Here is a 119,586-nt window from a genome sequence, read left to right as displayed (position 1 = left end):
ATCCCCCTGACCCCAAACATACCCCCCATATGAGAAAGTTCTAATGCTTTCCTATCTTTAGCAGTCAAGCGACGACACCAATCATCCATGTACCCACAAAAGGTTTTCTTAGCTAGAGACATGATCACTAATTAATTTAATTATTTGATAAGCTGATCAAATTATGCAGTAAACGGACTATTTGGGGGCTATTTATAACTTTTCCTGCATGACAGACTTCCATTTCTTAAGGGAATAGGAAAACATGTCTGTCGCCAGGCGACAAAACTGTCGCGTGGCGACAGAGGCTGTCGCCTGGCGACAGAGTCTGTCGCGTGGCGACAGAGTCTGTCGCGTGGCGACAGAGTCTGTCGCCTGGCGACAGACTGGATGACGCGGCGCCAGTATTTTTCCGTAAACAGCGTCACCTATTGCGCGTAGGAAACTGTGTTTTTACGTATCTGACTTCGACTTTGACTTGACTTACTGTTTTATCCCTTTTTATTTTTATTATTATTACTATTATTATTATTATTATTATTATCCCTTATTACCCTTATTTTTCTTATTATTATTATTGCTATTATTATTATTATTATGACCATCATTATCAATTTTATAATAATAAAGCTTAATTTTTTCAAGCTTGCCCTGATTTTTCCTTTTTTCTTTTGGGGGAGAAAGTCGGTATACCCTCCACTAATATTAAAAATGACGGAAAAATTTCGCGCAAAAATTACACTTTTCCACACACAATGCATACATTATAAAATGACAAACTAAGTAAAATGTTTAATAAATAATAAAATAAATGCATATATACAAGTGTCTAGTACATGAGTCGCATAAATACACCAGACAAAGTCCTACAAAAGTCAAACGTAAAAATAAATACAGGTACAACTATGGTGCCGGAGGTCGCAGATCGCGAGGGATACCAAATGTATCAAAAAATGCCCTACTCCGCGGAGTATGACCATCATCGTCCCCTGGACCACCAGATGACGCAAACTGCAGCTCAAGGCCAGGCCACCTAACCTCACCCTGAAACCCGACAGAAAGAGGCTGAGGCTGCTGCGATGACGAGCCAAACTCGTATGTCCCACCGCCCATCCCACCTCGAACAGTCGGCCCGGTCGGAGCATCCTCCGGCGATGACGCCGAATCCTCTACAGCGGCGGCCTCGGAACGACCACCTCGTCCACTAGAGGTAGTCCGGCGACGCCTCAAGTCGGACCTAGTAGTCTCCCTCCTAGGCTCGGGTCTCGACCGAGTGCGTGGAGAAGGAATAGGCTGCCCCTGCAAAAATAAATTCAAAATTAGCCAATATAACAAAAATAAAACCAAAAACAGTGAAAGTAAAATAATACCTCCTCAACGTCATTGCTACGACAGGTAGCACGGTTCCGCAACCTCACAAGCTGGCTGCGAAAGGCGTCAATGCACCTAGCCATAGCCGTCACCACCTCGCGAGAAAACTATCGAAACAATCAAGTCAGAATAGCAAACATAAAGCCAGTGCAATGATCATATAAAATAGCCTAACTACTTACTCAAGTCTGGTGACGAGGGATAGACCGCTCCACAAACTGCTCCCCCTCTGGAGCAGGCGGAATGAGCTCCTCGATCGGCCCATACGTACCCTGGTAACGTATAGACATCCTCGGAGGAATGAACTCCCTGGGACCAGCCTGCTAAAAACAGAAGGTTAAAAGGATACTTGGGGGCTACCTAAGACAAATAAAACTAAACAAATGAAAACATACCGCTGCCTCCTCTGAAAGGACAGGATCCGGCGCCAGCAACGGTAGCAGATCCTCCTCATAGCTCTGCTCGAGGAGAATGTGGGACCTCCAATGAGTACCTCGCGAAGGACCACCAGCACGATCCCGCTGCAAGGCATCATGGAACATGTGCCTAGGTGGAGGAGCTGGGACCACGAAAGAATCTGAGGAGTGCTGGATGGCTACCCGCTCCCCTAGGTAGACCACCGCATCGTACGTCCCCAGAAAGTAGCGACGCTCAGCTGTGTATTGCGCCGCTAGCGCAGAGATGGGGAAACCAGCCCAAGGTCGATATACCGGGCTAGGCTCCTGAAATACCACTAAGTAAGACACTAATGCTAAAGGTAATGAAGCCAAAAGTAAGAGTTAAGACAAAAACTCACCGTGAGGATCATCTCTCGAAGGCGTAACACCTCTGGCGGACCCCTGCGACCTCCCCAACTAGCAGCAATGGGGAGCACGCGAGGAGAAGGCCTCGCTGGCGCGAGAGAGGGAAAGTACTCGTAGAACCAAATCTATACAAAAGCAAAAAAATTTGGTGAAAACATGTTCCTAAACATCTAAAGCAAAATCTAAGTGATAAAAAAGGAGGCATACCTCTACGACCCTCTAGAAACTGGACAGGGCGACCTCTCCAGATAGGGCCTTGTGGCGACAGGAACGCCGTAAGCCCAATAAGAAATCAGCATAGGCCATGCTGGCCCAATCGTATGTCCCGACCAATCCTAGGTCGCGGACGGCAGGCAGGTAGTACAGTAGTACTCTACTACCTCGATCAGGGGAAAACGTCCCTGATAGCAGAATCAGCACAAAGATGCGCACCCGCTGCTCTCGGGTAGTCGCATCATCCTCAAAAGCTGCAGCCAATGTGCAGCGACGAATACATCGGGAACTCAGCTGTCCCGACTGAACCTCAGCCCGGGCCCGAATAGACAGTAACGCCAGCGTCGAAGGGAAGTGGAGTAGACTGGAACTCTAGCCCCGTGATGAGACTAAAGTCAGCTGGAGTGACTGTCATCTCACCCCAAGGAAAGTGAAAGGTGTTGGTGGTGTCCCAAAAGAACTCCACCAAAGTCCGAACGACGAGGTTGCCCCCATCGTACGAAAACATGGCCCGGGTGGCCTGCAGCAGGGGAGTCAGCCCACATGACACCCAAAGACGTCGAAGTTCCTCGTCACGGCAGATGAAACTGTCGTACAAAGAACCAATGGTAAAGTTACCCGAGCCGTGGCTACGGGTCCTCCCACTCGCTAAACCACGTCGGATCCTCTCCGACAGATGATGAACTGGCGCGTAAAACAGAGTGCGCTCGTCCCAATCAGGCATGACGCCCAACCCAGAAGTAGAAGGCACGTCCTCGCCCTCACTGGTAGGCTCGTCCTCTCGACGCGTGTCCCTCGATCGAGAACTCGAACCACGTCGTCTAGCCATGCTAAAGTTTGTAAAAGTAATTAAACTTAAGTTTCTACAGTATCTAAGTTCGCCTAAGCCGCATGATACTATGTTCAACAAAAAAGAGTACGTAGTACTAAAACAGAGTAAAAATCTCAAACAAGCATGTAATCGTTCTTTGAGCAAATAAACAATTTCTTGCAAACATATAATGAATATTTGCGACAAATTGCACGAGAAAAAGCAGTTAAAATGCCAAAAACGACCCACATTGTTCTTCACGACCTTAAGAGGTCCAACAATGGTGAATCGTTCGTTTCTTCACCAAATTGAGTCAAACAAGTCTCAAAACGCTCCCAAGGTAATATACAAGCATAATTTAACAAATTCGAGGCATAAAATTCGACGAACAAAGCAAATAAAGCAAGATAATTTTCGAATTTTCGAAAAATACGCGAACAAGAACAGACAATTCATCAAAAACCGAGTAGAGTTTGAGCAGAACTTACATAGATCGGGAAAATAGATGAGAAAAGTTTCGATTTGCAACAAGTTTGAGCGAATTCGGTTGAGAAATGAGCAAGAACGAGCAAAATGAAGATTTTGTGATTTTCGTGAAGCAGAGCAGCGAAATGAGAAAGAGGAAGAAGACGGGTTTTAAAATCCCGATTCTGTCGCCAAACGACAGAATTGTCGCGTGGCGACAGAAGCAAATGCTCGCGACAGATGCTTCTGGCCAGCGCTGGTGCGGCGACAGAGGTCTGGGCTCTTCCTTATGGTTTTTTGGGTCCAGTTTAGTGATTTGGGTTCCTTGGTACGCCAGTTAGCCCCTTTGAGTAATTGACATGATTTAATCAGCTTGATCAAATGCACTAAGTGATCGACTTGATGAAAGATCGTCTCACTTTAGCTTAAAGCGCCTAAGTATTGGCTCATAATGAGGCACCAAAATAATGGTTCAACAAATAAAGCACCGAAATAATGGTTCAAGGCACCGAAATATTGGTTCAATAAACGCACCAAAGTAATGGTTTATAAAGGCAAAGCACCGAAGCACTGGCACGGATATAAAAGTGATGGTATATAATGATATTAAGGGTCAATAGGTAAAGTGATTCTTTGGCAATGTCTCAACATAAAGGGAAATTGTTTAGCGGCGAAGTACGGTCGAGACGAGGTAGTGTCACAAATAATGGAGATGGCGAAGTAAGGCCACCTTCGGCAATCCCTCAAGGTAAAGAAGAGATTGTCTATAGCGGCGACATACTGCTGTGGCGACATATGGCCACACCCAGGAAATGACGACATACAGTTATTTTCGATGATGTTCCCGAAATACTGTGGAGGATCAAGAATATTGAAGGCGACGACATATGGTTATCTTCAAGGATGGCGTTCACGAAGCACTGTGGAGGTTATCACAAACAGCAACAGCAAAACGGTTACTCTTAGAGACGTGTGCTCGACGGTGCAAGATACGCGTTTCTTAACTCTTTTATCTGTTTTAACTAATGATTAGTTTGCAGGTATCGGCGTTATTAGAATGATTTGGAATTGCAGAACATTTTGAATCATTCTCCGTCCCTATCGATACTTTGACTCTCGTTTTTCGAAACATAAGTTTCTTCAAACTCAGTCAAAGTGGGGGCTTCTGTAGACACCCATTTGTGTCTCCCCAAAACCAAACCCAGTGACGAATGCCTTGTGCATCGAAACATAATCGAATGAGGTGAAAGTGATTCGAAAGTCAAATGTCGCGGTTTAGTTTTAATTAATTTCTTTTCTCTCTGTTTTTGAAAATGGCTTTATTTATTTGAAAACGTCCATTTCAGTTTATTTTGGTCCATGATTAAGGTCCAATAATAGTGTAGTTGGATGGGGCTTGAAAAGACCTTTCCAACGATATATTATAAGCCCAATTCCGATGAATATTGAGGAAGTTATGGCCAAAATACTAAATTGGGCCCGGAGTTTTTATTTTAATGCGGCCCAATGATCTAGAGGAGGGCCCAATGTTAATTATTATTCCTAAAGCTATTAGGATTAATTATAGTTTTCTAGAAGTTCTAGAAAGTTCTTCTTAGTTCTAATATTGATAGGATTAATAGTTAATTATCTTTAAAGGTTTTTTATTTGGAATAAAATATTATTTTGTTATCCTAAAAACGTATTTCATCTTTTGTACGGATTCCGTAGATCAAGTTGATTAAAGATCGGATTCTGTGTAAAGATAAAAACGCGCTTATATAGGCTATCGCCAGACGACAAGTCTGTCGCCACGCGACAGACTCTGTCGCCAAGCGACAAACCCTGTCGCCTCGCGACAGACATTGTCGCGTCGCGACAGAGTCCAGTCTTGGCGACAGCGTGGAGTTTTATTCCTTATCAAATTCCGTGTTTTTCCGGATTATTTTCATTATAAATAGCGTTCGGATTCCCTGTTTTCAGGATCATCAACAACAATTAATTCTCATTCTCTCTTTTCTCTCTTGAGCACTTTATGCTTTCTTTCTCTCTTTTCTAGTTTTAACAATATTCCGCATTCACAAGATCTTGAATCTCTTAACCAAGTTCGAAGTTGCCTTCGCCCTAGACGTGCAAGGTTGATAATTTCTGAGGGTTTGGTCCAAATCTAGTCTAAACTTTATTTAATTTGATTTCAATTTAATTATTTAATTGTTCTTTATTGATTTTCATTGAAGTTTACTAACTTGTGTATTTTGTTATTAGAAAGAGGTACGAGGCTTCAAAGTAAGTAGATTAGCTTACTCTCTATTTCTCTTTCAATGTAGAAAGCATGCTTATTATTGTTTAATATTCCTAGTATCATGTTAGGATTATCTTATCTTTTCTAATATCATGTTAGTACCATGTTAGGTTTAAAGCTTTGATCTTTATTGTTTAGTGACATGCTAGGAGTTGCTATTAATCTTGTTAGTATCATGCCTAGGATCTTGCTATTATTATCAAGCTTTATTATGCCTTATCATGCTATTGTCATCGTTATTGTTATTTTGTTTATTATTATGTTGCTTGATTTATATTATTGTTATTGCTTGATCACGCCTTTTATGCAGGTTTAAAGGGAATTTGTACTTGAAATCACGCTTAATAAGATAATTATTAATTTGGTTTAGGCTAATGTGATTTTAATTCAAGTGATCACCAATAATAGTCTTATTTGTGCATTAATTTCAACCAACATAGATAAACAGGGTAGGATTAATATAATGTTTGTATGTTATTCGAAAAGCGCGCATGAATACGAGCAGAACAAAGTAGAGGCCTATTTTATAGGGCGGGTCCTTTCTTTTGTAGATTGGATTCGTACCCTCATCCCCGGACCCTGTTTGGTTCAAGACCTTATGGAGTATTTGACGGTCCTTTGGATTGTCTTTTGGGTACAAGTTCCTTAAAACTTGTTGGCGACTCGTTTTAGCTCTTTGTCTTTCCCTTTGGAACGCCACCGTACTTTAGTGTATGATCACAGTGGGGTTCAAGTTTGGGGTTATTATAATGCTTGAAATATTCCCTACAGGTAGTTGTTGACAAAATGACCCATTTAGGGTCTGTTCTCTTCAGATTATTTTCAGTTCAGTTAAGTTCCTAATGTCCTCCGTCCTCTCATAAAAATATTCAGTTCAGTTTGGTTTAGCTCATCTTAGTTTAGTCAATCAGAATAGGGCCTTAGGAGTAGTGCTTGACAATTAATCTTTCTAAAATCATTGCACTAAATCCATTTTTGATAAAACCTCAATAAAATGTATATTTCCTCCGTTTTGTAATAATAGCAACACTTTCTTTTTACATTCGTTTTTATAATACCCCGTAATTGCAACAGTTACTTGGTAAGAACTTGCTCCTTTTTTTTTTTTTTTTTTTTGAAGGGAATAATTAAATATATCATTTCTTCATAAATTTTGTGTAACATCTAATGCTGTGAATGCTACGAAACAGAGAGCATATAATTTTTGCAGTTTTGGATTTGAAATTCAAAGTTTACAATGAAATTTTCTTACTAGCATCAAATTTTTATTTTTCTAAAAAGCCTAGAAGTGTTTGTCAGGTTAGCTCACATAGACATAGGTGTAACGTGTAGCCGTGTAGCCTTTGCTACAAAATTACTCCTAGTGTAATACCCTGTATTTTTAACGTATTTAATATTTTATTTATTTATTTATAAAATATATTTTGGGTCAAACTATTTTAATTATTGGATTATAGATTAATCAAGTATTTAAATTTGGGCCAACAAGTATTTAATCCAAATGTAGCCCATCTTCATTATAAGCCCAATCACCCTATTTTTACTTTTGGGTCACCTATTTCAACATTTAAAGTCCATGATTATATGAAGCCCAAACCTACACTAATTACCCTACACTATATATATCTACTAGATCCCCAAAATTTCCCACACAAAAAAGGTTAGTCTTATTTTCTTCCTTTTTCTCTCCTCTTTTCATTCTAGCTATTTTGATGATTTTATTTATGGATTTTGGTTTTAATTATTCAAAGTATGTTTAATTAGTATCATAATTATGTTTTGATGATTAAAGATTGTAAATTTTAAATAATAAAGTGTTTTATTTTCAGATTTCATAAAATTATAAGTTAGGGTTTTAAAATTATTAAAGACCTGATTTTTAGGGCTTTTATAGTAATGATATTTTGGAAATTTTGGTGATTATAACTACTAATTAGTTTAACTTAATCCTAGATTATTTTGAACACATAATTCGTGTTTTAATTTATTGATTTTCGTTCGTTAATATTTATCCCGTTTTAATCCCGATCAGGTTCTAAACTCATCCGATTTTGACAAAAAAGTAGTGTTTTCCATGTGGAAACAACGTTTTAAGAAAGACTCACTACCATTGGTAGTGAGCACCACCCTCTTGTGGCCAAATTCAGCCTCTAACTATGATTTTCGAGCAGTTTTTGATTTTTAACGAAGTTTTTTTTAAATTTTATCCTTGAGTTTAAAGGGTAAGATATAATTTAATTTTTCTATGGATAATTTAAGTATGAAAATATATTTTGATGAAGTTTTAAAGGGGTTTTAGATTAGTTTAAAATGCTGGACTTTTATTTAAAGTAGTATGATTGTGATTTTAATAAAAAGGTGTGATAACATATTAAAAAGGAGTTTAATTAGGGGTTTTTAAATAATTTTCAGATTATTCTAAATAGTTTAAAGTGAGTTTAAGTTGCTGGAAATTGTGTATACAAGAGTAATTAATTTAGTATTATTGTCCCTTATTGTAGGAGACTTGATTCGGGAATTGTTGTAGTATTTTCGGCCACTTTATGGGCTTAATTGAGGTACGTTCGCGTACTTAGCATATTTGATGATGTAGAATCATGCTAGGCTGAATTTCAATCAATTACAAGTAGTTTCATGCTAAGGTTCATGTATTGAATTGTGAATTATTGGTGTTGGTGGTTGAATTGAGAAGCATGAATTATTTGTGATGATCTATGGATTGGAAAACTATATTTTGGCATGATCATATGGACTACATATTTATTTATGGCATGATAGATAGCATGTTTAGTCAAACTAATTGTTTGATTATGTTTGGATTATTAAAAAGGAATTTTATTATGGTTCATATAATTTTTATTGATGCTTTAAGCATGAAGAAGGAGCTATATATGTGTCTATGTACACAAGGAATAAATTGTATGTTGGTGCCTTTGTGCACTTAAGGTGTTTTTAACACCGAGGAATAGGATTGTTGGCGCTTTATGCGTTTACAGTGTCTATGACACTGAGGTAGAATTAAAAAGGATTCAACATTAAATATTATGTGGTCACTAAATATTCAAGAATTAAGTTGGTATGTTGAATGGTTGTATTATTATTGATGATTGAATTGTTATGCTTTGAGAGTCATCACCAAGTCTAATAATATGTAAACAACGTAAAGTGAAAGAGATTACGCACCAAAACTCTTGGAACGTATATACCTTGAGTATGAACATATGGGGGGGAGTTATGTGACTTTATATTTGATCATAACTTCTAATGGAGTACAGGACGCTGTACATTCCTTTTATTATCATTATTATTATTATGCGCTGGAATTCCGCCACCAAAGGATGTGGCATAGGTGATGCTGGCACGGTTAGCTCCCGTGTCAGTGGTCCTCAATTTATTGAGGAAGGTTTAGTTGGAAACCCGTTCGATGCGTAATCAACGCTAAATAAATTATTTAGTGTCCAGTTAAAGAGTCTTGTTGTTTGTTGTGTGTGCTTGTAAACAGGTGCAATGAGGTAAGTATGTGTGATGATAGGAGAATGCATGTTAGTGTGTTTAATTACGCTTATGTACTCAGCTTTGCTGATTGTGTGTTTTGTTTGTGTCTGGCTACGTCTTTATCTTGGCCCTACGATGATCCATTTTAATGGAGAGTAGTGGGGGCAAGTGGAGATAATCTTTTCAGGTGTTGAAACATATTCATGACGGGGCATGAGTGAAGAGCGAATCATGCTAGTTTCTATTAGTTGAGATGTGGTTTATTGCATTCAAATATTATATTATATTATGCTATGCTTATGAGACTAACGCAAAGGTTTTCGTAATTTAATTGGTTTTGATAAGGGCCTTCAATGGTTCCAAGTTGTAGGTTGATTTTATTTGACTTCGTTTGACTTTGGTTTTAATTTTTACTTTCGTTTGGTTGACTTTTAAGTTGACTCGTTTTTGAATGGTTTTGAGTTGAGTCTTCCGCTGTGTGTCTTTGATAATTGCCTTAGCCGTTTTCACGGTGGCGGTAATGTCTTAGATATTCCTAAATCGTATTTTAAAAAAAAAAGAGTAAAGTGTATTTTAAAGGAAAGGAATTTCTAGGGTGTTACACCTAGCTACCTCCATTTATTTACCAGTTTACCACTGCTGTATAACTTATGCCATGGTTAATTTCAAACTTCAACTTACTGTTTTTTTATTTTGAAACTACAAACTTCAACTTACTCTGAAACCATAACATCTTCAAAATGAGCAACTCCTCCAACATAATCAGTAAAACATGGGATGATCTCCCAAACGAAATCCTCGAAATCATTGCAAAACACCTTCAATCTCCCATTGACGTCTTCCGATTTCGAGCCGTCTCCACCTCATGGCGCTCCGCCGTTTCTCTATCCAACCGAAGTTCTCTTACAGCTCTTTGGCAGCCACGTTCGGCCGCCTTCAACACCACACCGGTGGCGCCGCCGTCTTGGTAAAAGTCGTTGAGCATTTTCACGGCACATTAAAGCTCGTCAGTCCACTCGTTGATCCAAAACAATTTCAGGGTAGCTACTTTTATTCTCGCAACACGATTAGCTTACTGGATTTTCGGTTGATTGAAATTGATAGAGGTTATCAATTAGAAGAACCCAATTTGGTCTTAAAAAAGAAAAAACTCAAGAAAGTACTCTTGTTTTATGATTTAGGATTATTGGCATTGTTTCCGGAGCCGGGGGTTAATGATCGCCGTCGTATCGTGGATATGAAGGTGTATAAGCTGGATGAAGACTGGGGTACTTGGGTCGCTGTGAAATCGTTAGAAGATCGAGCTTTTGTGCTAGGAAAAGAGGTTTGTGTTTCTGTTAGTGTTAAGGATTTCCCGGGTTGTCAAGGTAATTGCATATACTTTATTGATACTTCGGATCCTAAGCCAGAATCTCACAATCTAGGAGAGGCGATCAAACGATTTTTTGGTCGTGTATTTCGGTTTGACAATGGGAGTATTCAGGTAGTTGAGTGTTTCCCTGCCTATAAGAGGTTGTTCTCTCCGGATATGAATTGGCCCTTTGCTATTTCATCTTGACATCTTCCCCGTGATAATTATATGTTCACAACAAGATACGGTCAGTTTAGCTGGATAAAGTTACGGGTTCTGAAATTCTAACCACTTTAGTACCACGTTATTCAAGTGTGCATCGTGTATTCGTGTGGTGAATTTTGATGTCATGTATCTTGTAATGTTGTGTAATTTAGAATGCAATTAGGTGATCAAGTTTTTGAACTAGAAAAAGAGGGTTGTTTTCTGTTAGCTTTAGAATTTTTGGGATCACCAAGATGATTGCATATAGCTTGTATTCTTGTCAATCCTAAGCTTTGAAGTCTAATATGAAGTATGTATTTAAGTAGGAGGTGTTACTTTGTCAAAAAAAAAAAAAAAGTAGGAGGTGTTAAATTTTAACGTTGGTTGTGTCACTTGTGTGTTCTAGTTCGACAATGGGAGTATGAAATGTTTAAGGCCTACATTATCCATGATTTTATCATCCTAAAAAAAAAAACTGATTTAATAATCTAAAAATAAAACAATACGGAGTAATGATCTTTAGAACACCCATAACACAAATATACTCATTATTCAATATAAGTTCTGCTGTTGTGCATTGTATTGAAGTAAAATAAGGGTCAAGAACTCAACATTATAATGTGAAGTGCTTCATTAGTTGGTCATTACAGTACATGTATGTCGATTTTATCCCATTTCCAATTTAAATTTCAATGCAAAAAATATATCACCAAGTACTCGTAGTCTATCTACTCTCCCCTTGTATTTTTAAAGTATTACACTTATGAAATATGACCGTTTTTTTAATACTCTATATTATATTTCTCTCTTCATATGGAGTCATGACCTCTTACTCAAAACTTTTTTTTCACAAAAGTTTTAAAAAAGCGGATTTACAATAATTTAATGAATGGCGGTATTCACCCCTTGAGAAAATTTTACGGAGTACTACAGTTTCTATTTTTCTCTCTCCTCATGGGTTTCTATTTGATCTTTTTTTTTTCTGCTCTCTTCTCTCTCCTCTGCACTTCTTCTTCTCTCTTTCTCTCTCCTTTGTTCTTCAATTTCCTTCTTTTTTTCGATTTTATCTTGATTTTGTAACATAATTTTCATGTTTTGATAAATGATTCATCTTCTACAGCCAGTTTTGAGGTATGTATGTTCATCTAATTTTTCACCCACTACGAAAGCCACCGCCGCCGCCACCACTACCGTGAGCTTGAGCCTCGTTAACAGAAAAATTGTATATAAATTGATAGTTCATCTTTCACAACATATCAAGCGAGTAACAATAGTAGCAATAATAATAGATCAAAGTAGTAGAAATTTTAAATCAAAGTAACAGAATATGGGTTACTTATGAAAAAAACAAAAAAAAAACTAGTGACATTTTGATACTCTGTTTTGCAATTTGCATATGTAACTTAATTACTTTTGTGATAAAAAGGGTCACTTTTGTGAAGAAAAAAAATTCACTTTTGTGAGAAAAAAGAGTCACTTTCAAGGTCACGTTTGTGAAAAAAAGGGTCACTTTTATGAAAAAAAAAAGGGTCACTTTTGTAAGAAAAATGGTCAATTTTCGATGTACAATAAAATTATTGTAAACCGGGGGCATGTAAAAGGTTTTGGTTTTTTTTTTTTTTTTCCTTTTCACATTCATTTGTTTTAGGGAAATGATACATATATCCCTTAGCGCTATGTATAAACATTAAATAAACTTTCTAAAATTAAGTTGGGAATTCATGATAAAATTACGTGTAGATCGGTATAATTAAATTTAATTTATGAATTTATCCTCAATATATCCTTTTTAAGGGCTATGTTTATCATTTTCTTTCTTTTTAATACTTGTAAAATACTAACTCCATTATCTTATTATACGAGTACAATTTTTTTTATAACCAACTACCCCACTTTTCTCTTGCTCTTTTCATTTTTATTATACAGTATGTCTGTATGTGTTATATTAGCACTTCTTGCACTATTCACTTGACTTATTTGACTAATGTTTGTGATTTACAATATTCCGCTTTTTTTTTTTGTTGTTGACGTGTATTCCTTTTTGGGAAGTTTTTTACGTGACCCCACTACAAACTTGATTAAATAAATTAAGCACATGTCTACCTACTTGCTTTAACATTCTCTCTCCTAACCTTAAAGTATCTTCTTAAATTGAACGTGTCATCTAAAAAGAAGCGGAATAGGTACATAATAAAATATACAGGCTTGTGACTTGTGAGTACTTGTCAATAAATAGATAATTAATTTTCAATTGTTAATCTTATTATTGGTCAAAGTATTACATCAGCATAAATGCCAAAGATAAATTGAATACTTACAAGTTTAAAATTTTGACAAAAGATTTTCATTAAATTAGGGTTTTTTTTTAATTTTTTTTTTTTGTGCCTTTTAAGTTTTAACAAAATCATCAGGTACATTTATTGTTCTTTTCTTTCAAAAAAAAAAAAAAAATACATTTATTGTGAAGTTATTCTAAATTGATTGTTTCGGATGAGCTTCGATAAGGGCGATAACCCATATTCAGGATTCGCAAAAAATCCTATCGCCCAGTCAAATACCTTCACAATTAATGTACGACGTTAGCTAATCCCGAGGTTTATCCGGAGATAACCACTCCAATGATAAAGTCAGTGATGAGTTCAAGGAGAAGATAGGAGAAAAGAAGAGAAGAAAAATGATTTTGAGAGAAGAGATCTAGAGAGTTTAAGATGTACAGATCACCTTGTAAATGAGCAAATTGATGAGTATTTAAAGGAAGATTATCTTGGTCACGTGGCTGAATTTCATGCAAGTGGCAGGTGTCCACGTGTTGGAAGCAACCGGCCACGTGGATGATCCCGAGTGTGTACAATATGAGCCAATTTGGTCACGTTGCCGCTATGTTAATTAGTGTCGAGTATTGATCGAATATGAGTCCAATATTTGTTCTATCAGCACCAATAGCATCCTATACATTGATCACAATTTATTCTAAAATGATACTCCGTAAAAGTTCCCAATACTAGAGAAGTTTTGGGGGAAGTAGTAATGGAGGAATGTAATATATTTGTAAATACTCATCATAATGATTAAAATATTCTAAAAACACATGGTAGAGAGAGAAAAGAGGAGATAATAGGAAGAGAAAGGTCTGTAGGTGGATCCCACATATTATTTTGTCAGATTGTTTCACGTGATGGGGACCACATGCTCATTGTTCCACTGAAAGTGTATTTAGTACTGTTTAGGGTAATTTTACCCCGCCACGTGGTCCAACCAGAGGATGACACGTGTCAGCCCTAGGATGACCCAAAGTGGACCAATCCTTGCTTGACACGTGGCACTCCAGATACATAGGAGAAAAGGCGGCCTTCATGGCCCAAATCCCGAGAAAGCCGCAATGCGGCGCAGCCCACCAATGATTAGGGCTCGATGACCTAATCGATGACCTAATCAGGGGCACAAATCCCGAGAACCCTATAAATAGGGAGATTCCCCTATTTGGGGAGCACATTTTACCATTTATTACACATTGACTCTTTGATATAGACATCTGAGCTTGGAATCCGAGCAGATACCCACCTAAATTTCGCACCTTTTTCTCTCCCTTCAAGTTACTAACTTGATCGTTGGAGGCGGAGCTCCTACCACCCGGAGTCTCCGTTTGTTTTGCAGGTACAGCTCGCGTAGGACCAATCTTTGTGCTGTAACTCTCCCGATAGACAAAAACACCCAAAACAAGTACCATTATATCTTTGGTGTTTATGCATAAATTTAGTACAAACTGAATGCATATATAATACCACTATAAGCATAGATAATATCATTCTTTTAAAAAAAAGCATACATAATATCACTGTATGTTCAGTGGTATTATTTTATCATCCAATGATACTAAAATATATATTCGTTTTTACATATGTGTAATTACATGAATACCGCTTATTATTAATTTCTACATACATAACATTCCTCCTTTTAAAATTTATTGAAGTTTCGATGATAGTGGAAAATAAAATTGTTGTTTCATGTGACTTCAAAGATGACCAAAGCCAATCCACACATTTTCAAGCATGCACAAAGTACAATCAAATACATTTCCATATTTAAATGCTACAAAAAGTTGTAAAGTTATTGAAATATCACACTCCCTTATTTGATTCTATCCCTATTACATTGCTCAGCTCAATCCTCAATCTTATCCTATGTAATGAAATAATCGTGATTATAATTAAACACCATTTATAAGCCTAAGTCTAAAAAATTAATCTGTCATTAATTCTTCATCATCATCACATTATTATAACGTTAACCCAGGTAACACGAAAAACACACTGAACATTTCAACAAATTCAACCATTCAACCCCATTCTTTAATTCATTGAAACAGAAAAAACGTAAGCATTCTTGGGATTTGATTCAACAGAAAAAGGAAGAAAACCCAGTTAATCTGGAATTCTCACATTATTTTTCACCCCAGATTCCCCAAATCTCACATTTCCTAATCAATTTCCCTTTTTCTTCCTAAAATTTAATAATTTTTCCTTCACTTTGCACCGTCTAAACCCCGCCAAATGCCTCTTTCTCTCTCCTCTTTTTCAAGTATTCTTTGATTCTTGCAATATAAATACTACGTAATACTTTTTTCCAATACCCATTTCATTTTTTTTTGTTAAATTTGTTTAATTTGGGTGTTTGATATGACTGGCGGTGGACCGTCGTCGGAGAATGGTGGTGGCAGCAAGAACATTTTTTGTGACGCCGCCGCTGGTGCCGCAGCAGGTTCTTTGATTTAATTCTTCATTTCTTAATTTTACAATTTTTTTTGCATGTTAATTGAATTGATTAATTAGGTTTTTGGTGTTAAATTTATGATTTTTAATGAAATTTTGATGGTGTAAAGGTTGATATAAGTAGTTGTGAAAGTGTAGGTGGAATTGCTGCAACATTTGTGTGTCCATTGGATGTAATTAAGACAAGATTGCAAGTTCATGGCCGTCCTGTCACTTCTTCTACTTCTGCTTACAAAGGTAGCTGAATTTACTTGTTTGATTCTTTTTATGATTTATTTTATTTTTTTTTGTTTTTGATAAATGTGGTTTATGTAATTGCTGGTTGTCCAAAAAAAAAAAAAATGCTAAAAATTGAGCAAGGGAATTGTTGTTATGATTTTGTTGTATGAGAAATTGATTGAAAGAAGGATAAAATGGATGAGTTTGAATCTTCTTTTTTTGGGACTTGCTTAATCGATGATATATATTCATTTCAAATTGGCTGTTCCAAGCATGATAGGGATGGAGGTTTGAATGTTTAAATTCGTGAGACCTTGTTTTATAAAAGCTTGTTGTTTGAGAAATTGATTTGGAAGAAGGATGTCATGTATCAAACATGTTTCTAGAAATTGTATATTGTTGGCACTTTAACAAGATTTATTGGGCTGAAGTCATTTTGAACTTCTTATCAGCATGGCTGCATGGGCTTCATTTAGTAAATGTAAATTTCTGGTACGAGTTTTAGGGTCAAATCTCTCAAATGATTCCTACTTCTGACTATGATTATTCGGGCGTCTAAGGCCGTAGATAAAATATCTGTGAACTTGAACCAGACCACAGCTGTGAAAGATCAAATCTTGTTCATTTTTATTTGTTTTTGTATTTAGTATGCTGCTGGTTTATTACTGTTTTCCTTCACTTTTGGTACTTTTATTTTTATTTTTATCTAATAAAGTTATATTATATGTGAAGCAGGTAGCATTATCATTACAAGCCTTCAAGACATTGTTAAAAAGGAAGGGTTTCGTGGCTTGTATCGTGGGCTTTCTCCAACAATTTTTGCTTTACTTCCAAATTGGGCGGTATGCTTAAGCTTAGTTGACTTAGGATTTTTAAATGAAACAATTATAATTATCTGTATTCTTCTTGTTCACTTCCCACTCTAGACAATGTTCCTGAGGTTCCAGTGAAGGGAGTGTGTTTTTCCCTTTATTGAAGCTGATTAAATTTTAATTACTTTATTGCTTGGTCACTTGATTCAGTGATATGATTTAACATGTTGATTAGCTAAGTTCTCTCCATCTTTTAATATTCTGGCATCTTATTATTTGTTGTGCGTTGTTAATCCATAGTAATCATTTCTTTCCTTTCTCGTGAATTTTTTTACATGGGCACTCTGAACATTTAAGTGAGTTTTTGGTTGCATTTGTAGTGAGATGTGGTTGTGATTACTTACCAGAGTCTTAGCAGTTTACAAATCGAAGCTGCATGGAGGTTGGCATCCTTAGTTGGTAACTCAGGAGTCGTTGGGCCGAACATGTAATCATGGAATATCTAACTTGCAATAGTTTTTGGTTTGTCTATCTTTGACACCTAGGCACCCCCTTTCCTAGTTTCATAGATTGCTTGGAAGGCTAGTGTTCCTCTTAATATGCACCTTGTTGTTTGATAAAATCAACACTAATGATATGATCTAATGCCTTTTGAGAAGACAAGGAATGGTTATTTCACAGGATGTTTGCATTTTGTGTCATGGTAATAGTGAGTCCTGCTCTCATCTGTCTTCAATGTGAAAGGGCAAAGTTGGAGGAGCCTATTGGCTGTATATGCTGCAAATTCGCTTTGTGATTTAAACAGAAGGCACTGCTTCAACTAGTGCTTTGTTGTAGGATAGCATAATCTATTTTCCTTCTTTGTGGGCTAAGGCAGGGGAGGACTTTGAAGTTGGTGGGGGAAATTCAGTGGGATTGTGCTAATATGTAATTTGTTCTTTGCTGTTTTGAGGGTAATTTGTCTTCTGTTCTAATTATTATTAAAAGAAAATATGCGTTTAGTATACTTAACTTTATCAAGCAAATCAAACGTTGTGGTAATTCATTTGCAACATAGAAAATAATATCATGAATTATTTGTTGTGGACCGGGTTTGATTCTCTGTATCTTTTCCCTGTCAGAGGATTTTAATATTAGATGTCTCAATACCCCCCTTTTGCACCAGAAGGTTTATAATTTACCAATATTTGCTAATGGCTTGCTGCGTCATCTGATCTCTTTTTACCTCAAGGCTTTTTTCACTTCTTAAATAATACATTGATGCACTTGAGTTTGACACTCGTATTAAGGAGGTATGATAAAAAGAAGGAAAAAGACAATAATACATTAATACTCCTACCCTCTCAAAATTGGATGCGGGTAATGTGGGATAATTAGGGTAAAGTAGGAAATACATAAGAAAACCTTACCATATAAAAAACATTTCAACTAAGGACTTGTTCTGATTTACTAAACTGAACTAATTGGAGCTGAGCTGAAATGAATTGTTTATGAGAGAAAGAAATTAGGAACTGAACTGAACTGAACTGATTGGAGCTGAACTAAACTGAAATAAAGTGAAGAGAACAGTACCTAAAAAGAATTTTCCCAGATTGGGATACAGTCAACTAAAAGAATGGAGGAAGTATATATATAATTAGTGAAAATATAGTAAACACCAATTTTGATCAGTTTTAATCAATAACTTTTTATAGAAAAGTATACTAGTAATCAGTAAAAAATATTTTCAGTTCGTAAAAATAAGTTGGGATCAGTAACAGTCTGTTACAATCTATCAAAATTAATTCCAGTCTAGTAAACTCAGGTGGAGAACAGGGCATTTTTTTAGTGGGGGAATAGGGCTTTATCGCTTTATGTACACATATTTATATATGTGTAAAGAAATTTGCATGTGTAGCTTGGTTCTTTCATTCTATGATTCTCTTATAATTGATCATAAGAACATATAGCAGTGATAAAGTCCTGCTTGTTTCTGGAAGGTGGGACTACTCTTTAGATTCTCTTAAACTGATGTCAGTAAGCATTATAAGATAAAATAAAGTGAATATATGTTGAAATTTTTATCTTTGTCTTCTTGTAGATATGGGACCAATATAATTTCCGTATGACTACCTTTATTCCGGTTGTTAGCTATTTATTACCCAAAATTTAACGATTTTTACGCACCATCTCCACTTGCATTGTTAAATATCTTAGAAATACCAAGACTTGTTGGAAAGGGGATTAACAAAGAATGGAGACAAATTTGTTTGGGTGCTGTTGAATAGGTGGTTTTATTAGAATTTGAAATTGAATTTGTAGCCTATTGAAATGGCAAACAGAACTATGTGAATGGAATATATCACAAGGCTCCAAACTTACCTTTAATCTATGACTTATCAAAAATTTAAAATAAATTCTAAGCAGACTGTCATTTACATCACTTTTCATGACGAGAAGCACTAATTCACAAGATATAAGTTTTTTAAAAAATAAAATAAAAATTCTAACCTCTTTTCAATAGGGGAAATTCAGCTGATCTAGGCTAAAATGTTATTGACTCACAAGGTTTTAAAGGTGATTAACTTTCATCAAAGGAAAGTTGGATCAAATCCTTTATTGTTTTAAACAGAAGAAAAAGAATGAATTCCATAAGTATTTTATGGAGTTGATTTGCCCTAGCTTCATTGAATGATATGGATTTATAATTCAAAATTTCCGAATAAGGTTTATATTGGTTATCTAGTGTTAAAACAACAAACCCATAGCCTTATTTCCTAAGAGATAGGTCGGATGCATGAGTCAAGAGCCCATATAGATCATCCCTCATTTGCTTCTATCTAGTGCTACATCATCCCTTCCACCCAAGTCATCTTTGGTCTTGCTTGACCACGCTTGCAATCTCCATTACCTTAACCCTTCACTTTCCTTATTGGTGCATCTTCCAATCGATGTCATGAGTCAAGAGCCCATATAGATCGTCCCCCATTTGCTTCTATCTAGTGCTACGTCATCCTTTCCATCCAAGTCATCTTTGGTCTTGCTCGACTACGCTTGCGATCTCCATTACCTTAACCCTTCACTTTCCTTATTGGTGCATCTTCCAATCGATGTCTAACATGCCAAATCATCATCATCAATTTTCCTATATCTTATCCTCAATATGTATAACTCCAATTATTCTCCCGAGTTATGTTACTCGGACTTGGGTAACCATGTCCGACACGGGTGTGTGTCCAAGTGTCATACCCATGTCTGAGTGTCGAGGGTCCGACACTGGTGCTTAAGGTGAAATGAAGAGTCCGAGTAACATAGCTCTATACTAAGGCGTAGGGCCTTAGGGGTCATGCACTTTTTGTTGTCATGAAGTCTAGCTGATGCATGGGGCTACTACATCTTTTTCACAAGATTTTTTTTATTGTTTTTTATATGCACCTTACTTAAATGAGGTACACTAAAGTGCACTAAGGCGTTCCTAGGAAACTCTGAAATGCCTTTGTGCTCTTTGAGCCTATTTATTACATTGCCTCCAAATTCACGTAGGTTTTTCTATCCATTTTCTAGAAGAATTCTTTGGATGAAAAATTAAATATATGAGCGAGTTGTATTTAATTGTAATTGTAGATTATTGGTTGCGAAAACCTCATATCCCATATCAACTGATGTGGAAATGGCTTAATGATAGATGCTCCTTCCATATGTCTTAAATATTTTATAGTCAAAAAAACATATGAAACGTTTATTATTTTTATATTATTTAATTTGAAAAACTAGTTATATAATGAGTAAAATTAACAATCAAAGTGCATAGTGCATTAGTACCATTTACCAAATTGGTTAGTTATTAGCTTAATTTATTTTGGGGTTGGGTGGATTAGCGAGTTAGGTAACATGGGGTCAAACTGTCAAAGTTGATTCCTAAACAACCATGGGTGCTCCTATTCATGTACTCAAGGAGATATATGCATAATGGTTGTCCCTTTTTTGCATTTACAGAAATAGTTTGGTATATTTTTGGAAGTTATTATCATATTTTGAAGGTCATTCTTGATGTGTGTATGTGTTTTAGGCTTTAGGTGTATATTGCGCACTCACGTGCCTATCCCTTCTAGGTATGGCTGTAAGTGAGTGATAAGTGCATTAAAAATACCACTCTAGCTCACCGTAAATTTTGGAGAAAAGGACAAAATGAGTGCTTTTATTTTTTGTAGCTTAATTAAATGACTTCACATATTACAATCTAGACATTAATGGCACCTTTGTGATTTCCATTATCTATTCTTTTTCATCTATTTCTTCAATTTTTTTTTTTTTGAAAATTATTATATAAAGTGAGAGGGAGACGGTGGCCGTTCTATACTCTGTCCATTTTCCTATGTTCTGCTCACTTTCTTTTCACATCTGTATTTAAAGCTCTAATCACCTCTGCTATATTCCTTATCTGACCTCCAATCAACATTGGGCTGGGATTACCTATTTCTTCTTAAAACTGCTATATTTCCTTGGTTATCAGTTCATATTAGAACTCAAGGAAACGGAGAAAAAATTTGATACTCCTTCATGCCATTTTTGACGGCTCCAACTCTTTTAATAATCCACAATCCTATATCTTAAGTTACCTTTGGTAAATTAGAAGATTGGCATGGAATAGAGTATGGATGTCACTTGTGGATTTCAAAGACGGTCTTTTGGGAAAATTCTTATTGCATTAACTTTATTTTTTGATTTTCTGAACTCAATTTCCACCCCGTTTGCACCTGTGGTACTTCATCAGGTCATCGATGGAACTACAATCAATTAATAGGAGTTGAAATTTGTTTGAAGGAATGTTAAGAGCTATGGTGTTCTCTGGGATGATAAAACACATGCACATTGTCATAGCATACTACTCTGAGTTTCCAAATATAATCAGGGTTATGACTATTCTAAATGGATGCTACATTCTAAAACCTGTTGAAATTGGCTCATTGACATTAATTTAGTAGGCCTAACTTTAGTTTTTTTTTTTTTAGTTCAATTACATGTTACAACTAACAATGTTTCTTACTTTATTTTGATTATTATTTTATTTTATTTTGTTTATTTGAATCTCAAGGCTCTTTTTTCTTATATATGAGATCAGTATCGTCGTACATTAAATTGGTTTTTATTTTGCTCTTTCCTTAGCAACAGTTATCTATACGATAGGTAATGAATCAGATTTTCTGCTAGATTAGTTAAAGTTTCTATCTAATATCAAAAGAATAGGTTTATTGCATCCAAATTTTCTATATTCTGGCATATATCTGCACTCCCCATGTTAGGCTCTGTAGAAATACGTGCTCCATATACTACCTCAAAATTTTTTGAATGACATACTTGTTCTATGTTCATTTCATATGTAGGTATACTTTGCTGTTTATGAACAACTTAAAGGTTTACTTCAAACAGATGGTCGGTTTATTTGACACTTCTTATGATTTTAATTAAAAGTATTTGTTACTCACTTTATATTGTTTATGGTTTCTTACGACTGAAATTGCTTCCTTTATCTAGAGCATGGTAATGGTCAGCTTACAATTGGTAGAAATATGATTGCTGCTGCTGGTGCTGGAGCTGCTACAGCTGTCACAGCTAATCCCCTCTGGGTAGTGAAGACCAGACTTCAAGTAAGTAAGATGTTTGGTCTTATTGAGTGCTATGTGTTCTGAACTTGGTCTGTACACTAAGCACATGGTTGCCCCCATTAACTTTTTGACTCTGTATGGAAATTTTGTTGCTTGGCTTTTGACCTATGATCGTATTAGGTGAAAGCTGAAACTTGATGATTCCTTACAATGTTGATATTGTTTGGCAATCCAAAAATGCTGATATTGATTGGATGTATGGGCTGAAAGTCCTAACAAACCTGTCTTTTGGGACAACAAGTTTTTTTTTCAAAAAATAAATTCGTCAACGTAGAAGATCATTTAAGCATGCTTTTAAAATTTGAGATGAAAGTATTCTCACATAAGTAAATTATTCTTCCTCGATATCAAATTTGATTGCATAAGTTTGGAAATTACGGAGTAATAAAAACAAGATACCATCAAACTTTCATTAATTATATATTTACTTGTGGACAATTAATAAATGTGGATATTAGCCTTTTTAAACCATCCAAATGGAAACACCACTACGGTGTGGAAGGAGTAGAAATTTCAAAATATTAAGTGCCTAAGTTAGTTTGATGTCAGCGTAAAGGTTGCAAAGAGGAGCAATTATTGCATATTTTAGGACAATATTTTAAGAGAGTTACATTATTTTGGGAATATGAGGGAGGGGAATCACATATTCCCAAAATTATGTTAAGTATGTTTTGGATAGTGGCATATGCTTTTAGATGAAAAGTAACTATAACCTATTTAAAATATACTCCCTCAATCCCACTTTAGTTGGCCATATTTGGTTAGAGATCATTCTTAAGGTATTCACTCAAAATACCCTAACCATCCTTGATAATTTGTACAAATGTTGATAACACATCTTATCATGATTCTACTTATTAAATCGAAAAAAGAAAGTTGTACGGGATATTCCATACTTTTTTACTTTACTAGACATATAAAGTGACCTTTTATTTAGGGACATTCCAAAATAGAAATTATCAATGTAGGATGGAGGGAGTACTATGTATTCAACAAATAGCTTCTTAATATTAATGTTATGTTAGATTGAAAATAGTTGTGTGGGAAGAATTATTGTACTTGCTGTGCTCTAGACCAGTGCTGGGTGTGATTGATGCTGGGTGTGATTGATGCTGGGTGAAAATCTATCTTGTAAAAGTAGGTATTTATTTGATCTTGAGATCACATTAAGAAGTGTTGTGACTCCATACACCTATTATGGGATATGATTATGTGCCAAGTCAGCATTTGCTGTATGAAAGACCTGTGTTAATGGTTTTATGAATAATTTTCTCTTTCTTATCAAGTACAATCATTTCAGCGCTTAGATTACCATTGAAATCATTTCTTGGAATTGACAGACTCCATTAAATGGCAAATTGGGGGATGGAAAGTTTATATCAACTTATGACAGGAGATCAATAAATCAGTGTTATTCGTTGGGATTTTATACAAACTTGTCACCTTAAAGATTAGCACCTAATACCCATACTTATTTTGCTCAAGGCTCGCAATGCCAGTCATGCAGGAGATCTCTTGAACTGTCACATGTTTTATATATTTTTCAGCTCTTCCTTACTACCTTGTTTAATTCACCTCATTTCCACTTATTTCAGGAAAAATTAGTTCAGACTTCAGACAAAGGGTAATAAGTTCAAATAAGGGCTATCCAAATTCAGTATACAACTAAATAAGTTAAAATAAGTTTAGATAGGTTCAACTTAATTTATTCAAGTTCAGATAAGTTGAAATAAGCTTAGTTAAAATAAGTTCAAATATCAGGTGAATATAATGCATAGAAATTGTTCAGTAGTTGAGAAGCCTAGGGAAAAATATATAATTACTGGGTAATTACTCATTCTGTATATTCAGTCTTGAGATTTGTATCATGTGAGTAAACATTCATGCTTCATCTATATAACATTTATAACTTATAGCTTCTATATAATTTTTAACACTGTGTAAGAAGATGTGATTCAGATTATGTGAATGTAATGAACATAGACTTCAGTATGATTATGTGAATGTCTCCCAACTATGTCTGTTTGATTTTATTTATTTATTTATTGAATTATTGTTCGAAAGATTGTTGTTTTTCTTGATGATGGCATTTCTGTAACAATTTTGGTTGGGTGGTCAGAAAAAGCTTTTTTAAAGTAGAATTTGTTAAATTTACGTGTGAATGAGCAAATCATTAGTAATCAAGTTTGGGTTTTTATTTATTTTATTTTCTTACTCTCATTGATGATTAAAAATTGAAACTGGTTTCTTTTATATAGGGTAAATACTAATTTATACGTTTATTGAGTTCAATGGGAGTTAGGAAGGATATGAAGCATGTGGATTTGCATGAGAATGAGGCATTTGATCATAGGAGATGGAGGAGGAAGATTTTTGTGGATGACTACATGGAATAATCACTTTTGGCATGTAGCCGACCTCACTTATGGGATTAAGTCTTTGATTGATTGATTGAGTTCAGTGGTTAATTGTTTGACACTTGTTTTAAAGCTTGCAATCTACATGTGATCGAGTATAGATACATTTATTGTTTCAGTCTTTCACAAAACTCTGCTTGATATATTCATTTTGATGGGACCTATTATGATTGACCATTAAGCTTCGTGAATTTCAGACGCAGGGAATGAGGAAAGATGTAATTCCATATAAAAGCATACTTTCTGCCTTATCAAGAATTACACGTGAAGAAGGAATTCGAGGGTTGTACAGGTAAAATACACTGAATAATTGAAGCAATATTCTACGTAGTTTCTTATGTCTCATCTCAAAATAATTGTGATGTTCCATCTTCCTTGTCTCAAAACAGTCCTCAGTTTTATGCGGAGAGTGATTATCATGATTTAGCTTTTTTCTTTTTATGCATATATACTTCTTTTCACAACAAATTCTTTTACCTTTTTACTACTTCCTACCCACAAATCTTATTTTCCACATGCTGGCTTCACTAAAAATTGCAAAATAAATTTATTACTCAAATTTGAATCACATAACCAGTAGAATTCATAGGCATAAAGCTTTCATGATAATTATGTGGTGTGTGGTTGGAGCAAAACTCCCAGACCTTTTCTTTACTTTCTTTGTCCTCTGACTTGTAGTGGACAAAATCACTTCTTTAGTGTCACTTTGGGCTAAGGCGTTTGGTGCTTTTAAGAGATCCTCAGTTGAAGAGTTTCAAAGAGATTGTGTTAATCTGTAGCCCTAGATTTTTCTGTTTGAAGGACAGCTTGTCCTCATTTAGCTGTTAACACAATCCATACATATTAGGAGTTTCAAAGAGATGGTGTTATCTGTAGCTCTAGATTTTTCTGTTTGAAGGACAGCTTGTCCTCATGTAGCTGTTAACACAATCCATACATATTTTTTTTCATTATAAAGAATAAATATTCTATTGGCCTTGTATTGGTTTTTTGTCCATTTGCAAAACAGTTGAAAATTCAGTGCTCTTTGGTTCTAGATTACACTAGCATGTGCCCGTACTAATGCTACATTGGACAGAATCAACATGACTGATTGCTTTACTCTTATTTATCTGGAGTAAACGGTTGTTTCATTTTGGGTCATAAAGTTACTTTATTTATTGTAGTAACGGTTATTGCATTTTGGGTCATAAAGTTATTATAGACATCTTTGTTATTGCAGAGATTAGGTTCAGCCATCTGGCCGTCCCAGCCTAAATAGGATATTATTTAAAGCTTTGAATATTGTTGTTGTGTAAACTTATGAAATGGGATCATTATGTATGGATGGAGGGTAGGTAAGTATAAGCATTGTTATTTCCGTTCATATGTTGCCATGTTGGGGGTATTAATGCCTTCTTTACAGTTATCTTTGTCTGGTTAGGATAGCCTATGTATGTCTGATTAATTAATTTAGTTCGATTTGTTCTATGAGCTTTGTTTAATCAGCTAATAATGTTCATTCTTTTTTTTTCTTGGTAGAACTGAAATGTTCATTGATGTATCAATTGAAGCTGGTGAAGTGTGAACTTTGTTTTCGGAAGTTGGTTAATTTGGTGGATTGTAGAAATGGGTTTTTATTGTGTAAAATATTCTTTATTGACACTGAAATATATGGAAATTTTGTTGTTTTACCTCTTGATTCTGATGAGTAATTGGTTTGAACAGTGGGCTTTTGCCTTCATTAGCAGGGATAAGTCATGTCGCCATCCAGTTTCCTGCATATGAAAGAATCAAGTTCTATTTGGCGAGCAGGGGTATTACAAAAACTTCTTCTCCTTACCATATTCGTTTTATTGGAATTGTTTGCTGTACTGCTGAACTTGAATTGGCACTGTTTGGTTTGCAGAAAACACTACTGTTGACAAGCTAAGTACAGGAAATGTTGCAATAGCTTCTTCATCTTCAAAGATAGTAGCTTCGATGTTGACTTATCCCCATGAGGTTTGCTTCTGATTGCAGTCCTTATAGTTTTCGGTACTTAAGCAAATTACCTTTTGGCTTTTGCCTTACTTTTTTTAGCTTTATCAGGTTGTCCGTTCCAGGCTTCAGGAGCAAGGGCAAGTTCGTAATCGTGAAGTTCATTACTCTGGGGTTGTTGATTGTGTCCGTAAGGTTTTCCATGCTGAAGGTCTAGCTGGATTTTATCGTGGATGTGCAACTAACCTAATGAGAACAGTCCCAAATGCTGTCATTACATTTACAAGTTTTGAGATTATTCATAGGTTTCTGATGCAGGCAGTAACTCCTGCAACAGAGACATCATTAAGCCAATCTAATATTGATGATCATAGCAAGCCTCAATGTAGTGTGAAGGGTGAAGAAGAGAGTGACTCTGGTTCTGAGCACACACAGGACCAATCTAATAGTAGAGCACCGTCAATCCCTGTGAGTAAGGACCGGTTGACGGCAAGATAGTGATAGATTTGATAGTTTCAACTCTGTAATGCAGGAAAAAACAGTTTCCATTAATTGAAAACTTTAGTGCGTACAGAAAGTAAAACAGTTAATAGTGAAGTTCAGGAACAATGAAAGCCATAAATTTCCAATTTGGTGATGAGAATATTATCTTGGGTGACTTCTGTTATTCTGCTGACAGGGAGACCCTGATTGAGTTTATTCTTGTACTTGGTTCTGACTGACATATAGGTCGCTGAATCCCGACAAGTGCCCTGAGACCTGAGTATATGATGATGACGAAATCATAGTGTAAGAGATACTAGGAACATCGATTACCCTAATATCTCTAACATAGAGAACCATTGTAGCATATTGCTCGGCTTTTAAACTTTAAGTGCTCGCGTGCCATTGGCGCTGTTTCTTCTACTCTCTGTTACTTGTTTCCTTTCTCCTTGGTCCTTTTTCAGGATTCATGTATATCTTTTTATTGGGATTGTACAGTTGTGCATTTGCGGCTAATTGCATAAAAATGTTTTATGCAATATTTATAATTGTACATGTACTGTTTACATTCTTGCTTTGTTGTGAATGCTGGAAAATTTTATTATGTGTTTTGAATGTTAGAAATTTTTAATTTTCATTCCTACTTTGTTCAAATGTTATGCTGGACATTGCAAATTAGCTGATTTTTCTTGGGTGTTCGCATATAAGGCTTGTTCACATTTACTGAACTGAGTTGAACTGAACTAAACTGAATAAAGCTGGAATGAATATTTTATGAGAGAAGGAAATTGGGAGTTGAACTAAACTGAACTGATTGGAGCTAAAGTGAACTGAAATTAAGTAAATGTGAATTGACCCTTACTGAACTGATTGAAGTTAAACTGAATTGAAATTAAGTTGAAGTGAACAGGCCATTCTTCGGTGACCTATGATTCTTAAAACAATTTTGTGAAGCTACATTTTTTTTTTATTTGTTTACTTATTTATTTATTTATTTATTTTTTTGGTGGAGCAACATTTTTTGATTAGGTTTTTTTTTTTTTTTTTTTAAACCAAAAGTTTATGAAATACTCAAATGAAATGTTTCTAATAACAGGAAGCTTACTTTTTGTTTCACAATTATCTACTTTATACGAAGTATCTTTGTTTACTTTTTAAGCATTCTAACTTTCACTTGTGCAAAAGACAAATGAGACTATTATGGGGAATGGTACTTATATTTTCAGTCACACATGAGATTTTTTCATTATTTTTTATTTTTGAAAAAAAATCACTTTAATTATTTCGACTTTTGATTATTGTCTAATAATCTGACTTTCAATATGTGTTTCTTCAAGTAGGCCAACGGGTCAATGACCTGTTATAACACATCGTGTTAACACGTGATTGGTCTAAAGTTAAAAAACCTTAATTCTAACTTATTTGATATACATTGGAATATTTGAACAAAGTTGATTGCAAATCCCTAATTCTAACTTATTAATTGGATTTAGTGCAAGGGTAAAATAAACAAAATTGCAAAGATAGGATTAACAAGATTGGATCTTCGATGCATGTAGTTAAAGCATTGAGGCAAGCCTAGCTCATGCGAAACTTGCAGGCTACTATTTCTAATACTTATTATCAATTTAACATTATTATTTAATTATAAAAAATTAAATCTAATTGCAAAATAAGATGAAAATTACAAAAAAAAATTTAAAAATTTATCACACTAAAGAAAATGGAGAGAATAATATATGCACGACTAATAAAAATAACTATGAATTACATTACAAAGTTATAGATTGAAAAGTATTATTGCTTAATCAAAAACCACCTTTTATAAGCAATTTTTTTTTTTTTTTTTGCAGAAACCACCTTAATATCAATCAATAATCAATAACTATATACTAAAAGACACACCAGCAATGACACGTGTCATATCCTGGTGTGTCCTTAATAATTTTTTTTTTGCTGAATAAAATGTTATTATTAAGGAAACAAATCTTATACAAAAATACTTTCGTAATCTTATACAATATAATTACTTAAACATATTTTGACATATCTTCAATACAAATATTTATAGCTAAAAAAAAAAAGTACATTCCACAACAAGAATATATCATATTTATTGTTTTTTTCTAAAAATGGTTTATATAGTTATTTATTAGAATTCATAATTCTACTACAAGGTATACATATAAAATCGATATTTATAGAAAATTAACAACGTATATTTTATTATCCGTCCCTTCCATAACTAATTGTCATAATAATAATAATAATAATAATAATAATAATAATAATAATAATGTTTTCTGTCAATAATCTACTGTACATATACTAAAATTGAGGAACCTTAACTAAAATATTACACACGTCACTATTCATCACAAATCTCCTACAACCAATAAAATTTATTTCTCATACATTTCAATCTTTATATATTATTTCATATTTTTACAACACATTTTTCTATATATAATACATATTTTCGTCTTGATCAAAATTTGTAAACTATATTTTCAGATATTATTTGGTTTATAAATAACCTAATTAGAATGATACGAAGTATTACAATTATAAGTTAATAATGGTTACTGAAAATTATCGTGCATGGCACGGGAACTAACCTAGTATATATATGTGTGTGTGTGTGTGTGTGTCTGCGCGCGCAAAAAAAAATTTCCATTTTTACGGTGTGTCATTACAAAAAGAATTCGATTAAGGTGTGTCATTGCAAAAAAAAAAAAAAAAAATTATAAGGTGGTTTTGTGCAAAAAATTGCTTATAAAATAAATGTGGTTTTTTTTTTTTGCATAATTTTCATTTTTGTTTGAATGTGTATAAATGGAATATACTTATAAAATTGGAAGTGAAAATTTTATTGTATAGTTTGTATTAAAAACTTCTCTAAGAAGTTTGGCCAAAAAAATAAAAATAAAAAAACTTTGGGAAAATTTTTAACCAAGAGATGACATGTGCCTGATTTCGTTTTTAATATAAAGTTATAAATTAACATATGAATATCATTACAAAGTATTTGTCATAAAAAAGTTGTAGAACAAATGTCGTCTTATCTCCATTTAGGCCCTGTTTGATTCACCTTAATTTTGTTGAACTGAAATTATTTTTACTGAACTGAACTTATTTTTACTGAACTGAACTTAATTTTACTGAATTGAAATTATTTTTACTAAAATTAAATTATTTTTACTGAACTGAAATTATTTTTACTGATTTTCTATTATAATTCTTCTTTAAGAAAACTGAATTTTACTAAACTGAACTTATTTTTACTGAACTGAAATTAATTTTACTGAACTGAACTGAATTTTTTTTTACTTAATATTATTTTTTTAAGGTGAAAAGAATAGGGTCTTACTAATTAAATATTTGTAATTGCATATAAATGCAAAAAAAAAAAAATGTATATTAAACTTTCTTCACCTATATGGCTGTATTTATTTTCAACACTTTGTTTGTATTTTTTTAATTTTTATCATTATCCACATGATTTTGATTATCTTTAGTGATTATGTTCTACCTTTGTACCATAATAATCTTCATGTTTTCGTTTTTGCAGGATAATCTTGAAACTATTAAAAGACTTAAAATTAGGCCTCGTTCACTTTACCTTATTTTTACTGAATTGAATTTTTACTAAACTGAAATTGTTTTTGTTGAACTAAAATTATTTTTATTGATCTGAAATTAAATTTACCAGAACAAAAATTAATGTTACTGAACTGAAATTATTTTTGCTAAACTAAATTTTTTTTTTTATAGTGATTCTCTATTATATTTCTTCTTAACCATTACTGATTTTTACTAAACTAGAATTATTTTTACTGAATATTATTTTTTTAAGGTGAAGTGAACATGGCCTTACACTCTCTTCCCTCCTATCGATGGACACAGAGTATTTATTAACTTTTTTATTTTTTTTATTTTTATTAATTTTAGTTTAAACTTTATGCTATCTCTCATCTCCCATCTTTCATTAAATGAGTATTTTTTTTTTGTTAATTAAAGTTTCAATAATTGAGATTGTTATTTTTTTTGTCATAAAAAATATGTCAGTATCAATAATTGCAATATATCACTCAGTTTATGTAAAATGGACCTTTCTAATAAGTATAAAGTATAAACTAAGGATTTGTTCACATTTACTGAACTGAACTGATTGGAGCTGAACTGAACTGATTAGAGCTGAACTGAACTGAATTGAACTGAATTGAGCTGAAATAAATATTTTAAGAGAGAGAGAAATTAAGAGCTGAACTGAACTGAATTAATTGGAGCAGAACTGAACTGATTGGAGCTGAAATTAAGTAAATGTGAACAAGCCCTAAGATTATTTAATAATTGAAACATCTAAGAGATTTTTTAACAAAAAATATGAAAAATATAATCACGTGAAATCTAATTATACATCCTCGAAAAGTTGGACAACTAACCAGCTATTCTATCATCCTCTCATGAGTCTCATCTCATCCAAAATCTTGACCATGGTTTCATTACAAAAGGATACAACTTTACTTAATTACAGCAAATGAGTCCAAAAGAGTGTCTAAATTCCAGTCTCCTAAAAAATATCTGACTCTCTCATCCCTCCAATTTCACCATCCTCCTTTTACCTGCAAAAAACACCCAAAAAAGTCGCACCTTTTTATCCTCCTAAAATAATCCCCCATTTCTCAACAAAGTCTTCCCCTTTTACTTGAATTATTTTAATCAAAACCCATTACACTTTCTTAGCTATTTCACTTCAATCAATTCTTAATTATTGCAATTGGGTTTTATTTAATTTTAATTTTGGTGGCCTTATTTTACAGTTCATAATTTGGGTGTTGATATTTGGTATAAGATAATCAATTCCGCGTATCCTTGCCGTGTCGATTTTCTCCCCCTTTTCTCTTCTTCATCACTTGCACTTTGTCTTTTTTGTCGACTTCAGTCATTTTCAGATCTAATTTCTGACTCCTGTCTTCCTCATTTTGTTGGCGGGTAATTTTATTACTCCCCCAATTTATATTATCCTCTTATTTTCTGCATTTTCTGGATTTTTTAAAATATTCTGAATCATATAATACACTTTCTGAGATTTTTGGTTCTGAATTATATTGTAATTTCTGGGTTTTTGATTCTGAATCATATTGTAATTTCTGGGTTTTGATTCATATGATATTATTTCTGGGTTTTTGATTCTGAATCATATGGTATAATTTCTGGGTTTTTGATTCTGAATCATTTGGTATAATTTCTGGGTCTTTTCAGATCTCCAGAAATTTCAATTTGGTAGGTACAACCCAAAATTTGAAATCCAGCATATGATTGGGAGAAGAAAGAAGAAAAATTGGTGATTTTTTTTTTTTAGAGGAAATTGAAGGGGTTGTTTGGCTGAAAATGGCGACAAGAGAAGATTCGAGAAGACCGAATAATCAACATCATGAACTTATACCACTAGCTGCATTAATTAGTAGAGAATTGAAGAGTGAGAAGATGGAAAAACCATCTGTTAGCTATGGTTATGCTGAGAAAGCTAAGAAAGGGGAGGATTTTTACTTGGTTAAAACTGATTGTCAGAGAGTTCCTGGCAATTCCGCTTCAACATTTTCAGTTTTTGCTGTATGTGATCTACCTTTATTTTGATTTACATTTTTGTTTTGGATTTGAGTATAATTGTATAAACAGTTTTTTGTAGCAATTGGGTATTTTATTTTATTTTATTTTATTTTTTTTTGCTGTTTTTGAGTTTTTGTTGATATACAAATACAATTGTAATTTATTTGTTGTTTGTGCTTCATTATAAATTTTCAATTTTCATGTATTGTTATTATTTTTAATTTTATTGTTTTGATTCTTTTTGTTTATGGTTATATAATTCTCCGAATTATAATTGCTAATAATAGAGTGGTGTAAACAATAATAATAATAATAATAATAATAATAATAATAATAATAATAATAATAATAATAAAACAAAAATAAATAGAATGATTCTGGACGGGCCTTTTTAGATAGATGCTATAATTTGTTGGGGATTTTGATGTGTGTTGATCTAGTCTCAAGATTTAATGTAATAGGGATTTGTAATAATCTGACTGAAACCAGATCTATATGCTTACTAGTTCCATTCTGTATTTGACTACTAGGGAATAATTTTTCAATTTTAGCTGCATATATAATAATCACACAATCTGAATTTTAGCTGGGTTAGAGCATGTTCAGTAATTTCTTAAGAATTGTCAAATTTTAATCTCTTTTTGCTCTTGGCTGATATACAGATTTTTGATGGGCATCATGGAAATGCTGCTGCCATATACGCTAGGGATAACTTACTGAATCATGTGTTAGCTGCGATGCCTCGAGAGCTTGGTCGTGATGAATGGCTTCATGCCTTACCTAGAGCACTAGTTGCTGGATTTGTCAAAACTGACAAGGAATTCCAGCTTAAAGGTAGTTAAGCCTCCTTTCATTTTGTAACTTTAGGTGCACCAATGATTGGTGGATGAATGGATGTTTCATTCCGGGTGTCTTAACTCTTAAGTGATTTCATCTTCACTTTGTTATCAGGGAAAACTTCAGGAACCACAGCCACTTTTGTAATTGTAGACAGATGGACAGTTACTGTTGCATGTGTTGGTGATTCCCGCTGTGTATTAGATATACAGGGAGGTGCAGTTTCAGATTTATCTGTTGACCATAGGCTGGAAGACAATGAGGAAGAGTATGTTTCTATCCTTTAAATCTATCTTATTTGCAACTATTATTTCTCTTTTTTTCATTATATAATTGTAAATTTATTCTCTTTTGTTTTTTGAAACAATTTTTTTTACTACGTAAATAATATTGCTTAGCTGCATACAAAATATAATCGTAAATTTAACTGCAGGAGGCAGCGTGTAATAGCTAGTGGTGGTGAAGTTGGGAGGCTAAGCATTGTTGGAGGTGTAGAGGTGAGATGTCAGCCTTGTGCAGTCTACTGAGCTCTCTTTTGTGCTTCTGTCGATACTTACGCTGAACTTTTTTTCAAATCAAGTATGTTTCCTTGACAAATATACTTACTTTGTACAGATTGGGCCTCTCCGTTGCTGGCCAGGGGGTTTGTGCCTTTCTAGGTCAATTGGAGATGTGGATGTGGGAGAATTCATAGTTCCAATTCCACATGTCAAACAAGTTAAGGTATCTTCATCACCTTTTTTCTTTTTTTTTTTTTTTTTTTTTTTTTTTTTTTTTTTTTTTGTTGTTGTTGAAAAATAGTTTTTGTTTGACGGCCTAGTAAATTTGTATCTTATTTAATAATTATTGTATGTGTTGTTGCTTTTTAATGTTTATTTGTTATGAATTAAAGCTATCACATGTTGGTGGGAGGCTCATAATTGCATCAGATGGCGTTTGGGATGCTTTATCATCAGAGATGGCTGCAAAATCATGTCGTGGTTTGCCAGCTGATCTTGCTGCCAGGCAAGTTGTCAAGGTAATGCTAATTCTTATACATGCTTCATTTTCTCAGTTTGCTTGAGAAGCATGCATATGTGTTAGAATCCACCTTCAAGCTCGGACCTTCAATATGCATGATCATAATTTATCTCCTTGAGGATTGTGTATCTACACAAGAATAAAAGATGGCAATCTTCCAGATTACTTGATAACCTAAGATGTTGATATTACTGTCATTTATGTGCTTTTTTTCTCATGATTGGTGAGTAGGAAACCCTAAGGACAAAGGGACTCAAGGATGACACAACGTGCGTAGTTGTTGACATAATCCCACCTGAAAATGCTGTACCACTATTGCCACCTCCTAAAAAGCAGAACAAACTTAAAGCTTTATATTTCTGGAAGAAGCTTCTTAACTATACAAACAAATCATCGAAGAAGTTATCACCTTTAATTATCGTGGAAGAGCTATTTGAAGAAGGATCAGCTATGCTTGCAGAAAGGTCAGTATCATTTTTTATGTCCTGGAGTTATATTTTTTGTCTTTCTAGTTAGGTAAGCTTGTTTAAACTTTGGTGGTTCAAGTTTAACAAGGTAAATGAGAAGCAGTGTGTTCAATTATTGATCTACTAGTTCTCGAGTAAGGTTAGATAATAATTAGCATCCTAAGATATAGTTCATGTAAATTGATTGGCTACATTTTTTTTACCCTGTATCTGCTATACCATGAATTTGTGATGCACCACTGGGAATTCAAGTTTAAAAAGTGTGCATTTATACAGGAGTTATCCTTTATACTACATTTTACAATTGGATTCCCTACGTTCTGTTTTTTTACCTCTTCAATAGTCTCTTAACAGCTTGATTGCAAACTTTTCAATGATATGATTTTTTGGATGGAATTTGACTTGGTGCCTCCAGTATGCAGAAAAAGCGATCACTGATACTTCTCATTCCACTGAACTTGAATTGCTGTCATGCTATGTTTAAATGTGTAATGTTGTTATGCCAATTAGATTTGTTGGTGGAGAACTAGGTGAAAGTGCGCCTGTTGGACTAAAGCTCTATAGATCCTCTTCAACGTGATTAGATTGCTATTTAGTAATTTAAAATAAACTTTTAAACATTTAGACAGGTTAGTTCAAATCAAGGTGAATATGGAATTATCTGAGAGTTGATAGCTTATCGGGATAAAAGAGATGGCAGATATTCCTTAAATTGTTTTTCTTTGTCTTATTAAGGATTTAATCTTTTGTTAAGTCCTCAGTGGCTTCACAGAAGAATTTACTTTCAATTTTGATGTTAAGACAAATAAGTTATCTCTAGTGGTGACTTATTATTTTTTTTTAATTTTTTTTTTCTAAAATTATGCACCTTTAAAGTAAATTCAGGAAATATAAGGTTATCAATAATTGCCATTAACCCTTGTCAATAGTTTTTAACGAACATAATTAATACTCTCTCTACCCCATATTAAAGTCTCATTTAACCCAAAAACATTGCCCTAAAGTAAAGTCCCTATTCACCTTTAATTATTTCTTTATTCATTTTTAATAAAGCAAACCATTACCTTATCAAATAAACAAACTCCACTATCTTGTTTTTTATATTCACCTTTAATCAACCGAATGCTAGTATCTTACTTTTTCTTTTACCATTCTAGAAACGTGTGCACACGGCAAATAAGATATTAACGATACGAGCAATGCTAATTGCTAGCTACTTATTAATGTATCCTTAATTTTATATCATTTATCTTACGAAATAATTAAATATAGATTAGTAAAAGGGCCAATAACCCCAGTAAGTTTAGATTAGGGAAAATCAAGTGAACGTAATGAATTCTTAGTGATATTTGTCATTGGGGATTTATTGTTAATGCCCTTGAATTATTGTTGCATTTTTTCTGGGAATTAAGCATCATGGATTGTTTTAGGGATGATTGTTAACTTGTTAAGTATTAATATTAGTTGGTGGGTGGTGAAGGTAGAATTTCTTATTAATTAAATGCTATATAGAATGAAGATGGTTGAAATGTATTAATACCTTTTGTTCTTTCTGCTAATTAGGCTTACTTTATAATTTAAATTGGTAGCCTCTTATTCTTTTGGCATCCAAGAAGAAAATTATCATTGCATGGCCTATTAGGCAAGTTGTGCCTTCCTGTAGTCATTTAATGGTGCAATAGGTGCTCTGTGTAGGATCAGTTCTTGCTCTGCTGTATTTGCCATTCCTTAACTGACTCTTCACTGGCTCTTTTGTCTCTTTGCCCTGGGGAAGGAGGGGAGTTGGTCTGGTGGTTGGGCTTTAGGCATTTACAAGTTTGGATTCAAGCTTGATTTATATGGCTTGAACAATGCTTCAAATCATGGCATTTGGTGCTACCATGATATAACTGGGAGCATAATAATTAAGAAAGATGGATCATCTACTTTTCCCATGGATTTATCCAACCTGATGTACTAGGTATTCTTTGGCCGTGATTGATTTTCCTTTCAGTGGTTTCGCATTCCTACCTTTCTGCTTCAGGAAAACGTTCTTTCCAAATGTCAGCTTAAAGCAATCCAATTTTCTTGCTCTAGTGCTCTCATACTACAACAAACGTCTTTCTTTCCTTTTATCCTAGCTGCACTATCTTCATGCTTTTTTTGGTTGCGATCTTCTAGTGACTTTTAATTTGCAGATTGACAACTGCAGATAAACTTAAAGATTACAACAATTCTCTCTCTGTGATTTACCCTTTAAAGTGATTTGTGTCGATTGAGTGAATGTACATTGGCAGAGCAGATAATGTGTTGACAATTTTCTCTCTGTCTGGACTAGAGTGTGAAACCAAAATTGATGTATATGCTGAAATTGAGGATAATTTAGAGGATGTGCTTTCAGAGAAGGTGGGAGGCACTTTTCATTCTGTTAGCACATGACAAGTTTACTACCAACATAATCAGTCTGATGTACCTAACTCTTTTAGGTACTTGAATATTCCTGTTGTTTATGGCCCCTTAACAGCTATTATTTTGGCCTTTTGGGGAACATAGCAGCTAAATCATCCTGTGTATTAAATTAGGCTGATATTGTTTTACAAATTATTTTTCCCACTTCTTGTTCATAGTCCATAAGATGTTCACTAATTCACTGTCTAAGGTAACAATGATGGAAGAGCACCATGCATGGTTGGTTGGGAAAGGCTAAGTTGATTAGTATGAGGTCTATTCTTGTAGCTGGTAGTCCTAGTGTTTTTCTGTATCATTCTTTGACGAATTTATGGACAATTAATAATTTTCGTTCTAATATTAAATTATTTCAGTTGAGGTGGCTAGTTGGATAGTCCATGGCTGGTTCTAGTCGTGGTTGGTGTTATGGCAGTGACTGTGTATGGTGAGACTGCAAAGAGGGCAGGGATAGGGTCTTTTTAATGGGATATTATGTCATTCAGGGGTCTGCATATTTTTATTTTTTATTTTTATTTCATACCCATTTAGTAATCGTGTTTTGATCTCACTTTTTCTTGTTTTTTTTGTACTGTGGTATTGAATGTATGTAATTCTGCATGATAAAATCCAATGTATCATCAACTTTATGAATTTACTACCCCAACTATTATTGTATACATTATCATTGACGATGACATGAGACATTCCATGCTTTCCCAAACTCGTGACCACTAACTACACATAACCTTGTGCCAAACTGGCTATTTGCGTAAAATTAAAAATAGTCAAGAATACTCTTTTGGTACTCTGTCAAGTATACTCATTATGCTTCTCTTCACAGTCACATGTGCCACCTGTTTTTGCTTAAATCTTGTTAATGGTTCTTAATGTATTTCCTGCTTTTTTGGCTTTTAGATTAGGAAATGATGATTCCTCTGCTCAATCAGCCTCTGGTTTTAATTGTGCTATATGCCAAGTAGACCTTGCTGCAAATGAAGGCATCTCTGTCCATGCCGGTTCCATTTTCTCCACCTGCAGCAAGCCTTGGCAGGGTCCTTTCCTCTGCAGTGATTGCCGAGACAAGAAAGATGCCATGGAAGGAAAACGCCCTAGCGGTCTCAAAATTATGTAATCCATATTGTCTCCAACGTTATTAGTTGTTATACCTACCATCCAATTCTTTTAATTCTTAATTCATTTGGTAGGCGATTCTTTTAGGTAGTAGTTAGCTTTAACTAGTACACCTAGTATATATGTAATCTTTAGAAATAATTGATTATTTAATTTAGTGTTCATTGGATGTAGTTATGGTTGTAGAATCAATCTAGATGAGATTTGAGGTTGAACTTTTGTGTTCAGCTGTGCTTAAAGCCTAAAGGCTTAATATTCTTCATGTACATAGATTCTATGATAGAAGTGCTAATCTGCATTATTATCATTTAAATCAATATTTCATTTGTAATTTTGTATTTCAGGCGTTGTTGATCCTTGGGAGGATTAATCTTTCTAACAATGAAGTTGATATCAATTATATTATCTGAACTTACTTTGCTTTCTTGTTATTTCAATTATTTCCTGATATTTTTTAAAATTCATTTATTCAGATTCTCTTTACAGGATGATTTGGAACCTTATATGGAGGTCCATGGTTCATCTGAGATTGACATCTAAATACATGGAAACTTAATTTTAAACCCTCCATTAACCCATTTTAAATGATTTAAGTTATCTTAGAAACCTGAAACCCCTTCGGGGATTGCAGCAAGGTGCTAGTGATTGTTTGTGTTGGGTATGCTGCTGTTGATGGAGCGACAGAGGTAAGGTGAGAGGTGCATTAATAGGGAATGATATGGGTGGGAGCTGCTATTGTTGATTGGTTGTGGTGGGAGGAGTGCGTGAGAAAAGGAGATATGGTTGTGCTTGATATGCTTGGAGGGTGTGGTGTGGTGTGGTGTGGTGTAGTTAAAGTAGTAGATGGGGTGTAGGATAAGGTGAGCCCCATTAACAGATTGACTGACTGTTATGCGGTTGTGAACCAAATTTTTTATTTTTCTCTGGTTCAGTAATATACATAGGATTTTTATACTGTAAAAAATCAGATTGGATCTTATATTCTTATTTGTGGTGTAAAAAGTAAAAAAAAAATCCTGAATATTAATGTGAAATTTAATGATATTGTATTAATTTCTACTACTAATTTTTTAAATGTGCAATTAGATATAAAAATGTTGGAACCATGCCTAATTTTGGTTGTGCCAATTACTATAGGAATAAGATAGTACTCCCTCTGTTTTTATTATTATTTTTATTTGCATCACTTGTGTTTGTGTGGAGTTTTAGGAGAATGAATTTGATGTAATATAATAATGTAAGTCGATAAATAATTTATTATGGTAAAAATAATGTAGGGACCATAAAAGTGAAGTGAAAGTACGTGAGAGGGAGTAGTGGGGACCATGAGAGAGAAATGATAAATTATTTGAGTGGGGTTTAAAGTAAGAGATATGTATTCCCTCGTTCTTAAATACTTGCTCCACTTTTCTTTTCCAACCGTTTTTAAATACTTGATTCATTTCTTTATTTGGAAAGCTTTTACAATATTTAACAATTTCTCTCACCAAGTATAAGTGTATAACGAACAATATTAATTCCGTTTTTTTCTCCTTCAATTCTCTCCACTGCTTTTGATTTTTTACAATTTTTTATTCTTCCACCAACCCCACTACCTCCATATTTTATTACTTTCTCCTAAAACTCCGTGCATAGAGAAATGGAGCAAATATTTAAAAACGGAGGGAGTATATAGAAGTGATGCAAATAAAATAAAAGCATCCAGCAAAATGATACAAATAAAAAATTGCATGTCATATTTATACAGGGGACTAGGGGAGTCTAAAAAAATCATTCAGATAAGGGACTAATATAGTATCAAAATTTTCTACTAATACATGATTAATAAAATTGCATGTCAAATATATACAGGATTGCAGTGAATATTAACATGCTACGTAGTTGAGTTTTCAATGATCCAAAATATATCAATTGTGCAATTTAATTAGTCAAGCATGTTGAATAACTGTCGGAAGAATTTTATTCAAAAGCTTATATCACATCCTGCTAACATACACAAGTAACAATTATCACTGTATAATTAATCGAGGCCCTTGCAATAGACCTGGCATTTGCCCAGACCCGAATGACCCGAAATCGACCCGAAACCAGTGACCCGAAATTGATCCAAAACCCGAAGCAACCCGACCCGACCCATACCCGACCCGAAGTGGAATTGACCCGGCCTTGACCCGAAACCCAAAACGACCCGACTCGAGATGACCCGACCTGAAGTTGACCCGAGACCCGAAATGACCCAACTCGAAGTTGACCCAGACCTGAAGTTGACCCGACCTTTAAATTGAATTAATTGACCCAAATAGCCTCGAAACCCAAAGTGACCCGTACCAAAATTATCTTATACTTGAAATGACTAGAATCTATTTAAGCTAAAGACTTGACCTTAGCAAATAGAAATAGAAAAAAACCGCAATCAAATTGACTTAATTTTTTTTATTAATCTGTAATGTGTAACCCAATGCATCACCCGAAATTGACCCGACGACTCTAAAATTGACCCAACCCGAACTGACCCGACCCAAACTTGACGTGACCCGAACCCAAACCGAAGTGTTGACCCGATACCCGACCCGATTATCAGTCGACCCGAAATCAACCCGAAACCCGAAATGACCCGACCCGAACTTGACCCGACCCATACCCGACCCGAATGACCCATTTGCCAGGTCTACCTTGCAATTATAGACTCCCCTAACCATTGAATTTTCTTCATTCGCTCTATTATCAATTTATCATCACACAAAATCCTCTGTATTTTGATATCATGATAAGGGTCTTCGATCAGATGTCATCGACTTCTGGTATCCTCTTTTTCCTTGTTTCTCACCTTATACTACTCTCATGCTCAGCTGCTGAACAAATGGGGCATTCGTGCCCAACTACCTTTCAGTGTGGAGCACTTGGTACCCTCGGTTACCCCTTCACGACCGCCTTCAAACCAGACTGTGGGATTTGTGTGATCAACTGTACTGATATTACTCCGACGATTGGTTTATCACACACAGGACCTTGGTATGCAATTATGAATACCTTTTCAAATCAGAGGAGTTTCTTTGTCAGTGATGAGAATTTAGATTACATTGCGAGCTCTGACGCATGTGATTTGTTTGAAGGCAACAGCATTAGCCTTCCAAAATCTACTACTGTCAGGTTCACAACCTTGCAGAATGAAACGTTTTGGAAGTGTGATAGGAACTCAAATATCAGTGGCTATGACTTTGGCAATTTACGTCGTATTCTTGGCTGTAAAAATTTCAGTATTTATGATACTAATAGTAACTTTGACATACTTACCAGCTGTAAGCCCTTTTGGTATCCCCAAAAGTTGGTTGTAGAATTGTCTGATGAATGTTCACAGTGTATTACTGAAGGAGGCTACTGTCAGGAACCCAAGATTGACAAATTCCAGTGCATCAATAAGCAAAAAGGTAACATAAGGATATCATCATGTAGCCTGTATTATTTATTTATTTATTTTTATAATTAGTTAATAACCTAATTTTTATTGTTGGTTTTCTATTTATTTTTTTTTTCAAAAAAAAAAAAAAATTATATCTTGCAAACGCTAACCATTCTATGTTTTCTTGCAGCAAAGAAGTCATTTATTCTGGGATCAGGTAATTGAATATTCTCAGATTTAAAAGTAGTTTGTATATATTTGAACTTAGACAAAGGTTGTAGAATTCTAGTTTTACGCATGTGAATTGTCCTACATTAGATAAGATTACAGAAAACTCTTTTGGTATGTATTGAATTCGGGTTTATAAATGGTTCATACGTTCCTCCTCTATTAAGGGTATCCAATCCCATTTTATTTTTCTTGTCATGACTCATGAGAGTGATTAGAAATATGTATATTTCAATATTTCATGCTGCATCCTTACATTACTCTATAATTGACTTATTATAAAATTGTTATACGTGGGAAGTTGCATGAGTTGCTTACTGAAATTTTCAATTCTCTGTTCAACAGTTGCAACTGCCTTATCATTGGGGGTTGTTGTTTTGATTGTTTGTATCATTAAATGTGCGAAAAGAAGGCGAACATCAAAAGGATTCATGATTTTGTGGAATAAAAGAACAAGGAACCGAAATGTGGAAGCCTTTCTGAAAAGCTATGGATCTCTTGCTCCAAACAGATATACATACTCAGAGATTAAAAAAATGACCAATAACTTTGAAGTAAAACTTGGGGAAGGAGGCTACGGTGCTGTTTTCAAAGGAAGACTACATGATGGCCGCTTTGTGGCTGTAAAAAACTTGAAGAGGTTGAGAGGTGATGGGGAAGAATTCATCAATGAGGTTGTAAGCATTGGTAGAACTAATCATGTTAATATTGTCACCCTCTTAGGCTTCTGTTTCGAAGAAGATAATCATGCTCTTGTGTACGAGTATTTGCCAAATGGGTCTCTCGAAAAGTTCATATATGATGCAGCTAGTTGCCAGTCTATGCCATCAAGAACTTTGTATAGAATTTTAGTTGGCATTGCTAAGGGGCTTGACTACTTGCATCGAGGTTGCAATGCACGTATTTTACACTTTGATATCAAACCTCATAATATTCTTCTTGATGAAGAATTCTGTCCTAAGATTTCAGACTTTGGCTTGGCTAGAATGTGTCCTGCAAAGGATAGTTTGGTGTCCATGTCGGAAGCAAGAGGGACAATTGGTTACATTGCTCCAGAAGTGTTCTGTAGAAATAATTTTGGTGGCGTTTCTAATAAATCAGACGTTTATAGTTATGGAATGATGATCCTAGACTTGGTTTGTGGACGAAGGAATGGAGTTGATGAAACTCAACAGGGCAGTGAAATGTATTTTCCTGAATGGATATACCGTCAATTGGACCTTGAGGTACATGGGATCATGAATGGGGAAGAGAAAGAGTTACAAAGAAAGATGATTTTGGTGGGATTATGGTGCATACAATCATATCCCTCAAATCGACCACCTATGGACAAAGTTATAGAAATGCTGGAAGGTTCGCTTGAATCAATACAAGTTCCTCCTATGCCACACCTATCTTCAATTCCAAATTCCGTGATCAATTCTACTTTCAGCACTGCATATTAGATTCCTTATGCATAGTAAAATTTCATTATTTGTATACTTTCGATTTTACAAGCTTGTTGGTGTTAATACTGGCCACCAATTTTTGCACAAATCCATTTAAGTCGTATTGAAATAAATCAAAATGCTGAAACCATTATGTGTTGCAATCTTGCAATGAACAGAACAATTATTGCTTCATGTTTTCACTACCTATATTTGTTGTTGCAGCTTAAGGCTAATGGTGTTAGGGTCAATTATGGGCACATTAAACTTGCAGGCAACTGCATACGCGAGGCTGAGTGCTTAAAACACTTTAGACCTGTTTCTGACACCAAATGCATCCTATTCTGTTTTGCTGCTATACGACTCAGTAGTTGGCTTGTGGTTTCAAATATCCTCAAATGGTGCTAGGATATGCATCACATATCTAGTAAGGTTCTCATCATCACTTTGCTTCATGTATGTAGTTCTACTCAGTAGTTAATTGCTTTGCAAAATTGTAACCTACAGTAGGTAGGCAGCTTATACTTGAACATAATATGGAGTATGCATTAGATCAAGGACAAAAAGGCTTCATATATTCCTGGAAGATTAATGTCACATATATAATTCCAAGAGTACTATGATTTAATGTATTTGAAATTTACACCAAACTTCCTACGTTTTTACTTGTGTCCAAATTAAAGAAAGGGTCCCTATGTCAAGAAATGTCAGCTTTGACCTTTTCCACTTCAATAATGTTGCTACTACTCTATGGCTCGTGTTGTTACACGAAATACATTTACAATGAAAATTGATACTAATAGCTTTGCGCACTATAACTGGCCACCAACATGCCTTGGATACTTTGTAATCAAACAATTTTTTTCTACAACATGCCGTCTTCCACTTGACTAAATACGAAGTACTCCCTCCGTTCCACAATGATGTTCCTGTTTGGAAACTTTGACTTTTTTAAGAAAGAGAGAATCTTCTAAATTTCTCTTAATCTATAAGAATAAATATAGTCATGTGGGATTTAGTTTGATTCGTCTTGATGAGTAGATTATTAATATCTAACTTTTATAATTTTTGCTATTGTGAGATTAAAGATATTTGCGGTCAAAGTTGGGTAAAAAATTACATCGATTTACGAAACAGGAACATCATTATGAAACGGAGGGAGTACTATATATCCAGCTATGCTAAGTTGTATCTTTTGTCAGATGCAATAGACTGGCATAACTTAACATGAGTTTATGGCTAATAAATATGACGATCGTTGAGCCACCTATATGTCGTTGTGTGCCATGTTTTTCAAGTAGAGTGAGTATTTAGGGTGATATCATTGAACCCACTGATTTTTAATTTTTTTTGGGAAAAAAAAAAAAAAGTTAAAGTTTTTTTTAAGAAAAAATCCGGGAAAAAAAGGCTATATATAATTTTGTCTGCATGACTAACAAAGGGAAAGTAGCGTGGCCTAGTGGTGTCTAATGTATGTCTGCATTTGTGCGCCTCTTTAGGCCCTCTAGTTGGGATTCTATGATAGAAGTGCTAATCTTTAGTATTATCATTATTCACAATTCCTTCTATATCTCACTTTGAGGAGAATAAACTGTAAAACAAAGTCATACACGCAAGCTGAGGATACCCCAATTTCTCATGGTGGGAAACAAATTTTGTTTCTGTAAATAAACCAACAACTTTATTCAACTTTGTTCAACTGTGGAGCCCACAATAATGAAAAAGTTGTTGATTAATTCACAAAAATGTCCCCATAAAAAACAAATATCGTTTATCAGAATCAGGGAATTTCCCTATCTTTAGTCAACCAGTTTACTTTATGCCCATGAAATGACTGAGTCCAACTCTTATAATCAACTAATCAAGTCTACCAGTATTATTAATGACTTCATATATTGGTGTTGTGTTGAATTCAAGATATAACAGAACGAAGAAAATATTCAATCTTACCCTATCAATCTTTCTCCAGTTTCATCTCTCATTAACAGACCATCATTTTGGTGATTGCGTGCCAAAAAAATGTGGGAATCAAACTATACAATATCCATTTCATATTTTCATATACAAAATGATCAAAAACCATATTGTGGGTATCCTGGTTTTGGGGTATCTTGCAATTCTGACAGTTTTCCTGTGTTTAATATATCAGGAGACGCTTATATTATTAAAAATACTAGGTTGAAACCCGTGCGATGCACGGTTTATATAAAGCTTATTTTTAATTTTGTACATTTTAAAAATAAATCGTTATTATACATGAATATAAATAAGAATTACGTATATTTTTGTAAGTTTAAATTTTTTTATTTTACTAGGGGATCCTACGCGCGCGATGCGCGCGGTATAGGTAGTGTTTCAAGTTGAGTTATTGCAGTTAGTCTTAATACCTTATGCATGTTTGCAAATATATTTTATTATAACTATTTGTACATATGCGATTAATATGTTGAATGTCATGTATCTTAGCAATGCTCAAAACTTTAGCAAATTACTCTAGAATTAGTGAAGGAGTTGTATAAAGTATTGAGTTCTAGACATGGAAATGTATTGAAATGGTTCAATTAGCAGGACATCACTTGTCTATATTTTTCTTGTATTCATATAAGATACCAATACACCTCACTTTAAGTTTTAATCAGTTAAAGTTATGATCGTAATAATTACAGTAAATGTCATTTAACAATGATTGCCTTGTAAATAATTTATTTTACGAAGTAAAATTAATATTATAAGTCATTAATTTATTTTGTTAAAGTTACAAAAATAATGAAGTTATTTTCTTGAATCGGTAAAAAAATGGAGTGGACAAAATGGACCAAGTAACCTCAAAAACTAAGGGTTTGTTCTCATACGATTATTTTCAGTACAATACAGTTAAGCTCTAATAAGTTCAGTTCAATTCAATTCAGCTCCTAATTTCCTTCTCTCATAAAATATTCATTTCAGTTCAGCTCTAATAAGTTTAGTTCAGTTCACATATCTTAATGCTTTCGGAATCAACGAACATAGTGTGTCCTAAGTCGGTAGCAAGATTAGAAGGCTCCAAGATCCCCGGATAAAGATTGAAATCTTGAACTAATCAAAACTCTCGTTCAATTCAGTTCAGCTCAGTTCAGTCAATGAGAGTAGACCCTAAGTTGAGTGGAGAAATAAGGTCCAAGGATTAATAACAGTAGATGTTGAGTGATTGACTGTGTGAAATTGTCAATCAAGTTCATTCCCAATTCAAATTTCTACCAAGCTAGTCTTCAGTTCAAATGAGTAAAAAATTGGGCAATTATTGCTTGGACCTTAAGAGTCACCAAACTAACTAAACTATCTTAATGGCATTAATACCGCAATCTCTTGAATGACTTTCTGGTTATTGTATTTGACCAACCTTTGTCTTAGCTTCTAGTTTTTTTTAGAACTACTCATATGATCTTTTGGATTTCACTTTCATGAACTTTTTTAAATGAACCAATACCCTTGTAAACTTATATCAAAATCATGGACATCGGTTTTCTCTTACTGTCCGAAATATAACCGATTCACCAACCCACAATTGAGCCTAATTAATTTCTTATATATCAATTTCAGTTTCAACACAGTTGCTTTTGCACTATATTGGACAAATGCTTGCTTCCATAGTTCCTTGTGCTTCATATAGGAAAGAATGTAAAATCAAAACCTCTCATAATCATACTTATGAAGGCTAGGTTTAAAAAAAAAAAAAAAAAAAAAAAAAAAAAAAAAAAAAAAAAAAAAAACTTATGAAGGTTAGAATAATTAAAGCAATCCTAAATTGATTATACTGACAAGTGAGCAATTAAATTAATGATAAAACACCCTTTCAAAAAAAAAAAAAAAAAAAAAAATAATGATAAAACCCATGTTGAGAAATTGATCAATAATAACAAATTAGCAATAAAATAAATACATTGATTATTCATAAACTACTCATACAACATTAATGGGGGTATAAAGGTAATTAAACATTTTCAGGGTTAAAAATGTCCTAACACTATTCATAAGAGTATTTTCCCACTTTTTATAAGGTAGGGAATCAAAATTATGATATAGTATCTGTTCAACGTTGTCTAATTTATAGTTCACTGTAGGAGGCCATTTGTTAATGTGCTATTTAAAACTGTTTCAATTTCCTATGATAAATATGATAGCTATACAAAAAAAAAAAAAATGACATCATCATTGCATTTAGGTGGGAAATTTTTTATTGAGAAAGCGACACGTGGGCAATGGTGACGTCAGCAACTTCTATTTTAGTAATAGTTAATAGATTTCTTATGAAACTCAAGATGTTTCAAGTCATAAACTTAGCTCTTGTTGCTGGTGTTCCTAGTATACAGGGTTGTTTCCATTTGCTTCATAACCTGTCCATACAAAACGATTTGATCAAATTCTCGACGAGTCATGATTATATGTGTTTCCTGATTGTTCAGGGAAGGTTTTGAAAGAATACAGAGATAAAAGAGAGGGTGGATGATTGATGGTGGTGACTGGTGAGGGTGGTTTTTGTTTTTTGTTTTTTTTTTTTTTAATTTTATAAATTAACTTAATTATTAAATGGTTAATGAGATTTATGAGTAATTAGAAAAATTAAGGGGAAATTAGTAATTAATTGAGTGATTAGAGATCTCAAGTTGTCTTCAACAAAAATATTTTACAATTTGGTTTCTTCTCGCCAAAAAAATTTTATAAGGTTTTTTCCGACAAAATAGTTGTTATAAATGGTTTTTTGTAACAAATTTTCCTTCAACGGTCCAAGATATGGTGCTCATCCTTAACATCCCCATCTAGACAAATTCAACTACTACTTCACAATCACAATACAATGTTAATAACAATGGAGTCAAATACCCCTTTCAAGTCAAACTCAAAGAGTCTCCTCAAACTATACATTTCTTGGTACCTACTAAATAATACACACTTTCTCTTACCCCCAATTCATAAAACTGCTTCTTCTTCTCCATCATATAATTAATGCTGCTGAATTCATAGATTTTTATTTATTTTATTCAATCATAAAAAAAAAAAAAAAAAAATGAAGAAAAAAAGCTGCTGTTTCTGTAAGTCAAACTTATTCAATCTAACTCTGTTACTTCAGTTTCATCTTATGCTCTCATCAAATCCATTATCAGAAAATCATTATGGTGATTGTGAGCCCAGAAAATGTGGGAATCAAATGATACAATATCCTTTTCATATACAAAATGATCAAAAACCATATTGTGGGTATCCTGGTTTTGGGGTATCTTGCAGTAATGGTAGCTTTCCTATATTCAATCTATCCAAGGATGCTTATATTATAAAGAATATTTCTTATGAAACTCAGAGGTTTCGAGTCGTGAACTCTGCTATTGTTGATGGTGTTGCTGGCAGAAGGGATTGTTTCCAGTCGCTTCATAACCTGTCTAAGCCCCCGAACGATTTGATCAAAATTTCAACGAATCTCGATTATATATATGTGTTTCCAAATTGCTCAGAGAAGGTTATAACAGAATATGGGGATAAAAGAGTGGAATGTGGAAGTCTGGCAGTGTATAGGAATGATACAAAATTGAAGGACTTGGAGGAAATGTGTAAAGGTAAAGCTATTGCAGTGCCTTATTACGATGAGGGTCAGACTAAAGGCAAAGTTATGGATATGCTTCAAAGGGGAGTGTGGTTGGACTGGAAAGCTTATAATTGCAGTGTTTGTTTAGAATCTGGGGGGCAGTGCGGGTTTGATGAGCCTAATAATCAGTTCAATTGTTTCTGTCCTGATAGAGCTCATGCTCTTCATTGTCCTTTGCCGCCTCCGTCTCAGCTTATTTACAGTAAGTCTATCTGTTACTGTTCTCGTCTCTGTGTGTATGTGTGTGTGCAATATATAGATTCCGGAGCAATGAAGTTAGGCTTTTGTATCAATTGTGGTGGTTAGAAGAGAATTTAAGGGGGTAATGATGGCCGTGAGTCTTCCTTGAATTTAAGTTTCTACTTTCTAGGGTATATATATGTGGTGGTTATGCTATTTTTGATGATTTGTCTGTGGTCATTGTTTTTGGTGTTTATATATCTTAGAAAGGTTACAAACTTACAACCAAAATTAATTGTACAGTCAAATGTGAGTTCCATCTTCCATCAAATATGCCTAAAACCAATCTTGTAACTCTTATTGAATGGATTTCCTGAGCATTTTTTAATGAGTTTGGAGCGAAGAGCAAAGACAGGAAAAAGAAAAAGTCAAAAAAAAAAAAAAAGATGAGCCTAATAATCACTCTACTATTATGAAGCATTGCATGTATGCTTAGTATTTTTTTTTTTTTTTTTTTTGACGAGACATGTATGCTTAGTAATTTCTGAGATCTAAGCATCAATATTTACTCTAAGTCTTTATATCACCTGATTTTCAATTCACAGAAACTGAAATAACCATACAACCCTCGTAGTTTCAAGTCACAAACTTCTGCTGGGCAAACAGATTGTTCCCACTTGCTTAGTTATCATTAAATCATGATACTGTATTAGTGTTTCCAGATTGCTCAGACTACTCTGCTCTTGTCATTCGAATTGCATGTTGTAGTCGCAGAAAATGTTGTAGTAAGTCTGTTTATTTGGAGCCCTTATTACTCTCCTCATATGTCATGTGAACTGCACGTGGTCGCAGGCTGAGCATTCAGCAACCATTTTTTTTTTTTTTTTTTTTTTTTTTTTTTTTTTTTGGTGCAAACACAAATTACTGACCATATGGTCTTTTTCTTGCAGAAAAGAGGCTGGCTACACCGGTTGGACTCATAGGTAACTTAATTTCCCATTTGCATCTATTGTTTACATACCTTTACAAAGCCGGCTTTCTATACTCTGCAAATTATATAATACAGCAACTTATACAAAGAAAATGCTCTGTTTTATCCTAAGGTTTTAGATCTTAAATTATTGCTTACACGGTATAAAACTTTTTTTTTTTTCCTTTTTTTCTCTACAGTTATATTTTTTGGTTCGTCATTTGGGGCTGTGGTTTTGATCGCTTTAATTGTCATTATTTGTGCAAAACGAAGGAAGAGAACAAAAAAATTTACAGCTCTGTGGAGAAAAGGGACTGCAATGAACCAAAATGTGGAAGCTTTTCTAAAAAGCTATGGATCTTTAGCCCCAAAAAGATACACCTATGGAGAGATAAGGAAAATGACCAGTAATTTCAAAGATAAACTCGGTGAAGGAGGCTACGGTGCTGTTTACAAAGGAAGACAACATGACAGCCGTTTGGTGGCCGTGAAGAAGTTAAAGAGGTTGAAAGGTGATGGAGATGATTTTATCAACGAGGTTGTAAGCATGGGTAGAACTAATCATGTCAACATTGTGACCCTCTTAGGCTTTTGTTTTGAAGGAAACAAACGAGCTCTTGTTTTCGAGTTTTTGCCCAATGGATCTCTTGAAAAGTTTATATATAGTTCAGCTAGCAGTCAGTCATTGCCATCAGATACATTATTCAGCATTGCAGTTGGAATTGCCAAGGGACTTGACTACTTGCATAGAGGCTGCAATACTCGAATTTTACACTTTGACATTAAGCCTCATAATATTCTTCTTGATGAAGAGCTCCGTCCAAAGATTTCAGACTTTGGTTTGGCTAGACTGTGTCCTCCAAAGGAAAGTTTGATATCAATGTCAGAAGCAAGAGGGACAATCGGTTACATTGCACCAGAAGTTTTCTGCAGAAATTTTGGTGGTGTTTCTCATAAATCAGATGTTTATAGCTATGGAATGATGCTCCTAGACATGGTATGTGGTCGGAACAATGTGGTTGCTGAAGCACAGCGTACCAGTGATATGTATTTTCCTGATTGGATATACCGTCGATTGGAGCTCAGAGATGAAATTGAGAATGATGGGATAATAGATGATGATCAATCAAAACAGTTACAAAGGAAAATGATTTTGGTTGGCTTATGGTGTATACAATCATATCCTTCAAATAGACCACCTATGAACAGAGTTTTAGAAATGCTAGAAGGTCAGGTTGAGTCACTACAAGTGCCACCAAAGCCACATCTATCATCTCCTCCGAATCCAGAATTCGATTCTTCAGAAAATTCTATTCTAAGCATGGGAAACTAGATTCTTCAAGGCTAGCTACCGTAATGTAAACTTAGTTTCACCAGCTGGCCTGGGTGGTGTTGCTGAACTAGATGCCATATTAGCATGAACGCAATTTAAATTATGCTATATATCCTTGATGCTTAAATTTGAACATTCTATAGAAAAGAGGTATGCTAGACTCAGAAGAAAGCCATTAAGAAAGCATTCGATAATTGGCCACTTATTCACATATGAAGTACAATACAAGCTCATTTACTTCCCTGGGAACTTCTTCTAACCTCACCCTCTCCTTTCATGTTTCTTCGTTTCTTTGTGTTTTTTGCATTTAGCCAAAAACGAATCTCAAAGCGAGGGAAACATAGCACACTAAAAAAATTACAAAATCCAAATCTAATTCCCACACTTCAAACTAGAGGGACTAGACAAGAGTAACAATAAAAGTTAGGAAGTATAAAACAATACTACAGAGTGTTAAACCACTCCCTCTTTTGAAGTGATATAAAGCTCAACATAACCATGTTTCCATCTCTCTTGAATTACCAATTGAGTTGAGAGAACCATAACTATTATTGACAAATAGAAAACAATTGTACCAAAAACGAATTCTCTTTCAAATTATGAATTATAAAACTGTCTAGTTATGAAATCTGAAACTACAAGATAGCAGAAAAAATGCCACACAAAATCCAATTATTAAGAGCTTATGAACATATTCCATATCTGAGAATAGAACATTAGCATTATTTTAGTGAGACTATGAAAATTTCAGTAATTGTATCTACATTCTATACGTCTAATGGAAATCATCTTTATCTTGCAAAGTAGAGTACCTTTCATAAACCATCTTTATCTTAAACCGAAACAAGGCTGCCAATTAATAATCCTGTTCCCCTTCTATTGCCTCCCTTTGGCAGATCATGTGCCGCGAATCTTGTAACATCTTTCATCTTTGGACTTCAAATCATACCAACAATAATCCCCTTCACATACCTTTAACAAAATTCTTCTATCATCTTTCATGTAAATAAAAGGCTTATTAATCAAAGTATAATAATTACGTCTCCCAATAATCTCCAAAAGGCAAATACTTAACAACTTAACCCAACACTCTTTGTTTCCGTACTCCTTCATTACCCACAAATCAACCTTTCCAATGACCAAACCATCACCAAAATAAAAAAAGTGACTCAACGCATATAAACCTAAACACCCACGTAACTCTGTCAATGTAAGGGCTTGTTCTCGTTGAGTGAACTCAGCTGAACTGAACTGAACTGAACTCAGCTGAACTGAACTGCAATGAATATTTTATAAGAGAAGGAAATTAAGAGCTGAACTGAACTAATTTCAACGTAAGAGAACAGGCCCTAATAGACATAATAACAGTAAGAAACTTGTAAGCATAATTCGGGTAATCGATATGATGCGAGAAGTTCTCAGTTTGAAGATCAAAGCTAACAATGAACTCCTTAACCTGATAATGCAAAGCACCATTAACAACAACACCATGGTAACTACCACGATACGAATGGTATGGAATACCTTCAATACATCTCCATGAATTATCCTTCAAACTATACACTTGAGCTTTAGTGTTAATATTAATCTTTCCAAACCTTAGAACAATCCTCAAAACCTTAGCTTGTAATCATCATTCTTGCTGTCAAACCCAAACCCGGATACACCGACTGGGATACAGCAATATTACGTACTGGGATTGAAGGAAGCTTACGGTGTGAATTTGTGAGAGGATTGTATAAGAAGACATCGTTGTTTGAGAAGTCGGAGATGCAAACGACGCCGTTGCAGGAACCAATGATATCGAGTTGTTTATGGGGTTTGAGAGGGTGGTTGAGCTTCGAGAAAGAGAGGGAGTTATGGTCGATTTTGAGCTCAGAAGAGCAACAAAGAGATTAGGAATAGATTGAAATAAGGAGATGACGATCAGAGTCGGAGGTTAGGTTTGATTGAGGTGAATTTTGATGAATTTGGGGTCTTTGATTATGGAATTCCAGAATTTGCAGACGGATTTACAGCGAAGAAGCGTTTTGACAGGAAGTTGAGAGAGTATGTCGGTAATTATCTCTGTTGGTAGCGCCTCCATTGCTGCTTGTGCTCAAGCTTCAGGGTTTATCAAGCTGAAAATCCCTCTTTTGAGATCAAATTCATACCTTTTTGTTGGGCCCAAGTCATGCAACTTATTGGGCCACACGCACTTCACATTCATATGATATTGTCCACATTAAACATATCCAGAAAAATTTGTCAATTGCAGCCGTTTAAAATTATATTTTACAAATCTAATATTTCTTCGTGTTTAATAAGTGTTACAGGTTGACTTTTTTCACTATTTACATAATAGTTTTGACTGGATTAATTTACTTATATATATATATAAAAAAAAGTTATTGTGTATTACATTGTTGGATTCGTTATAATGTTATTGTATACTTTCGTTATATCAATTTTTCTATAATTTTATTAACGTATAATTAGATAAATTAATGGTCAAAGTTGTGTCTCGGGATGCATAATTGGTCAAACTGTAACACTTATTTTAACACGGAGGGTGTATTTAATATCATATCATATCACTAATATATAAAGTCGGCCCCGCAGTCAGGCCACGAGACAACGACACTTGACATTTCAGTTTTTCATCAAGTGTCGAGCCACGTAAGCTACAAATAGATTTAATTGTGACACATATGATGCTAAATAAGCGAATTTTTTTGGATAGATTTTTTTAGATTAAGGGCCTGTTCACTTCAACTTAATTTGAGTTCAATTCAGTTTAGTTTCTAATTTCCTTCTCTCATAAAATATTCATTTCAGCTCTATTCAGTTCATTTCAGCTTCAATCAGTTTAATTCTAATCTGTTTAGCTCAGTTCAGTAAATGTGAACAGACCCTACAATGTTGTATAGAGTTTTATTATCGCTATATTTCTATTTATTATCACTATACTTCTAATAATATTTCATAGATACAAAAGTAATCATAACTTTTAATAAATATCTTATAACTCAGTTTTATTTCCATCATAAAATTCATTTTAAAAATTCTTTAAAATAAGATCCATTTATAATATATTAATTTAGTTACCAATAGAGAATCAGTAAAAATATTTTTGGTTTGGATAAAATATTTTCAATTTCGTAAAAAAATTTTTGATTCCTCACTAGAGATGTTGATGCTTTGCATTGAAATGGGAATAGATTTTCGAAAACATTGAAACTTCTCATCTATTTCTCAAAATTATCATGTTCATCTCATGGTTCAATTCTTTTTGGTAAAATTTTTATCCATGATAAAAGGGCAATCCACGCAAATACGCGTTTATATATTACGATGACGCGTGCCTGCCGGGAGATAGTGTGACTCAAGTTCCTACCCCTAATGTAGAGAGTACTGCTGATTTGTGCGTGGCAGAGTTAATTTATAGTGTGAATGGGTGCTGGGATATTGAGGCGCTGCACCTTAAGCATTTATCTGATGTTGATGATGCTCGATTTCAGGAACTTCCTTTGAGTATTCGGCATACTAAAGATACTAGATTTTGGGGAGCTACGGAGGATGGGATTTACACTACAAAAATCGGGGTATCTTTTGGGAAGGCTTAAACATGTGCGTGGGTGGGAGTCCTTGTTTGGTGGCGATAATGCAGTGGCTTGGAAAACAATTTCGAGGATTGATGGGCCTCTAAAGCTACGAAATTTTCTTTGGAGAGCTTGTACTGGGTCCCTCGCATCTTTTGGAAGACTGCAACAACAACACATTCGTGAGGATGGGGACTATAAAGTGTGCAGGGGGGAGGTGGAAAGTATTATGCATGATATCTTCCTCTGCACTAATGTTCAAGGCATATGGGTTATGTCCCCATTTGTTAATTTGCTGGTGGATGCTCATTGCACTTCTTTTATGGAGAGACTGCTTTGGGATCACACAAAGGTAACTAAAGATGAATATTTGTTGTTCACTTCATTGACTTGGGCTGCATGGTCCTATAAAAACTCTGTCATTTTTTATGAGCCGTGACAGAACAGAGAAATTGGTGTTATGGGGTTTGTGAAACTCGTGGGAGACTATAAGGAGTACACGAAAGCGGTCTCAGGTGGGGTTAGAAATGCTGCTGCTGTGGGGCGTGGCTCTTGGAAGTGCCCTGCTGCTGGCACTGTGCGCATCAATACTAATGTTGCGGTGTTGGAGGGGTGGGGAGTGAGTTTGGGGGATGTGATTAGGGACTCTGATGGCAGAATTATGGCTGTGATGGTTCGTCGCGTGGGTGCTCGGGTTCGAGTGGCTGTTGCGGAGGCGTTGGCAGCGAGAATGGGGGTGGTTTTGGCTACTGATTTAGGATGTCAGAGGGTGGATTTAGAGTGTGATGCTTCCTTGGTAGTGAAGGCTATCAACAGCAGTAAGAGAGGACTCTCTCTAACTGATCTTATTTATGATGATATTATTACCTCTTTGAGTGGGAGTTTCTTGTCTTTCTCTTGTAATCATATTAAGAGAGGGGAAAATTGTGTAGCTCATTCGGCTGCTAGGATTAGTCCAGCTAATAATGTTGAACAATTATTTGTATCTTTGTTTTTGCAAGGCTTATTAGCCTTGGCGGAACTTGATATCGTGAATTAATACTAATCCTGCTCCTTGAGCACTTTTTAAAAGAAATTGGGATGACAAGGTTTGTTTGGATCTCAAGCAAGACAAGAGTTTGTTTTCCATTTGATATTTGGATGGTATGCAAAGATCAAATCGAGCTAATTAAGCTTAGTAAGTAATATAGTTTATAAAATGAAGAATTCAAGGCTGACTGCAAGACCCACTTTATATATTAGTGATATGATATACTACCTCCGTCCCCTTTTGATAGTCCCTTATGGGCATATTTCACGGGAATTAATAAACATAAATAAGAATACTAAAACTACATTGAAAAAGTAAATTGACATTGGGTATGTAAAAAAGTAGAGAGAGAAAATAATAAAAGTATATGGGAAAACAAAATTTACATGGAAAATTTAATTTGCACAAGTATTGTTGTAAATTGGAGGAAATTTTGGTAAAAAATTAATATTAATGGTTGTTGGAAAAAGCAAATGGGGTGAATATTTTGGGACTAAAATTTGTCCATAAGGGACTATCAAAAGGGGACGGAGGGAGTAATATGTTGAAGACTTGCAGGGTGTTTCGAATAATGATTATTTACAAAATTTCCTCCGTTTTTTTTATAGTAGCAAAACTTCACTAAAATGGAAATGCCATAATAGTTGTATCACACCATGAAAGAAAGGTTTTTATGGTGAAACTTGTACTATTACATTTAATTACATCATATGACCCACTTGATTAAACTCTTAACAACCTTTTAACCCCATTTTATGTGTATTATAACATGTGAGGTCCACTTTTCTTAAATATTGTGATAAAGTTTGTGTTGTGACTATAAAGAAACGGAGAAAGTATACATTTTAAGGTTAGGGCCTGTTCTGATTGACTGAACTGAACTAAATATTTTATGAGAGGAGGATATTAGAAACTGAGGGCCTGTTCACATTTACTGAAGTGAGCTGAGTTGAACTGAACTGATTGGAGCTGAATTGATTTGAACTGAACTAAACTGAGCTGAAATGAATATTTTATGAGAGAGGGAAATCAGGAGCTGAACTGAACTGAAATTAAGTAAATATGAACAGACCTTGAATCGAACTGAAAATAATCTGAAGAGAACATACTCTTAGGGTCTGTTCTCTTACGGTTAAATTCAATTCAGTTCAGTTCAAAGGGTCTGTTCTCTTACGTTGAAATTCAGTTCAGTCAATGAAAACAGACCCTTAATGTATTTACGTAGTAATTGTATCTATTTTTCAGGCACCAAGAAAGTACAAATAATCTTAAATTTCTTTTACCGTACTCCACAACAGTTAATATTTTTTTTTACCGTTGCACAACATTTTTGTCATTTACTCCACACCCTCATTCTCCAACCGTTTCTCTTCACTCCACCTCAACAACCCTCACTACACACAGCTAGTCAGCTACACTCACTCCTTATTCTCACTCTCTTACACTCCCACACTTCTTCACTTCTTTCTCACTTTCTCACCACCATTAATGGCAAACAACCCTCCCTTCCCCCACCACCTCTTCCACTCCACCCTTCTCCTCCTCCTCTTCACCACCCTCCCCCTTCACACCACCGCCACCACCCACCCCGACACACACCCCTTACTCTCCTTCAAATCCTCCGCCGACGTCTCCAACTCCCTCCCATGGAACACCACATCCACCCCATGCTCATGGCACGGCGTCTCCTGCCTTCAAAACCGCGTCTCTAAGCTCGTCCTCGAAGACCTCAACCTCAACGGCACCTTCCCAACCTCCTTACTCTCACTCTCCCATCTTCGTGTCCTTTCCCTTAAGCACAACCACTTCTCCGGCGAACTCCCACCGGATTTCTCCCCTCTCTCCAACCTCAAACTCCTGTTTCTGTCCTACAACAACTTTTCCGGCGACTTCCCTGTTTCCGTCACCTCCATCTTCCGCCTCTACCGCCTTGATCTTTCCCATAATACCCTCTCCGGTGTAATCCCGCAAAATGTCAATCGTTTGACTCATCTGCTGACCCTTCGGCTGGAAGAGAATGCGTTTTCCGGCGGAATTATCGGGTTGAATCTTCCCCACATTCAGGATTTCAACGTTTCTGGAAACAAATTAGGTGGCGAAATACCCAAATCTCTCTCTACTTTCCCAGATTCCGCGTTTTCCGGGAACAAAGCTCTTTGTGGACTGCCATTGTTGAGCTGCAAGGAGGTTTCTAACGACCCGGCAAAACCCGGAAACGACGCCGTTCCGCCACCAGTAGGACCCACCACCGCCGTCGTATCATCTTCCCCGGTGTCTACCGTGCCGGCGAGAGATTACGTGAAGAAACCGGGTCATAACCACGGGAGATTGAGTTTATGGGCTATTATTGCAATAATTGTGGGAGATATTTTGGTATTAGCAGCAATTAGTTTACTCCTGTACTGTTACTTCTGGAGGAGTAATAAGAGCAAGAATTCAGGGGTAGTTTCGGGAGGAGAGAAAATTGTGTACTCGGCGAGTCCATACCCGAGTGGGCTTACCGGGTTGGACAGGCCGGGTCGGATGGTGTTCTTTGAAGGAGGAAAGAGTTTTGAGTTGGAGGACTTGTTACGAGCATCCGCGGAGATGCTGGGAAAAGGGGTGTTTGGGACGGCGTATAAGGCTGTTTTGGATGATGGAATTGTGGTGGCGGTTAAGAGGTTGAAAGAGGTTCAGGTTGGTGGGAAGAAAGAGTTTGAGCAACAAATGGAGGTTTTAGGGAGGTTGAGGCATCCTAATTTGGTTAGTTTGAAGGCTTATTATTTTGCTAGGGATGAGAAATTGTTGGTGTTTGATTACTTGCCTAATGGCAGCTTATTCTGGCTTCTTCATGGTAATTAATTTCTATCTTTTCTTCTTATTTTGATTATTTTTTGTTTTAGTTAACTGCATTTTAGTTGTTTGAAGTAATTCTTGTTGATTTGTGTCACATATTCAGCATTACATATATTAGATACTTTACTTTTATGTTTAGGAATTGACTCGAATGACTTGTCCTAGAACCAAGTTGCACCCGAAATTAGATGACTTGATTTTGATCCGACTTTTGTATGTAGTCTTAGACGATTATTGAACAAATGATCAATTGGTTTCCTTGCTTGAAACTAAGTTGTATTCGAAATTAGATGACTTGATTTTGACCCGACTTTCATAGGTATCCGATTGTTAAGACTTAAGACACGGGGTTAACAAAAGTCGATCAATTGGTTACTTTGCCCCCATTTTTTTGTTTGCTTGTTTTAAGTGAATTTTAGTTAGTTGAATCATTAAATGTAGTAGCAATAGGTTATAACGTATACTTCACTAGTGAGATAAATGATAAGCTGGAGAATAACATAAATAATGAGGTAGTACATAAAATATGGAATGTACAATGTATGTTCTGTACTAATCAGGCAAATCTAGAAATTAATTTTGGCAATATTAGAAGATGAAGGTATTAAGGAATTAGCTGGAAGAGTGTAAGATGAAATATTGCACCCTTAAATGGAAGCAAGTAGGTGGTAATTGTACAAGATAATTAATTAGCATAACCGCTAATAATTAATATTGAGTTAATTAAGAGATTATGAAGGGCCATTTATTGGCCAGCTTGGAAGTAGCGTCATGGCAGAATATGCATGTGATGTGTGTTAATGTTCAACTTTATTCTAAAATTCTATACCAAGTTAAGGTCTTGTTTTTTTGGTTTAAAGTATGAATGTGTGATATACTTTTTGTAATTTAGCTAATATAAGATGTTCAGCAGGGTCAAGTTTATAGTACTCTGTAGGAGAAAAAACAAAACAATATGGAGGTCAATTCCATTGGTGTGTATGTATAATTTTATTGGATTCCTAGACACAAAAGGTCCAAATTGACACATGTATGTTTTATTGTTTATACTGATATTGAATTCCTTCTACATTTTTTAATACCATTATCTTAGTAATTAATCCTAAACATGATACAGGGGTAGTTTGGTCTAATTTTTGTGCCACGGAGTACTAATTTTGATCATTTTTTTAATATCATTAAAAAAAAAACAGTTATAATTATGTGAAATGCTGTTGAAATAGCCTAGATGTATTTTTTTTTTAAAAAAGAATCAAATCCTTGCAAGTTTTACTTGTCATTAATTAATTGTCAAAGTTATGTGTTAGACACATGTGGAGTCAAACTATTGTAAGTAAAAAAAACTTGTAGTTCAATCTATGTTACTCAAACTCTTTATTTCACCTCACGTACCCGTGTCGGATCTTTAACACTTGGACATGGGCATGACACTCGACACTTCACTTTTAGTTCAAAATCATAGATTATTTAGCTCGGATCACATAGGCAATAACTCCGGTTTGTCATATTATTCCGGTCAGTCATATTACTCATATAGTTTGACTTTGATTTGCTTCGGGTTTATTAAAGTCAATTCATACGGGTGACTAAGTATTATACATTCATATGAATCGGTTTTGCCAAGTCTACATAGCTAACAAAATAATCACTATGATACCTTATTTAAATTTGGGGAGATGGGGATTAAAGAAAGGAGTGTATGTGGGCCAAGAAAGAAAAACAATTCTGTTATTGTACTGTAGTAGTAGTTCTCCTTTTAACGTGAGAAACTGTTTTTTTGTACAAAGTGAAAATGAATTCTACCCCTCACATAAACATCATTGCTCCATTTTGGGGAAAGGGGAAGATACTAAGATAATGATGTGGGAGCGTTTATGTGATACTCACACGACCGTGTTTACATCAAAACCTTTTAAACCCTCAAAATCAGAATTATAGGAGAGTGTTTATCTTCATTTCTTTATAAAGTGCCTAATAATTTTGCCTTTTTGTTCTTTTCATGGCTTAATTCTATGTTATATTACACTCAAAAGAACCCCACCCCAGAAAATCTGCTTATATCTCTAAAACTAATTATGTGCTCCACTTACAACTCACAAGCTCACAGTTCAAGCACACCCAATAACTCTACCAAATTCTTATTGTGGGCCCCCCTATATGGTGGTCTACTGGTCTTCACAGTTCAAGGTTGCTTCACCTTTTGTTTTCTTACATTCTTCATAATACTTGGGGGAGAATTAGACTAATGATATGTTACTCGGATTTGGATACCGACGTCAAATACGGTTACTTGTCTAACTGTCCAACTCGATTATTTTGGGATAATATTTCATGATTTTGGTCTAAATAAATTGTCCAAGTATTCTACTTATGTTTTATATCAAGGATTTGACATGGGTAATTGAAAGAAAATCTTCTTTTTAATAAAAAGAAAAAAAAAATCTCGTTTTTAATATAGGAATATATAATATCATTGACCACATGCAACAGTAGGATAATAAGGCAACATAATATTTGCTAGCAAAAAGGTGGCAATTTTCACTATTACCCTTACTTTATCTACTTTGTTTTGAAAAAGTAAAGGGTAGTCAGTGTAATTTCGCCCCCTTTTTGCTAGCAAAAATTTGCTGTTTAGAGTCTACACTATTTTATATTTCGTGGTAAGATCGGAGCAAAATATTCTTAAACTATTCACAAATAATTAAACAGGCACTCAAATTTGATTTTAGTGTTTGTTGTTGTTCCCATTCCACAATTTGATGTCTTTTCCAGCTCGAGGCATATGATCTTGATCTGCTAAACTGTTTGTCTTTGTATCATGTGACCATCTACATATATGCTTGTGAAATTTTGATCTATAAAATGACTAGTTTCTACTATTTATTGGATTTGATAGTCTTGAAGTTTGGGGATATGGAAATTTGAATCACTTGTTTAATGATTAAACTAAACATATGATTACTCTCAATAACGTGCATTTGTGAAGTAAAAGTTCTTGATCGAGTAGTTATATATAAAATACTTGTTACTATTACTGTTAGATTTTCTCAGGAGTAAAAACCACATTTTTTTTATGTGGCAGGAAACAGAGGACCTGGTCGAACCCCATTAGACTGGACAACGAGATTAAAGATAGCTGCAGGAGCTGCGAGAGGAGTTGCATTCATCCATAACTCATGCAAAACCCTCAAGCTGATCCATGGTGATATCAAATCGACAAATATCCTCATTGATAAAACTGGCGATGCTTGTGTGTCTGACTTTGGTCTCTCAAGTTTTGCCCCTAATTCAACCACTAATGCAAGATCAAATGGGTACTGTGCTCCTGAAACACTTGATGGTCGTAGGCTCAACCAAAAGGCTGACGTCTACTCTTTTGGAGTTTTGCTGCTTGAGCTTCTAACAGGTATATCAATATACTAGTAGTTTATGAAGCTAGGGATTATTTCTGCTTGCCATAAAAAATGACAAATATGACGTATAAATTACATAAACATATCCTGAAAGAAAGTAAAATGCTCATGATCTGAAGTCATGATCCGTATGCAAAAATCCCTGATACATATGTAGGCTGCAATCATGTACTTATTGCTGCACTCTTCTAAAATGCTGTTACTCTGACTGTTTGATCGGCCTTTCTACACCCATGTTAGGCATGTCTCATACAGGTTGCTACATGTCAATTAGATGAGCCAAGTACCAAAAAGTAGCTCTTGAGATATAGTGTTGATAAACTTAGACAACATTATGTTACACTAATCAAATTTTGTGTTTTCGGCTTACAGGGAAGTATCCATCAATAGTAGAGGGAAGTGGACCTTATGGCACAGTAGGAGTTGGTGGGGTGGTGGATCTTCCGAGATGGGTGCAATCAGTTGTAAGGGAAGAATGGACTGCCGAGGTTTTTGATCTGGAGTTGATGAGGTATAAGGACATTGAGGAGGAAATGGTGGGCTTGTTGCAGATTGCCATGGCCTGTACAACCGCATCTCCTGACCAGCGGCCTAGAATGGGGCAAGTAGTCAAAATGATCGAGGAGATACGTGGTGTTGAAGTATCACCATCACATGATAACTTTGACTCTGACTCACCTTCTATCTCTGAGGATACAGGGGGTGTTAGCCAGTGATGATACGAAGGAGGAAGTTGCACGTTGTGAATCTATGAAGCCACTATATAACTCTTTCTTGAGTGATGTAAATTAGGTTTAACCAGTTAAAATGCCTGTTTCACTTCCATTTGATTCTAGGCTTTCTAGCTTATTATAGAGGTAATATTATTGATATTGTAGATGTTTTGCTTGAAACAAAAAAGTGGACATTTGCTCCTAAAATCTAGTATTAACATATTGTCACCCGCATCTACATCAATGTACAAAAATCAAATGAGACAAACATAAAAATATGGACGTAGTATCTATTTACTTAAATAAAAAAAAAAAAAATAAAACACATTTCTGAAATGGATATAAATAACAAATTGTCAACTAGTAAGATTATTTTTGTCTAAAAGCCCATAATTTTGGGTGCCAACTTTAGTAGCCTATTTAACGTTTTAGGCAAGAATTTTCTTGCGAACAAGTAGCAAATATTGGTTTTCTTCCCATTATATTGACAAGTCTTCCAATTCCTTAACTTCTTCAAAAATTCGGCTGTAATATGCATTCTGTCATACTTAGCAGGGTGACATCCACCCTTGGACCAATTAACCCAAGTTATGCTTCGATTCGAGTTTCTTTGTCTAGCATTCATGTTCATCCAAGTAGGCAAGTAATGCTCGTCAGCATAGCATGCAGACTTAAGGCATGCTCCCTTGAATGACAAGAAGTAACGTTGATCGGACATGACCTTGATGGCTAACTCGCGGTCCATCTCAAACCACTGAGACCCTTTTCGCCAGTCTTGGAGTGTGATGTTTGGACCAAGACGGTGCTTGTACCGGCCTCTTGCTGCTGGACCACTCTTGTCATAGGCTTCGACGTAGCTTTGTGTGGAATTAATAAGGTAAGAATAGATAGTTGAAAAGTTGAAGAGAGGGATGCAAGTTTCTGAGAGAAGAACAAATCTTTGGTTTGAAACATCTTGTAGAGCATTTGCTAGTAAGCGTAATTCTGCCTCAATCATGTTGAATCTTCCCCATTCCACTTTCTGCTTAAAATGTAGTTGAGTTTAGGACAATTCATAATATAATACGAGTAACATAAAATATCAAGTTAATAGGACCTTTTTTTTTTTTTTTTTATTATTATTATTAAACCTATCATTTCCCATTATAACTTCGGGATGTTCTAATTTACTAAACTGAACTAAACTGCATTGAACTGAATATTTTATGAGAGGAGAAAATTATGAGCTTAAACTGAAGAGAATAGACCCTTCCTTTTCAAAGAGTGGATCCTCTATAACTTCCACTAAACAAATTTAATAACTTTCATAAACATATTTGCAAAAATAAACTAATAATACCGTGATAATTAAAAAAAAAAATTGTTTAATTTTATACCACCGTATATTCCATGCTTTTTTTTCACGGTAAGATAAGTGGGTTGGTGGGGGGGGGGGGGGTTGCCCCTCCTATTACTGGAGTGGACGAGAGGTGGGGTGATGACCGAACCCTAGTCACTCCTTGGGGAGATGGAGGGACAAATCGTCCCTCAACTCCATGGACCTCTTGTATATTATATTCCATACTTCAGCACGAATACGCTATAGTAATATAAAATAACTAGTTAATATAGTAGAATTTATTAATATAGTTATATAGAGATAACAATTAGGGGTTTAGAACAAGCCCTTATTTATCTCAACTCCTTGATAAATAGAAAATAGAAACCAAGTGGTAAATTTGTAATTAAATAAGGAAATGTTGTCAAAAAGCACCCACTTAAAACACATTTTTGGGAAAAACCACCCATAATAAAAAAATGTTGTAAAAAACCACCCGAACTAAAAAAATTGTTGCAAAAGCCACCCACTGCCAAAAATAGGTTGTTGACCATATTTGCCGGCGTTGACCGCGCCCTCCCTTAACGTTGACCACCCGCCTCGTCCCCTTTAAAACCACTAGAATTCACCAGAAAACGTCCGGCCGCTAAAATCGAGGTGGAGGGGGAGTATTTTACTTGAAAACAATGAAAAACTCCAGACCACCACCGGAAAGTATGGTCGGAGTGATTATCGAGGTGGAGGGGAAGTGAATATTAGGGGTTTCGAGGGGGAGTGAATGTTAGGGGTTTTCGAGGGGGAGGGGCGGCTAGACTTTTTCGGTGAATTTTAGAGGTTTTCTTGGGGTGAGGAGTGTGGTCAACGCTGGGGGAGGATGGTTAACGACCTGTTTTCAACAGTGGGTGACTTTTTACAACATTTTTTATATAGTTTGGGTGGTGTTTTACGATATTTTTTTTTATTGTGGGTGGTTTTTCACAAAAAAGTGTTTTTAGTGGTGGTTTTTGACAAAATTTCCTAAAAATAACCATTTTTAGTCGGCATGATAATCACGTAATGTCAAATTGTAAAGTACATTGAGGCATACTTTTTTTTGACAATACATTGAGGCATACTATTTAGGTTTGCTTACATTATAGAAAATTCTCCTTTTTTTTTAATTTTTTTTTTTATTTTTTTTTATTAAGCTTTATATCAATATTTGTCACCAAATTAGAAAATTAAAATATATAATCAATGCATGAATGAAGCCATGCAGGGTAGAATTTTGTGGTCAATAAAAAACAAAGGGTAGAATATTCTTCAAATCTTGACTCGACACATACACCCGTTTTCCCATTTACGTGACCAATACGGATAAAATTCTTACAAGACGTTATTATTGCTGATGTTACTTAAATATTGTTATACCCCCACATTTAAAGCTTTAATTAGTGTGTGATTGTTCTTGTCAAATTTTAATCATGAAATTGGGAGTGGACTTTACAAATAGATTATATCTTTTTTTAGTTTTGCTTAGCTATGTTTATCTATATAGTCTATTATCCTATTATAGTCTAATTAGTCTGATTAGTGTAAAATAAGTAACCAATCAAAATGGTGTAGAGTGTTTATTTAGCCATTTAGGGGATTCTTTCCACCATAGGGTCTGCTCTGATTTACTGAACCGAATTGATTGAAGTTGAACTGAACTGCACTGAACTGGACTGAATAGAGTTGAACTGAACTGAATAAAGCTGTAACGAATATTTTATGAGAGAAGGAAATTAGGAGCTGAACTGAACTGAACTGAACTGATTGGAGCTGAACTGAACTGCACTGAATTGAACTAATTGGAGCTGAATTGAACTGAAATTAAGCTGAAGAGAATAGGCCCTTAGAGGTTAGGAAAAAAATTCCTACATACGTTAATTTTGATTCTTATATGTGATCATGAAAATAAATAAGCATTATTTATTAAATGTGATAAAAATTGACATAACATGCCTCGAAAAAACTGAACTATTGTCAAAGAATTTTTATCTAATTATTTAAATAAGTGAACACGAAATGAAACACTTAAAAAGTAGGTCAATGTCAAAGGTTTATTTCAATATGTTTGATTAAACAGGTCAATATGACACAATACATTTAATTAAACTTATGACGTTAGTATTGAGTTTTCTTAACTCGCTTATCGGATCTTTGAACACAAACACAAGTATGACACGATACATATGCCAGCTCTAGATTATGGAGCAATTGAAGTGAGTAAATAATTTTACATAAGAGGAAAGGAACTCAAAACACGTTTTAAAGTTACTAAAAATTCAGTTTAATTTTGGTTATAAGAATCATAACATAATTAAATTAAGCTAATTGAGGAATGCTAATTACTCCATGAAAAGAGATGGAAAAAGTCATAGAGTATTGACGATTTGACGATGAGTGCCGAACTGCCAATTGCCAAATATATTTGGTCAATTTTCAACGCATTCATTGGAATGCATCTTCATTTTATTACACATTTACACTATAGGTTTAACTTGTCACTTGTGTATTGCGTGGTACATTAATAACTATCCTTTATAGGCTCTATTAATCTTATTATTGACAATTTACGTGGTTAATACAGCCCGTTTACGAGTAATTAACAAAATAACAAAGACCAAATTTAAGGGAAAAGAGAAACAACAATTAACTAAACTTGGATGTAATTTACATATATACCCCTTGATAAACATGAAATCAAGGTTATAAACTTGTATTTTTGTCTTTTGTTTTCACGCTTTTCGCCTATATTAACTAGCATGAAGTTACTACTAGTAAGTTGTGCTAGGCAAAATGAAATAAGTTAGTACAAAGAACATTTCAAAAAGGACCTATTATAAAAGTGTAAATAACACGTAGAAACAAGGTAATAACTAATAATACTTCGTGGTAACTTAAATCAATTGAAAATTTGTTAAATTTAAATTCAAAATCTAAAAAAAAACACAGAATGATATCAAACAAACTCTTATCATCTAATCAATCAACCCAATAAGAATAAAGAAAAAAAAAAATAAACGAACCAAAACATTATCAGCACATTAAAAAAAAAAGGACAACAAATGGAACAAACGTACCTTACTAGGAATCATGCGGCCACGAAACACCCCAGAATTCAATTCAGCTGAAGATTTGTAAGAAGAATCAGAATGAACATAAATTGTGTATGATCCTTCATGTCCTTTAAACAATTTTTCCCAAAGAGGTGCCAAAGGAATTGACCCTTTAATCAAAAACATAAAAGCAATCTTAGGCACCCCATAATTTTTCATTCTTGTAACCTTTGATGCTCTCCTCATCAACTCCTCATCGCTCGAAGACTCGTGTATAGGGTACGATTCGATTGTGTGGTTGTACTCGTACGAGTAATTTTTTGATAAAGGGGTGTTAAGAGCATGGAGTTTTTGTGGTGTTTGTATAGTAATGATGTTTATGTTATGGAGGGAGAATCTATTTGAGTAGTATGCTAGGGTGAGTATAAAAGTTATGGTAAAAGCGAGTAATACGATCGAAAAACAACATAATTTGAGGTGATTTAGATGAGCATAAATGGGTTTTACTAGTATGAATGATCTAGTGTTCTGTTTTTGATCATTCATGATTATATGAATGAAACAGAGAAAATAGTTGGGTTGTGTAAGAAGGTTTTTGAAGGGACTAGAAAAAGGTTTCTTCTAATCATATACTCCACCATTAATTAAGATTAATTAAGGAAAGATTAATAATAATTCATATGATTTTAATTATTAGAAGGAAAAGAAGGTATGAAGAGGGTTTAAAGATGAAGAATTTTGGCAAATTGGGAAAGGTATCTAGATATAAAGATTTATGTCATGAAGAAAGGTCTTATATAATACAGTATCCTAATGGTTTGTTTGTGGACCACTGTGGTTGACTCTTAAATTACATATAATTGACTAGTTTAACATTAAATATGTTTTATTATTAATGTTTTACCCCAACAATTAAATCCGTAATACATTTATTTTTAATTTTTACTCCCTATGCTAATAATAAAGAAGGTTTTGTGTGAGTCCGTTTCACGTGAGTCCACCACCACTACTCCACCACCATCGACCCAAAAGAGCCCAAACCCAGACCGGCCCTCCTCCACCCTCCTCAACCTAGAAACGCAGCAATTAACAACCCACCTTCCTCAAATCGAAGTAAGGTTAGGAAGAAGAACATGAAGAACCTCTAAATCTTCAGCTTCTACATCTCGTTCGAGACTACAATCACAACGAGATAGCAATGGTGGATCTTTTGGCAAGTTAGACAGAAGAGTGTCAGTCTTGAAATCCAATAATAAGTCTATGACTCTATGTTAATGAGAATCCAAACAAAGGATTTTAACCATAATCGATGGCTTTTCGAGACTAAAGGCAAGCTAAGTATGGGATTGGGTCTGCTTGTTGGTCAGATGAAGAAGCTTAACCTGTGGGTTGTTGAGGAGAGAGAAAGGACGGAGGGGTTTTAATATCGGACAATTATAATTTAATTTCTGATATTTTTCACCTATTTTCTGATACATAAAAAAACCCATTTTCTGATATATATAACCTATTTTCTGATATTTATAATCTAATATCTGACCATTAATTATAATCTAATTACTGATCATTATAATATAATATCTGACTATTATAATTTAATTTCTGACCATTAAGATTTTTTTTTCCTCAAATTTTTTTTCCCCTGTTTGTATGACCGGACTTACGTGAGTCCGTTCTACACATAACTTTTACCTAATAATATAGTGTTCATCTTAGGTTAAACTTTGGAAAAAAAATAATTAATGATGTTTAGTAAGCTTTTGATAAATGAGTGTATTAAGTAGGTGGGAAAATTAAAAGAGTAAATAAATAATGACATGAGAATTTGAGAAATTTTGGGGTATTATTTATGAAAACACTATGATAAAAAGTGGGTTTATGATAGTAAATATAAAATTAAAAAAGTAATAAAAAATATAAATAGGAACAATATTTTCCCCAATTTTTTTTATTTACAACACGTCCTTGACTTTTATCAATGCATTAATTTAATTATTAATATTAATATTTTCTTCAAAAAAAAAAAAAATTAATTATTAATATCTAATTTTACATTATCAATAAATGAAACTATAAAAATTTGATTTATGATTTACGAAGGTGTAAAATTGAGTTGGTAGATTCAATTCTAACAAGTTTTTGTATAATTATATTTCTCTTGAAATTTAAAGCATCAACTATATAGAGTACTAGTTTAAATCCCGTGCAATGCACGGTTGTTTTAAATTTTTTAAAGAATTATTATTGTATTGAATTTTTTTAAAAAAATTATATTCATAATATTAATTCAAAAGTAAATATAAAAATATATTAGTTGGGTTTATATGGAGAGTTATTTTTGTTAAGAATTTTAATTGGAAGAAAGATATTTTTCATTATTATAAAATGATTTCCTTTAAAGAATCTTCGTAAAAACGGAAAGTAAAATGGGCGGGAAAATTGTTAATGACATTGTGACAAGTGTCATTTTAGGTTCGCTTTTAGTATAGGTTAATTGATACAAATTAGAGTATGTCAATAGTACATAGGTCAAACCGTCAAAGTGTTTCAAGACTTGCAAGTAAAAACCAAAAGGAAGAAGTATATAACAAAAATGAAATTAAGGCAAATATTGCAAGAATCGATAAATAACATAGACATATAAAAACAAGTTAAGATTAAGTGAACTATGTTGTGTTGGTTTGTACGATAGCCAATAAAATAACATAGGGCCTGTTCTCTTTAGATTAATTTCAGTTCAGCTCAATTCAGTTTATTTCCTAAAATCTTCTCTCATAAAATATTTAGTTCATTTCGGTTCAGCTTATTTCATTCAATCAGCATAGGCCCATATTTATGCTTCTCACAATAACATGCCAACTTTATGACAATAGTGAGCTCAATTGGTAGTACTATTGATCATCAAGGGAATAACATTACAAGTTGTTGGCTCAAGTTTTTATTTTTTCCACATTTTTTGGTTGATAAACTGTTAAAGAATAGACCTCTCAAGTATCACTACACGTAAGTGTTCCACACTAGTTGAAGAGAGAGTTAATCACTTTATAAGGCTATAGGGCTACTCATCCTATTATTATATTGTTTTGGGAAGGAACCTCTTTGAACTTATAACGTGGGCTCTTCCTTGATTTAGGCACTTACATTTTTAATCAAATGCAACCGGTAAAAAAGGCATGCTAGGTCTGGTCGAGCAGCCTTGAAGCCTCGAGTAGCTTTTTCATTCCACATCGTCACAAGTCTTCGGGCCATATCATCTTCTATCATCCAATAATAATTCAACTTATGTAATCGTTATTTTCTTATTTTTTTTCTTTATTTATTTTTAGATTAGAATTTAGGAAGTTTATAAGTACTTCAAGGGATTATTATTTTCCCTCGGGCCGTTTTTACGTTCGTTTTATTTGTTCTCTCTAGCCCTACTTTCTCATGGACAACTCCATGGATTCCTCCATGGTTTTGTTCTTGAGTTTGTTACTTTAATTTTGAGGTAATCTTATTTCTATATTTTAATTATGCTTTCTTTATTAGATTTAGTTTTTATTATTTCTTCCATGTTTGAGTAGTTTATTTCTAGGGTTTTGGAATCCATTTTATACAATGAATCTTGATTGATGTTTTTGATATTTTGATTATTGATTTCTCTAATTGATAGTGTTTTATTGTTAATCTTGCAACTTGATCAATTGTATGATTAATTCATGTTAATAAGAGTTTGAATCGAAAGATCTTACTTTTAGAGACTTACCTACAATTAGCAATTCTGATTATGTTAGAGACGGAACTACATATGTTGAATTGAAAGTGTAAAGACCCGACCGTAGGCTTAGCAATTGCTCTAGATAATTAATTAATTGATTGAATTGTTATTAATATTTGATAGATTTAGAACTATAAGCATGGTGAACCACAACCCTAGGTCTTTTTATTAATTAATTTTATTTCTATTTCAATCTAGACTACTTTTCTATCCCAATTTCGTGACATAGTTTAGTTTCTCCATACCTTAGATATTAGATTGAATAGCCATCTCTATGTGGATTCAACCATACTTACCCTACTATATTGTTAGTTGGTTTTGTTAGGAATTTATTTTTGACAGGTGTAAAACAACCTATCAATTAACGTCATTTACAATACTTTATGACTTATTTCGGTTACTTTTATTAAGTTTTCATTTATTTTTTTTAGAAATAAAACTGGAAACTACTATATAAAGTTAAAATATTAAGAAAATGGCATTAATGAGATGCGTGGTAAACATATGTGGATCGGACTATCCGATTAACATGATCTAAAAGCTTAGATTATTCTTTCGATAATGTAGGATATATTTAGACATACAATATCATTGATTTTATTTAAACAGTGTGCTTTTTGAATTTAATTAGTAGATAGATTTCTATGTTATTACAATTATATATTTTGATATCCAAGAATAAATGTTCACTTGATAATTATATTTGTTAAAAAAATACATCACCGTCGTGAAAGATAAATAATCCGATCCTAACACTAATAACATAGTTCAATTCTAATCTATATCTATACTTCTATATTAAAAAGTGTTCCTAAAAACGTTTATGTGCCACGTGTGGCACATCACTACTCAATATCCTATGGCATCGCGCCATGTCACCACTCAATAATCCATGGATGTGTTAATTACGCATATAAAGAGGTTTGAACTCCTAACCTCATGGAGGAAACACCACATGCCTTACCATCTTAACTACCAACTATTTATGTTCTATTCTTCCACATAAATGTATTTAAATGCAAAATACAAAATTGCATCGATCCAAACTCAAAAACAAAGAGACACATATTATTCTTTATATTCTATCTCTTCAATATTTAACATTACATTCCAAATTAGTAATACTTCAAACACTTTATTAAAAAAAAAAAAAACGAAAAGAAATTACTCAAAGTAACATCCTGGGGCAACGGCCGGGTGACACACTAGTTAATTTATTCAAAAACACTATTTTTATAGAATAAATAGGAAACTAATTTAAATTGTGAAAGATTAATATGATTATGAAGTAAATATAAATTTAAATCAAAGTGTATTGTACATGTAATTATTATTGGTGTATTCTGTGTCAAAAAAAAAAAAAAAATAATTATTGGTGTATTCATTTTTTAAGTTTTGTGGGTGCCAAATTGTTAATAAAGTCAGTATTTTTTTATGTTTTGTGAGTGTTAAATTGTTGTATCATCCCATTTTTAGAACGTTGATTAATAAAACATTCAAACATCAAAGCTAGCTCCGATCCCATTTGGTTCATACTGCAGTTTTTAACTAGTTTATAAACTTTATATAACGTACATATTAAAAGTAAAGCTATAATTAACTTACTTTTGTTAGGTTTTGATATATTTAATGAATGGCTTGAAATGTGAGTAACTCTAGCCTTTATATATTTAGCACAACAAAAGATATAAGTGTGAAACATTTTCATTGTAACATGAAGAGAAATATAAGATCACAATAAAAGTAGATCTTTTATAGAAACATACAAACATATTTTATAGTCAACAAAATGAAGACCATCGTCAAACTAACCAAGCCTTTGACGATCTTATTTTTGTTGCTAACTATTGTTTTAGTACAACATGTAAGTTGTAATGGGGAGCAAAAGCTAAAGTTTGTTGAACATGAAGCTCAAAATGAGAAAGTAGTGCCTAAGGTCGAGACTAACCCTTTCGATGTTCATAGTTCAAAAATTCGATCTCCTCCATCTAGTTCAAGTAAGGATTGCTATGATCCTGTTTGTAAAAAACAACACGGCAAAAACCCATAAAGACTTGCAAGAGTATCGTGTAATTTGAATTAGACAATTTTGCTAGAATTGTTGAGGGAACCTAAAGAAATTAGGGTTATACTCTACTAAGCTATATATTATTGGAAAGTAAATATGTATATTAGTTAGCAATATTTAATCGGATGTATATTTCTTGTCAAGCAAGATATCATTGCTTTTATAAACTCATAGTATGCAGTGTATGATGATGTACAAATATCATTCAATTAATATCAAGTAATAAACATATTACAATGTATGAGATAATTTGTTTTGTGTCCAGTCGATATCTCGGGTTGTTAATATATGGATTAGGTACGTTGTTATAATGGTAATATAAATATTTTTGACGTAGGATCTTAGACATACGAGTGATCTAATCGATTTAGATAACGGTCTATGTACTATTTATAGTTCATTTTATAAGTAAACAGATATCTATGCTATTTGACTTTATTACTTAAAAAATATGTTACTCAAGAATTAATTACCACTTGATATTATATTTGTTATATATATATATATATATATATATATATATATATATATATACATCACCATTGTTCTTACAAGATGTTAGTAAATTTATACACCATGTGGCCTGCTGTCAAGTCAGTAAAAATAACAGACCCTAACACGCGCATAACGGGGTTATTACTATTCACGCACATAACGGGGTTACTGGCTTTGTCAGGGTTGTATTTTTCAAGGGTTACTTGTATATTTTTTTTTCCAGGGGTTACTTGTAGGTATAGATTATTTACTTAGGGGCTACTTGCATTTTTCAGGGGTTACTTGTATTTTTTTTTTTTCAGAAGTTTTTACTTGTATGGATTACTTATTCAAGGATTACTTGTATGAGTTACTTATTCAAAGGCTTACTTGTTTGAGTTACTTATTTAGGGGTTACTTATATGAGTTACTTCAAGGGTTACTTGTATGAGTTACTTATTCAAGGGTTACTTGTATGAATTACTTATTCAAGGGTTGCTTGTAGGCCCCATATCAAACCAGTAAAACCCTACAAGTAACCTCTGACCAAAACCAGTAACACCCTACAAGTGACCCATTACAAACTCAATAACACCCTACAAGTAACCCATGACCAAATCATTCGTACCCTATAAATATTCTACAATCTACTCATATTACTATTGTTGTTTCTATTGCTGAATTTTTGTCGAATAATGCTCGATCTAAGATTTCACGAAGAAAACGAGCTCACATTTCTCCGCTTCCCATCGATTTAACTACTTTAAATGTTATTGATGATCTCGAGGTTAATTAATTGCAAATTTTCACAGTAATTTGGCACCCAATTTCTACAATTTCAGGCTTTAATCGCAATAATTTGGTGAACTAGAGAGAAAAATGGGTGGAGTAGAGACATGATTATTAGTAGACCTGGAAATCCTGACCCAAACCTGATGACCCAACCCGAATGACCCGACCCATGACCCAAAATTGACCCAAAAATGACCCGAAACCCGAAATTGACCCGACCCATACCCGACCTGAAATGGAGTTGACCCGATCCTGACCCGACACCCGAACTGACCCGACCCAAAATTGACCCGAACAGACCCAATACTCGAAATTGACCCGAATTAACCCAATACCTGAAATTACATGAACTAAATTTGCCTTATAATTGAACTTAAAATAGTCAAAATAACTCAAATTGTTCATCTTTAATCGTAGATAAGCTCATAAACTGAATTGGTAGTGTTGTTAAAACAATAACAAAATATATACAACGTATAAAATTATTCATTTGAGCTTGATTCACAAATGAAACAACCCGAACATGACCCGAACAGATTTTGACCTAACCTGAAATTGACCAGAACCGAACATATCCGACCCGAAATTGACCCGACCCGAACTGGACCCGAATCCTGACCCGAAGTTCACCTGAAACCCGAATCGACCCGACCCATACCCGACCCGAATGTTAACAGACCCGAAATGACCTGACCCAGACCCGACCCGAATGACCCATTTGCCAGGTCTAGTTGTTAGTGATGTGTGGTCTGACTTGGAGAAGAAGTTAAGAAAAGAGGAGAGAGAAAATGGGTGGAATAGAGATATGGTTGTTGATGATGTGTGATTTGACTTGGAGAAGAAGCTAAGAAAATAGGAGAGATAAGACTTGTGGTATTTTTTTTTTTAAAAAAATAAGTAATAAAAAATATTGTGTTATCATTATACTTTTGTTTTATTCATTTTGTGGTAATAAAAGATTTCAACTTTCATCACTCTTTAACACCCCCACCCCCCCAGTCCATATAAAACTATATAAAATTATGTAATAGTATCAATGTTTCTAAACATCCTCTTTCTAACCTAAAAAATAAGAAAAGGGAGCAACTATATTCATTTAGTATTTCATTTTATATGAACAATTAATGAGAAGATAAAAAATAACAGAGGGCATAAATAAGAAATTTGTTGAAAATTATAAATTATTTTATACATAAAAAATATTGTAGTTTACCAAAAACAAAACCCTAAACAAAATTTATTCTAAATAATCTATTCGAATTTTGTACATTTATTAACATCATAACTGTTATAATAATGTATAATTATCTTTATATATAACTAGTGATTAAAAAACTCCCTCGAAAGAAAGGGCACCCTCTCTGGCGAAGCGCGAACTCTGTTTCTCGAACAGAATTCTACCGGATTCCGGTGTTTCTTTGTGAATTGACCTGTGCTAATGGATGATGAGATTACGAAACTGTGTTCCCACCTTAGAATTGAGGAGGAGGAGAAGAAAGCAATTGACCTTGGTGCAATTGAACAAGATGAAGAAGGGGATAATTTAGCCCTAATGCTAGTAGGGCGATTATTAACAGAGCGATCTTATAATGTGGATGCGTTCAAGAAAACAATAACAGAAGCCTGGGCGCCGATTCATGGATTAGCGATTAGGGTTCTAAGCCCTAATTTGTATGCTTTTCAATTCTTTCATTGGAAGGACATGGAGAAAGTTCTATAAGGCAGACCATGGTGCTTTGACAACATACTGGTGATTTTGAAGGAGATAGACGGCAGCGAGCAACCTGAAGAGGTGAAACTCACACATTCCCCTTTTTGGGTGCGAATCAAAAACTTGCCATTTAATTGTAGAACAGATGCTCATGTGAAGGCATTGGTGGAGGGGATGGGTGAGATCCTCGAATTGAAGAGGATGTTTTAGGGATTGGGAGGTACCGTCGGGTTCGAGTTATGCTGGACATATCACAGCCTTTGCGTCGATATCAGACTATCAGGGATCGAAAGGGAAGAGAACTCAAAGTGGATTTTGCATATGAGAGATTACCTTATTTTTGTTTTGCTTGTGGGGTGATGGGACATTCTGAGAGAAATTGCCTTAAGGTGACTGAAGAAGAGAAGCATGAGAAACTTGGGTGGAGTGCTCTGCTGAAGGCTACACCAAGAAAGGGTCGCACTAAGGATGTGAAGGAAGTAGAAGAGTTGAAAAGCGCCAAACGCCTTTCCTTTGTGACCAGACACTCTGATAGGGAACCTTTGCTAATACAGGAGGTGGAGGGAAAGGAAAAAAACACAAACACAGTACTGAGTGATAGTGTTTTGAAGGCTGCTGAAATGGGAAACTCTTCGGAGGTTTTTATGAGCACTGATGCTGATTTCCAGCCATTGTCACAAGGAAGAGTGAGCCCGGAGAAGACAAATTCGAGTTTGCCTGTGTTTGTTTTTGGGGCAGGGGATGAGAAAGGCGGGAATAAAAAGTGGAAGAGGAGAGAGCGAAAAGTTGGAGAAGGTGGGAGGGAGGATATGTGCATTGACAATCTAAAAAGAAGTTTTGAAGGAAATGATCATGGCAGTGAGGAGAAGGGAGATGAAGTGAAAAGGAGGAAGAGTAATGACAGTAGGGCAGTAACAAATTTTGATTCGACGGTGGTTGGGGATGCCCAACCCCGTCGATCTCAATGAGTCTCCTTTGTTGGAACTGTCAGGGTTTGGGTAATCCCGAGACAGTTCGACAACTTCGGAAGTGGAGTTCAAAAATTACCCCTGATCTTATATTTGTCTCGGAAACTAAGATCAGTAAGGATATGGCGGAGGGTGTTAAAGAAAGAATTGGTTATTCTAACTCTTTTGGGGTGGCAAGCCGAGGACTAGCTGGTGGATTATGCCTATATTGGAATGAGAATGTGACTAGTTTCTCTTTAGTTTCTTTTTCACATAATCACATTTCTGGTGATGTGACGATGGGAGATATGGTATGGCGTTTTGTTGGTTTGTATGGGTGGCCGGAATCCGAGAATAAACATCACACATGGACCCTCATTAAGCAGCTTAGTGAGGAGAGTGTTTTGCCTATTATTTTTGGAGGGGATTTTAACGAAATTCTGTCATACGAAGAGAAGGAAGGTGGAGCAAGCAGGGAGAGGAGGGAACTAGCCAATTTTAGAGAAGTGCTTGATGTTTGCGAGTTAAGGGACTTGGGGTTTGAAGGGCAATGGTGGACTTGGGAGAGAGGTAACTCGGTGAACACTTGTGTGAGGGAAAGACTCGATCGTTTCGTGGCTACATCTTCATGGTCGAACCTGTTTCCTATGGCTAGTGTGGAGCATTTGCTTCGTTATACTTCGGATCATACTCCAATTGTGGTCAGTTTGATGGGGAGTAAGAGAAAGAAACCGAAGGCTCGAAAAAAGTTCCGCTTCGAAACTGCTTGGCTGCTGGACGCAAGCTGTGAGAAGGAAATTAGTAATGTATGGAAGGAGTCAGGGGAGCTTGATGTTGTGGGTAAATTGGGTGTAATGGGGAAGCGACTTATGAAGTGGAGTAAGAAGCATTTTGATTATCTGGGGGACAAAATCACAAAGGCCGAGACTGCTCTTAGAGAGGCACAGCAGCTGCCAATTTCGCAGGGGAGTTGCTTGAGGTGTGCGGAGATTGAAAAATCCCTTGATGACCTTCACAGGAAACATGAAGCCTATTGGTTCCTTCGATCAAGGGTTCTTGAAGTTAGGGATGGTGACAAAAACACGAGTTATTTTCACCACAAAGCCTCCCAAAGAAAGAAGAAAAATAGAATCAAGGGCCTTTTTAATGAGCAAGAAATATGGCAGGAAGATGAAGAAAAAATTGAGAAAATTGTGAGCGAGTACTACTCTGCTTTGTTTACTTCTGGCGACCCTTCCCACTCAGGTATTGAAGAGATTTTGCAGCATGTGAAAACCGTGATCCCAAATGAGAAAAATGTGGCGCTTACTCGGCCTTACTCAAAAGAGGAGATATTATTTGCACTCCAACAGATGCACCCCTGCAAGGCCCCGGGCCCTGATGGTATGCATGCAATTTTTTATCAGCGTTTCTGGCATATAGTAGGAGATGATGTTTCTAATTTTGTATGTGCTATTTTACATGGTCTTATCTCCCCGGAAGGTGTAAATAGTACTAATATTGCTTTGATTCCCAAAGTGAACTCTCCTTCTAATATGACAGAATTTAGGCCTATTAGTCTTTGCAATGTACTATATAAAATATTGTCGAAAGCTATTGTAATTAGGCTTAAAAATATTCTCCCTGAGATGTAACAGAAAATCAGAGTGCTTTTGTCCCTGGTAGATTAATTACAGACAATGCTCTTATAGCCCTGGAGCTTTTTCATACTATGAAGAAGAAGAGTCGGAGTAGAAGGGGCACTATCTCACTGAAGCTGGACATGAGTAAGGCGTATGATAGAGTAGAGTGGGGTTTTTTGAGAAAGTTGTTGTTGACGATGGGTTTTGATGGGAGGTGGGTTAATTTGATTATGAGCTGTGTTTCGACTGTGTCTTACTCTTTCATTGTTAATGGAAGGGTGTGTGGATCGGTGACTTCGTCGAGGGGCCTTAGGAAAGGGGATCCCCTTTCTCCTTATTTGTTTATCTTGGTTGCTGATGCCTTTTCCCACATGTTGAATTACAAAGTGCAGATTGGAGATATTCATGGGGTAAAGGCGAGTAGAGGTGGCCCGGCCATTTCTCATCTTTTGTTTGCAGACGATAGTCTATTATTTGCTAGAGCCAACCGGAAGGAATGCGAAGTTATAGTTGATATACTCAACAAATATGAAGTAGCATCTGGTCAGAAAATTAACTATGAGAAATCGGAGGTCTCTTTTAGCAAAGGGGTTAACGTCGAGCACAGGGATGAGTTGATGGGAATTTAAATATGCGCCAAGTGGACAGACATGGGAAATACTTGGGGATTCCAACACTAGCTGGCAGATCAAAGAAAGCAATTTTCAGTGCTCTAACCGACAGAATTTGGAAGAAGCTGCAAGGTTGGAAGGAGAAACTACTATCAAGAGCAGGGAAGGAAATTTTGCTTAAATCAGTCATACAAGCCATTCCGACTTATTTGATGGGGGTATATAAATTACACTCATTGGTGTGTCATAGTATCCGTTCGGCCATGGCTAATTTTTTCTGGGGACAGAAGGATCAACGGAGAAAAATCCATTAGAGATCGTGGGAAACAATGTGTAGCCCGAAATGCTTAGGGGGGATGGGTTTTAGAGACCTCGAAGTTTTTAATGATGCGCTCCTCGGAAGACAAGCATGGAGGTTAGTTCATAAGGATGGATCTTTGTTGAGCCGGGTTATGAAAGCAAAATATTATCCGAATTGCTCCTTCTTGGATTCTTATTTGGGATATGGTAGTAGTTATTCTTGGAGAAGTATATGGAGTTCGAAAGCACTACTTAAGGAAGGAGTTATATGGCACATTGGCAATGGTTCGAATGTGAACATATGGAGAGACCCTTGGCTTGCTGATGCTGAGGGCCGCTTTGTTACTAGTCAGGAGGTGGAAGGTATGAGTCAGGTGAGTGAGCTCATTGACTTTAATTGTATGGAGTGGAATGTGGATCTAATAACCTCAATTTTTAATGAGCGAGACCAACGTTGTATTTTGTCAATTCCCATAAGTTGTAGAAGCCCCTGCGATGTCCTCACGTGGGCTTTCTCCAAGGATGGCTTATATACAGCAAAAACAGCATATATGCTGGGAAAGGGGTGTAATTTTGAAGCATTCCATTTGGCTTGGGGGGAGATCTGGAGTTTGGAAGTATCTCCAAAGGTAAGACACTTCCTTTGGCGCCTTTGTACTAGTACTCTGCCAACGAGAGCTCTCTTGAAAGCTCGTCACTTGATTGAAAATGCCTTATGCCCGTGGTGTGGTATGGAGGAGGAGACTAGCGCACATATCTTGTTTGATTGCGCCAGGTCTAGGGATATGTGGGAGGATAGTGAATGTGCAAGCTTGATTGTAGACAAGAGTGGCACGATGTGTGACATGGTAGTGCGTTGGAAGGCCAAAGATGTGAAGTAGCAGCAGCGAGCTGCTACTTTGATGTGGATCCTTTGGGCTGAGCGGAATCTCTGGGTTTTCAATGGCAAAGCTACCCCAAATGGAGTGCTCCTCTCTCGTCTGGACAGGTTGTGTGAGGAATACGGGAAATACAATAGTATGATTTACAAACCAATGCAACCTCGTCGAAGGAAGAGTGCCTCGAAGTGGATTGCTCCTCCTACTGGTTTAATTAAAGTTAATGCTGATGCTTGTCTAGCGAATGAAGGCTGGGTGGGGCTTGGCGTGGTGGCAAGGGATCACAAAGGGGAGGTTCTCTTCTCTGCAGTGAGACGAGTGAGAGCGCAATGGCCTGTAGAGGTAGCAGAAGGCAAAGCTTTGTTGTTTGCTATGAAGCTTGCAAAACGGTTTGGGTATGAGGACTTGGTGCTTGAATCTGATTGCCAAGTGCTGGTCAATAGGCTTTCGAGTGCAGCAGTGTACTTCTCTGAATTTGATGTCGTGCTTAAGGATATTCTTCATGTTAGCAGCGCATTGAATTATTTTGCTTGGTCACATGTTAAACATGAGGGCAATTTTGTAGCCCATCACATAGCTAAGTTAGTGCCCTTCGGGGATGAGCAAGTTTGGGTAAATCATTGTCCTTCGATGATTGCCCCCTATGTACTGTCGGATCGTTTAGCTATTGATTAATAAAATTGCTCGACGGGTTTCAAAAAAAAAATGTATAATTATCTTTAATGTGGCAGGCAATTGGCGAAAAGTGGAATATTAAGTGGCTCCGCTCGATGTATCGTAGCCTAGCTAATCATTTAGCTTTATAAATTTTTCAGTGCTTATTTATATTATATAATATGCATGATATGATATAATATCATACAATTATAATTTTATTGTGTTTTATTTATCATTTGATCAATCTCTATGGTCTTTTTTAATTCATATCTTATAATAAAATTATAAAAGTGTTAGTTTTTAGACTCGGGAAATGTCTCTAGTGGCTATATGAACAGTTGTAAAATCAACACAAACTCTAATATACTATCCTTCGCTTCTGAAAGTTCAACTCACGTAATGTTCTTGTGGTCAAAATAAAATAACTTTAATCACATATCACATAATATGATTTAATTATATATATAAAAGAAATAAATTAGCATGTAGATTCTTATTAGATTCACCTAATTAATTAAGCATATATAATTTTTCCAAACATCAACTTTTGAAAATTTAACTTATACATAGTATTGATGATAAACATCCACATTGGAGACCGCATAAATGCAAAGTGAGTAGAACTTTAAAAAACGAGTGGAGTACATAATTTTACTGAATTATTTGTCACGAAGTAACATTAATTCTTATAGAATAAACTAGGTTAGAACCCGTGCGATGCACGGTTTATATAAAGTCTATTTTTAATATGTACATTTTTAAAATAAATCGCTATTATACATGAATATAAATAAGAATTAGGTATATTTTGTAATTTTAATTTTTTTTTTATTTTAATCAAAATTATGATATAGTATCGGTTCAACGTTGTCTAATTCCTAGTTCAATGTACGTAGGAGGTCATTTATTAGTGTGCTATTTAATATTGTATCAATTTCCTACGATAAATTGATAGATTTTAGTTGTAATGTAGAAGCTTCTAATATTTAAATTTCAAAAATGTTAAATATTGTAGCAAAAAAAAAAATGACATCATCATTGCATTTAGGTGGGAAATTTTTTATTAAGAAAGCAACACGTGGGCAATGATGATGTCAGCAACTTTTGTTTTAGTAATAGTTAATAGTAAAAAAATTAGATTAAATATTTGATTAGGAATTATTAATCATAGCTATTTTTATTAGACAGATATAAAAATCAATTAGAGTACCATAGTAGTTTATTATTGTTTTAGATTTTAGTTTTTTATTTATTATTTTTTTTTTAGTTTTATAATACTCGTAACATTTTTTGGATATTACATATGGCAAATATGGTTGAAAATTTTGTACATATATTAGCATTCTATCAAACATTAAAAAAAATCCATCGTCTCGTAAGAGGGCAACTAGCCCAATCCGCGTCACACCAACCTGTCAACTGTAAATCACAATCTGAGCGCAATAAAATTCCCTGACCTGTACAACCCTTCAAGTAGCGTACCGTTCGAAGAGCGGCCTCCCAATGATCATGACGGGGTTGGTGCATAAATTGGGACAAAATATGAACTGTGTATGCCAAATCAAGTCTAGTGAAAGACAAATAGATCAAACGACCAACAAGACGCCGATACATCTCGGGGTCATCAATAAAAGGTGCCTCTGATTTTGCCAGAGTATGATTTTGCTCAATCGGAGTACCTGCCGGGCGTGCCCCTAATAAACCAGACTCTGCAATAATATCAAGAGTATATTTCCGTTGGCACAAAAATATGCCTTCCGGACTACGAGCAACCTCAATACCCAGAAAATATTTCAACACCCCCAAATCTTTCATATGAAAGCAATCACTCAAATATGCCTTAAAAGCAGAAATCGCAGAAGTAGAGTTGCCAGAAATCAATAAATCATCAACATACACCAGAACACTAAGATGGACATTCCCTTGATTCAGAGTAAATAGAGAATAATCAGAGTACGACTGTTTGAAGCCATACCTCTTGAGTGAGCCGGCTAGTTTGGCAAACCAACAACGGGGTGCCTGTCGAAGACCATAGAGCGACTTTTGAAGACGAAACACCATTCCTGGTTTGCTACCATGGAACCCGGGAGGTGGTTTCATGTATACCTCCTCATCAAGATCACCGTGGAGAAATGCATTGTGGACATGCATTTGATGCAATTCCCAATTCTTCGCAGCAGCTACAGCTAAGAAAGTCCGAACTGTGACCATTTTAGCCACGGGAGCGAACGTCTCATTATAGTCAATGCCTTCAACCTGATGATTACCAAATATGACCAGACGAGAGTGCAAGTCCACCACTTTACAAGACCAAGGAGGTTCCACCTCAAAACCATATGACAATGAGAGGAGTATCCCCTTAGCCTTATATTGTGGTGGTAACTCTTGATTTCTTTCAATGTGGGATTTCATAACCACTACACTCCCCCTTTAGTGTTTAGTGTGGGACAAGAAGAATGCTCACATGTGGGTTGTTCATGGGCTCAACACTCCCCCTCACATGTGAGCTGTCCATAGTGTTTTTGGCCCAGTATACTTTAGCAAGGCCCCAATCGTGGGCCTGGCTCTGATACCATGTCAAGAATGTGTATACTCGTGTTTGTATTGATTGTTAATGTGGTATATATACACAACCTAAGCAAGGGCCTTAAACTTAGCCCGTAACTAAATACAATTATATACGGGCTCAACATTTGTTGAACATGAAGCTCAAAATGAGAAAGTAGTGCAAAAGGTCGAGACTAACCCTTTCGATATTCATAGTTCTAAAGCTTCATCTCCTCCATCTGGTTCAGATAAGGAATGCAATGTTCCTGTTTGCAAACACCACAAAAAAAAGCCATAAAGACTGGCAAGAGTATTGCATTTTTTGAATAAGACAATTTTGCTAGAATTGCCGAAGGAATTAACCTACAAAAATTAGGTTTATACTCTATCTACTTTATACTTTTGGAAAAAATGTATATTAGTTTAGCAATATATGTACCTTTCTTGTTAAGCAATATATAATTGCTTTTATAAAATCATAGTAGTAATATGATGTAAAAATATCATGCAATAAATATGATGTAGAAATATTACAATAAGATATAATATGAGATTTCATTATCAACTATATATTATTCGATCATTGGGTAAGCGGTATGGTTCTCACACACTCACACACACACCCGCGAAAGAAAAAAAAAAAAATCAAATCGCATATACTAATCTCTTACTAAAGTTCTTAAAATTGGCATATGTCAATGATAGCACATTGATATTATTTTTTGGTTACATTACGTTTATTGAGTTAGCAAGGTCTATATAGGTATTCTACGCTGGTAGAACACGGATGATTCAAGTATTCAACAGGCTCGTCAATGAATTCGGATGATGTAAGGAGATAATAAATTGAGTAGAGGCCTTGATGCCCTTTGAAGAACAACTCCCATAATGGTGCTAGTGGCAACGTCTTCATGGTCCAGAACCATAAACGCCACCTTATGTCTCCTATTATAAGGATAATCCTTTATATGAGGTACCATAGAAGCACGCCACGTGAGCTCCTGATCAGACATTGTGAGCCATTATCCCCTCGGTGCTATCCAATGACCAAAGTCTCTGATCCATAACCTGATAGTTCGATGCTTCAATACCTGAAGCTAGCGAGTTTTGTATTGGTGCGAAGTCCTCAAAAATGAGGAATTTCCTGATGCGACCATTGAAAAAGATCCTGAGGACTACAACAGAATTCAATCGTAAAGTAAAGATTGGTGGTAGTAACATGGATGGCTGCAAACTGAGAACTGCTTTCTAAGCCTCTCACATAAATACTCCTTCATTTTCTATGAACTAAGTTATATTTTTGGGTGGCTTTAGGAGAAGAGGGAGGAGAGATTATTTAGCAGATTATGTACGCTTTCAAAACAAGGCAGAGTACAGGCTTGAAAAGTGTCAAAGATAGAGTAGAAAGTGATTAATATCAGTATGTCACACTTTGAGACACATTAATTGTAAACATTGAACAACAAATAAACTGATAAAGCCTTAAAAAATAGTAAGTAAACACAAGGGGAGGCAATCAAATAACCTTTCTCGAGTGTAGCTTCTGTATCTGGCAATATAACAGCATATATTCCGCACCTTAAAATTAAGATTGAAAGGAAATTGCCAGAATTACTAGCCAATTAAAATACACTTGACATTTGACTTGAATTCTGGACCTGACTCAAGTGCTAAAATCTTTGCAATTGCTAGAATGTAAAATAAAAACGAAAGAAAGAGGCGCAACAATACATCACTAAGATTAAACATACCAACTTGTTTATTAGCCAAATTTACACAAGATGAACCTAATGCAAACGGCTAGAATAAGATACGTAGTAGATAGCACAAGTTCTAGAATAAGATAGATACACGGTAACTTTGAGGTGTGGCTTGTTTAACCTCATCAGCCTGACAATTTATTTACCAAGTATCCATAGTGATGCAGTGATGGCATAATTAAATTAATGATTTAAAGTAGGCATGTTTCTTACACAATATAATGCAGCAAAGCAAGCAACAACTGCCGAAACAATGACTTTAGGTTGTCTAATCTTCATAATCTTTGATGATATCCAATTGCATGTGTATGCCCAAATCCAGTTGATTGCAAAATGTAATCCAAAAGTTCGACGGAATTTTGTCAAGAAAATGCCCTAGGAGAAAAACAAGGAAACCAATATCAATTGTACAACTCTGGATAATCAAAGAAAAGAAAATTATATTTGTAATAAAAATAAAATTTATAGTTTAAAAGGAGGCAGAATACAATTACGCAATTTAGTTGTACTACTCCCTCCGTCCCAAAAAGAACGATCCATTTGGCCAAAACTTTGTCCCAAAAAGAATGACCCATTTGCATTAAAACACCCACCAATTTGCTACAATCTATGTTACTCGGACTCTTCATTTTACCTCAAATACCCGTGTCGGACCCTCGACCCTCGGACATGGGTATGACCCCATGGGTATGACACATGGACACTTCATTTTAGTTGAAAAACATAGAATTTTTTCACAAAATAGCCGAGTCGGACACTTGGACACGTACCCGTGTCGGACATGGGTACCCAAGTCCGAGTAACATAGGCTACAATATTTGTGCAAAATTAACTTCCCCATATAAAAATTTGATTTTCCATGTTATTTTATTACTTTCTATCTATTTTTTTTACAAACCCCGTATAAATTTATCTTTCCAATATACTTTCACTTCTTTTTACTTAACTTTCTTAATACCCGCGTAATCAACCCAAATGGGTCGTTCTTTTTAGGACGGAGGGAGTATATCAGAATCATTAGACATGAGTATCATATGATGGAACATTGTGATATTAATTTTCCTCTAATACAGACATACTATTCAGCAAGTGTAAGAGCAGTGCTTCTAACCTAGAGAGGTCAATGGACCTAGAAAATGGCACCCCTTTATTATAATTTGCTCAACTCGTCACAAAATGCTGCAATACTTTGGTTGAAAGTCTCTAAAGAAAAGACCTGCATACCCTCAAACATATTTTGTTCAAATGAGTAAAATCTTCATCAGCCAGATAGACTATATTTGCCTTAAACATCTGGCCAAGTTTCCAATTGATCATAAGTAATATAGTGATTATGGTTGTATAGATTATCATTTGGCAACCTTTTCCAATAATTGGATGGTGGAGGTGTATGCAAGTGCATACTGCGCATCTGATGAGCATCTAACATAAAACCAAAGAAGATGAAAACTACTGGGTAAAATAAAATAACATAAATCTAATAAACATAAACTCCAATGATCATCTTAGTTGTAGCTCTTGTATTCATTGGAGCCTATATTTATTAGAATTAGTCTTCATATCCTTTGATTTTGGGCTTGATGTACAACGGATGCACAATGAGAATTGTGCATACGCCTCCACCATTGCATTTGCAAACTTTTCCAGCTACGCATATAAAAATACTAATAGTGAAACAATAAAATATAACATTTACTTTTTATTTTAGATTGTTCATTTTTTTCAATTTTTTAAATTTCTCTCTCACTTTTTGATAATTTTTCATCATAACATGAAGAAGAAGTATACAAAATCTACAATTCATGGCAAAAATTTATTTCCGTAATTCTGGGATAAGTACACTAATGAACATTGGATTGGCATGGACAATAGTAAAAAGCAAGCACTGTGGACATTACCTCAGGTAATTTGTGCTGTTGAGCTAGATGCTCAACATGGAGCCTCACATTTGATGCAGCAACAAACCACAGGACACGATCAACGTCTTTATATATAGTGGAAACTATGTCAAATAAAGTAGTGCTGCCATTTTCTATGGCACTCAAGATTGAAGATTCTCTATCTCTGCGATTCCTGAAATCAGACTATACATTGTGAGAAAATTTATGAAAACTTTCAGATATTTACCACAATATTACATCCACAAGCTTCCGTGCTCTGAGAAATTTAAATACACAAGGCATATGGGGTAAGATATACAAAAAATCATACTAACTATGAACAAGTCATGACAAAGAAAATTACATGCATAAATATGCCGCATCAATAGCTCATCTAGCAAAAAATATGGTAAATGCTTTATATGTGAAATAGTGAAAGAAGAGAATCATTAAATGCAGTTCATACTTGAGATATCGACAAAGCATGTGTTTTGGCCACAGATTGACTCTCCCATGCATAGGAATCAAAGTGTTCGGAGAAATCTCCAAGAATTTGTATGTTGTATTAAAGTATTCCTGCAAGAAAAATAAGCATTGGTGAGGTGATGAGATCAAAATAATGTACCCTATCAAGATGAACAATCCATTCCTGCAATGGAATGCAGGGAAGCATGGAAAAGCGAAAAATTAGCTATATAGAGGGACTTCTATAGTTAGTTCCTGCTAGTTGAGTTCGACCTGATATTTTTATCCCAAATAATCTATAGTTTTTTCAAATTAATAATAATTTAAACAAGTACTGGTAGTACAGTATGTTATATCCTTGGCAAAAATTTGAGGGCTTGGTCTTTCAGCAAAAGACAATAAACATTTGGTTCCCTATTTTTCTCAAGATAGATGGTTGTGACTTGTGAGAATGTGAGACTATTGAAGGGTTACATAATTTTAAATGGTTCTTGATGATATAACATGGGTGCACCGTGCATGACACCCAAGTAAATTCTTATAGAATTCAGGGTGAAAACAGAATATTTCTTGTTTGGGTTCCGAGAATCAATGCAATATCACTTTGCGTCTATCTTTCAAAATGCAGAATAATAGTTTTACCGATCAATTTTAAGAAATAATACAAGAGAGTCGTAAGTCTAAATATTTTAATTGAGGATATGACATCCATGTAAAAAAAAAAGACTAATGGAGTATTGGAGTGGTGTAGAGAGCATGCCAAAAAAACAGGACATGCAATTAACTTTATGTTATTTCTAAAAGATATCCCATTTGGCACTTTGGCTAGAATTTTTTCAAGTTTAAAGTTTCCCCAAAACCTAGTTCAAACACCCACATAATTCCAAACACTCACATTCCCTTATCTAACAGAAGCATTAAACTTGTTATTGGGGGCCATATATTGCCTTACACGAGTAAAGGGAATCAGTACAGCTTTGAGAAAATTCTTATACTTCTTGTCATCTGTACACTTAATATTTCTGAAGTGATTCTGGGAAATTTGACATGAAGCTCCGGGTGAGATGGTCGACTGGTCGAGATTGATGGAAATATGAGTGTTGCGTTAAGGAAGTGGGGTGGTGGGGTGAGAGGGTTTAACCAAAACTTTCAAAAGTAACCACTGTAGCAAAAACAATTAAACATCACTCCACATGTAATGAAGGAATGAAAGGATATAAGCAAAGGATTAGCTGCATCATTAAAAGTCTCAATTCCTTGTGTAATCAGTGCACATCTCCTGTGATGTCTTCCCTTGACATCATCTGATACAAAAATTATATTCTCACTCCTCTTCTTCCCTTTCCCATACTTCTTTGTTATTTTGGTAGCTAGCCCGATTGTCTCAAAACATAACTAGCTTAAAGCTTCACTAATCTTTGTTACAACTTGATCCTTTTTTTTTCTTTTAGACACCCTTTAAAGAATAACTGAAACAAAACACTTGCTTTGATGCGAGTAAAAATAAAAAAATAACAAGCAAAAGTGGGCAGAACACTCAGCACAAATAATGAGAACCAAAACCCAAAAAGAATATGATAAAAATAAAAAATATCAATAAAATAAATAAATAAAATAAATAAATAAATAATTTGTAAAAAAGGTAACAATACATAATTAGCTTACTCCCATATTTCCACCAGAAAAAGCATCCAGAACTGCACTACCTTGCCTGCAACATCGATGAAACAAAAAAACTCTTAGTACATCAGATGGTTCGAACTTAATAACAGAATATAACAAGATGCTATCATCATAAACAATTGAAGAAAATACTTTCTTTTTTCCGATAAAAAACAAGAAAAGTTTCCACAACTTGATCATTGAACCTACGAATGTTTCTTTTATATAGAATGCTAGAAACTACATATACGAAATGCATTTGAATATAAGGTGATTATTCCTTGCTAGTCTGAGCTATACAAGCTGGAGGATTTTCCAGAAGAAAATGCTCTAACTCACATAAACATGTAACAGACAATTGATAACAGAGATCTTGTGAATATAGTCTCTTTAAATTCAGAGGAAAACATTGCACAAGTGACTACCAAGTACCAACATAAAATTTTTCATCAAAAATGAAATTGAATTGAATACCGAAGATTTCACAAAGAATATATTTAGTTCTTCTTAGTACCTTTATGTATTATGTAAGGGATCATAGAGCAATATTTCAAAACGTATCTACTTTGAGAGGGCCTTACCCAACACAATGATCACCAACAATCAGTGTATGAGTATTGATATGGAGCAATGCCATATGACCATCTGTGTGGCCCTGTTATTGAAAGAATTAAAACTATCAAACTTGGAAATTATCATCCTTCATAAGGACTATAGGAACGCAGATAAAGAGCTAAACCACAAAGTACAAAGAATACAGATAGCATATTGAATTGTATCCAATAAATCATAAACACTAATTTATTTATTTATTCGTGCACCTATGAGTAAATTCAATTATTCGACATAAACTTCTCATTCCTTGTCTCATTGAGTAGAAGAGAGTCAGGGGCCTATAGTTAATTTGAATAATGAAGCTTTGAACCCATTACAAAGTCTAGTGACTTCAATCTTTGAATATTATATTATCAATGACAATCATGAAGAAAAAATCATGCCAATAATACACTACAAATTACCAGTATTTAGGACAAATTATTCATAAGTTAGCAAACAGGAGTACAGGACTAACTACAGGATTTCCCTCAGCAAAAAAGTTAGCAAACAGGATAGCTTCAATCAATCTTTTTCCTTCTAAGCCTATTACTGCTTACTAGAAGTGAAAATGGGCTAAGCAAGGCCGATCCTGAGCCAGTACAGGCTCCGAATCGAGGTATTGGAGATGGTCAGTCTGGTCTTGAATAGACCTGCTCAGGGTCATGCTGTGCTGTTCCTAGGAAGCTTCAGCAGGGCATTGAACCAGAATCTGAACAATACAAGACCTAAACATGCCGGCATTCTCTCCTTGTTTGAGCCCATATTTTCCAGCTTTTTTATATAAAATTTACATCATTAAAATATAGTTCAAGCGTTTGGGTTCCCTCTGGACCAGTTTGTGTCAGGATACTCCAAAGTCCAAACAAAAAAATTTGGACCTAAAACCCTAAACCACCTGGACCGAGTCACTTTGTCTGACAGTACAAGACTTAAACATGACGGCCTGGTTCTAGCCACATTTTTCCAGATTTTCAGACAAAGATTTTCAATTTACATCATAAAATTACAGTACACGTGTTTGGGTTCCACCTGGGCCCAGTATTGGGTCAGGATGCCACAGAAGGAAAAAAATAAATAAATAAAAAATACTTGGACCTAAAACCCAATATTACCCAGTCCATGGCCCACCTGATCCTTGCAATAGACTAAAAATCAAAAAAGTAGAATTGAGGAAGAAAATGCTCCCCGGTCTCAGCCCTAATCCCACACCACGGTGGGTTACAGGTGGATTTGGATAGTAGATGCTCCCCCCAAAGATTATAAAATCATAAATAAATGTTTCCTGTGAAAAGCATGCAATGATGGCCTCCTCATAAATGATAGATTACATTAAAGCAAGGTGTTTGAAAATGCTTAAGACTTTTTGTAGACTATCTACTTATCTATAATATGTAAATTGTGAAGGATCAGATACAGGAAGCCAGGGAGCACAATACTGTCCCAGATGCATGCCACACAGGTTACTAAGAGTATACCAATAAATCCTTAGTAGCAGAGAGGACTCAAGGAGTGTCCATGAATTTCTTGTTCAATGACACTCAGGTTCAATAACATAAAGAGGTGCTAGTTATCCAATACAATACCGGGGCAAAAATGACTTGAAGTCGCTGGCCCCCAACATTTATTTCTTCCCCACCTGCAACTGATGTATACCCAAGAGACCAGTCATCTGCAGTCAAACAAAGTTGTTATAAACTTATAACACTTTTGATCTCCATGAAAGTAGTTACTAATGAATAAACATTTGCATATACCCTATAATAGAAACACCTCTATAAAACAATAAATTACTAATTTTCCAATATCATTAATGTAGTGAAAGGATTTCTGATGGTCCAGCAAACTGGCTTCCACTATCATCACTTAGAAGTTCTTAGCACTACACATGTGTTTTATTCACTTCAATCATACATTTAGCTTAAATTTGGAATGCATGATCCATAAATAACTAGCAAATAAATTCAGTCATTGATAAAGATATTCTAAATTTTATATGGGCTTGATCTTGAATCTAGAAAACCATGCTATTAAGTATTAACATGTATAGCTGTAGGGGTGCAAAAACCTGCAAAATATTTACCAATTCAAAACCCAAAAGCTGAAAGCCCATGTAATAGTCAGTCTACCTCTTATAATAAAGCTTCCCCCCACCCCACAAAAAAATAAATAAATAAATAAATAAAAACCTCTTATAATAAAGCTAATGTATTGTAAACGTAGGAATTGAAAGGTCTTGCGCTACATGTAGCTTTATACAGTGCAGTCAATCTGCTATGCACATTCAGAATCTGTATAAGCTCTTTCTTCTAATATATGTTACGTGTTTTAGGAGTGGTGAGACAGGATGCCTCTTATTTACATACTGTGAGCTTCCTACTTCTTTTGGGTCCTACCTATTTGAAGTGAAAAAATGGAGAAGTTGGCAACCCTTTTATTATGGTGCAATGAAAAATTTCTATGTTGACTATGAACACCAAGAGGGAACAAAATCATATACAAGTAGTAACTTTAAATTCTTAGCTACTTTGGAGGCATCATGTTCAAAGAGAAATGAGAGGACAGTTTAGAACAAGATTTTCTCCCAATCCCTTCACGGAATAGACCTGTCAATCCAGCAACTCTCTGAACTGATGTTGCAGGACCAAGAGAAAACAGGTCCAAATCAATCCCACTAACTGAGTACTTCTGTAAAATAATCTTAAAGCCAGAAACTACCAGATACACCTGAATAGCAGTAAGCACATTCTTACATCCAGCAAGATAAGCATAGACAAATAAGCTAATATATATTGCTAACTGTGAATGAGAAACAGAAACCCCTTCACAATGCAAATCCCAGAAAATGACTTCACATTTTCACCCTAAACTTGAAGACAAATAAAAGATTCACCAACAAAAAGAAAAACCAAGAAAAGATCAGCTTCCTACAAACTTCTTGTGGCCCCTAACCCCTAAACCTTCTCCAAGGCTTACCAAATTAAGCACCTCACAACAAACCCCTCCAGATCAGTATCTACAAGGTTTGCTGATGCCCAAGGTGCTGCTGTCCAAAATCTTAGAAAGGCCTAAGCGACATGTTTTCAATGAGCAATTAAGAAAAAGACCAAATGGTGTTGGCATTAACTTCATGTCTGCAACAGTTTTTACACACAGATTTTTTTTTAAGAATTATGCCGCACTTTTATGATGCACGCACTTCATGCTCGTGTTTTGTGCCTAGGTTCAGACCCCTATCAGCTCAATGCACTTCCAGCCTTTTCAAACAATGCCCCATATCCACTTCCTCCACCTAATCCAACCCTTCACAGTTCACACCGTATCACCTTATCATAAAACTGTAGGTCGCCCTATTGTATACCTTCTTAAAACCAAGCTTAATTCGACCCTTAATATAACTTCAACAAACATCAATTATCACTACAGCCACAACTAAAATTTGCCTTATATCCACAAAAAGCAAACTGGGTGACAGAGATAATAGACCAGTTCAGGCTTAATACAAATAAAGTACCATACCACTTCAATAATTTTCGAAACCTTGACTTGGGTAGAGAAGAATACCTTTTCCAATACGATGCATTGTGTTTTCGTGAGCTAAGAGAATTGCATCAGGGTTGCATTTTTGAATAGCTGACAAACCTGAACATATCCACAAAAGCAGCAAGTCAAATACAAAAGACATGAAAATGCTGATCACTACAGCTATCAGGAAATGCTTTGCTACAGCATTTTGGACATGGCCTTAGAGCCTTAGAGGTATACTGAGACACATTTGAACCTCACAAGCCTTGTCCGCAGTGAGATAAAATTAGAAAGTTCGCTGGAAATAGCTCTTATTGGAGAAAATAGACCACAGAAACAACAGAACAAAAAAAGAATCTGGGCAAAAAAAAAAAAAAAAAAAAACACCAGGTTTTTATCCTGGATCAACAATATACCTCCAGCAATCTGCCACGCATGAATATTAGAAAGAATAAAAAAGAAATAGACCACATGCAATAGCACTTTCATGAGTTTCATCAACGGTGGCGGTTTGGCACCTAAGTTATTTTCTCCAATCAGAATCAACTTCACTGAAATAAACTTATGAAAGCATTGAAAATGACTTACCATCAATATGATCAGGATGATGATGTGTAACAAACACGACCAGCTTTCTTGGTAAAGCTGCAATAATATCTGCAAGCTGATAAAAACAATGAGATATGTCTGAGTATATTATGACAGTAGAAAAAAATATACATTATTCTTGTCATATCTACAGCTAAACAATCGTGCCGTATTGTACAGATTCTGATGGTTGTCTGCAATATATACAGCTTCATCCAAGACAGGTCAACAATTTAAAGGAACTGCAAAATGACTAATCATAGAATATTATAATGAAACAATATCTATATTGAGTAGACATGAGTAAGAACACATAAGTTGAAACTGAAAAGCTTTAAACAGAGGCAGTTTTATCCACTTCACCAAAAATTACCTCATATCTTCAAGTTACAGATGGTTTTCATATATTTGATTTTCTCTAGTATACTTAAATGTGAAAGAGAGATATCAACAGAGAATAATGGCTTTCCAAGGCTCTACAACCCACATGGTCATATCTTGACACCTTAGATCTACGTTCAAAGTCTTCAAACTAATAAAGTTCCACTTTTACACAATCCAAAGTCTACCAAACCTTTAAAAAAAATATTGCAGTAAAATATCTTGACAGAAAGTAAAGGATCTTCACAGAAAACTTCCCCTTATCCATTAAATTGAAAACAGCTAGAGTTTCAAGTTTTCAACCATTGTCAATTATAGTAAGGAAGATCCTTGATGTGAAGAATCAGACATAAAACGAAGTCAATAACTTCATGAATAAGTGTGATATTTGAATAGGCTATGAGAGTATGAGACCATGCAACTAATACAAGCCACATAGTCATGTTACATGTTCCTTTTTTTGTGGGGTGTGGCGGAGGGGGGTGTAATAATATTAGTCTTCCACCAGATGTGACTAAAACCTTTGATACCATATCTTCTAATAGGAAGAGAAAACAAATAGATAGAGATCAGACAACTAAAGAATAATTATATAAATGGGGAGTAGCTACCCCTTAAAACTGTGACGCGAGAGGGAGGCATGATATTTTTCATAAAACCTCAACTAGTAAACATGTTTGCAAAGCCTTGCAATCTATGAGATGCTATCAAAGTAAAGTAGATAATATTAGGGTTAACGAATAAAAGGAATCCGAACTCACTGACAACTCCAAAATACAGAATCAGTTAGATTGAGAGAATCGCATTCTGATCTTTCCTGAAACTTTGGCTAAGTTTAGTTCACAATCACCTTATTTTTGGTTATCTGAACTTATTAGGTGGACTTATCTTTTCTGATTTGATTTGAACTGGTAATCCATAAGGGAAAAATACGTCAAATGAGGTCACATTAGTTTTGTATTAATGTGTATATTCCAAATATGTAATTTCCATAATTTTTTCAAATGGAATTAATGATGTTTAGTGATAAAAATCAAAAATAAAACGACAAGTCTTACATGAACTTTTTTTTTTTTTAATCTCCACAAAACTTCTCTGTATTTACCTGATGTAGTCTGAAATAAGTATTAAGGTACTTATATAAGGTAAACTATACATAGCCTTAATGCACTTTATACACAATAATTTTCCTTATTTACTCTAATATATTTTTTATTATCTTCCACCAGTGGTTTTGACTTTTGAGGGATGATACCTACCCTACGTGGTCTTTAGTTTTATTAAATATATAAATTCATCAGTCCTTCACCAATTCCAGCCTTGGTTTTAAAAAGCGCGCCTCGCTCCCTGGGAAATGGGCTTTAGCTAGGCGAGGCTCAGTCACCTACGAAAGGCGCTCGCCTCGTGCGCTTCTGGGCTTTAGCTAGGCGAGGCTCAGTCACCTACGAAAGGCACGCGCCTAGTGCGCCTCAAAGCGCCTTTGGAAAGGCGCGCCTTTGCACCTCAAAGAAAATAACTAAGATTTAAGTTATAAATTGAAGAATGATGGACATTTTTTAAAATTCAGACTACCTTAGCTTAACATATATCATTATATAATTTACTAAATCATTTGAAATAAATAAATAAAATACATGCGCCTTGCATACAAAAGGCGCGCGCCTTCGCCTTGCGCCTCGCGCCTAGGCTGCAAGGACCATTTGCGCCTTGGTTTGCGCCTTTTAAAACTAAGATTCCATCACCCTAAGATTTAATTTACTACGATTTCTGAAACGACGAATGCACTGCAAATATACAAACAAAAAGAACCTTATATACAACTAAAGACAACATTCAGTCATTTGCAGAGAAGATATCTAGAACTGAATAAAGTATTGTGAATTTTCCTATCAAGCACCTGACATCCCTAAAAATGTCGACAATCCCTGAGCTTACAAACACTACCTCCAACCAAAAACGATGATTGTAAGGATTCTAAAATTTACACTCTCATAGCAATATAGAATATTTAAGCTTATCAACTCTCCAAATTCATGTGAATCACATTCATACATATAAGGCAATTGCTTCTGTTATGTATTCCTACACACTTTACAAGAGTGGGCTTCATCGTATGCTATATATTTACAAGAAATATACCATGTTGTCATATGTGCAGTGAATTAATGAAAGTTCTTTCAGAATTAAGGTGTCTTAAGCTGAGTTGGCTAAAAGTATACCTCTTGATGCAACCGAGATCTGCATCCTGGGTCTATTATTAGTGCATCTCCATGAGCAATAAAACCTTTATCGCTTTCCCTATTGGCAACAATCTGTGGAGCAATGACTACCAAGTTCGTAGTGGAGAAAGGCTTGCCAGTTCTACTTTCCATTGGTACAAGTCTAACACCCAGAGGATATTCCTGTAAAAGAGACAAAGTAATTGACAAAACGGCATCAGAGAATGATTTCTACAGATTTACAACATCAACCGGAATTCATGATAGGAGAATTGATGGTATTAGAGAACCAAAACAATTACAGATAATTAATCAAATACTTGCATGAGTTGATCTCTGTTTGTAACTGTATTCCGCAATAAAAGAAAACATAGCAAAATAAACTGCTTCATCAAAACAATTAAACAACAAAATACTAGTATAAATTAGATGCAACCTGGTAATTCAAATTATGCGGAACATCCCACTTAGAGTATTTAGAGTCATGTGGAAAACCATTAACCACCAAGGGTCCCATACGATAACTATCCTGTGTTACTTCGGAGAGCCATTTGGAGCAATTAGACCAGGACATCCACTGGCATGCCTCTGCATATGGATTTACCCAATAGACAAGAAGAAAATAAATACTTATGAGAAAGCTATATGAACTTCAGATACAACAAAAGTGTTTTACTCCCTCCGTCCCTAAATTACATTCCTCTTTCTAGCATTTATTCCTCACATAATAGAGAGAAAGAGGAATGTAATTTAGGGACGGAGGGAGTATTATTCTATCAAGCTGGCCACGAATTAATAATATTCCCATAATTTATGCACTCATTAATTATTTTTCCTTAAATACTCTTTCCATACCACATCAAAGTGGGGCAGAGGGAAAAGGTGAGTACAATATCATAATTCACATTCATATTTGTAGCTATAGAAATTAAGAGCAGAAGGAATATGAACATGTCAGTATTAAATCTAATTTTTATTTGTCTAGTTCTGCTCCGTAATTAATTTCATTTTATGGAAAACCTTCTTTAATATCTTATCCCGCAATATCTTTACACCTTTCCATTCTCTCCATCTTCCCTTATCTACCTGTTCTACTTTAATATTCAGAATAAAGATTGAGGTTAAAAAAATTAAGTTTTTGTTTTTTTTTTTTTTTTTTTTTTGACAAGTAATAAAATTAAGTTTATTCCTTTAATCTTATTTATCATGTTTCAGGAGTGATACACAAACCTTTAATCTTATTTCAGGAGTGATTATTGATTGAATACCTTAGTCAAGAGTGGTCGAGGGGATCCAAGAACCAATTTGTTATTTCGGGAGTGATCGAGCGTATTTTCTATTGACTACATTTATATTAGAATCATGATACATATATTTGGGGTCTAGATTCATATCAATCCCTCCCTTTCCTTCCCCTCCCTCCACCTAATCCATTACCTGAACAAGAGAAATTCTCCTCCTCCCAATCTCTTCTTTTCTTTTCCTTTTAATTCCTTCTATCCAAACAATGTGTAATTTAGATTGATATACTGTTTTTTGAATCTTAGTAATGCAATGCCATTGATCAGTACATCATCTAATTAAACCAACTCAGTTTTTGTTAAGTTTATTTCACTTCATGACAATCAATACATACAAAGTGGAGGCATGGAGAATCCAAGCATGTCCACCATTTTCAGATCATCAACACACAACTCCTCAGGTACATCCTGGCATGACAAACTAAATAACCCCCAGCAAAGATTCAAAAGAACTATGAGAACCGCGAATTGCACCACACTAAACTCAACACCTACATTATCAATCACAAGTTGTTCCATTGTCCAGGTTCACTTTGCAATACAAAAATTGTTACCCTCGACTTCCAAGTTTAGTTGTCACATTGCTAGTCCAAATCGCAAAATCGACATAACTACGGCATTAACTTCCAACCACAAACATTCTAAAATCTAAATGCATGCAAATAAAAAAGGGTTAGGACTAACCATCACAACTTTTATCATCAACTCCATAGCAGCCAGTGATAAAAACCGTTTGAATCGGAGGTCCCGGTCCGAATGCAGGCTCTTCCACAAACTTCCAGAACTTCCACTGCCCTTCAACCAACCTCTCAATTTCAACCTGCTCTGAAACCTTAAAAAAAAAAAAAAAAAAAAAAAAAAAAAAAAAAAAAAAAAACCAATTTCACCCAAAATTTCAACATACCAACAATATATCAACAATTTCCAATTTCCCACTAAAAATGATCATTAATACCTGATTTAAAGCCAAACCCAGGTCAAATTTCTTCAAATCAAGTTTAGCAGAGCATAATTCAGCTCCTTCAACTTGAATTTCCGATTCACCTTGTAAAATACTCAATTGAACAGAAGGAAAATCCCAGAGATCAGAATCAATATAAGAATCATACTCTTCAATTCCGAATTTGCGAGGTCTAATTTGCTTGACTAGGAGAAATTCCTCCTCATTTAAAGGGTTTTTGATGATCACAGCTAATTTGTATATCGACATTGTTGCTTAGAAATATTAGGGGCGAATGATTTGTGTAATTAAATTGGGGATTTTACGATGAACAAATGTGTTAAAGTTTAAAAAAGTAGTTGAGGAATAGAGTGTTAATAGTGTAGAGCGAGGTTGGTGAGCATGTAATTAATGGCGTGCTTTTATAGGTTTGCTAGTTTTTTAAACTGTTTTTTTTTTTTTTTTAATTGGGAAAGTGAAAAATGAAGGGGAAAAGGTTGTATATTGGGTTTTTCTCCGGTTTTTCGGGTTTCTCATGATAAATTTGTCTCTCTACTATATGTCTATATGTATATCTACCTGTTATGAGTAGTCTTCAATGGTGTGAATTTAAGGTGGAAAATTGTCCCCAGAAAATGATGGTTTTGATAAATGATGGTTTTGATATGTTTATTGACATGAGGCATTTGACAAAAAGGATAGGGATGACGTGAATGAGAAGGTAGGATAAGAATAGAAAATTAGTAAGTGGAATGTAGGTTAAAATGATGTTATCGTTAATTTGATATAAGTTGGGAATTAAATTAGGATAATATTAAAATTACTTGAGTAAAATTGTATTTTACCTTTCAATTTTTATCCTCCAACCTGTGATTTGGTTAGTAGTACTCGATAGTAGTATATGAGCAATTCTCATCCTCAACTAAGTTGAGGCAAGAATGACTCAACTAAGGGTAAAATGGGAATTCCATAATTTGGCTCTGAAAAGTTTCTGGAAAGTGTGTGGTCATTCTCATCCTCAACTAAGTTGAGGCAAGAATGACTCAGCTAAGGGTAAAATGGGAATTCCATAATTTGGCTCTAAAAAGTTTTCTGGAAAGTGTGTGGTCCCCACACCCACCCACACATGTTTGTGATTAATTAATTCAAAAGTTAGAAAAACTTCCAAAAAATTTGAAATTATAATCTGTAAAAGAGGAGAGAGAAAACCATTTTCCAAAAAACCATTGAGATTCAAGGAGTGAGAGTGGAGGTGAAAAAAAAACCGCTAAGAAGTTGGAAGAACAAGTTGCCAATTTTGTGTCGATTTGGGTTTGTATTCAAGCAAAACATGGAGCATCGTCTGTGGGTTTGTATTGAAGGAGAGTGTGATTGCATTTTCGGCCTAATTTTGTCGCGCCATCAAATGTAAGTATGAACCCTAGTTTTTTAAGATTTGAAAGAAATTTTGTTTTTGTTTGGTTTTTGTACATCTAGAAGTTTGTCTGTGTAGTAGTATTTGTTTAAATATGTGTGATGAACTTGTGAAAAGTTAGGGTTTTCTACCAGATGAAATTGTTAAAAGTTAGGGTTTTACTGGAGATTCTGCCCTTTATTTGTCGATTGTAGATTTGTAGTATTACTTGTTGGGAATTTATTATGTTTGTTTAAAATTGTTGAAATGTATGTGAAATTTATTATCTTGTTTAAGATTGTATTATAGAGTATGTGATATGGCAATTAAACTCATGTGTTTGATGGGTAATGTTCATTGCAATTATTTTTGGCGAAATTACATGCATTACAACTGATATACTCATGATTGGAGTTCAGTGTTTAAAGCGTTATTAGAGTGTTGAAAACTTGAAATTCCTAAAATTTTAATTATTTGTTGAACTCCCCTTTGAATGTATAAAAAAATTTATTTGGGTCATGTTGAATTCTAATGTGCATGTTGTTGTTGGCCCCTATGTTGTAGTTATTGGGTTGTTTGTTGATACCATAATCTTCTATTTTTGGTACCAAATATGTTCATGTTTGATGCCATAATCAATGGACTTAAGATACCATGATTTGGCTTGTTGGTACCTGTTTTTGAAACCTTTTTTTAACTTTTTTGATACCATGGAATTGTTTGGGGTAAAGTAGGTTTGTCTATATGTATGAATTTGTGTGGGTAAGAACCTCCAAACAGAAAAATCTACTGGTTAAGTTTTGTTGTTCCTCCAAAGTAGTATATTGATTCTGTATTTTTTCCCGTGTGTTGTAATGTAGTTAGTGATGTCAGATTAGTTGAATGAGACTTCTGTAGGATGCAGAAGTAATTGGGGGGTATGTATGCATGGTTTATTTTAATTTGTAGTATATATCCAGAAGAAATAAATGTATTTATTTTGGCTGTTATTTGAATGGAATATGCAGTGTACCTTTAAGCAGATAATGAGGACTAGAAGTGGTACACCCGCTGCTTCTTCTAGCAAACAAGCAGAACAACAAGTATAGAGCAACAAAAGGAACATGAAAGCAGCTATTGTCGAGGATGTTGATGATGAAGATAATAACTACAACGATGTTTTCAGTGGAGCGGATGATGATTCTAATGATGCTGACTATGTGGAGGAAGTTGAAGAACAAGAGTACGCTGAAGATGATTTATTTGGTGGTGAGTATGAGGTGGAGTCAGAGTATTTTGTTACTGACTACACCGATAAGAAGTAAAAATTTGTGTCATAGAGATCACAGAGACCCCCACCACAGACACAGACTAGAGTTGTGAGAAGAGTACAGAGGCCTTTAGTAATTAAAGAACAAGATAATGCGATGGAGGTACAGAAAGAGTTAATTTTTAATAAAGTTTGTCCTGTAATTGTCAATTTGTGACTTTGATATGTTTTTCTGTTGTAATGTTGTTTGTTGATTATTTGTAGTTTGTTGTTGGACAACCGGGGCAGACGTTAAGTGAGACTGCCAAGAAAAGAGGGATGTTAGTTGCAACGCAGCTGAGGAATTGCAGCTGGAAGGTATAGCTTATTATTGATAATGTGTTGTGTAATTGTATGATATTGAAAAGTGGTTGTTGAAGTGTATTTTTCCAATTTGTTTAAGCCAGCAAACTTCAATTGTCGAGTCAGCGCATTTGTTGATCTTATCAAGGCGATGAAAATAAATGAGAAGAAAATAGAGCTGTTGGAGGATAGTGGGTTTGGTCCCTTGTTTAAGCTGCCTTCAATTAAGATTGATCGCAGGTTGTGTTACTGGCTTATGGGAAGGATCGATCCCGAGAAGAAGGTTCTGACTGCGGGAGATGGAAGGGAGCTACCTTTGTGCCCAGAACAATGGAGGTGCATTTTTGGGCTTCCTCGTGGTACAAACCAAGTTCCCGTGAAAGTAACAAATGCAGCCATGCAAGTGAGGGTTGATGGTATAGTTCAGTACTATGGTGAGGTAAAGCCAGATGGTACATGTCACATTAAGATCCAGCAGGCAGTTGATGAGCTGCCTTTGATGTTGATTACTACATAACATGAGAAGGATGATTTCATGAAGGCGTTCTTGCTAGCGATGTTGGGACTGCTCATATGTCCGACTACCAATGGTCAGAGCTTGGCTACTTCATTACTGCCCGCTATTTCGATAGGTGATGGTGCGCAGTATTTTGATTGGTGTGCATATGCACACAGGTGGTTGATGACCTCTGTAAGAGATTTTAAGAGGAGGCTGAACAAGAGAGGGTATTCAGCCGGTGGTGGATCGAAGGATGTGTGTTATTCCTTCAGGTAAATTGTTATCTAACTTTATTTAAAAGCTCATCTGTTTTTGCTATGTTGTTTAAAATGCATATTGTTGTGACAGATTTTTTACTTGGACCACCTTGCATTGCCTCCTCTGAGCCGGGGGCATTTTCCAAGGTCGGAGGTGTGGACCGAGAAGAAGTTTGTTGCTGCAATCCAAACTGATTTGCTACCATCACTAGACTATGGGAAAGTGAAGGTAATGTGTTGTACTTTAATTTGGTTTACTTTGTGAATGTGTGTGAGCAATCTATTAAATGTTTATGTTGTGTGTTCATTATAGACTGTTGATGTTGTATATGGGGAAAGGCATCCGATGGTTGGAAGGGACTCATGCCAACCGTTAGAAGTCCACGTTGCAGATGAGGTAAAATTTGATTATATGGTTGGTTACAAACTAAGATAGGATTGATAATCTTATGTTTAAACTAATGTATTTTTTTGTTTTCAAGGTATTGGATATAATCAGGCCGATGTATGAGAGAATGGAGAAGAAATTGGAGAAGAAAATTGAGAAGATTTTTGAGAAAAACATGGAGAAGGTATTTGAGAAGAACATGGAGAAGACGTTGGAGAAGCATATGGAGAAGCAGTTGGAGAAGAATATGGGGAAGATTAAAGTCGTATTTTACAATTGAATTTAACAATCTAACATTTTGTGCCTAGATAAGGAAAAATGTTACGGTACGGAAATAAATTCACTGTTAGCAAATGGAGAAATAGAAATTAGCGCTTGTTAATTCGTATGCACATATTTATAAAGTAGATAAGCAGTATACTTCATGTGATAAAATGATGTTGCATTTGATTATAATATGAGGATACGAGTGCAATAATCTTGAGCTAGCCAGTAATTATGAATTTACTAAAATTAAGACCCACTCTAAGTACACAGCAGGGGCGAAAGATTGTATGTAACAAATGACTCCTTCTAGAAATACTGAACATGGAGGACCCAAATTGCCTTACATGTGGAGCCCAGCCTTGGTCCACGTTCTTCGATCAGGAAGGACATTTGCAGTCTGCAAACTGTGGTTGGGGAAAAGAATAAATATGCGTGGCCCACTTAATTTTTCAACCATGTATTATAAGCTTTAGTCGTTGCCCAAATTGGAAGCATACCAAAGACACAATCACTTGTGTCTGATTAAACTCTTGTACATTAGTTGCTTTGTTTGTCATGCTTATTGTGTGACATGTTCCTAATTATATATAAATCGTACTTACTCCCTCGATTATTTAGTACTTGAAGTGTCATTAAGTTTGCTCACGGTTTGACTTAATGTTGTTATAATGTACACACTATTTTTGTTAAACGTTGGTAAGTAATGTTATTTAGATGTTATAATTTTGTTGAAAACCGTTAACCAGCGGTTACCACACTATCAAAATGAGCTATATTGATTAACGATTTTTTAAAAACCTACTTATTAAAAATCTTAGTTAAGAAGATTTAAAAATTTATAACAATTAAATTGGGATTAGCACTTCTTGTAAACAAAGCCAAACAAAATGCTAATCATAGGCAATGATTAAACAAAGATATTCATAATATGCATTCCAAAATTGAACAACTCTACAAAAATTGGCTTACGTGGGTCAGTGGGTGGCCACATATTTATCAAACCGAAGTTACAACACTGATTAATTATGGTGTAAATTCAATTCGCAGGGGCCCACTAGAGATATATACTCTTTGCGTGTTATAAATGGCGCATAGTTGTTTCTGAGAGCATGGGGAATGCTCACTTCCTCTACACATCTTCACTCCCCCTTCACCTACTTTATTTAGAGTACAATATTCATTAATTAGGCCAGCTTGAGTAGTTGGGGAGCTCAATTCTACACAAACGGTCCAAATTACATGCCAAAAGTTTTGCTCTTTTATTTAATTTCACCTACATAAACCTTCATACAATCACATAATTTAGTTAATGTAAAATCTATAGTTTGCTTAGTGGCATAAGTCAAATCGGGTAGCACAACTTCATTAGTTTGGAACAGGGTCACGATTAACGCGTTAATTGAACTATGTTCAAATTTTTTTTTTGCGATTCTTTTCAAATATTACTTTATATTTATATTTTAAAAGTCACATGTTCAGTTTATTTATTTTTACTTTTCAATTCCTTAACAAAAACCACATATTTATGGATTCGTATAATGTATAGTGCGCATAATGTAATAAGTAAATACGTTTACTATAATTTAAATTAGGGTCACGCAAAAAAACGAATTTGGTACTCAGTTATGTGACTTTGTAGCGAATAAATTCCAAGCTTACAGTCCAGAATATTGCAACGCCTACACGTAATCATATTTCATCAAGCTTGTATTACGTAGATATGAGTATATATAAAGTGTGCTTTAAGGATGCGTTTTCCATTGTGATACTGAGATCAGTTGTTAAATTAAATATAATCTAACATTAGTATATGTCATTAATCTAAGCTCTATATGGAAATTATATAAATATAAGACATTTAGGCTTGTGTGGGTAAATTATAAATAAAACAGTTGCTTCACAAACGAAAGTATGCATTAAGTGCAAGGACTTATTATCTGCTTGTGCTTGCCTCTAATGTGTACGGGTGGTGATCTGAAGCTCAATACTTATTTTGCTCTTGTGAAAGAGCTTTGTGTGTGGATCATAGTAGGTCCATAACCTATGTTGTGTTGACTAATATGGACTTTTGGTAAATAATTATAGTTTGTGTTATGTAGTCGTATGAACTTTTATCCTGCTTATGGATGTTAGTAAGTAAGTGCAAGCTAAAATATGTATTGAATCTAATGTGGTAATTTATGGTATGGTTATGTCTTTATATTGAAACCAATTGCTTAGTATTTTTACCCAGTGGATTTTGTGTGACAAGCTGTTGGTTGAACTAAAGTACAAACCGGGCCAATATAAGCAAAGTTTGTGGAATGCAGGCCCAATTTGGGTGGTTTGTGCAATATTGTGGCCTCCATCCTTTGTTTAGTGCCAATATTTAATTTGAACATTTAGTCATCTGCTTATGGTATTAGTAGCTATGTTGATGTGTTGACTTACGTCATTTGAGAGTTTTTATGGAACTGATGGTTGTTATGCTCATGTTTAGTTAGCTTGATTGTAATTGTATCAAGAACTTAACTTTTCTTTAAAAAAAGGCTTGGTGGTCAGTTGTGCTTAATGATTTATGTTTTTGTGACAAATGTTTGTTCTCATGGGTATCTAACATTGCTTCTATTGATATCCGAAAAATTGCTCATCAATTTACTAGGCTTTTGAGGGGTTTGTCATGATTGTAAAAATATTGCCGGCGGACTACATTGGTTGCTGATTGAAGTGATGTATAGCTACACTATTAAATGCACAACCAAGCTTATTAAGTTATTGGAATAACATATTCACCTCAACAGTTGTATATATACAAACCCCCGTTGCTCCGAATTTACCCACAAAAAAACACAAGCACCTCTATTTCCCTTACACACCCCACCTAGAAAATCAGCCAAACACTTAGTGCTCCGATGGATGAAAGGTTTAGTTGGGAGCGCTTGCGTAAGTCGAGCTTGTTCCGCTATGACCCTTTGCTCCCATGTTGCCCCATAGGCCCTGCTTGGGCTCCAAACCCACCCCTCTCAGCCTTCCTTCAGCTAGATTTTGGGGCAATTTCTGAGTCTGATGAGAAGTTAAGCGATTTTGAGTTGGAGTTGCCATCTCCACCTTCATACTTGCTTAACCATTCCGCTTTGTCAAGCTGCTTCGTTACTCCTCCTTAAAACAACAACTTGGGATGCGTAGCACCGCCCAAGCTTTCCGTAATGAAGGTCCTGAAAAATGCAAATCCAAGGAAGTGGTTAAAGAAGTATGTTTGCCTTTGTTTCAAACCAAGTGCAGCAGCTTAGGTGTGGGCTTCTTTGAAAAAAGTTAATGGCCAATTTATATTAGATTTTGTTTTTACTTGAATTAATGGAATTATAACTAGTATCGTTATTCAAGGAATTAAAACTATTATGGAAGTAGAAGTATTATGTATGTTAAAGCTGTGTTAGTGTATCTTAGCTTCAGGTAAGGTATAGTTTGATGTTCTCCTAGTATTGTCTTATTAGAGTGTATTAATGTTAGTTAAAGCAGCTTCGTTCGTAACATATATTGTACCCCGTGGGCTACTACTATCAATGAAGTCGCTGTAATATCCTATGTTAATGTTCTACTTGTTTTGCCAAAAAAACCGTTCACCTCATTATTACTACACACGCAAAAGCAAAGTTGCATATGAAAGCACAGTGTACTTCCTAGTAGTAATGTAGCAAAGAGATAAACATCTAAATCAGTCCACAAATTTCTGGCCCAAAGTAGTCAGCCCATAGCGTATTTGGACCTAAGCAGTGTACATATGGAGGAAATAAGCACTCAACTGCTGGGCCTTTTAACAAAAAAAAAGTCACGCACATAATAATTCAAAGGCATTTGATAAAAAAAAAAGAGAGAGGTTCGTTGTTTTTTAAAACATTACAAAGGTGTTTATCGAATGATATGCCAAGAGTATTGACGTAGAACGATAATTACCAAAAACTTAAACACGCAAACCAAGGAACAACCATCATTGCAAACTAAGAGACAACGAAGATGACTGATCAGTTGCAGTGTATTGACGTATGATTTCGCCCTCAGGTATCTGGTCCAACCCAATTAGATCATGTTCTGCAAAGGAACTGGCTTTCCCCTTCTTACTTGACCGTGTGTTGCGCCGTCCGTTAGAAATGTTTTGTACCTGCATTACAAAATTCGACCAAATGTACTCATTAGTTGTCTTGTTGGCAACCTAACTATTTAGTTTTCAATTATTATCTTTCAACTTACAGGAGTCGATGTCAAGTCAACATTTAGGGTTTCACTTTCAACTTCATTCCGCTCATCTAGAATGACGCCCTAGGTAACAAACATATTAACCAAACAACAAGCGTAAACAACTCGTGCATCAAACAAGGCTCAAATACAAAGACATGACGATCAACACAAATACTTTACTCAAAACATACCTGCTTGCGACTCTTTCTTTTGGAGGGGATCTTGTAACCTATTTCCTGAAGCGTTTTATGGCGAGTGCCTTTTGGCCGACCATGACCTATCTTTATGGGAACTGGATCCTCAATTGGTGCTACCGGAGCACCATCTTTACACTTTTTATTCCGACTTCCCTTAGGCCTTCCACGAGCCCTCGTTTTAGGAAGTGGATCACCAACGGGAGTATGCGGGGTAGGTTCAAAACCAAAAGCCATGCTGCAAACTTCTGTTGATTGCGGCTCAGATGTTGCTATGAAACTAACATCATCTCCATCACCTTCATCACCTCCATCGGACAACGACTGAACAAACGCATTTCCCTCTCCAGGGAAGGTTTTCAATGGTCTGTTCTAACTTCTTAGCCTAACGCTTAACAACTACGATGTTCACCTCTCTTAAACTATTTAGCACAATTTCAACTGTTGCATCGTCTACCATGGCAGCAACATCACAAATTGGTTCGAATGCACTCATAAGCTTTTTGTATCGTTTCACCTCAACAGTCTCAGCAGGATCATGATAAGCCACCTTTACAAGAGTATGCTTACGCATTATGTCCTTCCGCCATCTATTTAATATATAAAGCGGGAATGTCATGCACCATATTAATATCCAAGACCCTCATCATGTGCTTGCACATGATTCCATGTGTCTGGAATTTTCTACAATCACACAAAACCTCTCTTGTCTCCTTATTGTACACGGCGCAATAGTACCTTCTGCGATCAGTTATTATCTCTTCGCTACAGCCCTCCATCACAATCCAAACCCGATCCTCAAGAAGATATTGTGTTAGCTCATCAGAAATGTTAGTGACTTCGCGAAGGTAACAATAATTCATCCGGATACATTCAGTTTGAACCTCTTGAAACTTCCGGTTAGTGTATACTTTCTGAAAGACCTTTTCTACCTTATACCTCGTAGCAAGTCGTCATATATATTTGGAGCAATTTGCATCTGCATCCATCTCATCACGAACCCTTTTCCTCATGGCTTGGGAATATTTTAGGGGAAATTCACAAAGCTTTGTTTCCCGGTTCAAAAACTCATCAAAAAAACTGTTGATACTCTCAACTCGTTGTGTTGTCTTCATACCAGCCCAGAAATACTCCTTCATGAAAGCTGGCACCCACATGTGCCGCTCTTTAAACAAATGGGTTAACCACTTGTTCGCTTCAAGTTTGTAGTGACCAATAACAGCATTGCAACGTTCCTCAAATTTTCAACTCAGTCTTGAACTCTGCATACCGACATAAAAAAAAATTAAAAAAAAAAACATAAAATCAAAACTTTATTGTTTCCATCACCTCATTCATAAACACTCTCGTGAATGTTACATCTTAACACAAAAACATAAATCAATCATCAAAATTAGATATCCAAACCTTGAACATTTTCCAAGTTTGTCGGGGATCTTCTTCATTATGTGCCAAATACACCACCGATGACGAGTATCAGGCATGGTTTCTTCCAAGGGCTTCCTCATTGCAGCGGCCTGATCAGTAAGAATAGCTAGAGGAGCGCGGTTATTCATGCAACACAACCACTGCTTAAACACCCATGTGAATGTATCACAATCCTCGTGTGACACAAGCCCACATCCTAGCAAAATTGTCTGCCCATGATGTTTCACCCCAACAAAGTTAACAAACGGAAGATCATACTTATTTGTTACATATGTTGCATCGAAACATACAACATTTCCAAACTCCTCATACGCAGCACGACTTCGTGCATTAACCCAGATGACATCTTTAAGTCTTCCCTTGTCATCCACCCTTTGAGCATAATAAAAATTCTGATTCTTTGCTTGCATTTGTTCAAAAAACGCAAACATTGCAACTGCATCACCAGCCACCATTCTAAGCCTCCTTGCCTTATACACTTCATGCTGAAGGTCTTTTACTATCAACTGCACCCTTTCATCTTCCTCAGTCTCATCGTCGCTTTCTACACACCCATGGATTTGAGACACTGGTATACCTCTATCAAAAAATTTCAGCAACTTCCTGTAGGAGTTTATAGGTACTACGCAGCGGAAATAACATATATGAATCATATTCAATAAAGTACCTAATCCCAAGAATCACATGCATAACACACAAGACACATAATCATACCTTTGAAGCGTGAATTCCACGAAGCTATTCGACAGGCAAATCAGGGAGAGAATAGAGCCCCAAGTGTTGCTCCTCTACTTAGTCCACGAGATTCGAACGAGCCGTCCACCAATACTAGATTGGTCGAGTGATTGAGGAAAACCGCGATCACCACCTTTTTGGACAACCGACCACCGCACGAACCACCACCACCACGAGACACCACCGTGCGCCGGGAGGAGGAGAGAGCCGTGAGAGAGGGAGTATGAGAGGGGTTGGTTTCGTGTTTGCTAATTAGGGTTTGATCTAATGATCAGTTAATTCCTTTTCTGCAAACCTAGGCACCTAGTCTATTTATAATCTCATCATAATTAGACTAGGGCACGAAGCCCAATAGCCTCTCAAAGCCCCATATGGCCGGCCACCTAGAGTGATGAGGCCCATGATGGGCCTCGTCCTCTAATGCTCGATCTAGCCCCTTTGTGTGACCTTATAGGATCCGTCCAATCGGGCTTTGGCCTATTTTACTAGTCCAAAGATCGTAAGTACCTCTAGCTATGGCAAAACGACGACCCAAATGTCCGGACTTAATTATCTCCATAATTTGATCCAATTATATATCTAGTAATTGCACACGACGAAGACATAACTCCTTCAATCTCCCACTTGTCTGAGACAGGGGTGCAATATTCAAATTCCTTAAGTCAATGTATATGTCGATTTGATAATATGATTGCATCACATGTTGAGATCATATTAATCTACAAATCGTTTCTTGAAATCTGAGTTAGAATTACAAAACCAAATGATTACTGAGTAATGCATTTGAACGCGACCACGTATTTTCTAAATTCTCCCTCTTCAAGCGGCCATGACACATTTCCTAATTTAATAGGTAGACTCTATCCAATCTTGTGGCAACAAGCCTCCCACTCAACTTCTGAAATAACCGGGAAACATCCTTTATAATCTCCAGTTACGGGAAGACGTTTGAATGTACCACAGTTATAACATCCATTGAATGAAATCAATGTTCCACTCATGTCAAAGGAATCCACTAATATATACGGAAGCTCTATACTTGAACTTCAAAGTAGGTCAATAGTTCAATCATGCATCATTCATGCATATCCAAGTGATTGATCGAGCATCATTATGCCCCTATAGCCCATGAAACCGAGCTATCCAATCAATCTTACATGCTAGTCCATTTATTGAAATCATTTATGTCCACTTTAATGATTTCGAACTAGGAACTTAAATAATATACGGATTTTGTTCACCTGTGGAGTTTCATACACCAGGTCTCTATCTGATAGATAACCTGATGAGCCCATCAATCCATAATTATTTTGGACATTTTATTTAATTTCATAACCATAATTAAATAAGAGAAATAATAATTTCTGTTTTAAACATAATTCTGCAAATTGATGTATTTTCTCATGTAATATGTTTCCACAAACATACACAACTTAAAATTACATAATTTGCTTCAATCCAAGACTTTAATGTGACTTTCATACCTTTGTCTATGGAAGGGGTTTAGTGATTTCTCACTCATAATAAAACTTCGCAGAACGTGACCTTCCGCCGGTCAATGATCTCATAACTGAGGCGATATTTTATATCCATTTGTTTGGATTTGTGATGTGACCCTGGCTCCTTTGTTCTTGGGCAAAAGTAACCCTTTAGTCATATGACATTTTAATCCGAACTTCCTCTAAAACTATCCGACTATAGTTTAATACACATATTCTAACATTGAGCATGCAATAGTGCTCTGCTTTGAACTCTTCAAGCTCACTGTACTTCTCCATACTGACCAAATTGTGCGTCTAGATCAAAATCTAGAGTCATCTTGCCTGTTTGGAAAGAACTTGCATTCGTAAAACTTTTGACAAACTTGTTTACTTTTAACACCATAAACTAGAAAAATTCCTTTAGTGCTTCTCAAGTACTCAAGGATTTGTTCTTGGTAACTTTCGGTATGCTTATTCTGTATTTGCTTGAAAACTTGCTACACATGCACAAGTCATATGTAACAACTTGCTTCGTACATTTCATGGTACATGTAATGGTCCCTTTTGCAAAAGCATTAGGTCCACTGCCTTTACAACTCAACTCAACTAGCTTTTAAGGCACTGAGTCTTACTGAGTGTAAAACCATGAAACATGGGAAAAGATCCTCTCTTAGAATTTTGCATCTTGAACTCGTCAAGAACCTTATCAACATAAGTCTCTTGATTAGGTCCAGTCATCCTTCAAGATTCACTTTGTGGATTTTGATTCCCAATATGTACTCAACATCTCCTAAGTTTCCCAATATGTACTCAACATCAGTGCCACATTTGTTAGACTTTCTCTTCCTCTTACTAAGTTCATCATCACACACAACTTCACCTGCCTTCCCAACAATACCACCTACTTCCATGGCTTTTGCCCTTTTTTTTGGCTTCCCTAACGGCCCTCATATCAGGCCTACCCTAACATTCACACCTCCAAGTACTAGCAATCCTATCCCTGACACCAGTCTTGGATTTCACACCAGCAACCCTACTAACCCCAAACCCTAATTGTTGTGCGTATTCTTTGTAATACAGTTCAACATCTTGCCATGTCTGGAAAACCATTCCAACAGTAGGAGGATCCACAAAGTTACAACCACTACCACGATTTCTTCCCACTTTAGTCTCCTGAGTCTCTACTATGTTAACTGGTGAACAATATTCCTCCTCCATTCCTAAGTCTTCTACTCTCATTGAGTCCGGTGTTGAAAACCCATCATGATTAGGAACTAAGTCCTCAACAATAACTTCACATTCAACAAATACCTCGTCTTCCACTATGGGACCACATAGCTTAACACCACTACCATTATCCCACACCGGCTTATCACAACCCCTATTATCACCTTCACCTCCAACTCCTCATATATCTTCCATTATCAAAATCACAAACCACACCACTGCAAAATGTAAAGTAACATGGCCATTTTAAATTTAGTGTAAGACAACAAACTCCACAAATGACATAAAAATCCAATACAACACCTCACCAATATAACCACAATACATATAGATAGACACCAACATATGTACACAAAACAACACATTACATTAATGAATCCTTCTTTATTTTTAAAAATTAACTACAGAATTAAGGGAATCTTATTACTATGTTATGCATAGGTCTTAATATTAATTAAATCATACATTTTCCGATTTTTCTTAACATATAAGCACCGCAATATGTTTCAGAAAAACATAAAATATATATACAAAAAAATAAATAAAAATAGAACCGCATTAGCAAATATTTCATTGCTCGGAGAATGAGAATAGATTTAGGGATAATTTCTCAAATCTAAATTATAATATCCACATTAAGAAACCACAGACCATTACAATGACCATACTAATCATACTTATCATGTATTACTAACCAAAAAAAAAAAATTGCAGTAATTGGACCTTCATGGTTATTCAACAACCAAATCCAACAATTTCAAATTTAGTAACGACATGCACTGAACACGAACTGATGTCCGATAAAAGATCAAGATTGAGTTGCAACATTTAACTGTTACTTACATTATCCGGCCAAAATTCCTCGGATTCGTCGTCGATCGTAAAGGAAACAACCAGCTCCCACATTCCCAACGCTTCTCTTTCAGCTTCCAAAACAAGGAAAATTCCTTAGGCGTTTAAGGTACCGACACTTTTCAACGACCAACAAGACGCTTTAAATGTCATTGTTGTCAGTGTAACCGTTAGTTTAACGGTAGAGATATGTCCCTGATTAGCCTGCGTGGAAGTACACAAAACAGCCTGTAATACTCCGTATTTTTAATGTATTTTATATTTTATTTATTTAATAATAAAATATATTTTGGGTCAAAACTATTTTAATTGTTGGAATATATAAATAAAACAAGTTTTGGGTTAATAACTAATTAATCTAAATGTAGCCCATTTTCACTATAAAGCTAATCATTTTATTTACTTATTTATTTGGGCCAATTATTTTTCCCATCTTACCATTTCTTATGAGGCCCAAATAATTACAATTTACCCTATCCTATAAATATCCCTTTGATCCCCAAATTTGCCACTCAAAAAGGTCAAATGGTCAAAGGTACTACTTTTCTTTCTTAATTTTTCCTTTTTCTTTTCCTTCCTTTCTTTTCTTTATTTTTCTTTTCCTTCCTTCCCGTAGCTTTCCATTAACATGGAGTTTTGGTGGGTCATGAATGGATATACCTCAAGGCTGCCACCGCCGGGAACAACCCGTCGGCCGTTCGGCCACCTGCCGGCGACCATGGTCAGCCACGACCTTCCCCCTTCCTCTTTTCCTTTTCCTTTTCCTTTTCCTTTTCCTTTGTTTCCCCTTTCATTCACGGCTGCTGCTCCACCCGCCGTAGTCGGCGCCGCCCAGCCACCCACCAGCTGTCGGCTGCTGGCCGTCCACCGCCCTTGCCACCGTCATCATCATCATCATCATCATCATCCCTTTCTCATCTCTCCTCTTTTGGTTTAATTTCATTAATTTGTATAATTATACATATTAGTATTGGTTTGGATTTTTATTATTAAAACTTGTTTAATTAGTATCAAATTCTATATTTTGATGATTATAATCTAAAATTTTAGATAATTGGTTTGATTTTATTACTCATATTTCATACTTTATATGGTTTGGATTTTGAAATGTTAAAGATGACATTTTTAGTGTTCTTTCACTAATTTATTTGGGGGTTTTGAATACCTATAATTTCGATTATTAACCAAGTATAAAGATATGATTTTGATGAGTTTTTAAGGAGTTTTTAACAAGGTATTAATGCTGGAATTTTGTTTAAAGTAGTATAATTGTTGTTTTATAAAAGAAGTTTAAATTACCCATTAAAGAGGAGTTTAATTAAGGGTTTTACTATAATTTTCAGATTATTATAAGTTATTTAAAGTGAATTTAAGTTGCTGGAAATTGTGTATACAAGAGTGATTAATTTAGTATTATTATCCCTTATTGTAGGAGACTTGATTCGGGAATTGTTGTAGTATTTTCGGCCACTTTATGGGCTTAATTGAGGTACGTTCGCGTACTTAGCATATTTTGATGATGTTGAATCATGCTAGGCTTAAATTCAATCAAATACAAGTAGTATCATGCTAAGGTTCATGTATAGAATTGTGAATTATTGGTGTTGGTGATTGAATTGTGGAGCATGAATTATTTGTGATGATTTATGGATTAGAAAATTATATTTTAGCATGATTATATGGACTACATATTTATTTATGGCATGATAAAGAGCATGTTTAATCAAACTAATTGTTTAATTATGTTTGGATCATTGAAAAGGAATTTTATTATGGTTCATATAATTTTTATTGATGCTTTAAGCATGAAGAAGGAACTATATAAGTGTCTATGTACACAAGGAATAAATTGTATGTTGGTGTCTTTGTGCACTTAAGGTGTTTTTAACACCGAGGGATAGGATTGTTGGCGCTTTATGCGTTTACAGTGTCTATGACACTGAGGTAGAATTAAAAAAGGTTCAACATTAAATATTATGTGGTCACTAAATATTCAAGAATTAAATTGGTATGTTTGAATGGTTGAATTATTATTGATGATTGAATTTTTATGCTTTGAGAGTCATCACCAAGTCTAATAATATGTAAATAACGTAAAGTGAAAGAGATTACGCACCAAAACTCTTGGAACGTATATACCTTGAGTATGAACATATGGGGGGAGTTATGTGACTTTATATTTGATCATAACTTCTAATGGAGTACAGGACGCTGTACATTCCTTTTATTATTATTATTATTATTATTATGCGCTGGAATTCCGCCACCAATGGATGTGGCATAGGTGATGCTGGCACGGTTAGCTCCCGTGTCAGTGGTCCTCAATTCATTGAGGAAGGTTTGGTTAAGTTAGAAACCCGTTCGATGCGTAATCAACGCTAAATAAATTATTTAGTGTCCAGTTAAAGAGTCTTGTTGTTTTGTTGTGTGTGCTTGTAAACAGGTGCAATGAGGTAAGTATGTGTGATGCTAGGAGTTGCATGTTAGTGTGTTTAAATACGCTTATGTACTAAGCTTTGCTGATTGTTTGTGTTGTTTGCGTCTGGCTATGTCTTTATCTTGGCCCTACGATGATCCATTTTAATGGAGAGTAGTGGGGGCAAGTGGAGATAATCTTTTCAGGTGTTGAAACATATTCATGACGGGGCATGAGTGAAGAGCGAATCATGCTAGTTTCTATTAGTTGAGATGTGGTTTATTGCATTCAAATATTATATTATATTATGTTATGCTTATGAGACTAACGCAAAGGCTTTTCGTAATTTAATCGGTTTTGATAAGGGCCTTCAATGGTTCCAAGTTGTAAGTTGATTTTATTTGACTTCGTTTGACTTTGGTTTTAACTTTATTTTTGTTTGGTTGACTTTTAAGTTGACTCATTTTGAATGGTTTTAATTTAATTCTTCCGCTGTGTGTCTTTGATAATTGCCTTGGCCGTTTTCACGGTGGCGGTAATGTCTTAGATATTCCTAAATCGTATTTTTTTTTAAAAGAGTAAAGTGTGTATTTAAAGGAAAGGAATTTCTAGGGTGTTACACAGCCACACTCTACATTCGAGTGTCAGACATGTCAGGGTTGAGTCAGCCGCCAAAAAGGACTATATAAACATGGTATGTTTATCAAAAATATAAACTGGGGCGCTTCCTTTCTTGACCCGTAACCTTAAATAATGACCCTGTCCGAAATGACTTGTAACCCGACCCAATTGACAGGTCTATACATAGTAATGAAATTAAATTAGATTGTGAAGTATATTATTTTACTTGATTAGAATATATTATAAATAATGAATGTGGTACATTTTGAACTAATTCCTTCGCTCCAAAAAATATTATGATACAAAAAATAATATATGATAATTTATGAGAGTTATAATCTAATTATTTTTTGAATAAAATTATAATACAATTTGTACAAATGAAATATTGGTAGTTTTGTGCCCCGTGCGATGCCCGGGTTGTTTATGAAGTCTATTTAAATCTATCCAACGTGGTGCGACACTCAAATTTTATTTTATCGAAAATAAAGCTCTAAACTAACAATTTTATCTTAAAATTCTATCCAAATTTGATTCAAAGTAGAATATCAAACTAACATTTTTTTTTATCTTATGGAGTCTATTTAAATTTATCCAACGTGGTGCGACACTTGGCGAAAAGTTAGAATGCCAAGTGTCGCTGCCTCGTGACTTGGCTAAAAGTTTAGATTTATATATTAGTTATATGATGTTTTTTTTTTGAGAAAAAAAAAACAATGATTTATTTTTTACTGCAATCAATATTATGTAATATTGTTTTATTTGAAAGGCGGCCGGGATTAGGCAAATCTTGGATGGGGACTATTAAGTTGGGGTGGATATCCAAGTGAGTGACTGAGTGGTGGGTCGGGATGGTTTAAGAATTGTACTCGTCGGGACAGAGATGCATGAGGACGGATTTTGGACCCGCCGCGGGGTTGGGATGGGAAAGCCAACTTCGTCTTGCCCCGCCATTAACATTCCTAGTTCGTTAATGATTTTGTTAGGAAATAAACTAAACTTACCAAATACTAACTGTGGTGAATATTTCAAGCATTATGATAACCCCAAACTTGAACCCCACTGTGATCATACACTAAAGTACGGTGGCGTTCCAAAGGGAAAGACAAAGAGCAAAAAGAGTCGCCAACAAGTTTTAGGAACATGTAAACCCAAAAGACAATCCAAAAGGACCATCAACTACTCCATAAGGTCTTGAACCAAACAGGGTTCGGGGATGAGGGTACGAATCCAATCTACAAAAAAAGGACCCGCCCTATAAAATAGGCCTCTACTTTGTTCTGCTCGTATTCATGCGCGCTTTTCGAATAACATACAAACATCATATTAATCCTACCCTGTTTATCTATGTTGGTTGAATATTAATGCACAAATAATACTATTATTGGCGATCACTTGAATTAAAATCACATTAGCCTAAACCAAATTATTAATTATCTTATTAAGCGTGATTTCAAGTACAAATTCCCTTTACAATCATAAAAGGTGTGATCAAGCAATAACAAAATATAATCAAGCAACATAAATAATATATAATAATGATGATAATAGCATGATAAGGCATAATAAAGCTTAAATATAATAGCAAGATTCTAGGCATGATACTAACAAGATTAATAACAAATCCTAGCATGTCACTAAACAATAAAGATCAAAGCTTTAAACCTAACATGGTACTAACATGATATTAGAAATAATAAAATAACATCCTAACATGATACTAGAAAGCATTAAAAGCATCCTAACATGATACTAGGAATTGAACACATCCTAACATGATACTAGAGAGCATAAAATAACATCCTAACATGATACTAGGAATATAAAACAATAATAAGCATGCAATCTACATTGTTAATAAAATAGGGAGTAAGCTAATCTACTTACTTTGAAGCCTCGTACCTCTTTCTAATAACAAAATACACAAGTTAGTAAACTTCAATGAAAAAAAAAAACAATAATTAAAGAATTAAATTGAAATCAAGTTAAACAAAGTTTAGACTAGTTTTGGACCAAACCCTCAGAAATTATCAACCTTTCACGTCTAGGGCGAAGGCAACTTCAAACTTGGCTAAGAGACTCTAAGTCTAGTGAATGCAGAATATTGTTTTTAATAAAAAAGCTAGTTTAGAAAGAGAGATAAAGAAAGCATGTATTGCTCAAGAGAGAAAAGAGAGAATTAAGGAAGAGTTGATGAGAATTGATGATAGTTGATAATGAAAGTTGATGATGAAAGTTGATTGTGAAAGTTGATAGTTGATAATAGTTGATGAATAAAAACAGAGGTTCGGACCCTATTTATAAGAAAACAGTCCGGAAAAATCATAGAATTTGATAAGGAATAAAACTCCACTCTGTCTCTAATCAAACCGACCTTGTCGCCACAAATTTATCTTGTCGCCAGACGACAGAGTCTGTCGCGAGGCGACAAGCCTGTCGT

At 35.0% G+C, this 119,586-nt stretch overlaps 10 protein-coding genes and 1 pseudogene across 12 annotated transcripts; 9 read left to right on the top strand and 2 right to left on the bottom strand.

The window, feature by feature from the left end:
- Positions 1 to 10,283: 10,283 nt before the first annotated feature.
- On the top strand, positions 10,284 to 10,976 carry LOC145600476 (F-box protein SKIP23-like). Its single transcript, XM_081656368.1, has one exon. It carries the CDS (start codon positions 10,284 to 10,286, stop codon positions 10,974 to 10,976), a length of 693 nt encoding a protein of 230 aa, XP_081512494.1.
- Positions 10,977 to 15,136: 4,160 nt separating this feature from the next.
- LOC145601931 (nicotinamide adenine dinucleotide transporter 1, chloroplastic-like) lies at positions 15,137 to 27,884 on the top strand. Of its 2 annotated transcripts, none has more exons than XM_081658021.1 (9): positions 15,137 to 15,734; positions 15,884 to 15,982; positions 16,700 to 16,806; positions 22,140 to 22,188; positions 22,291 to 22,403; positions 25,036 to 25,130; positions 26,546 to 26,634; positions 26,727 to 26,821; positions 26,909 to 27,884. In XM_081658021.1, exons 1-9 carry the CDS (start codon positions 15,653 to 15,655, stop codon positions 27,293 to 27,295), a joined length of 1,116 nt encoding a protein of 371 aa, XP_081514147.1. In that variant the 5' UTR covers positions 15,137 to 15,652; the 3' UTR covers positions 27,296 to 27,884. The 2 variants fall into 2 exon arrangements, with proteins under 2 accessions (XP_081514147.1, XP_081514146.1); XM_081658020.1 differs by having other exon boundaries at positions 16,697 to 16,806.
- Positions 27,885 to 31,945: 4,061 nt separating this feature from the next.
- Positions 31,946 to 39,186, top strand: LOC145601927 (putative protein phosphatase 2C 15). The gene is made up of 9 exons (XM_081658018.1): positions 31,946 to 32,275; positions 32,546 to 32,896; positions 33,556 to 33,727; positions 33,845 to 33,998; positions 34,164 to 34,227; positions 34,346 to 34,453; positions 34,623 to 34,748; positions 34,982 to 35,214; positions 38,560 to 39,186. The coding sequence occupies exons 2-9, from the start codon at positions 32,675 to 32,677 to the stop codon at positions 38,774 to 38,776; spliced, it is 1,296 nt and encodes a 431-aa protein (XP_081514144.1). The 5' UTR covers positions 31,946 to 32,275; positions 32,546 to 32,674; the 3' UTR covers positions 38,777 to 39,186.
- Positions 39,187 to 41,460: 2,274 nt separating this feature from the next.
- LOC145601932 (uncharacterized) lies at positions 41,461 to 42,534 on the top strand. Its single transcript, XM_081658022.1, has 2 exons — positions 41,461 to 42,203; positions 42,366 to 42,534. The coding sequence occupies exons 1-2, from the start codon at positions 41,540 to 41,542 to the stop codon at positions 42,398 to 42,400; spliced, it is 699 nt and encodes a 232-aa protein (XP_081514148.1). The 5' UTR covers positions 41,461 to 41,539; the 3' UTR covers positions 42,401 to 42,534.
- A 109-nt stretch (positions 42,535 to 42,643) lies between these two features.
- On the top strand, positions 42,644 to 44,021 carry LOC145601929 (LEAF RUST 10 DISEASE-RESISTANCE LOCUS RECEPTOR-LIKE PROTEIN KINASE-like 2.5 pseudogene; annotated as a pseudogene).
- A 4,706-nt stretch (positions 44,022 to 48,727) lies between these two features.
- Positions 48,728 to 52,148, top strand: LOC145600475 (LEAF RUST 10 DISEASE-RESISTANCE LOCUS RECEPTOR-LIKE PROTEIN KINASE-like 2.1). The gene is made up of 3 exons (XM_081656367.1): positions 48,728 to 49,649; positions 50,578 to 50,610; positions 50,798 to 52,148. The coding sequence occupies exons 1-3, from the start codon at positions 48,875 to 48,877 to the stop codon at positions 51,928 to 51,930; spliced, it is 1,941 nt and encodes a 646-aa protein (XP_081512493.1). The 5' UTR covers positions 48,728 to 48,874; the 3' UTR covers positions 51,931 to 52,148.
- A 3,340-nt stretch (positions 52,149 to 55,488) lies between these two features.
- Positions 55,489 to 56,550, top strand: LOC145600474 (uncharacterized). The gene is made up of 2 exons (XM_081656366.1): positions 55,489 to 55,863; positions 55,954 to 56,550. Exons 1-2 carry the CDS (start codon positions 55,489 to 55,491, stop codon positions 56,548 to 56,550), a joined length of 972 nt encoding a protein of 323 aa, XP_081512492.1.
- A 1,479-nt stretch (positions 56,551 to 58,029) lies between these two features.
- On the top strand, positions 58,030 to 63,633 carry LOC145603049 (putative leucine-rich repeat receptor-like protein kinase At1g68400). The gene is made up of 3 exons (XM_081659178.1): positions 58,030 to 59,374; positions 62,459 to 62,782; positions 63,162 to 63,633. The coding sequence occupies exons 1-3, from the start codon at positions 58,030 to 58,032 to the stop codon at positions 63,503 to 63,505; spliced, it is 2,013 nt and encodes a 670-aa protein (XP_081515304.1). The 3' UTR covers positions 63,506 to 63,633.
- An 82-nt stretch (positions 63,634 to 63,715) lies between these two features.
- On the bottom strand, positions 63,716 to 68,568 carry LOC145603052 (glycosyltransferase BC10-like). The gene is made up of 2 exons (XM_081659181.1): positions 67,928 to 68,568; positions 63,716 to 64,523 (listed from the first exon to the last, which is right to left on the bottom strand). The coding sequence occupies exons 1-2, from the start codon at positions 68,447 to 68,449 to the stop codon at positions 63,882 to 63,884; spliced, it is 1,164 nt and encodes a 387-aa protein (XP_081515307.1). The 5' UTR covers positions 68,450 to 68,568; the 3' UTR covers positions 63,716 to 63,881.
- A 12,519-nt stretch (positions 68,569 to 81,087) lies between these two features.
- On the top strand, positions 81,088 to 81,738 carry LOC145600473 (uncharacterized). The gene has a single exon (XM_081656364.1). The coding sequence runs from the start codon at positions 81,088 to 81,090 to the stop codon at positions 81,736 to 81,738; it is 651 nt and encodes a 216-aa protein (XP_081512490.1).
- A 4,261-nt stretch (positions 81,739 to 85,999) lies between these two features.
- LOC145603051 (uncharacterized) lies at positions 86,000 to 100,072 on the bottom strand. 2 transcript variants are annotated; one of them, XM_081659180.1, is made up of 13 exons: positions 99,598 to 100,070; positions 99,327 to 99,474; positions 97,778 to 97,929; positions 97,342 to 97,524; positions 94,742 to 94,817; positions 94,193 to 94,270; positions 92,215 to 92,300; positions 90,616 to 90,689; positions 90,038 to 90,083; positions 88,374 to 88,483; positions 87,926 to 88,100; positions 87,139 to 87,243; positions 86,267 to 86,402 (listed from the first exon to the last, which is right to left on the bottom strand). In XM_081659180.1, exons 1-12 carry the CDS (start codon positions 99,850 to 99,852, stop codon positions 87,178 to 87,180), a joined length of 1,449 nt encoding a protein of 482 aa, XP_081515306.1. In that variant the 5' UTR covers positions 99,853 to 100,070; the 3' UTR covers positions 86,267 to 86,402; positions 87,139 to 87,177. The 2 variants fall into 2 exon arrangements, with proteins under 2 accessions (XP_081515305.1, XP_081515306.1); XM_081659179.1 differs by lacking the exon at positions 87,139 to 87,243 and having other exon boundaries at positions 86,000 to 86,402; positions 99,598 to 100,072.
- Positions 100,073 to 119,586: the final 19,514 nt, after the last annotated feature.

This window comes from Chenopodium album, chromosome 21 (genome assembly GCF_948465745.1).
Source record: "Chenopodium album chromosome 21, dcCheAlbu1.1, whole genome shotgun sequence".
NCBI lineage: Eukaryota > Viridiplantae > Streptophyta > Magnoliopsida > Caryophyllales > Amaranthaceae > Chenopodium > Chenopodium album.
This window is presented reverse-complemented; position numbering and strand designations above follow the sequence as displayed.

What these genes read in the sequence shown, in the direction of transcription:
- LOC145600476 (XM_081656368.1), top strand. Translation starts at nt 10,284, where the DNA reads ATGGCGCTCCGCCGTTTCTCTATCCAACCGAAGTTCTCTTACAGCTCT.
- LOC145601931 (XM_081658020.1), top strand. Translation starts at nt 15,653, where the DNA reads ATGACTGGCGGTGGACCGTCGTCGGAGAATGGTGGTGGCAGCAAGAAC. An exon ending in TAGTGAAGACCAGACTTCAA is followed by an intron (nt 22,404 to 25,035) that starts GTAAGTAAGATG and finishes CGTGAATTTCAG; the next exon opens with ACGCAGGGAATGAGGAAAGA. An exon ending in TGTTGACTTATCCCCATGAG is followed by an intron (nt 26,822 to 26,908) that starts GTTTGCTTCTGA and finishes TAGCTTTATCAG; the next exon opens with GTTGTCCGTTCCAGGCTTCA.
- LOC145601927 (XM_081658018.1), top strand. Translation starts at nt 32,675, where the DNA reads ATGGCGACAAGAGAAGATTCGAGAAGACCGAATAATCAACATCATGAA. An exon ending in GCATTGTTGGAGGTGTAGAG is followed by an intron (nt 34,228 to 34,345) that starts GTGAGATGTCAG and finishes TACTTTGTACAG; the next exon opens with ATTGGGCCTCTCCGTTGCTG. An exon ending in CACATGTCAAACAAGTTAAG is followed by an intron (nt 34,454 to 34,622) that starts GTATCTTCATCA and finishes TATGAATTAAAG; the next exon opens with CTATCACATGTTGGTGGGAG.
- LOC145601932 (XM_081658022.1), top strand. Translation starts at nt 41,540, where the DNA reads ATGATAAGGGTCTTCGATCAGATGTCATCGACTTCTGGTATCCTCTTT. An exon ending in GTGCATCAATAAGCAAAAAG is followed by an intron (nt 42,204 to 42,365) that starts GTAACATAAGGA and finishes GTTTTCTTGCAG; the next exon opens with CAAAGAAGTCATTTATTCTG.
- LOC145600475 (XM_081656367.1), top strand. Translation starts at nt 48,875, where the DNA reads ATGAAGAAAAAAAGCTGCTGTTTCTGTAAGTCAAACTTATTCAATCTA. An exon ending in TCCGTCTCAGCTTATTTACA is followed by an intron (nt 49,650 to 50,577) that starts GTAAGTCTATCT and finishes TTTTTCTTGCAG; the next exon opens with AAAAGAGGCTGGCTACACCG. An exon ending in TACACCGGTTGGACTCATAG is followed by an intron (nt 50,611 to 50,797) that starts GTAACTTAATTT and finishes TTTTCTCTACAG; the next exon opens with TTATATTTTTTGGTTCGTCA.
- LOC145600474 (XM_081656366.1), top strand. Translation starts at nt 55,489, where the DNA reads ATGGGATTTACACTACAAAAATCGGGGTATCTTTTGGGAAGGCTTAAA. An exon ending in TGCTTTGGGATCACACAAAG is followed by an intron (nt 55,864 to 55,953) that starts GTAACTAAAGAT and finishes GAGCCGTGACAG; the next exon opens with AACAGAGAAATTGGTGTTAT.
- LOC145603049 (XM_081659178.1), top strand. Translation starts at nt 58,030, where the DNA reads ATGGCAAACAACCCTCCCTTCCCCCACCACCTCTTCCACTCCACCCTT. An exon ending in CTTATTCTGGCTTCTTCATG is followed by an intron (nt 59,375 to 62,458) that starts GTAATTAATTTC and finishes TTTATGTGGCAG; the next exon opens with GAAACAGAGGACCTGGTCGA. An exon ending in GCTGCTTGAGCTTCTAACAG is followed by an intron (nt 62,783 to 63,161) that starts GTATATCAATAT and finishes TTCGGCTTACAG; the next exon opens with GGAAGTATCCATCAATAGTA.
- LOC145603052 (XM_081659181.1), bottom strand. Translation starts at nt 68,449, where the DNA reads ATGAATGATCAAAAACAGAACACTAGATCATTCATACTAGTAAAACCC. An exon ending in GCCGCATGATTCCTAGTAAG is followed by an intron (nt 64,524 to 67,927) that starts GTACGTTTGTTC and finishes CATTTTAAGCAG; the next exon opens with AAAGTGGAATGGGGAAGATT.
- LOC145600473 (XM_081656364.1), top strand. Translation starts at nt 81,088, where the DNA reads ATGTGGATCCTTTGGGCTGAGCGGAATCTCTGGGTTTTCAATGGCAAA.
- LOC145603051 (XM_081659179.1), bottom strand. Translation starts at nt 99,852, where the DNA reads ATGTCGATATACAAATTAGCTGTGATCATCAAAAACCCTTTAAATGAG. An exon ending in TCATCCTGATCATATTGATG is followed by an intron (nt 94,271 to 94,741) that starts GTAAGTCATTTT and finishes GGATATGTTCAG; the next exon opens with GTTTGTCAGCTATTCAAAAA. An exon ending in AACAGCACAAATTACCTGAG is followed by an intron (nt 86,403 to 87,925) that starts GTAATGTCCACA and finishes TTTTTCTCCTAG; the next exon opens with GGCATTTTCTTGACAAAATT.